The following is a 144,179-nucleotide window of genomic DNA, read 5'->3' as shown; positions in this document are numbered from 1 at the left end:
ACGAACAGTCAAGGTTCAGTTATAGTGGCAGAGAAATATAAGAAAAGCACCGATCCATGTGCTTCAAGGTATAGCACCCAGGGCCTGCTTACTCAGATTCAACACGGCTGCTGACATGGAACTGATTTCTGTGAATTACAACATGAATGCTGATCATGAAATATTAAGTCAATTACCTTCATTATTTCATGGTTTGTGAAAGTTAAAGACTATGAAAGTAAAGATGCATATTAATGAGGATGTTTGTCCTGTTGCTCAGGGACACAGAGGAGTTGCTTTTCATTTGCAAGAAGCTGTTGAGAGAGTACTTGAATTATTACTTAATCATGGCATTATTGAATGTTCCACTGGTCCAATGCCATGGGTTTCTCCCATAGTAGTAGTGCCTAAGCAGGACTGTGAAGGAGCTGTGTTGGCATGTGCCAGGTGAACGAAGCAATTGAACAAGAATGACATCCAGGACCACAGATTGCTGACATGATAATTCAATTGAATGGTGCCAAGGTTTTTTCTCAACTTGATTTGAACAAAGATTATCATCAGTTGCAGCTTGAAGAAAGCTGCGGGTATATTACAACATTTTCTACCCATGTTGGCCTGTTTAGATGCAAGAGACTTGGGGGCTGATTTAGAGTTTGGCAGATGGGTTACTCAAACACAAATGTGACAATGATCCCTTCCACTGTAAAACGAGTTCCATAGGATAAAATAGGATCATAATACGGCGGACGGGATATCCGTCATGTTTGTGATGGAGTAACCCCATCTGCCAAACTCTAAATAAGGCCCTTTGTTTTGCGTGTCATCGGCTTCAGAACGTTTCCAAGATGCCATATGATGCATCATACAACCTGTTGTGGATGCAATTAATTATAGTGATGACATATTAATTTTTGGAGCGACACAGTAGGAGTATGACAGAGTCCTCACACAAGTGTGTCAATTTTTCAAGGATGCAGATTTGACCTAAAATGCAGACAAGTGTGAGTTCAAAAAGACAAAACTGAAATTCTTTGGAAATATCTTTTCTTCTTGAGGTATGTTATGTTATGTTAAAATTGCTTATAAAGCGCCTAAACTGCCCAGAGGCCTCGTAGCGCTTATACTGCAACACGGACATGTCACTGTTCATAGTAGTGTAGGAATTAAGCTCTAAATAGCCAGATTTTTAAGGCCTTCCTGAAAGGAATCTCTTGTGAATTTAATCTAATATTAAGGGGAAGGCTATTCCAGAGTATAGCACCTTGGTATGACAACGACCTATCTCCCCATCTTGCTTTCTTCACTGTTGGAACTGTGACCAGCATAGCTGAGGAGGATCTAAGAGGTCTGCCCGGAGTGTAGAAAGATGCCAATGTTTTGAGCATTTCAGGACCCTGATTGAATAAGGCTCTATGAATATGGCATAAAGCCTTAAATTGAATCCTTTTGTCTACTGGGAGCCAATGTAAGGAAGACATTCCGGTCCATATGGATTGTTGCTTAGGTGTTTTTAGAAGAAATCGTGCAGCTGCATTTTGCACCCTCTGTAATCTTTGTATCACATATCTTGGTGATCCTACAAACAGTGCATTACCATAGTCAAGACGAGATCCTATCAGTGCCTGAATAACCAATCTCCTGGCAAGAAAAGGCAGGATTGCTAAAACCTTCCTCAAAGTCCTAAGCAGGTATGACGCCTGATCCTGCAGAAGTACAAGCTTTGACAAATGCTGAACCTCCACAAGATGTTTTAATGCTATGTTATTTTCTTGGAATGGCCAGTAACTGTTCAAGATACATAAAAGCCTTGGCCACTTTTAGTAATCCATTATGTGAGTTAATTAGGAATAATGTTTCTTTTCAAAGGTCACAAGAATGTGAAAAAAGTCTTAAGAGATTCAAACATGTCACTGAAAATGCTATGGAAATGGTGTACATCAATCCAAAGCTTCATACAGAGGTTGTGGTCGATGCTAGCCTGGTCGGGTTAGGCACTATACTTGCACAGCATAGTGGACTCCCAGATGGTAGACGACATATTGTGACTTTTGCTAGTAAAGGTTTGTCTCAAACAGAACATGCTTACTCACAACCCTAGAAAGAAAGTTTGGCTGTAGTTTGGGCTTGTGAGTATTTCCATGTATTTTTGTATGGAAAGCCTTCAGCCCTGGTGACTGATCATCAAACTTTGCTGACCATCTTTGGCAATCCAGAAGCCAAGATGCCTCCTCGGATTGAACGATGGGGGCTACGATTGCAAGAATACAATTATACAATGGTGCAGCGACCAGTAAAGGATGGAAATCCTGCTGACTACTTTTCAAGAGTGCCTATCCAAGGTCATAGTACTCCATCCAAGATGGCTGAGGCCTGCATCAATTTCATTATCAAGTCAAATACACCAGCTACTGTATCCTTAGCCCGGATTGTCACTGTCATGAGTCATGATAGTGACCTACTAAAGTTACAATACATAATTACACATCAGTCGTGGAATAAACATATTTGTCCTCTCAGTAATGATGGTCAATATCAAAAATACAAAAATGTCAAAGGCAAATTGTATATAACTCAGGAAGGAGCTATATTGCGAGGATTGAGGATACTGATTCCACAGTGTCTACAACAAAAAAGTGATTGAAGTGACTCATGAAGGACATCGTAGTATTGTTGCCACAAAGAGAGCTCTCTGAGACCAAGTGTAGTTTCCATACTTAGATTAAAGTGTTCAAAAGGAACTCAAGGCCTGTCACATATGCAATTGCCTGTCAACCAAAGTTACTCAACATACTTTAAAATTGTCAAAACACCCTAAACATGCCTGGGAGAGAATAGCCATTAATTTATTTGGTCTACTTGATAATGGACATCATTTAATGGTGATTGTAGATGAATTTTCATGTTTTCCTTTGGTCAAAGATCTTTCATTCACATCACATGAGAAAGTAATCAAAAAACTTGATGACATCTTTGCAACATGGGACATGGGAAGTCTGATAATAGTCCACCCTTCAACAGTAAAGAATTTAAAGACTTTCTGGACCATTTGAACATAAAACATCAAAAGATCACACCTTTATGGCCACAGGCCAATGGACTTGTTGCATGTTTTATGAGTATAATAACGAAATCTGTACAGCGGGCAATTCTTGAGAAGCTGAGTTTGAAAACAATATTGCATTCTACTTTACAAGCCTATCGTTAGACTACCCACTCAACCACAGGTGAAAGTCCTGCATCTGTAGTGTTCGGTACAGAAATGGCAACCAAGTTACCTCCATGGACCAATGAAAGAGATCAAAGTTAAAAAATGATTCATATAAGGGGCTTGGTTCACAAACAGAAAATTAAAGATTATGCAGACAAGAGGTGACATGCAAAAAAACTCTCATTCTGAAAAGAAGATCTGGCGATCGCTAAACAGATAAGCAAAAGAAAATCTGATGCTCCTTACGATGCTGAACCTTTCCAACTAATGTCTACCAAAAGACACATGGTGACTGCCCAGCACCATCTGAAGTGTCTATGACTAGAGCCTCTTCTCACTTCAGGTCTGTGTTTCATTGGTCTTCAACTCGAGATAGTGAAAGAAAGAATGATTCTGAAAGCTCAGTGACTGTTGCTGATTCCTTACCATCATTAGCAATCTCTGACATTGAAGATGACAATTCACAGCTTCCAGTAACCAGATCAGGTTGATTGATCAAAGCGCCCAGAAGATTAATTGAAGAGATTTAGTTGTACATGTTTCTATGTATACGTTTGTGTATGGCCAATGATTTTCGAAAAAAAATCTAATTTTTCATTCAACAGAGGGGGTGATGTAGTGTTTTGCATGATTTAGAATGGAACCTTTCTGGCTCCCCACAGACTCTGTATCAGTGTGAGGTAATCGCTAGAATAGAATGTAATGAAAGCTTGGTTTAGAATATCTGAGTTCACAGGTACACGCAGAGGAATAAAGATGTGTGAATTACAGCTCTGTGTGTGGCCTAGTCATTTAGTGGGCACAAGGCTGGGGATGATGCTACAATATAAAAAAAAAAAGGTGTGTGTGTAAAGGCTAATGTTTGGTGTTTGTAATTATATTATTCAAGTCATTTAAACAAGAGATTATGGTTCCTCAGTATCTTAGAAGTCTCTTGTGATCTGACCCTTAATTATCTCTGCATAAAATCTCTCAATTCCTGCAGCAAGTATGAACTTTTCCTTGTTTCTAAGTCTTCTATTGAATTGATTCCTCCGAAGATACAGTATAATTTTTTCCAGTCTTGGGAGATAGGTTGTCATGGGATAGCCGAGAAGTTGCTACAATATTCTAATGTCCTAGCACTGCACTACTAATAAATCAAACTATTTTTATAATCCTCTAAAACCATCCTTGTTGTAAGAGATCCAAATGATGACGTCCCATTAATATCGACGAATAACATAATGTGGTAAACACATCCGAGCAACAGCGTCCCCCAGTATAAAAAGTGTGAGAATCAGCCTAGCATTGCAGAAAAACACACCAGTGCTTAGTTCCAGCTGCTGCACATACACTTTGGGTAATCTGGTTAGCAACTAAGCTTGCGGATCATGCGTCATATTTATGACCCGGGTTTATGTCATTCTTGCACCATGCAATGTGGTGCAAGAGCAAGTCAGATGTTTGAAGCCATGCAAAGTCACTTTGCATGGCTCTGAGTGGCTTCAAAAAGTTGAAGTAGGGAAACGCAGCACAAATCACTGTGCTGCCTTACTCTGTGCTTGGGAGGATTTCCATGGGCATTGCATGGGTGTTTCCTCGTAACTCCCACGGATATTGACGCATCCCCAGACTTACAACAACTTATAAACCTGGGAATACACCAAAATCCTACGCCTCCCTAGGGGAGGCATAACGAGGAGTAATATAACTATTTCTCATTGTTTCTTCCTCTTTCTTTCCTTTTCCTTTGTTTCTTTTCCTCTTCTTTACCTTTTGCAGCACACATAGAGAGAGGAATATGCCTCCCAGAATTGTTTTTGTGCAGGAAGATGTCCCTTTCTACACAAAAACAATCCTGCATGCAACCATGAAAATGTAGCTCAGCACCCACACCCTACCAGTATTAGTGAGCAAACAATGTAATGCACAGACTCCCAATGTAATTTTTCAATACTTGAATTTCTGTATTTCATATTTTCTTCCATTTAAAACAATTCTTTTTTCTTCTTTTCTTTCAATGTAGCCAATTAGACATGGCCAATGTGTTTCATTCAAAAAGACTATGGCAACTCCCTCAACGCTGGTACCATCCAGAAGAATCTGAAGAAACTGCAGCACATCCAAGACGCCTCCACCAGACTCATCCTGGACATTCCCTGCCAGAAACATATCTCCAATCACCTAAGAGACCTCCACTGGCTTCCTATCGACAAAAGAATTAACTTCAAGCTTCTTGTCCAATCTTACAAGGTTCTCCACGACCTAGGACCCGACTACCTCAACCGCTGTATCACCTTCTACTTCCCCACCAGACCTCTCCGTTCCGCTCAACAAGCACTAGCCACCGTACCCCGCATACCGAAAACCTCGGCTGATGGAAGATCCCTTGCATACCTCGAAGGCAAAGAGCTGGAACACACACCCTCCCCCTGGCCCTCAGGCAGTCACCATCGCTATCTCAATTTAGGAAGACCTTAAAACCTGTTTCTTCAACTGAAGCTCAGAGGACAAACCCCCTTGGTGCCTTGAGACCCTTATGGGTGAGTAGATGTGCTTTATAAACCCTGATTTGATTTGTGATTTGACTTGTTCGTGGCTACAAAGACATATGATATATACAAATTTTAAAATCATATACATAATTGTTTATACAATATACATAAACAAATCGTTTTTGCATGAAATTCTATACATCCACACCTGTGAAAAATCCAGTATAAACTAACTACTAAAACATATAAAATTGTGGGATCACACTGTCATTCTATAATATGTCACTTAATGGAGACACTCCACAATTAAGTCTAAGCATACTCATATCTATGTAGACCTTGAAATTGTATATTCTGAAATCATGTACCTCATTGAATAGACATTGATATAACATATTGTGTCCAATGGCTATTTCACCATTGCATCTCCTGTGACCTGAACTATGTGCTGTTTCTGCATTCTAAAAGGTAATGAATACTCATTAATTCAACGAAAACAAATTGTAGATAAAATAACATGATATGATTCTAAGTTCATAAAGCTAGAACACCTTCAAAATTGTTGTCCGATCATTCATAAAGTTCCTATAAACAGCTTCTGATATTTTCAAAACAAGCATTCTGTTGCCAATGTTCCACATGCCTGAATCATGATCTAGAAATTAGTAGTAATGGTATCACAAATTCAAAATTCCTTCTAATGCTCCGTGTTCTCATGCTGTTTAACAGAAACCATTCTATCTCCTTATATACTCATTAGGTGCTCACAATCCCCAATTGTTGTTCCTGATTAATGTTCCACAAAAACTCTCCTTATCCCTGCAAGTTGAATCTACATTTGAAGCTAAGGCACTTCTTGTACAAGATTGCCTTTGCAGAAAATGGCCCCAAAATTACACATGCCCTCCAATATTGTCCAAAGGTCATATGAGATTGGTCTACATTAACACAATTTTGCGAGTAAAATATATGGCCTATTTTAAAAACATGTGATAGGAGCGAAACATATGGCCCATGTTACAAGATGTTACACTTATTCGATCACCACCATGCCCCACTACAAAGATGCATCACTTAACTATAGGTTCTCAACAAAACACATTTTCAATGTGTTGGCCTTAAAAAACATTCAGGGTATCAAGATTTCTCCAAACTTAAACACATTCAACAACTTAATCTCCCCGCTTAAGGATAAGCACAGCAGAATGTGAGACACTACTTCACTAAACGCGCCCCCACATCCAATCACTTAAAAAATCCACAAAATGAAAGAAAAAGTATATCAAGCTGCTAAAGTCATTGGGTTTCCCGGGTAATGGGTAAACATCACAAACGTAAAAGAAAGCATGATCGCAATATTTAAATCCCATGCTCCCCACATGTGGTCAATTTCTAGCACCACATGTCAAAGCATAAAGATGTTTCTAAACCACAGGCAATCAACTCCTTCATCTCCCTGCTTTAACATAAACACGGCAGGATGCACGAGACTGTACTTGTAAATCCATCTCTATTCTCAAACAATTGAAAATTCCACATACAGGAGAAAATATATCATGCTGCACCAGTCATTGTGTACCCCCAGCAGAAGAAATACAATAGCCACTACCACATCCTCGTTGAGCATAATTGCAGCTTACCAATCTTTGTCAATTGTAGTAATTTGCACATTCCCTGGATATGAATGACATCATCTGACTTAGCCCTCTGCTGATTCTGCCACTTATATAAGCCCCTTCATATTAGGATCACCTGAACATGTTTGGCGAAATGTGCCAAATTCTTTTGTAAAACGTATGCATGTACAGTTAATCTTCGTGCAGTATCTAATACGACCGTAATGACGCAAAGGCCAAGACCCTATTGATGTCACAGCCCTGGCGAGGTCATGTACGGGCAAAGACCGACAACGTCACACCGTAATAGTCCACATAGCCACAAAAACAGACTTGTGCATGCAGCGCCCTTACTATCATGGAGCTAAATACCAATACAGAATACATCAGAGTTTTGGCCATACCCCTATGTGCCACGAAGTGCACTGTGGAAAATTGCAATGGGGTCTAGTTGGCTTCTCCCTTTTTCTTTCTTTCTTGTGCCAGCAACTCTAAATCAGCCGCCATCTTAGGAGAGTGCTTGGAGTATACCAAAGAAAGCGCAAGGGTATAAAACATTGATGTTAACCCACCATGACATCAAACCACATTTATACAGCAATCACAAAAGTGTGCTGATATACCACGTGGCCCAAAGGTGCACGCTCAGTTCAATACAGTTGCTATTATTATAGACCTCACCTTCTAATATATTCAATGAACAATCAAATATCGAGTTTTCCACACTATTTATATGCAATTGTACAGCAAAGATCATTTACCCCTTTAATATGTGGCAAGATAATTTAAACATATTAATGAACCTTTACACATAACATCGTTGCTGCCCAATTTACCATATACAACACATCCTATTAAAAATTAGTGAACCTCATTGTTAATATTTAGACCCTTGCTAACTGATCTCAGTTGACATATCCACCTAGCTTCGGCTTGTCTGAGCATGAGCTCTCTATTGCCTTCTCTTTCCACATTTGATATATGCTCCAACCCATGAAACCAGATCTGTGTCAGTGGGATGTACCAACTGTATATGCATAGTAACTGAATATTTTTCATCACAGTGTTTTATGGCTCTTACATGTTCCTGTATTCTAGCTTTAAGGCATCTCGCACTACTCTCAATGTAGATTTTCCCACATGAGCAACCTATTGTATATACAACAAAAGTTGTGATGGAATTTATAAATTTGTTCTATTTGCGCCCAGGGAACAAACTGAGCAGCAGCCCCAAGTATGAAAACTATTGGGTTTATCAGGTATCCAGGACCAATTCCGTATTTCATTCTGATTACTTTTTACTTTGCTGGACATAGTACCTTTCTAAGAGTGGTTCATCTCTGGTGCACTATCCTTGTTTTTGTAGAATCAATTCCTTCTGACAATGTTTTAGAATCATGTATATGCCAATTTTTTTTAAAGAATATCAAAAATATGCTTTCTGTATGCATTGTTCTGGGTAATGAAAGCTACTTCCTGTCCCTTCTTTTCTTTCTTACTTGTAGCCCTAAAGAAGTCTTTTTGGACGAAACGCATTAACATAAATGCAGCAGGATGTACGGGACTGTTCTTGTAAATACATCTCTATTCTCAAACAATTGAAAATTCCACATACGGCTACATCTGAACAGCTACATTGAAACAAAAGAAGAAAAAATAATTGTTTTAAATGCAAGAACATATGAATTAAAGGAATTCCAGTATTGAAAAATCACATTGGGAGTACATGTGTATTACATTGTTTGTTCACTAATTGCAATACTATTAGGTTGCGGGTGCTGAGCTACATTTTCTTGATTGAATAGGGTTTTCCCCTGCACTGAAGACCAAGAAGTCTGGTCTTTTGAGCATGAGCACTGCAACAGCTTAAGTAATAATAACCAACAAATGTGGTGTGTGTGGTATTTATATGTCTCAGCTTTCTCTTTGTAAAATCCTGCATGCAATGCATGCACCCTTGCACCATGGTGCAAGGATTCCTGCATTGGCGCTAGGCAGCTCATTGTGCACCAGCACAAGAGGAAAAGTCAGAAATGTGCTGTATGCCTTAACCTAAGGTGCATTCCCACCCTTCCCCTGTCACGCAGCAAGATTACTTGCTGCGCTGCACTGTGTGACAATCTCCTTAATATGCCCCCATATCGTCATAGCACACACACTAAGCGACACCTGCCTGCTGAACACACAAGCTTTGGATATTGTTTCACCCAACATTTCTATGCACTACATGGTCACCTTCGGCACATGCATGCCCAGCACACACACTCTAGATGAACTCTGGGCCAATACACATTCCAGACCATTACAGTTGTAGCACACACATTTGGCCCCACTCCAGATGTTCGTGCTATGCACCAGTAGCCTTCTGGAAATATACTATGGGCACATACCTATCCTAAATATGTTTTTATTTCCCAGAAAAATAAACCTTATATCTTTTCTTTACTGTTTTCTTCATTCTCTGACTTTTCTGATATGATATACCTTACAGGTGAGTGTTAAAAATGGGGTTTGTGGTTGGCTGGGATATGTACCTAAGCCAGGCAGAACCCACCACTCTAGTCACGGCAAGTCAGATACACACCTAAATTAACCTGTGTTCATCCTCTGGCAGCTTAGGGCAGAGCAGTCAGGCTTAACTTAAGAGGCAATTCATAAAGTATTTGTGTGACACTTAAATTACAGTAAGTCAGTGAAGACACCACAAAAATACTCTACACAGGTTTAGAAAAATAGGTGATATTTATCTGTGTTAAAAACGATGAAGAATGTAATCAATAGACCAAGAGATATAAAGTTTACAAGGATTAACTTTAAGAGCAGTGCTTAATTCATTTATGCTTCTTTTAGAGCCTTTAGCGTAATTCTGCTTAGCAATCATGGCACAATCACAGAAGCTGAATCGGGACTCGGAAGGTCCTCCGGCAGTCTGGAGAATTTAATAACTTGTAATTTCAACATGCAAAATGTCACACCACCACCATTTTTCCTTACAACACCTGGAGATCCTCCGATACAATGGCAAAAAGTGGGGCAAGGTCTTCAGACACTATTCTAGAGAATGCAGTACTTCTCTAAGTGCAGAGCAGAAAATGTCCTTATTGATGCACTGTCTAGGACATGAAGGTCAAGAAGTATTTGAACAACTCCCTGATCCACCTGATAATTATACAACAAACCTATGTGAGTATGAAATTTGTTTAAAGAAACATGACTTGCATTATCTTCCCAATGATGTTAGAATTCTATCAATTTGCGAGAAGAATGCAAAGTCAGGGCAAGTCTGTTGAACAATATATCACTGAAGTACGCAGATTAGCCGCTACCTACAGTTTTGGTGCCTCTCATGAAGAACATTTAAAGCATCAGTTTGTGTTGGGGTATGCAATAGATAAGACCAGGGAAAGCATGTGGCAGAAAGACAATTCTTCCTTATGGAAGGTACTCACAATGGCCAAGATGCATGAGCATTCTAAGGCCTGTGTAGATGTTATTCACAAAGATACATCTCTGTTTGATAAAGGGGAAAACACAACAGTTAAGATGGTGCAAGAAAAATCAGTGCTCGATAAGCCTTCCGGTCACACAAAAAATTCTAAAAATATCTAATATTTTCAAAGTAAATGCTTTCGTTGTGGCAACTAAGGATACATGGCAAATAACAATGGAAGATGGTTTGCAAAGAATGTGGTCACAAGGATCACTTTGCGAAATGTTATATGTCAACTAAGGACTTAAAGAAAACAAGGGAGCTAGATATTGATGAAGACAATGTCATTGAGGAGGGCAATATTATCCAAGTGAAAGAACATTCCTCAGAAGGCCAATTTGAGATGGTGTAGGTGAATGATGAGTCTGCCAAAATGATGTTTGACTCACCAGAGTCACCACAAAGTGACACTGATACCAAAAGGTTTCCATGAAAAGCATTTAAAACAGGAAGGTAAAGCTGTTGAGACCTGATATTAAGCTGAAGGGCTATGGAGGGTGTGGGGGGTACGCATAGAGTTGCTTGGCTACGTCAGGGCACCAGTAAGTTTAAAGACAGGATCACAGCAGGGAAAATGTATGTCTCCATGAAAGTAGATTCACTAATTAGTTGGTGCCATCTATGCGATTTATATGTTTACTTGGATCCTGTTTTGTCCATGTTGAGCTTCAGGCAGTTGTCCTTCATCCTGGTGGATACATTCTTCAAACAGTTGTGGAAGCTGGTCTTCTTCTCAGTGGGGTCTGTTAAGAGTGAGAGGATGAGCTGCGTGTCATCAGCGTAGGAGATGATGTTGATGTTGTGCGATCTCACAATGTCTGCAAATGGTGTCATGTAGATGTTGAAGAGTGTTGGTCTTAGGAAGGAGCCTTCGGGGATGCCGCCGATGGTGTGCTTGACCTGTGAGGTGAAGTGGGGAGTCGGACTGTCTGGGTGCATTGCTGGAGGAAAGATGCCATCCATCTGAGCACATCATCTGTGATCCGAATCTGGCGAAGTCGGTTGATCAATGTGTGGTGGGAGATTGTGTTGAAGGCGGCAGAGAGGTCGAGCAGGATCCGGGTGGCTGCTTCTCCTCTGTCAAGCAGGGTGCGAATGTCTTCTGTTGCAGTGATCAGAGCTGTCTCTGTGCTGTGATTGGCTCTGAAGCCTTATTGGGAGGGGTCTAGTAGGTTGTTTCTCTCCAGATGTTCAGTGAGTTGGAGGGTGATGGCCTTCTTCAGGACTCTGGCAGGGAACAGGAGCAGCAAGATCAAGTGGTAGTTCTGAAGTTTGCTAGGGTTTGCAGAGGCTTTTTGAGGAAGGGTATGATCTCTGAGTGTTGCCAGGCTTCTCAAAAAGTGGTCATGGTTTACTAGGCGTTGAGCATGGTGGTGAGCTGGGGGCTGATATTGTATCTTCCAAGGTTGAAAATCCTGCTGGGGCGTGAGTCGGTGGGTGCTCCTGAGTAGATGGAGCTCAAGAGTGTGATCGTGTTCAGTGTGCTGAGTTGTGCCCATGCAGTGGGTGGGTGGGTGGCGGTGGAGTTTGATGGGATGCTGGGAAGGTCCGAGGGTTGGGGATCGAAGTTACTATTGATGGTTTCTATCTTGTTGTGAAAGTGGTCAGCAAGGGCATTGCACAGTTCTTGTGAGGAGGGTATGGAGTTTTCGATGGCTGATCAGCAGGCAAGCTCTCTGATGATGGTGAAGAGTTTCTAGGTTTGGTTGGCGATGTTCTCAATCTGGCGGGCCAGGGCCTCTTTTTCTGCAGCTTTGAAATGGTAGTGGTAGTTGTTGAGGGCTGTTTTGAAGGTGGCTCGGTCGGTGTGGTTTTTGCTTGTGCGCCATCTTCTCTCCAGTTGTTTGCATCTGAGTTTTGATTTGCTGAGTTCCATGGTGTACCAGCTGGCTTTTTCTGGTCGTGCTGAGTGTCTTGGCTGGTTTTGTCAGGGTGATCAGGTAAGCGGCGCTGATGATCCAGTCGTTAAAGTTCTGTACTGCCTGATGCAAGTTGGTGGTGACTTTAGGCTGTGAGGTGCGGAGGGTGTCGGTCCATTGCTGATGAGTGACCTAGTTCCAGCCGCAGGATGCGACACTGTGGCAGATGAAGGAGGGGTGGGGGGATCCGGCGAGGGTGAAGTGTACAATGTAGTGGTCCGACCAGGTGAGTTCCATGTGGTGGCTGTAGCTGATTCTGTTGCTGGACATGAAGATGGGGTCCAGTATATGTCCTGCCTTGTGCATGGGGCCCGTGGCCAGCTGCTTGGGGCCAATGTTGACAAGTCTTTGCAGTAGGTCGGTGGAGTTGGTATCACTGGGGTCATCCAGGTGGTAGTTGAGGTCTCCAAGGAAGATGTAGTGCTCGGATTCAATGGCGTGTGGGGTGATGAATTCAGTGATGGTGTCACAGAGGCCAGTTCTTGGTCCTGGTGGTCTGTATGCGAGGGTGCCTTTGATGTGGTGTTGTCGTCTGCATGGAGCTGGAAGTTCACGTGTTCCAGGACGGGTATGGTTTCGTCATTGGTGATGATGCAGGTGATTGGTTCCTTATGTATGATGACGACGCCGCCTCCATGTCTGTTGGTGCCATAACGGTGTTTCATTTTGTAGCCAAGGGTGTTGCTGTGGCGATGTCTGGGCCAAGATAGGGGTGGGCCAGGTCTCTGTGATGAATGTTACGTCAGGGGTGAGGGTGGAGATGGTATCCCAGACTTCGGTTGTGTGTTTGCAGAGTGATCTAGTGTTGAACAGGATGCACCTGAGTTGTTCTGGGGCCATCTCGGTCGGCGTGGATGGTGAGGCATTGGTGGCAGTGATGGATGTCAGTCCTTGGGTGGAGGAGAATCGGCAGTGGGTGCAGCCGAATGGGCCAGCTGTGTGGCGGGGTGATGGGAGGCAGCAGCCCGGGGTCCAGAGCACAGAGATCTGCGGAGGAGTATCTGTGAGGGTGAGTAGGGCCAGGGTCCCTGGGGCTGGGCATGTTCCAAGCACGGGCGGGCGCAGACGGACTTGCGCAGTGGCCTCCATAAGTAGTCCTTGGAGGTGGGAGGGGCTGGCAAGAAGGCGGGAGGTAGCGAGTGGGGGAGGGAAAAAACAGCTGTAAAAAAGGGCAGGAAAAAGTATAGGCAACAACAGGGCACAGCAAGAAAGCAAAACAGAACAGGGCAAGTAAGGGTCCAAGTAAGGGTCCAGAAAAACAAGAATATAATTACACTTTACAAAAATACAATTACCATGACAGCAATTACACAAGGTGGTGAGTCAGTCCAGACAAAATCCAGGATCGAACCAGTGGCCTTGTGTGCTGCAGTTGAGCAGCAGACACAAAGAGCATGGCAGAGACAGTGTGGGAAAGCACTGAGACAGGAGAGGCTATTCACTGGAGGTCACGCAGAGACCTCCATAAGTGATCCTATGAAGTAGGAGGAGCTGGCAGTGTGGCGGGAGGGGGAAGGAAAAAACAGCAGGAAAAAACAGACAAAGAGCAGGCAACAACAGCGTACATCAATGAGGCAAAACAAAACGTGGCAACTAAGGTTCGGGTATTTACACTTTAGAAAAAAACACTTTACAAAAATAATTACTGTGACAACAATTACAGCAACTTCACAAGGCAGTGAGACAGTCCAGGCAGATTGCAGGATCGAACCAGCGGCCTTGTGTGCTTTAGCTGGGCAGCCGACATGAGGAGCAAGGCAGACGCAGTGAGGGAGAGCGCTGAGACCAGGGTCAGAGGCTACTCACTGGAGGTCGTACAGTAGCCTCCATAAGTAGTCATGGGAGGTGGAAGTGGCTGGCAGGAGGGGGGTGGCAGGGGAGGAAGAAAACAGCTGGAAAGAACAGACAAAGCACAGGCAACAACAGGGCACAGCAAAGAGGCAAAACAGAATAGGGCAACTAAGGGTCCAGAAAAACAAGACTATAATTATACTTTACAAAATAATTACTTTACAAAAAAACAATTACTGTGACAGCAATTACAAAAGGCAGTGAATCAGTCCAGGTAGACCATGGGATCAAACCGGAGGCCTCGTGTGCTGCAGCTGGGTAGCAGACACGAGGAACAAGGCACAGGCAGCAGGAAGAGCACTGAGACCGGGACACTGGATGTGATGATCAAAAGAGAAGTGAAGGATTTTATAGACTGTGTGCACTGTGATAAAGTATTAAAATGCAGGGCACAACCTATGGTTCTGAGAGAACAAAGTTCTGGTCCATGGGCAGATATTGGCTGGCTGGGGTCTCTGTTACCTGAATCTCATTGAAGAAAATATTCATCAAATCTCTGCTGCTAATTCCTGTGAACCCAACACCCAACCTTTTAAGTATAAAAGTACTCAGTTTGTGTATCTCAGTTACTGTTTACATCATTTTATGTGCTGATCTCCTTTTATCTCTCAACGCCCCCTTAAGGTGGAGACAGCCCAGACTTCTGGCAGTACCTAGTGCGTGCTATCCAGGTTTCAGTTAAAGCCGATTTGTGCTTTTGTTGAATCCAGTTAGAACAATCGAAAAACCCTAAAACTGTCTTCATTTATCTGCCCTAGTTCATATTTACTTCACTTACTCGTGTGGCTGAGTTTTAATATCCGAAATACATATTTATATTTATAGATTTGGAATCCGTTTCTTAATTCTTTGTCTTTGAGTAAGTCAGACAAGCTCAAGGAAAAAGCTCTAACCAACCTCTGAATGCTGAGCTACGTTTTGATAAGCAAAGGCAGAGTCGGCCTACTTATGCATATGTTGATCTTAGCTAAATGCGCACAAATTCTGCGATGTGTGCTATAGTTCACAGAGAAAAGGAGCAGTCGTTGTTGTTAGCAGATTTTAAATGGATTGTGTGGACAAGTCACTTATGTGATAGCTGCTCTTCTGAATTTACACATAAATGATTAAGGTGTAAGTGATGCAAAGAGTGAGAAGGTGTCTAAAATTGCTGCATATACACTGGGATCGTAAGGAAAGCGAATATTTCATAAAAAAGTTGTTTAAAAAATATTTTGTAGAAGATATCAGTAATTTCCTCAACCTTCCATTTAGAGAAAATCCTCTAAGTGGAAATTCGGTACAGGCACAGAATATATATACCTGAATATTACACAGCAATAAAAATCCTGAAAGTCTCAGGCAACCACAAGAATTTTTGAATACCATAAGTAGCTTTAAACCTCTGCAAAGTAGAGATGAACTCCTCATCAGTTTCTGATTGTTTTCGAAAGCTTGTGCCCTTTGTCTTGCCTTACAGAATTTAGCAAATATATATATATATATATACCACTGAAAAAAAAGTTTACAGGGATGTTATGGTTAGGAAGTAGAATTTTAAAAAACATAGAAATTCACTTAAAAAGGTAAAAAAGGTACAGGTACGTTATAGTCCCCTGAGGTAACTATAACTCGTGTCCCCGCCATGCACAGTTTTTTCATATTTTTTTTTCCTGCGAATATCACATTGATATTATCAATGATGTTATAAAAGATGTTAGGAGTGCTGTAATTTTTGGTGTAATTAGCAGTGTTTGGAGAGGGCGCAAGTTCTAGTTACTTGAGATAACTCTAACTATAACAGGTGAATTTCTATGGTTCTATGATTTTGTACGTTTAAAATGTGAGCCTAACTGTAACATCCCCATAACCTTTGATTTTTAAGTGAATTTCCATGGCTTTTTAAATTCTATTTCCTAAATATAATGTCCCTGGAACCTTTGTTTTTTTCAATGAATTTCTATGAGTTTTTTAGTTTTTTTTAAGTAAAGTAATTTTCATTACTATATGTTAATCTAACCACCACCACTCATTGCCTTTGGCTATGCGCTGCAGCAGTTGGCCCTGTGCCCAACCCGTATAACAACCCACACTCATTCTGCGCAATGCTGCACAGCCAACCCATGACCACACAAGCCTGCGATGCGCACCACCTTTAGTTTGTGCAGCAGGTGTAGGCCACAGGGCCTGGCCTCTTGCCAATCCCTGCCGCCAACCCCTATACCAATCAAATCCCACATGGCCCCTCCCCAGGTCGATCCCAGCCACAGGGACCTCATCCCCCGGGGCCCGGCCTAATTATTTGGTTTTTTTTGGGTGAGGGGTTATGCGTGCCCCCCAGGCTGATCTCAGCCTAAGGGACCGCATCCCCGGAGCCCGGTCTAAACATTTAATTTTTGGGGCGGGAGAGGGGCGGCAAAGCTCCCTGACCCTAGCCGATCTTGGCCCAGGGATTCCCATCCCCCCGGGGCGTGGCCTAAATATTACATTTTATGGGGAGGGGGCCCGCTGCACCACTCCTCGGCCAATCTTGGCCCCGGGGATCCAATCCCCCGGAGCCCAGCTATGTGACCTGAGTGTCCCCCCAGAGCACCCAGTCACAATGATGGGGGCTGTTAGGGGAGCCATGAAGGCCCCCACGGTCCCAGCTGGCTCCCCGCCTCCAGCAGGAGCCAGCATTGCTGTCACCGAGAGGGAACTGCTAAAGAGGAATTGTTTCCTCCGCGGGCAGGGAGACAGAGCGAAACCTCTGCTCGCAGTGAGAGAGAGCTGATTGACAGTTCTCCCTCGCTGCAAGCAGAGTGTTTGCTGTGGCTTGGCAGCAGCTGTAAGCTGCTGCCAAGCCACAGCAAAAAGCTATGTCCCGGGGGCGGGCACCCTGGGACATAGCAGGAGCCGACCCTGGGCGGGTGGATCCCCCCTCCAACACTGTAGTTAGCCCCAGGGAGGTGGTGATCCCTGGTGAGGTGGGGGTCTGAAACTGACCCCTATTCTTTATGCATGTTTGGGGCTTGGCGGGGTCGGGCACCCCTGATTACTTTTCAGATTCTACCCCAGGAAGGTGGCAGTCCCTGAGGCTGTGGGGGGGCCTGACAGCCCCCGCATTACTTTAGTGTTTGTGCCCCGGTGGGCTGAGTGGCCCCCACTGCATTTGATTTACTATGTGCCCCCAGGAGGGATGCATGGGGGCCAGGAGGCCCCGCACTTTGACTTTACTGTGTGCCCCGGGGAGGTGGCGTTTCCAGGGCCAGGCGCCCCCACATTCAAATATTAATTGACCCTGGGACTTCTACCCTCTCGGAGCTTCAGAATTAACAAGTGCGGGAGCCTGCACTTGTTTTTTTTTTTTCGCTGGATCCATCGCGAATCATGGCAAAAATGTTTTTTTTTTTAAATCAGCTCTGGAGGGGGCCCCAGCACCAGAGTTAAGGGGTCAGGGTGACTCTACCCTGCATGTTTCTTTAAAAAAAACAAAAAAAATCTGGGACTCGGCTGAAGCCAACTCCCAAGATGGCTGCCAACACTTTGTGGTTTGAAGTGTTGGCAGCCAAGCAGAGCTTTGCCGCTCCATGCACAAGCTCTTACTCTTCGCAAAGTCGTCACAAAGAGTTCGCGACTTCAGATATACAAATTTGTTTTCTCTTTAATATCTCCAAAAACTATTGAATGGATTTACACCAAATCAATCAAAACAATCTGTGTACCAAAACCTAGCTTTCTGCCAAATATGGTGTAATTCCGTCCAGTAGTTCATGCTGTAGTTGTGTTCAATGTCCTATAGGAATTAACATGAAAAACTCAACTTTTTTAAACCCTCCCCCGTATTCTAGGCCCCCGCTTGATGGATCACCCCAAAACCCTCAGTGCGCATCAAGAATCACTGGCACACTTTTTGGGGGGGAAAATCTTGTGAAGATTCGTCAAACGGTGCCAAAGATATAAGCAAGTCCAAAAAGCTTTTTCTATGGAAAAAATGGTCCTAACTATAACTACATAGTGACGACTGCCACTAGGTAATAAATACATATATATATATATATATATATATATATATATATATATATATATATATATATATGTATCTTCATGCAAGGAAGAAATGAAATAAACTGTCAAAAGTAACCAAAAAAATGTAATCATATATATTTAATTTAGTTTAAGCTTCTCTATCAGAACAATTTTTTTAACTAAGTTTCATTCTGTTTTCGTTTATTTCTAAATTGTAAAACAAATCTAAGATGCACGCGAGTCTTTGACTTTTCCCCCAGAGTTAAAATTACATGGATGACATTGGAGTGAACATTTATAAGTGATTGTTTTTATAAGACAGGAAGCCCGTCTGAAAACAGGATGAGCCAACGTTAGGGGCGCCAGGACTGTATGTCCTCATAGAAACAAAAGATGCGAGGAGTCTGAAAGGCCAGACAGGAAAATAAATATTTATTCAGCAATGGCCCTGCAAGTGAAAGGTGCTAAGCAAAATACTGTCACCAATACACTTAAGAAGAGGACCGAAGTTATTCCCAAGGTAAGAGAAAGCATGCTTTGTCGGCGTGAGGGCTGGTGGGTGAGGCTGACTGTGGAACTGGATGAACAGGTACAACGGAGACCCAGGTTTACTAAGGCCTTGCCATGACGTAAAGTGATGCAAACTGGTGCCTGGTATTTACTTTCCAACGCTGGTAAAGTAATCTATCAGCACAAAAAACAATTTGCAATACTATGCGTTCTTTTGTGTCAAGGTGGCATTAAGTAGATTTGTGGGTCTCAAATTTTGACTACTGTGGACCGTCCACTTTATCTTTACTGGAACCTGGGGGACCCCCAATTAATCATTATTGGAATCTGGGGATCCCCCACTGAGTCACTACTGGAGCCAGGGACTCTGGCATAAATATTGTTGATTGTCGATCAACTGCAAAACAATACAAACAAATTCAGAAACAAGCTTTCAAACACATACACAAATGATAACACATTTTATCTATATAAATATAAATAAAAAAACATTAAAAAATCATTTTATTAGGAAGGTTGGCACTAATCTAAATTAAATAGAAGACATACATTTGTTTGATGCACCTGAACTGCTTCCACAAATCTGAGGATACTAATTTAATTTTTAGCTTCCAATTTCAAATTCCTTGACATTTACAGTATGTTTTACATTTTTCAAATGTATATTTAGCCACTTTATTATTAGTCTGTTAACATTATTTAATTTTCTAAGCAGTCGCAGACCCCATGAGGCGGCTTTGCAGACCCCCAGGTGTCCCCAAACCAGGGAACTACTAACCGAAATGGTAACTGGGTCGAGGAGTGCGAACACCCTTGCATTTTGATGCACAATCCAATCTACTACGATAGCCAGACCAGGCATTGTATCAAAATAGAAATGTTCTAAAAAAAAAAAAATCAATGCATTGCATGTGAACTAAAACTCACTGCACACATCCAGTGCATGGGATCTTTCTCTGTTTGTCTAGATAAAGGAATTTGTGCTGGAAGATTATGCTAAGCTAGACAGCACATACTGGCTTCTGTAAAGCTAAGCATCAGGTAATGCAATCTATTAAAGCGCCAGTGCAGAGGGTGACAGCAGCAGCAGGCGAGTCTTAATAGTTATAGCACTGTGCTGTCTTCCCTGTTGCATAATGTGACACAGCAGATTTGGTTGCTGTGCTGTTTTGCATAAAAATTAATCTTGGGCTGAGTATTCCAGAACCTTCCACTTAACGCTGCATCATTGGACGGTAAGCACTCATGCCAGAATCTGCCAGAGTCAGTCCTGTCTGACAGTGCTCTAAGTGCAATGAGCTTGATTGTTTCAGTAGACTTGCTGACTGGTGAGCGGCCCCCCCATTCTCCACCATTGCAATTTTCCACATTTTCCTTCTCTGTTTTGCTTGAGTGGTCTCGGACACATTAAGCATGACATTAGAATATTAGTCTCTCATCAATGGTTCTCCATCTCGCTTGTGGTGAAGCCAGGGAAGAATAGAAGAGTGTGCCTTGCTACTACCTGTTCTGTTCATGTTCCGTGCATTAGAATATATATGTGTGAGGGCCTGGGTGTACTAAATGATAGGGCTAGGTAGCTTTATCATGGAGTACGCTCACCAAGACCCCTTTGGGAAAGAACAATCTCATTTATTTAAGCTCTAGCTCAACCCTGGGTAGCTGTGGCTGTGAGCAATAAGGCTCAGTAAAGGAACTTAGTGTAAAGCATTTAACAGCACCATATATCATAACAAGAAAATCACCCACCAATAAACAAATATGACAACAATTTATAAAAATAGAGCTTATGTTTATGAATTTTTAGAGTTCTTTATCATGAAAATCTGCGAGAGAGTTCCAGAGATACAGATCTTAGAACTTTTAAATACTTTTAAATGCAACTGAAAGCAAGCATTGGTAAACATAAAGTTTGAAATCTTTTCGAAAGTTTGGAAACGTTAGGTACAGTATACCAGCCCGGCTCTAGCAATCAAATCCGAGAGGGTCAAGGTCTAGAAACCAGAAAGGATACTTTGCCTGGCAACCAGAGCGATTTTAAAGCAATTTCCCAATTTTAACACAAGACCGCCATAGGAAACAATGGAGTGGCGCTGATGCTGAGGAATACAGGTAAAGATGCTCACAAAGATGCTCCGGTAGGGGTGCAGTCAAATATCTTTGTGGTTCCTCGGTCCATGGGTGATGTGGGGCAAACCTGGTCACATAGATCGATGTCCCTCAAAAGTACTATGTGTTGCAGTAGTTGCACAGCTGTGGCTGTGCCCCTGGCAAGAATACGTCGTGGTTGGAGGCAAAACCTTTGGTGGGGACTTGTGCCCGTGTCCAACTAATCTGGTCACTGAAAGCTCTCTATGGTACGGCACACTCGGTGCAGGCTTTGACTATCTTGGATTCCTTTGTTGGTGCGCCTGGAGACCGGTGGCAGGGAAAATTCTACAGGGGCTACCACTTTGTCAAGTTTGGCTGTTTCTGCTCCTGTGTCCCTGTAGCATGTTCTGGGGGATCAGCCATCTGTTCCTTGGAGTCACTGGAGTTGTTGAAGCTGGGAAATTAAGTGGCAGATCTAAGAAAAGTGGTGCGTATATAAAATACCGCGCACCATGGCACAGAGTAAGGGGCAATAGCATCAGAATTTTTGACACTATTGTTGTACTGTTCAGGGTTACTGCCAAAATGTTGGCGCTAAAGGCGCTAGCACTGAACAGTGCACAGGGGCCCACTATAGCCAATGGTGTGCCCCCTTTAACGCCTGCACTTAGCAGGCGTTAAAGATGCCAGAGAAAATGGTGCAAAGAAATCTTTTAGATTTCTTTGAGACATTTTTTCAACCCCTCAAGGGGAGAACCGCCTTTGCATAAATTATGCCTGGCGCAGGCATAATGTGGCTCAAGGGGTTACAAAGTGGTGCAATGCATGCATTGCGCCACTTTGTAAATCTGGTGCAGCGATTGTGGCCATGCTGGGCCACAATAGCGTCAAGATAAATGATGTTAATGAGGCGCAAGGAGGCGCTAGACCCTCTTAAATCTGTGCCTAAGGAGCCACAGACAGGGTCCCAGATCACTAGCCCAAAAGTGAAGCAGGTGCAGTCCTGTCGGCGATGCAGCCTCTTTTTGTGCAATCAAAAGCCAGCAGGACAAGCCTTCCTTGGTCCTCTCTTCTTCTCTAAATGTGAACTAAGGGTAAGGGGGCCAGGGGTGCCTATGTTATCCCAGAAATATGTCCCAAGGGGACCACGTGGTCACTAGCCAATGGGCTACTGGGTCCCTCTTCCCTAGTTATGCAGTCCCTGTGTTGTGAGGCACCTGGCTATCCCAGAGTGTCCCATTCTTACCCCTTCCACCATGGCACAACCCTTCCTTGGTTGTGAGGATCAAGGTAGCCCATCCTCGGGGTGTAGCTACCAGTGGGATACAAGCCTATAGAAAACCCGTTCTAACACTGGTTTTCCCCCCTCTTGTCCCTGTCTCCTAGATGTCTGCAGGAACACAAGGCATCCTGCTCAGGAGTGCTGTTACCAGCAGCCATTCAAAGGAGGCTTCACTTTGAAGCTTGCCTTTTGGGCAAACACCGTTTGCAGCCTTCCTTGGGGAGGTGGTCACACCCTGTTCATGGCTAATGTTTTTGTTCCCTGGCCTAGGAGTTATTCACACGTCTCCCTAGGGGGTCAGAAATCTGTCTATGTGTGAACAGCCTTGATGAGACCACTGTACTAGCTGGTGTGCAGGGTAGCAACTTTCTAAAAGTTGCTTGAAATTAATACTGACATTCAATCCAATCAGGTTTAATTTTCACATTAATTTCATATCTTACTTGTTCTGGTTAGGTCATCCCTTTCAGAAGTGAGATGTGTTAAACTGTAAACTGTTTAACCCTGTGTTTGCAAATGGGGCTCCTAACCTTTCCCGGAAAAATGACAATTTGGAAATGTTGCTGGAAAGACATATTAAAAACATACTAACTTAAGAATATATTGCTGCCTGCCATAGGACTTGGTAGGCCTGCTTTAGGGGAGTGTGACATATATACTTAAGGGAAGTGGTCCCTTTGCCATTAGGGCCCTTTCAGACTGCAGTGGCAGGCTGAGGTGTCTTTCACGTTTTGTACACACAGGATGGCACAAACAGTGCTTCAATCCTGCGTGAACACTCTGCCTTACATGCCTTGGGTACCATATTCTAGGGACTTGCCAATTAAATGTACTTTTGTATAGGGTTAAACACTGGCACTGAGGTTGGATTAGCAGGCTCTGTGCACTCCCGAAATCGAAAAACAGCAGTATCAGTCCCAAAAAGTGGGGGTGAACACACAAAAACATGCATTTCCTTACAATACGTTATATGAATCCACTATTTCCAAGTGGAAATGGATAGGACAATGGTGTAACATAGGCACCCGCAGCCCCCATGCACTGGGGGTCCCCCTCAGCAAAGTACCCTGGCCAGAAAGCTCCTGGCTGGGGTTGGGCCCTCAATGTAATTAGCAGGGGGGGCCTCAAGTTTCATTACATCTCTGGGGGAGGGACTTGGCTTACAATGCTTCGCCAATAGCCAATGCAGCCAATGCAGCCAATGCAGGTTTTTCTTGGCAAGTGAAGAGAAGAGGGGCATGTCATCTTGTTATCTAGATGTGGAAGGTCAAGTAAGGGTAGTGAGACTACAACAGCCTCTCCCCATGGCCCTAGAGCACTTCTATAGCAATCTATTGACCCACATTATTCGTTTTTTTTTAAAATCTCACAATGCATTACATCGGGTCCCTTTGTTTCACCAAACCTACATGTTGTATGCTCTCACAGAACACATTATGATTTGGATGGTATCTACCAGGAACGTTTTGGAAGTGGCCTACTACCTCCCAATGCAATGGTGCTGCCACAGTGCCCATTGCTTTAACTCATTCACAAAGATGTACCTTGTGCATATACTGCATCTAAAGGCATAACAGAAGCAAGAGCTGGCTGTACCTACCTAAGGTTCCCTAACCCCCTACTTCAAATACACTATGTGAAAATGAAGAACGCTATCATAAAGCAATCCAAACTGATGATCCCATAATTTCACAAATACTTAATATGATTTAGTGGGTCAAAATAATGAAACCAAGCTAAAGAACACCATCATAACATATAAATCATGTATCTAACTATGGAGTTTTTCTTACCAAAATGTAAAGAAATTATTATAATTTCAAAACAACGTTTGCACTTTAATTGTGTTTTCCAACCCAGTTTCACAAATGTAAAATATTCTCAGCTTTCCTGGATAGTTTAAAAGCGGTAACCCTATTTTGATCGCAACTATTGTGGTATGTACCTGAATGCGATGCACATCCATGAACTCCCCTGCTTTTAAGTGGAGAGCCCGCCTTTTCTGGTGGTTATTACATCACCTCACTTCTCACTCCATACGCCCTGGCCAACATTACAGTGGTGAAAAAACAGAAACCAGGCATGCAGAGTGTTACTCACCCCATAGAAGACCACCAAACTGACCTCTCAGCTGCTCTAGCAGAGCCACCGGCCACTCAACTAAGGTCCCTGCTCGAGCCTGTGAGAAAAAACGCCTAGTAGGAAATTTGGACAGCCCGAATTTCTTCTACACATTGCAGCCTAGGTTGTAACGAGTGTTCCACAGTACAAGCATTCAGTAGGAAAGGCTTACTGCTTAGGCCCACTGATTAAGTAAATAATTTGGCTGATAAGAAAAAGGAGAAAAGAACTGGGTCAACCAGCAACGAAGTTGTGGCTCAGCAACAGTGGTCAAAATAAGCAAAAAATAACATACCCAGCAGCAGCATCTAAACAACTGAAGACCCTGTCCCAATAGCAAACCCCCAGAACAGAGAATCATGAACCAACAGCCACCCAAAAGAGGAAAGAAAACCAAGGACCTCAAACAAGAAAAAGCATAGTCTGGCAGATGCCCATAAGAAAAAACATGGACTAGTTGTAGCACAGAAGAAAACGACTGAAACAGGGGCATAGCTTGGTCAGTAAGATTGGGGGGTGTGAACTTTAGATTTTCCAATTATCACACTGCAATGTAATGTAAAAATACTTTTACTGGAGCAGGGCGCATAAAAGGGACTTAAGTGGCAGAGGAAAAGGAGAAGAATGTAGTTGGTAGCGGTACTAACTGAGGCCAGAAACCTGTACCCGCTTGCTACTGGGTTATGCACTACCACCTCTAGTGCCGGAGAAGTGAGTCCCCGCCTCTTCCTCCCACAAAGTGAAAAATCAGGAGATAATGCTATCCGCTCAATATGCTATGAATTGTTCAGGCCTTCCATGAAAGAAATAGAAACACATCTGACGAGGTTCAGGCAAAAGAACAGGAACTATGAAAAGTTCCCTGGAAAGGTTCAAAGAACAATAAACATAGAGATATGACTATAACAAAACCTTTCTTTTTTTTAAGGAAACATTGTCTGTTAAAAGGAGACAAAGACTTTGCTGTTAAAGAATGGTACTAGGAACAGTGGAGGAAGAGGTAACGAGACACTACCACTGTAGATTTTGTGACCTCCCCAAATGCATGCTGATAATAGTAGGCGTGGCATACCTCTCCCAATACCACCAGACTCTTCCTTTGGACTCCTAATGCCATGCCCGTGACCAAAGCATCAGCCCTACTTACCTTGCAAGTTTTAATAAAGAACTTTTCTGTTGGGAACAGGGTAAACATAAATGAATTAATAAGAACAATCAACAGAAAGTAATGGTTTTAGGATGAATCTGTGTGTTTTCTTCCGAAACTGCTGGTTCTTAATTAATTTATATGTGTTGGGTATCATTCTAAAATTGATCTTGAATATACCTCTAAATACATAATAAATCAGGAGAACTTCCAGGTTTCTTATGTTGATCTGCCTGCTAGCTACAAAACCACTAATCACCATCGTAGCACCAGGGCCATTCCTAATTTCAATATCACTGGTAGAATATCGCATTTGGAGATTCAGCTGGTAGTACTTTAGGAGCTATTTCAATAGGAGCATGAAGATGCTGAAGAGCCAACTTTAACACTTTTTGTCAACCATTATAATCAGCAAATAAAGAAGATACAAACAGCAAGCAAATGCCCTTGATTGAATCAACATCACAATAATCATTGAAGAATAGTTGCAATAACTCACACTTCTTGTGACTACAGGGGAAGTGACATATATTACAAGCAAAATAAAAATTTGGTTTCCAAGGATTTTTCTGACAAGTGTTTGCTAGGTGCATGACGTTAATATTGTTTTTAAATTACCATCTGACACATATATTACCAAAAAATATTGTGATTACAGAATATATCATGGGAAAGAATACAGCAGGGAAGAATATCATCTTAAGTGATTAACATTGTTTCTTTATTGTTGTATACAATGTTGATTTTTTTCTTATTTTGTAATGATTTATGATAATATGTGTTGTAAATTATTAATGTTATTGTTAGTTGTCTATTGTTTAGTAGTTCTTCTCTTGTTTTGATAATGTGTTTAAAATATTGTTATTGAGTTTATTTTAATTTGCTTAATTATTGAGGGGTTGTTGCATTGGTAGGGTAGTAGAGTGGGGAGATATTTTAAAATATTTTATTTTAAATAGTTTTTTACAATTTATTACATTTAATTGGTTAATCAGATTATGAATTAATTATGTAAAACCATTTAAGTAACTTTTCAAAATCGTTTTTTAATTTTAATTCGATTTTTATATTATTAGTTATGAAAATGATTGATTTGCTAAATTATACAATGATTTTTAGTAAATGGTTAATTATTTTAGTTGTATAATTAAATTATTATATGAATTAAAAAATGTCTATATAAATTGAGATGATTTATTTAAAAGTGTTATATTTTTGTTTTTTTCAAAGATTTTGTATTGTTTTGTTTTTTCATTCATTTAAATTTGTTAGTATTAGTTCACATTTCTTTGTAGGCTGTTGAGACAGTAGAGTAGAAGGAAAGTGTTTGTATTATAAATTAGTAATTGTTTTTAAATGTATTTAAGAAAATGTTAAGAGTATTTGTCTGCTTATAGAAATTAGCTATTTTTAATTTATTGATATTTTTTAATTAATTTTTTATGTGATTTAAAAAAAAATGTAAATGATGTAAAGTACACCTGCTGTACATTATTGCAAGTCAACAACTATTTCATTGACCTTAAAGAGAAATGAGGCTCAAGGCTGAGTTCCTTCATAAGGTCCTTGAAGTCTGAGGTGGCTTGCAATATCCTTATAGTGTTCAGCAGGTGGTACGGTATTCCATATAATGCATGGTCAAATCTTTCATGTGTTGCTTTTTCATATGAAAAAATATGTTTGCAAACATGAAAAATAAAACCAGAATCTCTAGTACAAAACTAAATACACCAAAAAACAAAGTTACCAGAATCAGATTTTTTTTTATAGTGCAGTTGCATGGAATGTGTGGAAACACGTAGAAAGATTAATTCTACTTTTTTATTACTAACCAGGATGTGCAACAAAATTCTTCCCATAAAAATCTCCTTTCTGCTTATCACTGTTCATCTAGAAAAAGAGAGCAGAAGAAAGGAAAGCCACATTTCTTTTTTTCTTCTTTAAATTAAAGAGCAGCTTTAATTATGCTCTACGTTCTGCCCTAACCCTGAGATGCTGCCTCTAGCAGCAAGCATTTTTATGTCCAAACTCAAATGTAATAATTGTCTGTACTGGGGTTTGAAGTTCTGTTCTTGCTGTGTTTTATCTATGTTAACCTTTTTTTTTGCAGGTGGTCGCATCACGTCCCGAGATCCACACCATTGGCATGCCCCCCCAGGGAAGCCTTCCGGCCCATTGGATCCCCTCACCGGTATGCCGGTGCGCATAAAGCCCTAAATATATCTGAACACGGTATACTCCTCTAGACTTCTTAACAAGATCCTCTCGTGGAATGTTAATGAACTCCTAGACAAGATCAAGAGATCTGCGGTTTTTAGCGCTCTTTGCTGCTTTGCCCCCTCGGTGGTGTTACTTTAGGAAACGCACCTACTGGGCACGCACTGCCCAATGTTATTGCGTGGTGGCTATGATGGGATATACCATACAGGTTTTGCTACAGGCTCCAGGGGAGTAGCTATCCTGATACACTGCTCAACGCCCATTGTGATCACTGGAATCCAGAGAGACCCACAGGGATGTTACATCGCTGTGTCAGGCACACTTGGCGGCCAATCAGTTAACATCCTGAGTGTGCATACCCCCCTGGGGCAATCACGCCCTTCCTAATGACCCTCAAAGAGGTGGTGGTACGATTTGACAATCCTGGGGGGTGGGAGGGGGTGACTTCAATGCGGTCTTGAACCCAGAGGCTGATGCCATGGGAGCACCCACGGCGATAAGGATGGCCCGAGCCAAACAGCTCCTCAGCTGGTCGGAGCGGTTGGGTCTCTGTGACGTGTGGTGGACATGGCATCCCAGAGTGCGACAATACATGCATACCTCAGCGGCGCATCACACTCATGCGAGAATAGACCTGCTCTTCATGCTGGTTTCTGATGACCTCCAGGTCGCCACCTTGGAGATACTTATGCGGGGAGTCTCAGGTCATGCATCGCTCCTGATGCAGATGAAGGACTCAGACAAGGCTGAGCGCCCCATGGAGCGACTAAATGACTGGTACCTTCAAGACTAAACTTATGGCCATAACATACGGGAAGAGGTCACGCACTACTTCAAACACAACACTGTCTCTGTGCAGTCGGCGGGTGTATTATGGGCCACCTGCAAGGCCACCCTCCGAGGACACACTAGGCAACTCCTCCGAGTACGGGAATGGATGAAAAACCAGCAGGTGGCTGACCTTGAGGCTCAGGCACTGCGCCTGCAAATGCAACTCTCAACCCCTAACCACGCGGTCATCACTAGACAACTGTGCTTCATCCGGGAGGAAATCTGCCACCTTACGCTTGAGTCCGCCAAGCATATGTGGTATGCCTCGGTGGCACACGTATATGGGTGTGGTGATAAGAATGGTAAGCTACTGCACTGGCTGGCATCCCGACCTATGCTTGGTAGAACTGTCCCTGAAATAATTAATGACTCAGGTGTCCACTGCAAGACGCCCCATGATATCGTTCAGGGCTTTGCAGAGTACTATGCCGGACTGTATGCAGAACGACCACGACCCCGACCCCTGATAGAGTGGGAAAACCCCCTGCTGTGTGATATATCCCTTAATGGCCTTTCGGTCATGTGGAGAGAAGAATTTGACAAACCTAAAGCGATGGAGGAAATTGGGGCGGCGGTGTCAGCCCTGGCCTCGGGCAAAACCCCAGCCCTGGACAGTTTCCCAGTGGAACTGCACCTCAAGTGTACTGACCTCTTAGCCCCCCACCTGTTGAATGTGTATGCCGAGGCTGAGTGCACCGGGAGCTTCCCTTGATCAGGCCACGATTGTAGTGATTCCAAAGTCCCAACCGCCCTCAACCTCCTGTGCGACCTACCGCCCCATCTCGCTCCTTAACACTGAAAAAAAAAATCTTTATACAATATTGACTAGTAGACTGAGGAAGATACTACCCTTCCTGGTCCACCCGGACCAATGTGGATTCATGACAGGCAGTACTCGGCACTGCCTTAGGGGGCTTCATGCAACGTTGGCCCGTCCCTACTCTTTGCCCCACACACCTAGCATTACTCCTTATACACTTTGAAAAAGCATTTGATACGGTGGACTGATCATATCTTGCCCGGGTGCTCATAAAGGCAGGGATTGGCCCTTGGTTTCGAGGGATGGTGTGGATCCTCTACTCCAATCCAACAGCCCAATTGCAGGTTAACGGGGCGATATCAGCCCCCTTCCGCATCCACCATGGAACTCGTCAGGGATGCCCACTATCCCTGCTTCTCTTTGCCCTTGCGATCAAACCCCTGGAGAAGACCCACTCATCAAGGGGTGGGCCTGGTCCCCAGGATGGGAGGACCACACTGCTTTGTACGCAGACAACATACTCATTTATCTATCTGCCCCGGTGGATAGTGGACCCCGATGCTTACAGCTGTTGAGGCTCTACTCCGAGGCCTCGGGCCTGACCGTCAACCTGCGCAAGTCGGTGTCGGTCCTGCTACACCCAGCCAGAAACTGCTACGACTGGCAGGATAGTATTCCCATTAGGCGCAACAGCTTCCGATACTTAGGGATCAATGTGGCCCTCTTGCCGGAGTTGTCATGGGCGCTTAACGTTACACCGCTCACGCAAAAAATCAAGGAGGTTCTAAAACAATGGCAGACCTTGCCCCTTAATGTCCTGAGCAGAATCATGTTGTATAAAATGAGGATCCTGTTGTGTAGCCATTTTAGTTATAGCTTTTTACACTTTATTTTAGCAAACTAAGCCTGCCGCTGTGCACTTTAACCTAGATATATTTTATACAGCTTAGTTTTATTATTTTAAAAATAGTCACATTTGCGGTCTTGTTTTATTTTCTCTATCTAGCTGTTCTTTGCCTAGGCCAGCACTGTGTTCTTAAACAAGACTTTTTTTCACTCTGTGCTTTTCTCAAGGCTGCAGTAAGATAGATTGCCGGCAAAAATGGTACGCTTTGTCTCTAATGTTCACAGAAACATATACACTCTTACATGAGGATCGTTTCTTGGAACATCAGCTGTTTTATTATAAAAACGCTACTTTGACCCATGTACTTTAGAGGGAGATTGCAGCCAGATGGCCATGACTGTATGTTGATTGCTGAGTTCTTCGCTGCAGCTGCTTTTTTAGACTACATGCCTCTTGCTCAGGTATGAGGGATGATGTCTTCCCAGGGGAACATGAAGGGCAGAATTAGAGCTTAACATGCTGGGTTCTAACAAAGCCTAGGTAGGAGCTATTCCTAACGATCTTAGTGACAAAATGGTAGTGTTATTTTCATGTTTTACTCTCCTTGTCACAATTTTAATCCTGTCATGCTTCATCGTCCTAGTTATCGCAATTCATGCTTTATTATCTAAGATGCAGTTACTTCAATAAAACCTTGTTGAACTATACTCTGCCTCTGATTGTCCTTGCATATGTAAGACTAATGCAACTGAGAGAAACAAATGAGATCTGAGTGACCACGATTTCCCTGAGGAGTCATTTGTGTCATGCGCTCGGTTGCTCAATCATCCCTGCTCTTTGGTACAGATGAGGCACTGCTAGTTAGCCAGAACAAAACCCGGATTAGGCTGACAGGTGTCACCTGTAGTGGGTTCAGACTCAGTCCCCCACATTACAAGTGATTCTGCCGCCGGAATCCAGTATTCTCATTAGGTTAATGAGAACCTACGCGACAATCCTACCCGCTTCCTTTATCTTCTGCAAAACTACCCATACCAGCTCCCCAGGTGATTGTTTAAGGAAATGGAGGCAATAGCGCGACAATTCTTATGACATAATTCCCGCCCCAAACTTGTTCTACACACTTGCCAAAGGGATGTGCAGGAGGGTGGGCTTGGACTGTGAAATTTATATCTATATTATTTGGCTATGCAACTCCTAGTGATCAATGTTTGACTGACGGGCAGGTGGTCGGACCCGGCATATCAACTTGAACTATTGACATTAAGCTTTCCCCAACTGGTTGACTTATACTGTATGGTGCCCCCCTCCCACGAGAGGTTCCTGAAATGACAAGAATGGTGTTTGCAGGCTGGAGGGCAGCACAGAGGGGGACAGGGTGGTGAATGAGTCTCACTCAGCAAACTCCACTGTGGTGGGGTAGGTGGTTGAATGAGGTGCCTGCGCTGGAGGGGTTCCACAGGTGGAATAATATAGGTATTTCCCTGTTGGGAGTTGCCTGGAGAGGTTCCCACATGCTGTCTTTCCAGGAGCTGCAGGAGCAGTACTCGCTCTCCGAGACTCCGTTTCATAAGTATTTACAGTTGCAGCATGCATTGGGAACACACATCAGAGGGGGTACAGTCCTCCCTGAATGTAGTCGGGTGGAAGCGAAAGTCATAATGGGTGGCTTGGGCAGGGGAGGAGTATCTCAGATCTATTGTACGTTGGTCACCAATACAGTAGCACTGCTAGAGGGCCTCAGAGAGTAATGGGAGGGCTGGCTGGGCCCACTGCAGGAGGAGGACTGGTGCGATGCCTTGATGGCCTCCAGGGATTTGACTGTAACTACCCGCCTACATACCTATAACTACCCGCCTACATACTGCATACCTTACCCCAGATAGAATGCACAGAGTGGGACTCCGAGCAAATGCTGACTGTCCCCAATGCTCAGGTCCTAGTGCAGACTTTTATCACATGGTGTGGACCTGTCCACGCGCAGCGGCCTACTGGCGACCAGTGAGCAGGGAGCTCTTGGAGGTGTTAGCAATGGAGGTAGATATGACCCCACTACAAATCCTTTTGGGTGTTTTGGAGGGAGTGGGAAATAGCAGGGCTGACCGAGCTTTCTAGGGGATGGTGTGCCTACTGGCCAAACGTGACATAGCTGTTGCCTGGAACATGGAGACGGCACCGACGCTCGCCCGATGGAAGCAGGGGGTTGATTGGTGTGCCCAACAGGAGAAACTAGTATATGAGTCAAAAGGATGCCCAAGTAGACATAACAAGGTGTGGGTGAAATGGAGATGGACACTGTAATAAGTATTGCAGAATCATTCACCATATGGCAAACTTAAACAAATCTAACTATGGACGAGCCAATGTATTAGCAATATGTTCGACTGAGGGCCAAGGGGATATAAGTAGTTACAAATGCATAATGTTGTGGATCTGCGGTGCTGTTATTTTGTTGTTGATGCAATAAAAACGAATAAAATGGTTTATGAAAAAAAAGAATTGTATGTACTTATAATCTGGCTATTATGTATTTAGACGTTTAAATACAATCTTATGTATAACATTTTTTTAGAAGACATTTATTTTTACGTGTTTTCTAAGTATGTGTGTAATTTTTTTAAAGTTATTTTTTAAAAAGTTAATATAAATTTAAATACTTTCAAACATATATACTTACCGATGTTATCTTGATATTTAGGAACACAATATTTTATAGACAATATTTTTATGTCACAATAGTTTTGATGTTGTTATTATGTCACAGAAATAATTGCTAGTGTCCCCCCAGGGCAAGTACTAAATTATTTTCAAAATCAGGTTAACTTACCAAATCATATAAATAGTGCTGATTAATTCAAAATCACATTATCTCTCTTGCTGTGATGCAAAACAACCTCCACATGTGTTTACATTACATGTTTAATGTACTTTTCCTATTCTAGAATCTTTACAAACATTCACCCAGGCATATAGCCCGGTATCGCTGAAGCCTCCTGTTGAAGTTTTTTCCTTTGCAGGGTCATCTCCAATCTTTTTGTCTCCTGCCTCCTATTTTTTCTGACCTGTTTTTGTTGGTTTTCGGACTCTGGGCACTTTACCACTGCTAACCAGTGCTAAAGTGCATATGCTCTCTGTGTAAATTGTACTGTTGATTGGTTTTTCCATGATTGGCATATTTGATTTACTGGCAAGTCCCTAGTACAGTGAACTAGAGGTGTCCAGGGCCTGTAAATCAAATGTTACTAGTGGGCCTGCAGCACTGGTTGTGCCACCCACATGAGTGTAATCATGTCTCAGACCTGCCTTTAAAAATTATTAAAGCTCCCTTTGGGAGCAGATAGACATGGAGTTTGGGGTCTCTGAGCTCACAATTTAAAACTACATCTTTTAGTAAAGTTGGTTTTGAGACTGTGTTTGAAAATGCCACTTTTAGAAAGTGGGCATTTTCTTGCTTAAACTATTCTGCGACTCTGCCTGTTTGTGGATTCCCTGTCTGGGTTAGTTTGACAGTTGGGCTGTTTGCACCTCTCTCTAGGCAGTGAAACAAAGGGAGCTGGGGTGTAGCCTGCATATCCTGATGAACCATCTGTGCTAGGAGGGAGGGGAGACGTGGTCACTTACACCTGAAAGGGCTGTGCCTGGTCTCACACTATGCAGTCTCCAAACCCATGGTGTGTGTCTGGGGTCTGGCCTGACCAAGGCAGGATTTCACAAGGAGAGACTTTTCTTTGAAGTAGGCCTACTTCAAAGGCAGAACTAGGTATAAGAAAGGCACCCAAACCCCTGAAAATTAGATCACTTCTGGATATCAAGCGGAACCTCTGTTTGGAGAAGAGCTGACGAGCTGAGGAGAAGTGCAGCTCTGCCTGTGACTGTGCTTTGTGGAGCGATCCTGCAGTTGCTGCACCTGTCTTTGCAAGGGGACAAGGACTGGACTTTGTTGTGCATTCCTGCTTGTGAAGATATCTCCAAGGGCTTGTCCTGAGCTTGCCTCCTGTTGTTGAAGTCTCAGGGCCATCAAAGACTTTTGCTGCCAGCACCTGGACTCTCTGCTGAGACTCCTGCCCTACCAAGTGGTGCCCTATCCAGTTCCTGGGGCCTTGAAAGGTGAAGCTGGCAGACCAAGACTGAAAATCCACGCACAGACCGCCGTGCAAAAAAAAGTTCAACGCACCTTTCGACACGTGGCTGGGAAACGATGCGCCGCCAGCTTCATGGCTGAAATCTACGCTCCACCTGCATCGCGGCTGGAAGATCGACGCACATGGCTGGAGAAATTACACGCAATACCAGCTGACGGAAGCTGATAACGTCGCAACCCACATAGCGCGGTTTGGCTGATACCGTGCAGCAGGATTTTTGACGAAAACATCGCTGGGCGTGGAAAAACAACGCAAAGCCTGCCTGGACCCACGGTGCCTTTCTGGATCCACGCATCGCTCTCCTGCGAAGAGGAAAAACGACACATGCCGACCGGAGGAGTAACAACACACGGTCTTGCTTGCGAGTGAGAAATCGACGCATCGCTGGCTTTTTCCGATGCACACTCGCCCGTGCAGTGTTATTTTGACGCAACCCAGGTACTTTTTCACGCTAACAACGTTAGCACTGTTGTCTAAGGACTTAAGACTCTTTTTGCATTTTAATTCATAACTTGACTTGTGTATGGTGGATTTTTTACGTTTTGGTCTTGTTTTTTTTAGATAAATATTCCCTATTTTTCTAACCCTGTGTCATGTCATTTTGTATTGTTTTCACTGAGTTACTGTGTGTTGGTAATAATACTTTACACCTAGACTCTGAAGTTGAGCCTGCCTGCTTGTGCTAAGCTACCAAGGGGGTGAGCGGGGTTAACTGAGGGTGATTCTCCTTTACCCTGACTAGAGTGAGGGTCCTTGCTTGGACAGGGGGTAACCTGACTGCCAGCCAAAGACCCCATTTCTAACACCTCCCAAACTGACAATTGTGCAACCTCCCACAACATACCCACTCCATCCCATCTTAGGGATAGGTACAAACATTTTGCTCATCTTTTGGGTTAAGGATCGTGAACCCCCAGCTGTATTTTTCATTTTTAACAATTCTCAGTTAAAAACACACAACATTTCCCATGATTATACATAGAGTTGATAACTAGCCTTAACAGAGATGTTAATACATCAGATTTCCTAACCATATCTAGGTTTGTTCCAGTACATCCACAATTTAGGTCTCCTGGTGAGATCATGACGGTCCCAGTGGTTTCTCCTGCTCCAGAACCTCCCTTTCCCATCAAGTAGACCTTGGGTGGGTCCCTCCTTAGGGGAGGGCCCCACCAGAGGGCCCCACCCACCTGCATCCCTTCCCAGAGTATACCTGCCTACCAGGATACTTACATTTGACACTCCCTACACCCATCATTATCCCTCCCAACGGCCAGTGCTAGTTGTGCGCCCATTGCGCCTGTGTGGGTGGTTGGCTAGCGTTCACTCCCAACCCCCCACACCCTTGCATCCTCTATTGGATTCCCTGCCAGCACCCCTTGGAGGGCCCTGTGACACCACTGTTATGTTTATCTAAGGAAAAGGTATGCCTTATATGGACCTGAACTGTCCCACCAATCATGACCTCACCCATCACAGGCCAGCATAGTTCCCCTACTAACTAGCCTCCCCCTAGTCAATCACACTATCGCGGGCAGTGAATCAATCAGGCCAGTAGATTATCTACTATTTCATTACAGATCTTTGACAAATGAACTCCGTCCTGTAGGAAAAAACATTTACCTTTTATGCAGCCATGAGGTATGGACAACAACCTCGGTGACCTGAATAACTTACCAACTTTGTTATTTATTCACTTCACTGAATTATTTAGAGCCCTGACCGAGGTACCACATTTCCACTGTAGCCTTGGGATGATGTTAGACCAAGCAAGCACAGCCTGAGGAAACTTCTTCGCCAGCCAACCAATCTCAGAGATCTACAGTTTAAACAGATCCTTCCAGCCAATGTGTACCAAATCGTTGCGACAGATATGCACTATGATGATATCAGGGGGCATGTACCCCAAGGGTAACATTATGTCCAACGTAGCTCTCTACTGGTCCAGACGCAGCCCTCCTCGACAAGGTTGTAAACTGCCCGCTGTACCCTGGCTGCGAAACAACCTGAAAACGAAACCTTTTGAGAGCACCGCACATATGAATGGCCCAAAAGCAGCACTTCTGTAATTTCTGTTGACTCCACATTGACAGGGGTTGCCAAGATATCCAGCAGCTGGCTTGAATCTCCGCTCCCACCACCTGCATTCACAGAAGAGAAAAAGGAGAGGGGAAGACTGTGACTAGGTGTAGTGGCTACAACATGTCAATCTAACGTAGCACTTGTAGCAATCCGAGGACCACCAGCCATTTTTTTCACCGCCAAGCCCTTTAGCCCCATTGCTGCCACTGCAGTGGCCTCACCTATCCTAAAAGAGTGAGACCCAAACTCAGCAAGGTCATACCCAACCTCCTGCAGGGCCCTACTGAGTATTCTTCAGAACTGAAACTTGGTCAAAAGAGTCCCATCAGCATAGAGAAAGAGGTCTATGAACTAGAAATGACTCAAGATTATTTAAGGGGCAATGTGCATTACCTGTGGCCCTATGCAATAGGAGGTGGTCACCTCTACCAACCTGGTCCGTCTTGCAGTGGGGATATTAATTGTCAGGGACCCCTCCAGTCAATGAATATCTGCCAGATGCAAACCCCCTCCAACACCCCTATTGTTTGGGCCACTAACTCACTCACCCTGAGGGCCCCATAGAAAGCAATGGAAAATGCCACCCGGAGACCTGCAGATGGACCCCAGGGTCCCAGAATTGCAGTTAGCTTGCCCTTTCAATAGGGCACCTAGAGTCTGGCCTGGCTTTTTATAGATGTTGCTAATCCCTCAAGGCCCTCTGCACTTAGAAGGATTTGGTCCCATCCGTATGCCCTACAATTGTTTCATAAAAGTATATCGCCACAGTGTGGTGCCTGGTGCAGGCCACTGTCCGTCCATCGCCCCTTAGCGACTCTAAGAATGCCAGGACTGAAGTGAAAGCAAACCAATCTGCCATCCCCACATGCCTCAAGAACTTGCAATATGTGTTAAATGCCCCTCATAGGCACGTCTGGTCCTGAGAGCTAAGCTGGCTGCCACGAGGTCCAGTAAGCTGGGGCACCAAGGTGCTACAGATGGTCAGGGAAAGGCGTAGGGGACATCGCTGCTCCTGGGTGATGGAATCTGAAAGCCTGCATCTTGAAATGAGATAATGCATCAGCAGCATTGTTTTACACACCAGAGACATGTTTGGCTTTAAACAGCACATTCAACTTCAAACACTGTAAAACAATATCCTTCAAAATCCTCAGAATCATTTTGCATTGTGCTGCCTGCTGATAGATACATTCTACCACTGTCATATTGTCAGACCAGAACACGACTGAACTGTTCTGCCCAAATGGATAGTGCTACCAGAAATGAACATAGCTCCAGGAAATCAATGTTAACAACCATCCCAGACTTCACCCAGTCATTGGGCCACCAATGAGCACACCATGCTGCACCCAGGGTAGTGCCAAAATCGTCACTGCCCGCCGCATTGGTGAAGAAACCTATCTCCTCATTTGTTCTGAACTGCCTGGGCCACATCACTATCCCATTAAAACCCAGCAGGAATGTCTTCCAGATCCTCACATCCTGCCTGACCTCACTAGAAAACCTAATAGATGGTGCTTCGCTTTTAGGCCAGACATGGCTTGAGCAGTGGACCAAGAAAAGGGACGCCCACCGGGATGATCCACAAGACCAAATTCAACTGCCCAACATAGGCTTGTAACTGATGCAATGTGACCTTCCTAGCCCCCAGACATGCTAGTAAGGCTTGGGAAAAGGCATTAAACTTCTCTAAGGGGAGCCTTGAGACCCCTGCAACAGAATCCAACTCTATTCCACGAAATTCAGTTGTAGTCACAGGCTACAGTGTCTAGCCCTGAGCCAGTGTAACACCAAATTCTTCAATCAACACGCAGAAGAACTGCAAGGACTCAGTGCAATCTTCTGTTCCAGGTGGCCCTAAAAAGAGAATGTCATCAAGGTAGTGCAACATCAACTGATGGCCCGACCTCCATGTGAAGACCCATTCAAGGATCATGCTGAATGTCTCAAAGTAGAAGCAAGATACTGAGCAGCCCATAGGAATGCACTTGTCAAAATAAAATGCACTCTCAAATTGGAAACCCAGCAGATGGAAATCCTGTGGATGTACAGGAAACAAGCGGAAAGAAGACTCAATGTCAGATCTTTCCAACAAAGTCCTGTAGTGAATCCTAGTTTGTTTTAATGGGATTACAGGAGTTAGCTTTGCCTTTGGCTTGCAGACTCATGCCACCATCACCTAGTGACTTTAAACCTACTTAGCTTGCTCTGTCTTAGACCATTTATTTAATTAATTCTTCTAAGATGGCTGCCTTGTTTATAGTTAGGCCATTTTGTTTAGATTTATGTTATCAGTTTCACCGCACTAAGGCGTCAACTCATGCGACAAAGACAAACAAACTGTAGGTGCTCACATTAGAAATTACCATCCCAAGCATGCTGTGTTATCTATTGTTTTGGAACAACCTATGTCAGGGGTCCAAATAGATCTGTATAAATACATCACACTTTAGACAGATAATCAGAGGGATTCCGACCAGATACCATCGCTGCTACCGATGCTGCACGTCGCCTTGGCGCTGACCCAGACTTCGTGTTCCTTCGGAGTCTGAGCACGAGACCTCATTCCAAGGTAATAAGGGTTGGGGGCTCCTTCCAGGGACATGGCATTGGCAGATTAGGCTTAAAATACCCAGCTCACCTCTAGGTAGAAGATTAGGCCTATTATGGTAGGGTATTAGGACATATCACACACTCAATGTCTTTCCATGCTATTGCAAGATGGTGGGGGTCTTCATAATCATGACCCTTGTCTTTACAGTTCTATTTCTTGCACAGTTCATTATCCTAATCATTGCAGCCCATACGATTTACCGCAGATTGTATTAAATAAAAACTATTGAAACATTACTGTGTCTTCGTTATTGCCTGTGTTTGGTTGAGACATGATGTATCTGTGAGAAAGGGGTAATCTCCATTTAACCACGACACTCCCTGAGATGTCATACTTCTGAGTCCATGTGTAAAGGCTGCCACAAATCACCTTTAACTGTTTGGGTTTTTGGTGAGGTACTCCTAGTGAGCCGGAGGGGTTGGGACTACAGTTGTGAATTGTTGCAGGATAGGCATAGTCAGGTCCCAGTTCCCACAGTATCTGAATCTCTTGGCCAAGAGAAGCATATTTGACCGAGCATAAAACACTGTCAATAGCCCCGTTCACTGACTGGCCCCTGGGAGTCCATAGGACGTATATCAGTCTAAACTCTCCAGGCTCCATTTTAGGGACCACCCTCAGGAGACAGCAAACTAAACCCTCAAGCAGAATCGCATTGAAGGGGCCTGCACCCTTCCCAGACTCATCTCCTTAAGGATCTTCGTATTGGCCTCTCCAGGATTGGACCTGAGTGACTGTTGGTTCCTACAGCAAGGGACGTCCCAATTCTCCTCAGCTGGGATCCTCAAACCTTCCTTGAAACCTTCATACGTCTGAGCTGCCACATGATTATTGTACACTATGAGCCATGGAACCATTGCCATCAAATTAACTGTTGAGGTAGCATTTGGGGTGATCATTTCTGTTTCTTGGCACCTTTTTCCTTGGACTTCCTAAACTACTTGGATTCTGGGTGAGATCCCATACCACAGAATGTGCAACAATGCTCGAATTTACAGGTCCCAGCAGGCCGGGTATAGGCACGCTTGTTAAACTCCCAACAGTCACCTTTCCCGCTCCACCCCCCAAGGCTACCAGCAGACCTCAAGCTTGCGTGAAAGGGCTGACCAGCGGTAGCATCAGCATGGGAAGGTTTCATATAGTGCAACCACGTGTGACGTCTTTTTTATCCCAGGCTAATGAGGGCCTAGTGGCCTTAATCCTCATGAACTCATTATACTCCTCCCAGGCCGAACCACCATACTTATCATAGGCGCACGCAATACTATTCTGATAGCACAGGAGTTGGGCACCCAAATTAGTAAAACACTCATCCAAAATAGAGTAGTAAATTGAAAAACCTCTTACCCAGTTCACCAACATTTCCTCCACCTTTTTTTTCTGTACAGGCAGTGGCCAGAGAACTTTCCTTGCAGCACATGGCCTCCGCTTTTTCTGGCTTATCCAAAAGCAACTCAAAAATGTCTACGTACGCCCCCTTCCAGATTTTTGTCCTTTACCTCCATTGAGACATGCCTGACCAACTGCTCATGCTTAGACGGTACATCACCCAAACCAATTGCTGATAATGAAGCTCAAATACCTGGGTTTGCGGGTCTTGAATAGGGACAGCTGTCATCGTTGAGCCCCCAGACATACTTCCCACCAACGCACTGCCTTCCGCTGAAGGTACCTGCACTGCTGGCAGAGGGGTTCCATCAACCCCTGCTGCAGGGGCAACCCCCTCCATTCCCACCTGACTCCCAAACAGGCTGTATAATTAACCAGGGGCACCCCACTGCCCCAAGCAACGTCCCCCACAGGAGCAGCACTCCCTTGTGTACCCTGACAAAAGAACATAACATCAAGGTGCGCCACCCATCACATGACCCTCTCCAGATCGTCGCCATCACCAACAACGGCAAGGCCCACCACCCATAAGTGGGTTAGACAGCACCCCAACCTTGGAGAGTCAAGGCAACACACTTGCTGAATAAGCCACAAAATCTGACTGACCCTAGCCCATGGCAGGCGTAACCCCAATAGCCATACATCTGTTGCCATTCTGGACAATACCACCACCAGATCCCATTACTGCTCTGACATTACCCTGAGATGCTATTGGACTGAGTTACCTACCACTGGGGTCTGACCCACCCGTGCAGCTTTGGCAAGGATACAGACCAGAAACCTCAACATACTAGGTTTAGCTGCCCCCTTTCCCATGAATCCCCCTTCTGTGTACCCTGCCCCCGTGCCCTCTTTGGGGCCTGGGTTAATGACACCCTAGGAGCCGCTTCTGGACTTCTAGGCCTCTACTGGCTCAGGAGGCATGCTGCCCAGGCCTGCTGGAGACTGTGACTTCATCAAAGCGAACGCCTCATCAATAGCGTCCATTCTATGCATTTACACCTCCAGAACCACCTCATTCTGCGAGCGCCTAGTGCCTTTTCGCACACCGCCAGGCATTGTTGTGTTGCAAGCCAGGAGACTAAAGCAAGCACGAGATAACATAAGTAAAATTGATCACACAAAATGAAACCTGACGCCTACAGACCAACACACCTGAAGCAGCACGACTAAAACTCACCTCCACTCACATCCCAGCAGACCACCCACCTCAAAAAGTTGCCCCAAACAATGCCACTACTCCGGGAAAACTGCCACCCACAATAATACAATGACCAAGAATGGGTAAAGATGACATTACAACAATTTTGTACGGGGGGGGGACTTGAACCCTTGCACTAGAGGAGCCTGTGACACCAAATGTAAAGGCCTTGCCTCTGCGCTATATGTTCCGGCTGCCTTCACAGAGAGACAACCCTCAATTGCCACCAAGGATTCCACACTCCCAATGTTGGGGAATGCTCTGCCCACAAAAGAACCCACAAAACGCTATATAATTGCCCTCAAAATGTCCACAAACGCTATATAATTGCCCCCAAAAATGCCCCAACACCTGCAGCAACAGCAGCCCCCTGCTGGAACCACCACAGCATACTCAGGTACCCAGGTCGGCCGAGCCACACTCTAGCCCATGGGGCCTCCAGGCAGGAGAGGTCTGCGCTGCTGAAAGGCCTTCTGCAGAGTCCGGAGCAGAGTGTGCTGGTTGAGGACCTGGACCTGCAGATAAGACATGAAACAAAAGAAAATCTCTGGAAGTGCTGCTGAAGAAGAAAATCCCTCACCGGGTGTGGAAGGAGCTGGTGGCGTCTTCACCAGATGTGGAGTGGGAAATAGAGACCCGCTTGTGGTCTTGCAGCCCTTTTTATGGGTGGGGGCAGGTGCGCTTCAGAGGCATGCGAACCAGGAGCAATCTAACTGCTTCAGGTGGCGCAACCTTGCCAGGACTCAATAGCCACCCGCCTTACTGCAGAGTGGCGGCGCGATAAACCAATCCCCAGCTGGGGGCCCAGTGAGATCCGCCATATGTGCGGCTACCCCGAGTTGGGAAAGCCTTTGCTACCCGCCTATAAACCAGACCCTGAATTCGTACAGGAGAAATATACTGCCCAGTGCATGCACAAAATAGGTATTGTGAAAATGGGATACAGAAGATATTTATTTTGCTTCACCAGGCGAAGGATGAGTTTGACTTGCGATGTACTGGTTCATCTATTCCCAAATAAGAGTTGTTTAATTTACAAAAAGGAGCAGATGGGAAGAAATTGCTTACTTGGTCGAATTTTAATCAGGACTTCACCAGCCTACTCATCTGAGAAACTCACAAAAATGTGTATAAAAAAGGACAAACCAGATTCTCAAAAACCAAGGTTCAGTCAGCTTTTTTTTTTAAAGCTATATACAGATAGATGTCTTCGTGGGTGCTATTAACACCGTTATTTGGTTTTTGAAACAAGGCTTCCTTTCCTGTAACCTCAGGCACTGGGGAGCTGCCAAACGCCACTGCCAGATTCAACAGATGTTTCCTTCAATGAACTTCCCTCAGCTCCAGACAGCACATGACTGTGATTTCCCAGGACACCAAAAGAGAAAGGGAAAACGCATGCAGAGTTGCTTATTCCACACAAAGAACCTATGTCCCCAGAAACAACAAAACTGAACTCTCCAAAGGCCTCCGGTTTGGCTAAACGTCACCAAGAGTCAAAATGGACATTTATAATCACATGTCTGATATCTCTGAAAATAAACATACAATCACCCAACCCTTGCTGAAAGTAAAACATTATGGAGTATGCGAATACATTCTCGGTTGAGTATGTTATGGGAATTTTGGCCCATATTTATACTTTTTGACGCTAAACTGCGCTAACGCAGTTTAGCGTCAAAAAGTTTTGCGCCGGCTAACGCCATTCTGAAGCGCCATGCGGGCGCCGTATTTATTGAATGGCGTTAGCCGGCGCAAGCAGACCGGCGCTGCCTGGTGTGCGCGAGAAAAACCACGTACACCAGGCAGCGCCGGCGTAGGGGGAAAATGGCGCATGGGCGTCTTAAAATGGGGCAAGTCAGGTTACGTCGAAAAAATCGTCGTAACCCGACTTGCGCCATTTATTTTCGACGCCCATCCCCCATCAACATGACTCCTATCATTGTAAAGATAGGAGTCATGCCCCCTTGCCCAATGGCCATGCCCAGGGGACTTCTGTCCCCTGGGCATGGTCATTGGGCATAGTGGCATGTAGGGGGGCACAAATCAGGCCCCCCTATGCCAAAAAAAATTATTAAAAAAAAATAAAAAAATACTTACCTGAATGTCCCTGGGGTGGGTCCCTCCAGCCTTGGGTGTCCTCCTGGGGTGGGCAAGGGTGGCAGGGGGGGTCCCTGGGGGCAGGGGAGGGCACTCTGGGCTCATTTTGAGCCCACTTGTCCCTTAACGCCATGCCTGGCCCAGGCGTTAAAAAGCGGCGCAAATGCGCCGTTTTTAGCCACGCCCACTCCCGGGCGTCTCTTTTGCCCGGGAGTATAAATACCACGTAAAGGCCTGGGAGTCATTTTTTAGACGGGAACGCCTCCCTTGCATATCATTAACGCAAGGAAGGGGTTCACGCTAAAAAATGACGCACATTCCGGGAACTTTGGCGCTATTCGCCTCTAACGCCATAGTATAAATATGGCGTTAGTTGGCGTTAGTTTAGCGTCGAATTTGCGTCGAAAAAAACGACGCAAATTCGGCGCAAACGGAGTATAAATACGGCCCTTTGTGTTTTCCAGTGGGTGCAGGGTCTGCGTGAAATCAATTTACCAGCCTTTAGTGTAGGGCGGATTCCAAGTCAAGACACACTTGCATTTATATCCATCTAAAGTACAATTGGTAGTTTATTTTCTGTTGCCTTTAAATAATTTAGTGCTTCTACCTAGTGCTGTGCGTTGATTTCTGGAGATTTGCTTCTGCTTCAGTTTTAGGTGTATTTATTTCCAGGCCTCAGAGGCCGGGCCTGAGAAGGATCTTACTTCTTGTTGGGCTTTTTGAGAATTTTTGAATAGTTAGTACGTGCTTCTGATTTAACATTGTGTTACCTTATGCTGTGCTTTGGTGACGCCTGGTAATAGTAGTTTCAACTAAAATTAAGTATAATACAAAATAATTGAACCTACATAAATTAAACTTCATCTGTCCCTATGCAAAAAAGTAAGAGTAGAGACCATGGCCCAGATTTAAGAGGGCCTACCACCATTTGACCGACACATTAGCGTAATTTTTTTTACGCTAATGTGGCGTTAGATGCCCAAAAACACTGCGCCATATTTACAAAGTGGCGCAACGCATGCATGCATTGCAATTACAATTTGCGTCAAAATGTTTGATGCTAATCCTGAAAGCGCTGAATTAGCATCAAAAATTCTGATGTCACTTCCCTAACTACCGCCATGGTGCACCGTATATCAAATATGGCACACACATGGTGGCGTTAGGGGGGCGCTAAGAGGCGCTAGAAAAGTGGCGGTAGGTGCAGCGCTACTTTTCATAAATATGCACCAATATTTAACAAGTGGCGCAGGGCATGCAGTGCGCCACTTTGTAACCTTTTATGCTACATTATGCCTGCACCAGGCATAATGTATGCAAAGGGGGCGTTCCCCCATTGGGGGTGGGAAGATGAAAAATTGTGCAAAGAAATTATAGCGATTTCTTTTCGTCATTTTGTTTCGGCACTTTTAACGCTTGCTCTGAGCAGGCATTAAAAGGAGGCTCCCATTGGTTACAATGGGCCTCTGGTTGCTTTGCAGGATTAGCAGCAACATTTTTTATGCTAATCTTGCAAAGTGCCGAACTAGCATCAAAAATTCTGATGCTGGTTCCCTAACTTCCACCATGGTGGTATATATATATATATATATATATATATATATATATATATATATATATATATATATATATATATATATATATATATATATATATATATATATATATATATATATATATATATATGTATATATATGTATATATATATATATATATATATGGTATATTAAATACGGCACGCACATGGTGGCATTAGGGTTAGTGTTGGCTCCTCCCCTATGGTGGAAGAGCGTTGCCCATCCGCCAGCTGCAACTGCTGCAAATCCTTTAACAATAAAACAGTGATAAACTAAGTTTATTATCCTTTCATTGTTAAAGGGGTGGGGCACTGGGGATGACAGGGACGAGGCACTCCCTCAGTGGGCATGTATGTTTGGCTGGCCTCCTCGGGCCGGCCAAACGTACAAGCTCAGTAGGCTCTCTCTAGCCCATCACTGTGCTGCTGGTCTAGAGTGAGCTGGCACAGCCTCTCAGTCTGCTCTGAGCAGCGTCTGGATTGACCACAGGGCAGGCTGAGAGCCTGTGCCTGCAGCATGTTCAGGAGACAGAGGAGCAGCGGCACGTACCTTTATGTTTTTTAAATTTGTTTTTTATTTTATTACTATTTCCTGCCCCTGACTACTCCCCCCTTCCGCTGCCCTGCCCCCTGTAAAACCTGTGAGCTGCGACTGGTTGGGGGGCGCTAAGGGGTGCCAAGAAAAGTGGCGCTGCACTAGGTGCAGCCCCACTTTTCATAAATATTCCCCCTTGTTTTGTAAAGCTCTGGCTTGCGACAAGAGTTGCCCTGTAGGAGAAATGCATTGCTTCTGAGGGATGTCTATCTATACAGAATCAAATGAATTATCAACAGGAGCAGCAAACTATACACACGGATCTAAATACATTCTTTTTTCTGGAACCCTTTTCTTTATTGACAGATACTAACAAATTCACAAGAAGTGCTGCGGTGAGATCCTCTTCATTGCATGGTCCAATCCAGCCGCATTTTATACTGTGCTACACTGCGCCCATGTGAATATTAATTATTCAAGAAAAGGCTAAAGGGGTTTACTGCGTAGGCCGGTAGTGAGAGATGACTTCAGTCATGTGCCTTATTTAGATCCTCTTGAGAATTTCACTTTATGAAGTTGTCAATTCAGCTGACTTTCTTTTGTAAAACCACAGATGAATGTGACCTGAAGCGCATAAAGATGATGTTTAGAGCCAGCCACACACTGACAGACAATAGTATTGTTTGTGTTTATTTTTAAATTATTATCCGCCATTCCAAGATGTCTTTAGTAATGAGATGGGGCTGTGGGGGAGAGGCGACTTGAAAGCATTGCTAATAGTTCTCTTTGTTGCGCGCTTTAGAAGATTTAAGCAGCCTGTGTGTTTTGTCTCGCATTACCTGCATTTTCAAGTGAATAAACCGGTTTTGCTGGAATACAATTAATTCCAGGTAACACCTGCCTTCCGACACGCCCCTCGCTGCCAGCATGTCTGCAGCGACTCGTTGCTAACAATGGGTAATCCTTCAGGGGCGCAGAGAGTTCTGGGCTCATTTCCTCTTCCTGACAGTTCTGATTGTTATTGCAGAGCAGGAGGAGACTGCGCGCTACGCCTCAGACGCCTACTAGACCAGTGGCGTGTTGTGGAAGTCTCCAGAAAGCCTGTTACCACAGCACGAAAGCTCAAGTAATAAAGTCTGTCAAACTGATCCACATTTTAATAGGCAGCAACTTTAACTCTAATTCGCTCAGGAAATTATTTTATGGTGCTGAACTAGCGTAGGCGTTCAAGCCTGATTGCGCGATCATTTTAAATGGGCTGCTACTCGTATAAACTTCTGGAGAAATGTCAAGGTGGCCAGGAAACGCAAAACAATAACACAAGAATCAAAGAATAATATTTGAAAATGGATACATTAAAGGAGTTAGCGTCAGAGCAGGGCCAGGTCACGTATGGTTTAATTGTCCTTAACACAAACCTCAGAGTGTATAGGGATAATGTAGCAAAATGCTGCGCTGTACTGAAAGTCCACTTGGGCAAGTCTCTGCAGGGTCAAGGTCGAAGGCTCTTTGATATTCTTGAGCTGTTTACAACGCACAGCAGCGGCCATGCAGGGAACTGGAGGGAATGGGGAGAGGCTTGTTTCCTACTAAATACGTTATGTGCAGTCTGGAAAATGGCCTGGTAATTACTCCTCCTCTCCCCTTGCAGGGACCACTGCCAGGTGCACTCTGGGGTTGGGGAAAGCCGGCCTTTTAGTAGTTGGACACTGAGGGCTCACTCAGAAATGGGGAATCGCCAGAGAATACATAATTCTGGATCCAGTTCCTCTGGTAATTCCTCATTTCACCTCAGAGTTTTACATTGCGATTTTATCTGCCTTTAGCAGCTGAATTCTCCATGAGGAACTAAAGATATTTACGCTGTTCCCACACATATTATAATTTTGATGGGTGTAGTAACTGCAGCCTATTTAAATTAAGAATAATAACGAGGAACTACAGTAGTGTAAATCACCATATTTTGCGGGCCTGAGAGGGCAGGACTCATAAATTATATGCTGCTCTTACTCTGCTGTAGTAGAACTAGGGCATTGCTGTAATGGAACTAGGGCACTGTACCTCACACCAGGTGAGCATGACCCCTATGCCAAAGCCTAGTCCTTAAATCGATCCACTTTGAGATACTTGCAGAATGCATAGCAAGTGTTTGTTCTGGGTAGGTGATACCATATGAATGAACTAGAAACCTTTGAAGCATTGTAAAACATTCCATTGGGAATCTCAAGAAGATCAAATCCGACTTTTAGCTTCTTGTAACCTATTCACAATCAATATAATGTGCTCTACACTTATCAGTGGACATTAGGAGTCATAAATGTTGTTAACCCCTTCGCTGCCAGACCTTTTCGCCCACAGGTGCCCGGCCTTTTTTTTTGCTATTTGGTGCAGTTTGTGCTTAGGCCCTCATAACTTTTTGTCCACGTAAGCTACCCACGCCAAATTTGTGTCCTTTTTTCCAACATCCTAGGGATTCTAGCGGTACCCAGAGTTTATGGGTTCCCGAAGGAGACCAAGAAATTAGCCAAAAGACAGCGAAAATTTGTTTTTTTTAAAAAATTGGAAAAAGGGCTGCAGAAGAAGGCTTGTAGTTTTTTCCCTGAAAATGACAACAGCAAAGGGTTTGAGGTGCTAAAATCACCAGCTTCCCAGCTTTCAGGAACAGGCAGACTCGAATCAGAAAATCAAATTTTTCAACACAATTTTGTCATTTTACTAGAACATACCCCATTTTTACTATTTTTTGTGCCTTTAGCCTCCTTCCAGTGATAGCGCGTCCAGTCCTTGTGGATTACTTATACTTGGACACGCCGGAGGTCGGTGAACCTTTTGACCAGGTTGAGTTCTCCTCGTCCGAAGAAATCGTCAGATCCCTCAAATCAGTAATCAATAATTATTTATGAACAATAACCAATACTCAATTAGTAGTCAAACAACAAATTAGATCAATAGGAAACAGTAATTTGACACACCATGACCTTTCAGTCATGAATAACCCCACCTGTTTATTAAAAGTTAATGAGTTTATTTCCCTATATTAACAAAGCTAATACGATGTAAGTAAGTCTCAAAATCAAATGATACACATATATGAACATTACTGGCTGTCCATAACGGCGGAAGAAACGCAACCTTCACAAAACTTGGATTATAATGCACTCAGATATAGCAGTGCAAATCACTAATAAAAGCAACTGAGATTGACTAATGGCATACATTGATCAGCATAACAAGATTTCAATTCAGCACGGTGCATTAAATGAATACCTCAACTAACCTCTGATTAACATTGGCATGTGGGGCTTCATGCAAAACAAATTTAGTCAACATAAATTTAGAAAACTTCTAGCTTGGGCTCTGTCAAAATAAGCAGTTGGTACCTAAGAAGGAAAATACAATTAATAATACATTTATCCTTTCATAATTACCAAATACAATCAGCATTCAAGGTAAGTCTTCGTCCTTCAGGTACAAGTTCGATCAGCATTGGGCTTCTCCAAAGGAGGGGCAAAGTTAAAGTTGAGTTTTCCTTGCAGCAGCAAGGAAAACGGGAGGGGCAAAAGTTATCGTATGGGCAAGACGGGGTAAAGTTAAAGTTAAAGTCTCTAGGGTGAAAATTCTTTAGAGTCTCTCTTTCTGGGATAGAGAAAAAGCATCAAATTGTCATTAAGGTAAAAGTGGCAATGGCATAAAATGCCGTCAAAATGGTGTGTCTTCAAAAATGGCTTCAAAATTGCGTCTCAAAATATGGCTGTCTTCTCTTCGTCCGGTGGGATTAAGTAAGAAAAGTTCCAAATTCTTCAGGTTCTTCCATTGGAGGGTCCATGGGGTGATTTCTCTTTGACCAATGAATAGTGTCCTTTCTCTTAATACTCATCTACATGTAAGGTGTCCTTGGAGTTTTGGAACATAACTAGCAACAATGTTGCCAATTAATTCTGCATCAGTGTCTTCATTGTCTGCACCTGCAGAAACTGACTTTGAGCTTCAAAGGGGATGAAAGTTGCCTAGCACGCAACTTTGAGATAAGTGTATTAGTCATTCTACTGGAAAAATACAGCTTTTACAGATTCAAACACGTCTTTGTTAATACAAGTGAAAACTACGCAGTTAAAACTGAGACCAGGCAACTAGGCCAAAGCCTCTGCTAAATTTAAGCTAAGCATGTAACAGTTTCAATGAGAAAATCATAAAGTATAACTTCAAATATGATATATTAATACATTTGTCGGATTTTCATGATCAATTAAGCTTGTTTAAACTAGTGGTGACCTACTTCAGGGGCACATTTCTATACACATTTTATTTTTCTTTGCTAAAACACATTGCATATACGGTTTTGTTGTATGATATATAAATGTTTGTTAGTCTTTCTTTTTTCCGCTTCATCAATCCCTCCTCTGATGACTGATCATGTCATCATACTAAATCTTCCTTCACAAATTTTATTTTATTCAAAATTATGTTTCAATATTCTGTCATTTCAATTAATTCTCTTTTTCTTTTTTCTACCTTTGAATTTTCTCTGTATAGTTTTACCATTTCATTTTGTTCTTTCTTTTCAGTTCTTCTCTTGTTTCTTAATCTCAATATTTTAATAATTTTTCATATTCCCCAAATACCTATTAAAAAAAGTAATATTATTAATATTCCTTTTACTATTTTCATTAATATTCCGTTCCAAATGTTGCTGAGCCAATTTCCCACAGAAGCAAAACCTTTTCCAACTTTTTCCCATACTCCTGGTTCTTTCAATTCTTTCAGATCTGTACTATCATTAGTTAAATTTGTAAGCATATTTCTAATTTGTTTACTGTTGTCAGGTATATATGAGCAACAGTGACGTGCACTAAGCATTTTGCAAACGCCGCCATTCTTTGCTAAAAGAATGTCTAAAGCAAGCCGATTTTGAAGAGTCATAGCTCTTTCTGCAGCAAGTTCAGTATCCATCAGGATCATTGCTCCTGAGAAATTTGTCAGCATGTTATCCACAATAGTAGACAACTTTCGTATTTTAATCAAGTTCAATATAACTCCTACTGAAGGAATTATTCCTCCAAATATGTCTCCTACCACACCAGAAGCCGTCTCCCTTTTCTGAATACGATGTAATTCAGACAGCTTCGGAAATTTCTTTAAGTCATCTAGTTGATAAATCTTTGGAAATAATATTCCCAAATAACATATCCCATACCATCCTTTAGGAAGACGATAATAGGCGTTTAGTCCACAAATATAATAGACCCCTGGAATAGCTGGGTCTTGTCCATTCAACATGAACGTCCGTTTACTCTGGAATAAAAACACATGTTTACATTCACTCATTTCCACAAAGATTTTGTCATAATATGATTAAGGTCTATATATACAAAGTTTTCCTATATGTAATGCATCTAAAGCTAATTTCCCTTGTGTTTTTATTGTGGCAAAAGCATAGTTATCTACAGATGTCCTTTTTTGCAATTCTTTTTCAAATTTTTCTTTCAGCTGTTTTCTTCTATCCTTAGTGTGATCTAAAAAGCTTTTCTCTACCAGTGAAAGTAAGCATGTAAGGTTGTCTCTATGAGCGTAAACTGTAGCAAAAGGCAAAATTGGCTCAAAGAAACCTCTAACTAATTTTATATAATAGTCTCTTGCTGTTCTACTCAAATATTCAATTATGGGGACAAAGGAAAATACGACGTCCTGATTGGAATAGAAGTATTGAATATACTCCTGGTTATAAAATCTGGTTAGTAACAAGCTACATGTTATTCCATACGTAAGGGGCATGCTATGATATGTAACTCCTTCTAATACTGATGTAGGGATTTGTGTACATACATAACAATCCTTCGCGTCCATCGTCTCAACATACTCATTCAGCAAGCGATAGAAAACATTAGATGAGAGTTCTTTCTTCGTGTTAGTATCGTCATGTAAATATTTTTCGTCTTGTTCGAGTCTCTTTAAAGGAGTTAATTCAGTAGTAGTTTTAAAAGTAGAAGCATCATTCGCGTCTCTTTCATTCCCTCCATACATTCCAAGAATTATTGCCATAATTATTAGCACACATGCAATTATCAAACCTATACACATGTATTTACAACATTTCATCCTACGTCCTTGTGTAGTATTGTCAGTCATGATCTATAGAGAATCAGAAAGTTGAAGATAGTTTATCAAATCAAATTTGTAGCTATATATATAAAGGATCAACGAGGTCAATGTTCACACGGTTTACTTTAGCAGCTTAGTCTCTTATTGGTTTAGCAGCTTTGTCTCAAGATCGGTTTCAAAGTCAATCAGGTTATCAATGTCTTATCCGGTAATGTTCATGAAATTCAATTTTCAAGTGCAAAGTGTTGTTCTGCTTCTTCATTCTCAAGACTAAGAGATAGAAATTCGTCTGACCAATCGTTAGTGGCGGTGTATGCCCATTCTGGACTGGAATATCTTCTGTTTGCTACTCTTTTTCTTTTCAATTTTGCATCTCCTTTCGATTCTCCTTTGCTTATGTCTTGTTCTTTGGCTGTGTCTTTTTCTTCATTCAGTGTTGTTATGATAGACACTTCTTTTCTTTTCTCTTTCGATTCTGGTCTTTTGTCTTCATTTAATGTTTCTTTAGTCTTTGATTTCACTGGTGATATGCTTTGTCTTCGTTTTGCGTTGTTTTCACTTGACGGACCTGCAACCGGTTCCGGAAGAGTTGGAACAATTTGACTTTGCTCCGTCTCGTCTCCTTCACCTGGGAGATCGGTCAGTTTTTCTCCTTGTTCTCCTGTATCGTCTGTTTCTGGGAAAGCCCTCCTATGACTAGGCTCTCCTGCTTCTTCACCTGAGATAGGATCTTCGTCACCTCCTGGAGCTTCTTCTCTGTTGTCCTCGAAAGGAGTGACTGTGTCTTCCTCAGTGAATATTTCTTCTGCTTCAGTTTCTCCTTGTTCGCTTTCAGGCTCTTTTCGTTCTGTCTCAGTGCCTGATACTTTCCTGTTAGTAGTCGGTAATTTCAGTGCTTCAATTTCCTCTTCTGTGGGACACGTCACTTTTTTCGTGTGACTGGCGTGAATCCAGTTGGGAACTCCCGCACACTTCACAGCGGTGGTAGTCGTCAGAATCACTTGAAAAGGTCCTTTCCCACGGGGTTCCAAGCACGACTTCCTCACGTGCTTCTTTACCGCAACCCAGTCACCTGCTTTCAGGGCGTGTCCTGGACCTTGGATCTGTGGCAAGGTGGTTGCGTCCACCTGGTGAGAAAAAGAACGGACTACATCAGCCAGACCTTTGCAGTAGTCCAATACCATATAATCTGTAATATTTACAAGGGCATTAACAGGAACTGCGGGAAGTCTCATGGCTCTGCCCATGAGAATTTCATGTGGTGATAGTCCTGTCTTTCTATCAGGTGTGTTTCTCATTGACATTAACACCAAAGGCAACGCGTCGGGCCATTTCAAGTTTGTAGATGCGCATATTTTCGCCATTCTTGATTTCAGTGTGCCATTCATTTGCTCCACTAGTCCTGATGCTTCAGGGCGGTAGCTACAATGCAATTTCTGTTCAATGGTCAATGCTGCACATAGTAATTTGATTACTTCGTTATTGAAGTGACTTCCCCTATCTGATTCTAAAGAGATCGGAAATCTGAAACGTGGAATTAGTTCTCTCAACAGTAGTTTTGCAACTGTGAGACTGTCATTTCTACGTGTAGGGTAAGCTTCAATCCAGTGGCTAAAAATACACACAATCACCAACACATATTTCAAGCCTGCATGCATAGGCATCTCAATGAAATCCAGTTGCATTCTGCTGAACGGACCACCTGCTCTTCCAATGTGGCTCAAATTTACCACAGTTCCCTTCCCTGCGTTCATCTGTTGGCAAATGATGCAACGATGGCAAACTGCTTCAGCAACTTGGCGAAATTTAGGATTAAACCAGTCAATTTTGAATAATCTAATCATGGCATCTCTTCTAATGTGTGCTTGTTCGTGATATAGCCTAGCTATTTGCGTCAAAAGACTGTCCGGCAAAACTAATCTCCCTTCATTTGAAACCCACAAATCATCTGATTTTTTTACGCATTGTAATTTATTCCATGAGAGTTTTACATCTCTACTAACATTATTTTGTAGAAATTTCAATTCTTCTAGTGTGTCTACAACTTTTAGAGGAAAGGCTTCATTTGGTTCAAGTTTTGGTTCATTTATCAAATTCCATTCGTCTCTGAGCAATATACAGTTCAATGCGCAAAACCTTGCGACTTGATCTGCATATCCATTTCCCAAAGAAATGAAGTCTTGTGATTTCAAATGTGCACTGCATTTTACCCATGCTACTTCTCCTGGTAACTGGATAGCATGTAACAAATCTTTGATTCTTTCACCATTTTTCACTGGTGATCCAGAAGAGGTCATAAAGCCTCTTTGTGACCACAATTGTCCAAAGTCATGCACTATTCCAAATCCGTACTGACTCAGTGTAAATGGTGACATTCATTAATGCGGAAACTTGGCAAGCTCTAGTAAGGGCTACTAGTTCTGCTACTTGTGCAGAATAGATTCCCTGAAGCCAAGATGCTTCTAGAACACCAGTTATTGTGCATACAGCATATCCTGCTTTCAATATTCCTGCTGCATCTCTTAAACATGAACCATCAACAAAGATAATCTGATCATTTTCTTCCAATCAAGTATCTTTGATATCAGGTCTTGGTTTAGTACAAAATTCAGTCACCTGAAGACAGTCGTGCTCGATGTCCTCTGCATTTTCAATTTCAACATTTTCACTGGGAAACAAAGTTGCCGGATTTAATGTAGTGCACCTTTTTAATTGCACGTTAGGTGATCCCAAAATTACTGTCTCATATCTCATAAGCCTATCACCAGTCATGTGCTGTGTTCAGGAACGTGTCAGAAGGATTTCAACTGAGTGAGGGAGCATGACTGTTACAGGATGTCCCATCACTATTCCTTCACTTTGATTAAGGCTTATACCAACTGCTGCTACAGCACGCAAGCATCCTGGTAAGGCTGCTGCGACTGGATCCAAAGTAGCTGAAAAATATGCTACTGGTCTGTTTACGCCACCATGGGCTTGAGTCAAGACAGACAAGGAACATGCATCACGTTCATGACAAAACAATGTAAAAGGCTTTGTGTAATCAGGCATACCTAAAGCTGGAGCTCTGCACATGCATTCCTTTAATTCAATAAAGGCATCCATTTAATCTCTCTTCAACATTATTTAATCTTGCACATCTTTCTGGGTCAGTTTCAGTAAAGGTTTAGCTAGAGTTGAGAAATTGGGAATCCATTGGCGACAGTAGCCCACCGTTCCCAAAAACGTTCTCACCTCTTTTCTTGTTTTGGGTGGACTCATTTGAAGTACAGTCGTTATTCTTTCTATCATTATTCTTCCCGACCCTTTTTCTATTTGGTGACCCAAATATTTCACTTTCTTTTGGCAGTATTGCAATTTCGAAGGAGACACTTTGGCCCTAATTCTAACCTTGGCGGACGGCGGAGGCCGTCCGCCAAGGTACCACCGTCAGAACACCGCACCGCGGTCGAAAGACCGCTGCGGTGATTCTGACATTTGCCCTGGGCTGGCGGGCGGCCGCCAAAAGGCCGCCCGCCAGCCCAGGGCAAATCAACCTTCCCACTAGGATGCCGGCTCAGAATTGAGCCGGCGGAGTGGGAAGGTGCGACGGGTGCAGTTGCACCCGTCGCGTATTTCAGTGTCTGCTAGGCAGACACTGAAATACTTTGTGGGAACCTCTTACGGGGGCCATTGCATGGGCACGGCAGGAGCCCCCAGGGGCCCCGCGGCACCCCCTACCGCCATCCTGTTCCTGGCGGGCGAACCGCGAGGAACAGGATGGCGGTAGGGGGTGTCAGAATCCCCCATGGCGGCGCAGCAAGCTGCGCCGCCATGGGGGATTCTAAGGGCAGCGGTAAACCGGCGGGAGACCGCCGGTTTACCCTTTCTGGCCGCGGCTGAACCGCCGCGGTCAGAATGCCGTGCGGGGCACCGCCGGCCTGTCGGCGGTGCTCCCGCCGACCCTGGCGCCGGCGGTCTTGTACCGCCGGGGTCAGAATCACCCCCTTTGTGTCCATTCCTTCCCAAATGATTCAGTAGGGCAATAGTGTCAACTGTACAGTCATTTTCTGTTTTGGATGCAATCAGTAAATCGTCAATATACTGTACTAAGGTTGATTCGAAAGGTAATTCCAATGATTCCAAATTTTTCTTCAGAATCTGATTGAAAATAGATGGTGACTCCGAAAACCCTTGAGGAATTCAACACCAACAGTAGACTCTGTGTAAAAATTTTAAACAAAAGAGAAATTGGCTGTCCTCATGAAGAGGCACAGAAAAGAATGCTTGTGACAAATCAATGACTGTGAACCTCTCTGCATCACAGGGAATTTGAAACATTATTACAGCTGGATTTGGTACTACGGGACAACATTTGACTATTAAGTTATTTATTTTTCTCAAATCTTGAACAATTCGGACCTTTCCACTTGGCTTTATCAGTCCCATGATTGGTGAATTACATGGACTACTCAGTACTTCTTTCAGTACTCCCTGTTTCACAAATTAGTCAATGAGTTGGGCGACTTTCATAAGGATATCTTGTGGCATATGGTATTGTGGAGTCTGAGGAAAGTTTACATTAGGTTTTACAGTCACTTTCACTGCTTCTGCTCCTTTTATCAATCCTACTTTTTTCCCTGTCATATCCCACACTTCTTTTCCAACAGCTTCTTGTAAATCAGCTGGAATATCTGCTTCAGTGAGCATAGGATAAAGAGTAATCAGGGGATACTCTTCATCAACAGTTTCCATTTCTTCTTCTTCTGTACTGTCCTCTTCTTCCTCATCACTGTTTGTCTGAATTTTAATTCCATTATGTGAGCACATAATCGAGCATCTTAGTTTGCATAATAGATCTCTTCCTAATAAGGATATTGGACTTGAGTCACATACCACAAATTTATGTAACCCTTGAAAGTTACCAATTTCGACTTGTACCGGATCTGTAATTGGGTTTGTCAGATACTGATTTGCTACTCCCACTACTTGAACTGTCCTTCCTGAAAGTGGCAAATTTGGTACTTCGATACTTCTAACTGTCGAGCGTGTAGCTCCTATGTCAACCAAAAAGGAAACTCTGTGACCCATAACTCTTCCTTCCACATAGGGTCCCTTTTGATCAACTTCCAAAGATGCTGCAAGCATACAATTTCCCTCCTCATCTGAACTTTCACTCTCCCATTCATTATTTATTCCATTCTCACTGTGTAACGGGAATTGGTGTACTGTGTTACTTTGATTCATTCCTTGACCTGTGACCTGTTGAGGAAGCATTACTTGTTGCTGATTCATTGGTGCTAAGGGTACTTGCATTTGCTGATTAGGTACCATAGGAAACTGCTGTTGCATCGGCTGTGATTGTACCATTTGTACACAGGGCATTTGCACCTGCTGTTGTTGTATGGGTTGTAGACCCTGCATCTGATTTACATTATTTTGGAAATTTGGATTTGGACCTCTCAATTTTGGTCCTCTCATATTCTGAAATGTATTGACATCATTGTTCTGCTGACCTACGCCTTCCTGCACCAACATTGGGCACTCCCGTTTCCAATGTCCGACGATTCCGCACGTGTGACATGGCATCACTTTCTTCATTGCCTGTATACCATTTGGAATCACGACAGTATTTAAATCAGGACCATTATTCACAAAACCTCCTCGGCCTCTGCCTCTCATCTGTGGCTGAAATATAACATTTCCCTGCTGTTGCTGCTGCTGCAATTGTTGTTGAAAACCTTGCAAACCTGTCTGAGCTGCTCTAATCTGCATCACCATCACTTTTTCTTTCAACTTTTTCTGCTTTGTTTCAATCTCATCACTGCAGTATTTTGCATAGTTCAACACTTCATCAATCGATTTTGACTGCCAACAAATCAAATGCATTTTAATCATCTGGCTAATTTCGGGACTCAGTCCTTCCACAAATCTGAATACAAAATGGAGCATGTCTTTCGCCTCAATCGTTTCCGTGCCACTATAATTTTTAAATGCTTTCAACAATCTCTCATAGTATGCATGTATCGACTCTTTAACTTCCTGTGCTGTTCTGTCAATTTTCTGCCAATCTACATTTTTCGACGCAACCTTTGCTTTCAAATACTCAATCACCTTATGGTATATTTTCATTACCTCAGACGATGGTGCACCTGTGTCCTTATCTCTTTCCAGTTCTTTTGTCGGCCAGTCTATAGCTCTTTTACATTCTTCCCACAAATCTGCTGGAACTACAATGTCAAATAAAGTATTCAAGTCTTCCCAAAGACACTTTGCGAGTTTCACGAATCGATCTGTTTGTTGATACCATTCAATCGGTTTCTCTCTTAACCTGGGGTAATCATCCGTAAAAGATTGAATATCACACCTGTGCCATGGTACGTGAATACATTTTCCTCCTGCTGTTTCTCTCATTGGTAACATGGTTATAAGATCATCATTCTGTTGTGTTTTAACATTTTGATCTGGGGTACTTTCTTTCTTCTTATCCTTTTTAATCCATCTGCTTTCCCACTTGTCTAAGCATCTCCAAACCTGCGCGCTTTGCAGTATTTCTTTAAGGTGCGTTTTCATTCCTGCAGATCTCATGTGTTCAAAGTCTTTTGTCTCAAAGTCTAGCCTGTAACTTCTGCTCAAGTGCTTGGTTTTATTTATGTCTATTTTATATCTGTCTGCAATTTCTTGTAACCTCTTATGTACGCTGCTTACTTCTCTTGTAATTCTAGGGCAAATGTATCTCAGCTCTTCTTCTGTGTATGATTCTAACCTGTTCAGACCCATTGTTCCATCTACGAGTTCACCTGCTTCCATGCCCAATCTTATTTGGTTCAAATATTCTTCTCCTTTTCCCTTGGGTGTACTCTGTGGGGTATTCAGACTGTTCAACCATTGTGTTAACTGTTGTGCATTTAGTCCCAATAATGTAGCATCCACTGCTACTGATGGTTTCTGTAATGTTTCTGTTTTTGAAATATGCAGTATTATCCGTGGTGGATTTGACCTTACCACAGTTGACGGAACACAAATTGGAATCGGACTAAATTCCAACAAAGACCCAGATCTGTTTGAGAGTGTTCCCACAGGAGTCATTTCTTGGGTATTTTCTACATATCCTCTTCCTGTCTCATTCTGTGTCATTACACCTTGATCGCATACACTTGGCTTTGCTTGTATATATAATGGTACTGGCGGACCTACAATGATAGGCAAAGATATTGCATCCGGATTCTGTCTGTTGCCCAAATTCTGTGGCATGTTAATTCCCATATTATGGTTCATCATCGCTGACATGTCTAACTGTATTTCTGCTGTTTGAATGTACTTTGGCATTTCTTGTGTCTGCCTTTGAGGCATCACTAAATTAGAATTTATTTCCAATTTATGCTCATCATAATAGCATCTTTGGACCTGTGGCTGATAATTATTAACAGGTTCCAGTTTAGTCACGTCAGGATATATTCTCTGAACTTGTGGTATTTCCTGTGTAAAAGGCATTTTAGGACTACTCTGCATCTGTATTTTTCTCAATTTTGGTGTTACAAAACCCTGTATTGATTCTGGAGGGGCAGTGCTAGTGCTTGGGCCATTTTCGTTTTCCACATATGGTGGTGGACGGAATTCTTCATCATCTAATTCGTCTGACCTTTTCGAGGTTCTCTTGTTTTTTCTATCTTTGAACTGACTCCTGTTTGTTTTATGGGTAGCTTTCTTTCCTTCTGTTTCTACTTCTTCAGTAATTGCTGGAAACAATTTAATTCCCTGCAATATATCTGACCTCCAAACCTTTTGAGCACTATCCCATCTAGCATCCGCTAGTGTCTTTTCTACTTTTCTCACTCTTGTCTCAAATTTCTTTTGTAGTTGCTTTCTAGCTATTTGTTCCCAAATTGCTAATGCTTCAAATGGTGCTGGTCTTGGAGGTATTTTCATGTCATATAGTGCAAATCTTAAATTCTCCAAAACTCTCAAATTAAACGTCCCATGGATAGGAAACGCTACACTTCCATGCTTTTCTGTTAATTTACACCATTGTGTAACACCCCAGACATGGTGCGACACCCTTTTCTTCAATTACGATGTAAGCTGGTGTACCCTCGGGCGGTGTTTCTTCTCCTACATTTGCTTTAATATATACATCTCCCCTCAAGGCACTCTTAAATGCTTTGAAAAATTTAATCTTTCCGTCTTTTATTTTCTCAAAAATGTAATCAATAAGTGACTTTAATTCCCAGAATACTCTTTGCTTGCCTTTCCCCACCAATTGCGCTTCACAGACTGCGTCCAATCCGTGCGCGACCCTTCTCACCAACCAACCTATCCCAGCGCGGCTCCAGTGACGTCACACTCACACACTGCGGCTGACAAAGTCTTGCGGCTTGTCCTTCTTCATTCAGCTTCACTCAAAACTATTTTCTGCAATATATCGCGAGCACTAATTAAAAAGAAGAAAACAAATCTGTCGGTTTACTACAGGAAAAGGTAATACAATTGCTTCAGAAACCTTAGGGATTTTTCACTAGCCTCGGCAGTTATTCCATCTTTCTCGGTTTCCCACTTTCGCAAGTAAAATTTGACCTGCAAACTTTACTCTCAACTGATCAATGAACTATTCTAGTGCACCTTAGAATTTGGCAAATCTCAAAGTCGAAATTTTCTTTTATTCCTCAATATTCGTACTGACTCGTTGACCACGCCCGATCAACCTATTAAACCGAACAAATTACAACATCAATCAAGTGTCTCATACACTTTTCAACATACTCCGGAGTCTGTTGACCTCGCAGGGCCCGTTTCAACATCAACAACCACATGGACAATTTTCTTTTTTTTGCACAAAGCGCCACACACATATCAATCAATCAATCAATAATTTATAAAGCGCGCTATGTACCCGTTAGGGTTTCGAGGCGCTAGGGGGGGGGAGGGTGGTGCTGCTATCGTTCGAAGAGCCATGTCTTGAGGAGTCTCCTGAAGGTGAGGAGGTCCTGGGTCTGGCGTAGTGAGGTTGGGAGTGCGTTCCAGGTCTTGGCGGCGAGGTAGGAGAAGGATCTGCCGCCAGAGGTCTTGCGCTGGATTCGGGGGACGATGGCGAGGGCAAAGTTGGCAGAGTGTAGTTGACGTGAGGGAACGTAGAAGTTGAGTCTGGTGTTCAGGTAGGTGGGTCCGGTGTTGTGTAGAGCCTTGTGTGCGTGGGTGAGGAGTTTAAAGGTGATCCTCTTGTCCACGGGGAGCCAGTGGAGGTCCCTCAGGTGAGGGGAGATGTGACATTGGCGGGGTATGTTGAGGATCAGGCGGGCGGATGCGTTCTGGATGCGTTGGAGTCGTTTGATGTCTTTTGTTGGGATGCCTGTGTAGAGTGCGTTGCCGTAGTCGAGTCTGCTACTGACGAGGGCTTGGGTTACCGTCTTTCTGGTTCCTGTTGGAATCCACTTGAAGATCCTGCGGAGCATACGGAGGGTGTTAAAACAGGAGGATGAGACAGCATTGACCTGTTTGGACATGGTGAGGGCGGAGTCGAGGATGAAGCCGAGATTTCGTGCGTGGTTGGCTGGGGTGGGTGGAGGGCCCAGGGCGGTGGGCCACCACAAGTCGTTCCAGGCCGAGGGGGTGGGCCCGAGGATGAGGACTTCCGTCTTGTCGGAGTTAAGTTTTAGGCGCCTGTTGCTCATCCATTTGGCGATGGATTTCAGTCCCTCGTGAAGGTTGGCTTTGGCTATGAAGTTCGACGACTTCCCTACTTTCACACTTTGGAGTACCACTCCTCTAAAAGTTTAATTGGAGTTCGTAACCCCCTAAAAATCCTCACAAACTTCACATTTGTCTGCGGCATAAGCTTTGCAAGCGGGAAACACTAACCTCATTCATACTGTCACTAGAAATGCCGAAAACATCCTCACACCTCCATTTCCTGCATTCGCAAGCTCCGAGATTCCAGGAAAGTCATTGGGGATTTAGGGCATCATCATCTCTCCAACTTGTTTTATTAAAAAAAATTCTAACTTGGATCCGTCTATTTTTCGGATGGGGTCCCAAAGGGACAAACCATCAAGCTCTGCTACCATCTACTGATAGCGCAGCCAGTCCTTGTAGATTACTTATACTTGGACACGCCGGAGGTCGGTGAACCTTTTGACCAGGTTGAGTTCTCCTCATCCGAAGAAATCGTCAGATCCCTCAAATCAGTAATCAATAATTATTTATGACCAATAACCAATACTCAATTAGTAATCAAACAACAAATTAGATCAATAGGAAACAGTAATTTGACACACTATGACCTTTCAGTCATGAATAACCACACCTGTTTATTAAACGTTAATGAGTTTATTTCCCTATATTAACAAAACTAATACGATGTAAGTAAGTCTCAAAATCAAATGATACACATATATGAACATTACTGACTGTCCATAACGGTGGAAGAAACGCAACCTACACAAAACTTGGATTATAATGCACTCACATATAGCAGTGCAAATCACTAATAAAAGCAACTGAGATTGACTAATGGCATACATTGATCAGCATAACAAGATTTCAATTCAGCATGGTGCATTAAATGAATACCTCAGCTAACCTCTGATTAACATTGGCATGTGGGGCTTCATGCAAAACGAATTTAGTCAACATAAATTTAGAAAACTTCTAGCTTGGGCTATGTCAAAATAAGCAGTTGGTACCTAAGAAGGAAAATACAATGAATAATACATTTATCCTTTCATAATTACCAAATACAGTCAGCATTCAAGGTAAGTCTTCGTCCTTCAGGTACCAGTTCGATCAGCATGGGGCTTCTCCAAAGGAGGGGCAAAGTTAAAGTCGAGTCTTCCTTGCAGCAGCAAGGAAAACGGGAGGGGCAAAAGTTATCGTATGGGCAAGACGGGGTAAAGTTAAAGTTAAAGTCTCTAGGGTGAAAATTCTTTAGAGTCTCTCTTTCTGGGATAGAGAAAAAGCATCAAAGTGTCATTAAGGTAAAAGTGGCAATGGCATAAAATGGTGTCAAAATGGTGTGTCTTCAAAAATGGCTTCAAAATGGCGTCTCAAAATATGGCTGTCTTTTCTTCGTCCGGTGGGATTAAGTAAGAAAAGTTCCAAATTCTTCAGGTTCTTCCATTGGAGGTTCCATGGGGTGATTTCTCTTTGACCAATGAATAGTGTCTTTTCTCTTAATACTCATCTACGTGTAAGGTGTCCTTGGAGTTTTGGAACATAACTAGCAACAATGTTGCCAATTAATTCTGCATCAGTGTCTTCATTGTCTGCACCTGCAGAAACTGACCTTGAGCTTCAAAGGGGATGAAAGTTGCCTAGCACGCAACTTTGAGATAAGTGTATTAGTCATTCTACTGGAAAAATACAGCTTTTAAAGATTCAAACACGTCTTTGTTAATACAAGTGAAAACTACGCAGTTAAAATTGAGACCAGGCAACTAGGCCAAAGCCTCTGCTAAATTTAAGCTAAGCATGTAACAGTTTCAAAGAGAAAATCATAAAGTATAACTTCAAATATGATATATTAATACATTTGTCGGCTTTTCATGATTAATTAACCTTGTTTAAACTAGTGGTGACCTACTTCGTGGGCACATTTCTCTACACATTTTATTTTTCTTTGCTAAAACACATTGCATATACGATTTTGTTGCATGATATATAAATATTTGTTAGTCTTTCTTTTTTCTGCTTCATCACCAGTTAGTGACAGAAATAGGTGTGAAACCAATGCTGGATCCCGGAAAGCTAAACACTTCTAAAAAGTAGATAATATTCTGAATTCAGCAAGGATTCAATTGTGTAGATCCTACGAGGTTTTCCTAAAGAAAATAACAGCTAAAATAAAAACGTATTGAAATTCAGGTGAAAAAAACAGCCATTTCTCTCCACGTTTTACTCTGTAACTTTTTCCTGCGATGTCAGATTTTTGAAAGCAATATACTGTTACCTTTGCTGGACTCCTCTGGTTGTTGGGATATATTGAGCTTGTAGGTTCATCAAGAACCCTTTGTACCCACAGCCAATAAATGAGCTTCACCTTGCAATGGGTTTTCATTCTATACCGGGTACACACCAATTCATTTGGTAAAATATAAAGAGTGAAAAATAGGTGTCAAGAATACCTTTGTATTTCCAAAATGGGCACAAGATAAGGTGTTGAGAAGCAGTGGTTATTTTCACATCTCTGAATTCTGGGGTCCCCATACTAGCATGTGAATTACAGGGCATTTCTCAAATAGACATCTTTTTTGCACATTGTCTTACATTTGGAAGGAACAAATGTAGAGAAAGACAAGGGGCGATAATACTTGTTCTGCTATTCTGTGTTCCCCCAAGTCTCCCGATAAAAATGGTACCTCACTTGCGTGGGTGGGCCTAATGCCCATGACAGGAAATGCAACATGGACACATCACATTTTTATATTGAAAACTGACGTGTTTTTTTAAAAGTGCCTAGCTGTGAATTTTGACCTCTAGTCCAGCCAGCACCTAAGTAAACCTACCAAATCTGTGCATTTTTTAAAAGTAGACACCAAGGGAAATCCAGGATGGGGTTCTGTTACCCAGAATCCTTTGCAAACCTCAACATTTGGCCAAAAAACACTTTTTCCTCACATTTCAGTGACAGAAAGTTCTGGTATCTAAGAGGGCCACAAATTTCCTTCCACCTAGAGTTCCCCCAAGTCTCCCGATAAAAATGGTACCTGACTTATGTGGGTAGGCCTAGTGACCACGACAGGAAATACCCCAAAATACAACGTGGACACATCACATTTGCCCAAAGAAAACAGAGCTGTGTTTTGCAAAGTGCCTAGCTTTGGATATTGGCCTCTAGCTCAGCCAGCACCTAGAGAAACCTACCAAACCTGCTCATTTGTTAAAGCTAGACACCTAGGGAAATCCAAGATGGTGTGACTTGTGGGGCTCTCACCAGGTTCTGTAACCCAGAATCCTTTGCAAACCTCAAGATTTGGAAAAACAAACACCTTTTCCTCACATTTCGGTGACAGAAAGTTCTGGAATCTGAGAGGAGCCACAAATTTCCTTCCACCCAGCGTTCCCCCAAGTCTCCCAATAAAAATGATACCTCACTTTTATGGGTAGGCCTACTGCCCGCGAAAGGAAATGCCCCAAAACACTATCTGGACACATCAAAATTATCTAATACTAAACGACCTGTTTTTGCGGGGGACACCTGCGTTTTTGATCCTGGGCTCAGCAGCAATCTAGGGAAACCTACCAAACCCAGATATTTCTGAAAACTAGACACCCGAGGGAGTCCAGGGACGTGTGACTTGCGTGGATCCCCCAATGTTTTCTTACCCAGAATCCTCAGCAATCCTCAAATTTGGTTAAACAAATCACATTTCTCCAACATTTCTGTGTGGAATCACCGCACAAGGGCAAATTTCCTACCACTCAACATTCCCCTCAGTGTCCCGGTAAATATGATACCGCACTTGTGTAGGTGGGCCAAGTGCTTGTGACAGGGAAGAGCCAAAAATCTGTCGAAATTGAGGGGGAACCAAAGCAGGTCCAAAAGGGCTGTTTGGAAAAAAACATTTTTAGGCTGACAAGTGCAACAGGATTTTCATCAGTATAAATGAGACAATTCTGGGTGGTAGGAATTTTGTGGATTCCTGCAGATTCCAGAAGGTTCCATCACAAAAATGTGGGAATTGTTTTTGATTTCCTGCAACGTTGGAGGTTTCCAGGGCATTGTGGGTAAGAAAATGGTGCAGGGTGCTTGTGAAGCACACCACCCTGGAATCACCCAGATGTTTAGTTTTCAGATGTGTCTAGGTCTTGTGGATTTTTCTACATGGCAGCGTCCCAAAGTCCATAAAGTGCAGCCCTCACCATTCCAAGTGGGACGATTTTGAGAGTTAGCCAAGCTCTCATGGCACAAATGTAAAACCAAAACCCAAAATAATCAATTGTGCTCTTGCTTGCTATGAGATAAGATGTTTTATTGTGTGGGGGAGAGCTGAAAGACTGTTACCCCCCTCATGTGGTGTGGGGGCATAACCAGGTCCATACTGGTTGGTAGCCAGCACCCCACTATTATTATTTGTTTTTAATTCCCTGGCATCTAGTAGACGTTCTGCCCCCCCGGGGTATGGATCGGGGGTAATTGCCCCATCTGCCCACTGGTGGGAAGAACAACTTTGGCCTCATTTATTTGGGGTGGGGGTATGGCCATATCCCCACCCTCTTATTTTGAAAAAAAAATCTTCCCTGGTCTCTGGTGGGCTTTCTGCCCCCCTTGGGGGCAGATATGACCAACAGTAATGTGCCCCCATGAGGAGCGACCCTTGCCCAAGGGGCTGTCCCCCCAAACAAAACAAACACATACACACACCAATCCCTGGTGCCTAAGTGGTTTCTGCCCCCTCTGGGGACAGATCGGCCTAATAGAAATAGGCTGGTCTGCCCCCAAGGGGAGCAGAAATGGCCTAAAATAAATTTTCCTCCCCCCCCCCTCCAGGAGAGCGACCCTTGCCTAAGGGGTTACTCCCCTTGCGTGAAATTGTCGTAAAAAAAATCCCTGGTGCCTAGTGGTTGTTGCCCCCCGTGGGGGCAGAAATGGCCTAAAATAACTTTCCAGGGGAACGACCCTTGCCTAAGGGGTCGCTCCCCTTGCGTGAAATTGACACAAAAAATAAAGATCCCTAGTGTACAGTGGATTCCGCCCCCCTTGTGGGCAGATTGGCCTAATAAATATAGGCCGATCTGCCCCCAAGAGGGGCAGAAATGGTATAAATACAATTTGCCCCACAGGGAAGCGACCCTTGCCTAAGGGGTCGATCCCCATATATAAAAAACAAAAGTAAACAGAAACAAAAATATATCCCTGGTGTCTAGGGGTTTCTGCCCCCGCTGGGGGCAGATCGGCCTAATTATAATAGGCCTTTTCTGCTCCCAAGCCCCTCCTTTTCGGTCCCGGGGGGGCAGAAAAGGCCTAAAAATATTTTGCACCCCTTGCCCAAGGGACCGCTCCCCTTATGCACAAGTATAAAAAAGAAATTCCCTGGTGTCTAGTGGTTTCTGCCCTCCTTGGGGGCAGATTGACCTAGAAATGGCCTAAATACAATTTGTCCCCTAGGGGGGCGACCCTTGCCTAAAGGGGTTGCTCCCCATCTGTAAAACAAACAAAAAGAAAACCCTGGTGCCTAATGGTTTCTGCCCCCCCGGGGGGGCAGATATGGCCTAAAGTAAATGTGCCCCCTCACCCCCCCCCCCGGGAGCGACCCTTGCCAAAGGGGTCGCTCCCCTTGTGTAAATGCCTTAAAAAAAACCTTCCTGGTGTCTAGTGGTTTCTGTCCCCCTTGGGGGCAGATTGGCTTAATAAAAATAGGCGGCAGAAAGGGCCTAAATATAATTTGCCCCCTAGGGGAGCGACCCTTGCCTAAGGAATTGCTCCCCACTTCTATGACACGAAAAAAAAAAAAAAAGATCCCTGGCACCTAGAGGTTTCTGCACCCCCTTGGGGCAGATCGGCCTAATAACAATAGGCCGATCTGCACCCAGTGGGGGGCCGAAAAGGCTTTGAAAATAATTGATCCCCTGGGGAGCGACCCTTGCCCAATGCGTTGCTCCCCTTTTGCCAATTTCCTTTTTCAAAATAATCCCTGGTGTCTAGTTGGCATTTCAGCAGCCAGATCGCTTCAGGGGGGGGTGGGAGGGAAGCCCACGGAGGAAGCGCTAGCGCTCTCTTCGAGCTCAGGTGCCAGGACGTAATGGTTACGTCCTCGGCACAGGAGCATTGTGCCGCTGGACGTAACCATTACGTCCACAGCACAGAACGGGTTAAAAGAGGCCCTTGATCTCTGCAGCTTCAAGGGGGCAGTCCGGGTGAGGCCTCAGTAGATAGGTACAGTGGCCGGCTGCTTGCTCTTCCAATAAAACTGAACACCCGTGGGCCTCGTAACACTTTGCTCCATTCACTAACTAGATTAAAGCAGGATTTACTTCATCAAATCCACACATCCTCTGCCCTGTACAAGTGGCCAGTGTAATGCTGCATCTGCCTGTTTCTTCAATTATTCAGTAATTTGCATTTTATGTTCACAGTATCTGAAAGCACCCCGAAGTGAAAAAAAGGTGACTTGTCACGGCACTTCAGTGTTATTTCTACGTTTTCTCTTTCTGATAATGTATTCACCATCCTAAGAGTTAAAGAGGGCATATGGACTTAAAATCTACACAAGAGCTTCCCAAAGGTATTGCATGATGCCCTGACTACGACTGCAAATGTAGGAGTCACACTACTCACTAAATCTGAACCCACAAAAAAACTGCATTTATCCTATTTCATGAAATCTGAAGGCAAAGCTAACCCAATTCTACTGGATGAACTAAAGGTGGATGTTTTTGCACCCTCTTTATCACATAAAGTAAAATGTACTGGCTTTACCAAGATTTGCCACATTTATTTACTCTTCATATAAACAAATCAGAAAAATCTGCTAACGTCTATGTGCAAAAACCTGTTGTTGGAGAAATAAAGAGACAACACATCTTCTGTTTTCAATATAGTATAGGGTTTATCAAAAAAAGGCTGGGAGGTCAGGCAGATTCTTGGAACTGAAAGTGAATTCAAACTGCAAAATAACAGGCAGTGTCTTATAAAGTCTTATAACGGCAATATGTCATACAGTTCATTACCATATTCAATCAAGTGCATTCTCAAGCACATCGTTATCTTTTATAATTTCAGCAAGAAGAAATACATTTCTGCAAAAACATCTAACCACAAGTTACAGAATGTGACTCAAGTGCACATATTATTGATACATTTTCACGTACTCTGCCCCACCACTGTTCTTGATTGTCTTAAGCTTTGAAGCCTAGCACTCTTCTCCTCCCTACATGTCTACTGTTCTGCAATTCTTAACCACTTGCTTATATTGTTCCTGTATCTCTTCTTTTAACTATTTTATCTACATATTTCTCAGAGACGTGTCTTTGCACAGCATAAGTGTGGTGGATGCTGTAACTGTCCATTTGTGCTGATTATTAATTATGTCTCTCTACCGACTTGAATTCATGTTTCGCTTCCCCCCAGGCCACCACTCTATTCTTGCTCTCTATTTTGGCACTGTAAATAGCTTACCCTGTGCTTTTCCTTGACCACGTACATTTCTGCACTTATTTCGGCTGATGTTTGCATCAGCATGGGTAGGCTTTCTCTCTTTTCTACATTGTCCATAACATTCCCCCTTTAGCTGATATTTCAACTATTTCCTCATCTTCCTTTTTATTTCTAGACATCAATGTATATATGTTCTTCTCAACTTCCTGCGTTTTATTGATCAAGTTAGTGGTAAACATCCCTCTCAACTTTTGCTTAACCTTTTGCAGCATCCTATCACTAACTGGAAGACACAGTACATCAAGAGCACTACTACAGGTATGGGCAACAAGGCCTTAAATAGTCTTGACATATAGGATGGTATCCAAGTAAACCACCCTGAGAACCACACGTCAGGGGCATCCACTCGTCTATAATCTTCTTTTGCAAGGTATGCAGTGTTTGTATGGCCTCTATTAATGTTCCAATGACCGCATTGCTGGTTGCAACGTACGTACAGCAGGCAGTCCCAGTCTTGGGACATACTCCCCCTCCATGGACACCATTAAGCCCAGCACATATCTATGCTGCATGAGCATTACTCTCATAGTTTGCAACTCTACTTTGACTGCATTAAAGTCATCTTCAATAGTGTTGATCGCCTTCATCAGTTCCCAGCAAGTTATTTGCAACTAATGTGCAGTTGGGCATCTTTGAACAACCTGCGCTCCTGTGAGATGTCTTTCCAAGTTGTTATACCACAATAGTTTGCAGCTTTCTTTCTCCAATGATGGTGCAGCAAGGTAGTTGGACGACTCATGGGATGATGATGTAGCTTTGAAATACCCACTCCTGGAATCACCAGGGATGGGGTGTGCATGGTTACCAAAGAACAGTGACTACTCCAACCTGAAGGAAGTCGCATATACAACCACTCTCCTTAATGCCAGTAATAGTTTATTAGGCTAAAGGTGCCCCATTGCATGTCAGTGTTAAACATTGTAGTATTGCAATTGATGTTGTTTCCCACTGGGACCCTTCCATTCCACCTGAAACATAAAGAAAAAAGAATGGGTTTTCTACCTGCTCGAAAAGTTGTAGGTGTTTCTAACCAAGGTAATCTAGATATGTAAGGGCATAACTTGGACGCCCAACAAGGGGGACGCTCCATAGAATAGCTCTGCGTCGAACCCTGCAAATCCGATGGAGATCCAGATATCTAGCTGCCATCAAGTGTCCCTGAGTGCCCCTGGGACTGCTGGAGTGTGGGCAAAACCCCATGCCCTTGTGTGTACCGCAGCGGTGACCCGGACGACCCGAAAGCAGAGGGGCTTACCAGGCTGCATGAACGCGGGGGCCACGGAGAGCAGCAGCTGCCTGGATCGGTGGGAGGTGAGAGGGCAGCAGAGTGCAAGTGGGCCAGTGGTGCTGCCTGGAGGCCGGGGCCAGCTGATCGCCGCTGCATTGTGAGCCTGCCTACTCCTGCCCCCCGAGCAAAAGCCCTCCCAGAGAGAGACTAGATCCTGGGACTGGGCCTACTTCTGAAGACTGCAGTCTGATCAACCCTGTGTGGTGGAGGGCCCACCGCTGAGCCACTGTTCCTCGGTATGAAAGGGGGAGGGGTGGCAGAGTGAGGCACGTGGGGCTTGATCGCTGCTCCCTTACCGCACAGAGCTTCCAGTAGGGTGTGACTGGGTCCCTGAGCTGCGAGTTGTGTTGGCGCCTGTTCCCATGGACTGGGGTCGCAGGTCTGGCTTTACTGTGGGCCCTCACAAGAGTATAGAAACAGCTGGAGCCTGTCCATCTGAGTACTCGTCCAGCCCCAGGATGCCTGGTGGAGGCCTGCAGTAAGTGCCCCCCCAAAATCCTTCTATATTTCATGGACACTGCAGAGCTGGCTTGTAGGGCCCTCTTACCCCCACTTATGAGGATAAATGGCACGGGACAAGGTGGTTATGGGATCCGTGCTGCTGACCTAGCAGAGGGCCATGACAAACGTCTGTGATGGCCCTGTGCTGAAGTGTCCCTGCGGGTGAGTCTGATCTAACCTGGCTCTAATACAGCCTGTGGACCTGATTGAGAGAGTTGGCCCGGCTCCCTGACTGGTAAGCCGACTCCCTAGATGGGGGCCCTGACAGCCATTGACTTTGCAGGGCCCTGTTACTGATTTCATTCCAGTATCCTCTGAAGGGGGAGGGTTACAGAGTTCGAGATCCTCATACATGCTCCACGGCTAGTTTTTACCACCTGGACCTTGAAGACGCAAATACAACTGGGACAGATTCACCTTGCGTAGTATTTAGTGGCTCCTTCTGGCGCAATGTGAGGAGTAGTGGCATCTTGGCAGGGCTGCTTCGTGCACTCTCTACTGCCTGTCTCTAGGCCCATCTGATAGGCCAAGTGGCCGGATTGGACTCGCCAGACCCTGCAGCAGATCTCCCCACAGAGGCAGCCAGCGACGCCCGGGCATCCAGGCAACGGTCAGGGGTGGTGAGACCTGGTATTTCAGCGAAGGACCTCTGGTGACAACCGATTACCCCCTGGCTTGTTGCAACATTAGTTATCAGCTGGAAAGAGAGCACCAGGTGTCCCCGCAGAACTGGCTGCTCGTGCAGCTATGTCCCCATGGGCTGATTCCGCTCAGTTGTGAGTACTGGTTGCTCTAGGACTTTGGCGCGATGGGTAAAGATAGACCCACCCGATCTGCTACTTCATTGACATGCATAGATCAGGACACTACAGGACCTACTGGTGGTCCACCGGGGCCTCTGAGGCAGGAAAGGCTTTCTCGCCGTCTAGTGAACTCAACACTATTCTTCAAGCTATCCAGGCTTCACAGACTGTGGTGGAGACAAAAATGGATGTGGAGTTATTGCAACTGGACCTGTGAAACGCCACAACATGAATAATGGAGGTGGAAACTCAGATCTCCACAGCCAAGGACAAGATCTCCACTTTTAAAACCCAGGTCTCAACACTGCTTCCCCGCATGCCAGAGGTTCACAGGCATGCAGAGGATGCTGAAAATCGATACCGATGGAACAACATGCCCTTAATCGGAGTTCCCAAAGGCATGGAAGGCACTGAGCCCCACCGGGTGGCTGTTATGTGGAACACTGGATTAAGTCCTGGATGCGCTGTGAACATTTGTCTTCCTGGTTTGCAATTGAGAGGGCACACCAAGCTCTAACCCCAAGCCCCCGCCAGGAGCCTCTCCTAGACCACTATTTGCTTGCATTTTTAATTATAGAGATAGGGACGCAAACCTCAGGGAGGCTTGATTGCACCCAGATCTTTGTTGTGGTGACACCAAAATTCTTCTCTTTCCACGGGAGGTGCAGCAACAGCAAAGATCATATATAGAGGTCAAAAATAAGCTCAGGGCCATGAGGCTCCAATATCGCCTGCTGTTCACAGCTTGCCTCCGGGTCATTCATGCCAACAAATCATTAATAAACATGAACTTTTGAATATTGTCTTGGAATGTTAATGGTCTTCTAGACTGTGAAAAGCGGGTTTTAGTGCTTGCCTTCACCCACCACCACTTTCACGAAGTATTATTGCTTCAGGAGGCTCATCTTATGGGAGAACGCTGCCCCTTCCTGGCACACAGGGTACTCCTGTGGGTCCCGGGGAGTTGCTATCCTGTTGCGGCGCTCCTTTCCCTTTACCATCTCCCAAGAAGCACATGACCCACAGGGCTGCTCCACTGCTTTAACAGGAATGCTGGAGGGACAAGTGGCAACTTCAATAAGCGTATATGCTCAGACTGCATCCCTTAACACTTGTCTTCCTGACCTAACCAAACTCCTCTTGAAACTCCAGCAGGGCAGGACAATAATGGAGGGCGACTTCAATGCCTTGCCCGATCCAGAGCTTGATGCAACTGGGTCCCCCACAAACTCTTGGCAGACATCTTAGGGACTGGATCGCTACTCTTGACCTCAGTGATGCATGAGGGTATGGCACCCAAAGGTCTACCAGTTTACACACACCTATGTGGCCCACCACATTCATTCCCGGATAGACTTGATCTTCTTACCTGCGTCAGATTGTCAAACGCTATCACACATTCAAATTTGACCTTGTGGGATTTCAGATTACTCCCTTCTCCTTCTTCATCTGAGGCCACTCAAGGCTGACCACTGCCCCATGTGGTGACTTGCCTGGTATCTCCAGGATAAAATGTGCACTCAATCCCTACATACAGACCGTCATGCCTATTTCCGGCATAACGAGGGGTCAGTGTCAAAGGTTGGCACCCTGTGGGATGCCAGCAAGGCAGCTATACAGGGCTTTGCTAGGGGGTGTATCAGAGCCCAGGAACGCTCCTTCTATGTCACTCAACTAGAAGAATGTGCCCTCCGATTGGAACAACGCCTCGTTTCAGACTCCCAGGAGGACATTTCCTGTCAGTTAGGTATCCTCCACGAAGAAATCCGTCTGCACCCCCTTGAAGCTGCCAAACATCTGTCCATCATTTGTGTTTGTTTGCTCTTAACAGCTTTGGCGGGCCATGACGGCCAGGGTATACGGCTGGGAGGACAAAAACAGAAAGTTGTCGTTTCAGTTGGCCTCTCAACAACAGGTCAATAGGATCATACCCAAAATTGCTGACGAACATTGCTTCGTCAAGGCATACGCTCCCAGAGATTGCACAAATATTTGCTCACTACTATAGCCAACTATATGCGGCACCAGAAGATACGGACAGGGAAGCCCGACTACTTTCTTGATGCGGTCCCTCTTTCTATATTGTCTCCCACTGAATCCCGCATGGTTAATGAACCCTTCCCAACTGAAGAGGTTGTTGAGGCGCTGTCAGGGCTGGCATCTGGCAAGACGCCCGGACGGCTCTCCAACAGAGCACTATAATATGTTTCATGAAAAATGAACACCTCATCTTCTATCTTTGTACAGCGAGGTATGTCGTGAGGGCACATTTCCACCGGAATGGGACCTGGCCACAATAGTGGTAATTTCTAAGATGCAACCCCCTTCCACTTCATTTGCGAACTGCCGTCTAATTTCACTCCTCAACCTTGAGGTCAAAAGTTTAGCCACTATACTGGTGAATCACCTCAAACAGGTGCTCACAACTTTGATACAGCTGGATCAGTGTGACTTTATGCCCTCCCCTGCAAGAGACACTTTCTCCAAAGGCTTCATGTGGCTCTGGCCCACCGTCATCGATTGCCCCAGGTTTTAGCGTTACTGTTTATCAATATTGAAAAGGCTTTCGATACGGTGGGCTGGGGCTACCTTCAAGCAGTGCTAACCCGTCTGGTTTCGGAACTAGATTTCACGTCATAGTACATACCCTTTACTCCAACCCCATGGCTCAGGTTCAGATTAACAGTGGCCTCTCTGCGCCTTCTCAGATAAGCTGCGGGACTGGACAAGGCTGTCCTCTATCCCCACTCCTTATTGCGCTGGCAGTGGAACCACTAGCTCACCTAGTCCATACAATCACCCAATGTACAGGATGGAAATGGGGTGAAGGCCAGGAGGACTGCATAGCTTTGTATGCAGACGATGTCCTCCTATATCTTAAGAACCCTGTCATGAGTACTCTCTGGTGTCTCCAACTGCTGAAATGCTTTGAGGCAGCCTTGGGACTTAGGATGCATCCTTCTAAATCAGTGCTGGTTCCCTTGGCCTCATCCAGGGACTGTTTCAACTGGCAGGTGAACATTCCCATTCGTCATCTCAGTTTCAAATACTTAGGTATCTGGGTCACACTGCACCCAGAACTCACCTGGACTCTTAGCCTCCAGTCTTTAGTCCAAAAGGCCAAAGCTGATCTCACGAGATGGCAATCTCTTGCCTTGAATGTTATGGTGTGAACGCTCTATACAAGATGATGATCATCTCACGGTTCTTTCAGAACTTACCACTCCACCGCCCCCTGTCATGGTTTTGCAAGAACGTATCTGTAGCATGGGTCCTGGCCGCATCTTGCCTTCTCGTACTGCCAAAGAGGTCCCCATGATGGGGGCCTGGGAATGACCAATCTCTATCTAAACTACTTGGCTCCCCACCTTCTTGCTATTCATGATTGGTTGAATGGGGGGTGGTCGGACCCTGCTTACAGACTGGAGTTGTCGCTACTCAGTTTTCCATGCCTACAGTCCCAGCTTTATGGCTCCTCAATCCCCAACTTCACCCCTCAGGTAACCAGAGCAGTGTTCCTAGCCTGGTGAGCAGTGCTATGGCATGTGCAATGGGAAACCAAACTCACACAACAGACCCCTCTCTGGCACGGCACCTAGTTGAAGGAAGTGGTTTTAAGGCATGGGACCTTATTAGCACTGCACAGCTGAGGGATGTCTGGTCCGGGATCCATATGCGCTCCTTTAAGGACTTTCAAGATACATATACCCTTGCAACTTCCCAGTTTTATAAATATCTTAAATTCGACATGCTGTCCACACTCATGTTCAGATATCTGAACCTCTGCCGGAATTTAGCCCTTTGGAAGCCAAACTTCTAATGGGGAGCCTTGGACGCAGGGAAATCTCTCACATCTACCGTACTCTTATAATTACCTTGCCTGACACTCCACAATATCTCCAATCCCGGTGGGAGGATTCGATAGGTTCCATGGATGATAAGAATTGGTGAGATTCATTGATGGCCCTTTGGGAGTTTAATAATTCCTCTCAATTGCGGCTGGTGCAGACTTATCATCTCTAGTCTGCCCATCTCTCCAATCTGACTGTACCGGACGGGCATCTGCCCTAATCCCTCCTGCCCCCGATGTAGGTTTGAACCAGCAGATTTTTACCATGTGGTATGGTACTGATCTGTAGTGACCAACTATTGGAATGGAGTGCTCTGAGACTTATCAGAGGCTCTTGGGTGGGAGGTTTCTCTTTCCCCCTTGTTGATACTGCTTGGGCTACTTGAAGGCTCTGGCGGCACGAGGCCCGAGATATCATTACTGGGTACGGCCCTCCTTGTGGCTAAAGGAAACATTGCTGCAAGCCGGATGCCCCCTACTCCTGCTACCTTGTCGAGATGGAGACGAGAGGTAGGTTGGTGTGTGCAGCAGGAGTGAATGCTCTACGAAGCCAGATGATGCACTCATAAATATGTGTGGGTCGCGGGGAATTGTTTGGATCAAGCTGGTTGAGGGCACAGTGGGGACAGAATTGTGGATAACAGAAATGATAACTTTGCTGTTTTGCTTGGGAGTTGCTGATTTATGCAGTTGTAGCCTTTTCTTTGGTGATGTGTTAAATGTATCAATTATGTATCTTTCTCACTTGTGATTTAAAATCAATAAAATCTGTTTATCAAAAAAAATCTAGATATGTTCTTATCCCACACTGCCTGACACCTATGCCATGTACCGTTGTCACCCTGGCTTCCCCTCCATAAAGAAAGGGCCCTGCATCCAAATGTAACACCATGGTGCCAGTGACCATGAACGTATATTCATCCATTTACTCAGAAATATGGCCTCTCTTGACAACCGTAAAGCTGAGGTGTGGCGGAGTATTTCTCCCAGAAAAGTGTAGGTCAGGATACCCCTAAAAATCCTTGTTGCAATATTTTAGCCCTCTACGTTTCATACTTGTACCTTATAATTCCCGCCTTGGCCATTGCATCTAACTTCACTACTAGTTCTTTGCATTCTGTTTGGACGTTCATTACATCTTCCAACTCTTTCTGATATTGCGTGATGTTTACTAGGAATGTTCCCTGTTTTACCTGCAGGGGCAGCATCTGCGCTTGTATTCTGCAAAGGAAAAGGTGTAATATCCGGGTAATATCCAGAGGTATTTCTTTGGACGAGTGTAACCTGTCTCAGTCGGTGCAACGATGGAATCGGTGAACAAACAAAACATGATCCATTTTAAGTCTGTGTACCTATCTCCACCATATGTTGGTACCACATATTATCTAAAAAGCTAGCATGGATGCTACAGGATATATTTTTGTGCTCAGGTACTGTTCCATGCAAGCATATGGTATTTTGATATAGTGCAATACAGGAGTTAAAATACCATTGCAATGTAGACCCCAGCATAAGAGAACATAAAAAGAAAAACAAGACAGAAATACATAACTGTCTGTTAGCAGATTCAACAAAACACTCCAATAGCGATTTGAAGGGAGACTCTTTCCCCCTCTGGTTCTTCCACCAGTGATGGCAATGCCTGACACAAAGAGGGGTCCAGTCAAACATCCAACAGGTATATCCATGGTTTTCTGCCATCCACTTTCACTGCTGTGGGAGTACTCATTGTCTCTGAGAAGGGACCTTCAGACTTCTTGTCCCTCCATTGTCTTACAAAATTGCGGATGTACACTTGTTGGCCAACAGGTATCAGACTGGTCGGCTGGGCTGCAGTGGTGCACTTCTCCTTTCGCAATACCTGTTTAGAGAAGAACTTGGCAACCATCATTAACTGAGACAAATAACTCATTTCATCCTCCAAAACCTCAGCTGTCTTATGGACAATTATCTTTTTCTGCGCTATTGTTAAGGGTTTAGGCATGGACCGTACTGTCACTATTTGATGTGGTGTGAAATGGTAGTCACCCCGGGCTGATTTTTGAGGGCGCACAGAGCTAGGGGTAGGAAATACAGCCACTTCTTTTGCAACGTAGCACACAGTTGACTTATTTTATTTTTTGGAGACCGTTGAAGCACACCACAATACCGTTACTTTGGGGGTGATAAGCAGATGACAACTTATGTTTTGTTCCTAGGGAGGTGCACATGCATTGTATTAGCAAAGTGTGTTCTGTTATCTGAGCAGATCGCCTCTAGAATTCCCCACCTAGGTATTACTTCCTTTATTAAAAAGTTGGGTGCAGCTTTAGCATTGTAGTGTACACATGGTCCTGGCTATACTGTTGGCATACTGCACATTCTGCAATATACATAGCGATCATTTCAGATAGTTGTGGAATAAACCAATCTGCTTGTAAGATACTCCTTTGTGGTATGTGCTGGGAAATGTAGTTGCTTTAGAGCCATGTACAATAGGGATTGTGGCATTACTGGCTTTCCTGTGCTCTCTTGCCTGTAAATTAAATCTGTTGGTGATTGCATACAGCCTCGCTGCTCCCACAGCTTCCTTTCATGAGGTAGTACTTGTGCTTGAAAATCACGTACATGTAATTTTGCTTTCTCTGTATATGGGGATGATGGTTCAGTAGCATCCTGTTGCCTGCTTGTCATCATGCCTCATGTGTGTGTTCATCATATTCATGATAATTTGGGGATGCTTTAGCTGCTTCTATTGCTACCCAGTCTCTCAGTGTTACACTGGAAATAAGGTCTTGCTGATTGGTGTGCACTGCATACTTTATCACTGCTAATGTAGATGGAAGAGTTAGAGCTTTTATTAATTGTGTCAATAAATCTTTGTGTATCACAGGGGACCCATCAGATTTAAGAAATGCCTTTCTTTCCCATCTGTGAATGCTAGAATGTACGGTGGTGGTGACGTATGCTGAATCTTGTTAAATGGTCACCTTTAGTCCCTCAGCTTGCTGAAGTGCTTCAGTAAGAGCTACTAATTCTGCAGCCTGTGCTGAAAAATAAATGAGAAGTTAGTGGCATCTCGCTAGTATTTTGTAATGTATCAGGCAATCCCTTCTGTTCATCTCTTACAACTGCTTCTCCAGAATGTCTAATCTCAGTTTCCTGATCTACGAAAGAGAAGCCATCAACAAAGAACAACATGCTCACTGGGATTTGGGTCTTCTCCTACCTTACTTCCTTCATCTGGAATGTAGTTAGCACAGTCATGTACTTGTTCATCGCCAATAACTGGGTGCACAAACAACATCACTAGTTTAACTGTGTGACAGCAAACCACTTGCAATGATGGTACTGAGAGCATTACTTCGTATCCTGATGCCCTCCGAGTTGCAAGGGTGCTCTTGCCTCTTTGTAAGGTAGCAAATACTGCATGCCATACATACAGTGTTAAAGGTGATCCCATCACCATGGTGGTGCATTTCTAGACTGTAAATGCTGCTGTAGCCAGCACTTGGTCACATGGGTAGTGACCTTTCATGACGGGATCTAGGAGCCTACTGTAGTAGGCAGTTGGTTTGTGTCCTTTGGGTGTTTTTTGAGTCAGTACTGCTGTCATTGTCATTCCATTACAATGACAAATGAGGTAAAATCTTTTGCTGTAGTCAGGTGCACCTAACACTGGAACATTTGCGATTGCTATCTCTAGCTCCCAAAATGCTGCCTCCCTTTTATCTGTCCAGTTTATATTGTTCTCATTGGTATGGGACTCTTTTAGAGTGGTCAGAAGTGGTGTAGTCAGTGTGGGATAATCGAATACCCACTGTCTCATGTAATTGCAGAGTCCTAGGAACTGCGGCATTTGTTTTGTGGTGGTGGGCTTGGGCATACTTCTGAAGCTTTCTGCTCTGTCAGGTGTCCCCCTCCTTCAGTCTTTGGATATTATCTGCCCCACATAATAAACTTCTGTCTGCACATATTGTAATTTGCTGTTCTCCACTGTGTATCCTTTTTCTGCAAGCATGCAAAGGAGATCAATAGTCATCTCTGTATATATTTTTTAGTTGGGCTACATACTAGAATGTCATCCACATACTGTAAAAGGTTGCTTTTGCATTTTATGTTTGCTAAACCCTTTTTCACTGTCCTGTTAAAGATACTCAGGGACTCACAATAGCCTTGAGGGTTCCTTCCATAGCAATACTAAGTTTGTCTGTACCTAAACCCAGTTACATATTGACTATCTGTGTTTAATGGAGTGCTGACAAATTTATTTTTCAAATCATTCACTGCAAAGTGTGTGGCATCTATAGGAATGTTTGTCAGTATGACTGATGGGTCTAGCGCCACTGGAAATTCTGGTATTACTATATCGTTCAGGGGCGGAAATCTTGGATCATCCTCCAAGTTCCCCCCTTATCTTTTTTTATCAGACAAATCAGTGTATTACATAGTGATATTCCTTCATATATTACCCCCTGCTCAAGTAATGCCTGAATTGTGGGAAAGATGCCTTCTTCTACTTTTTGGAAAGGGATATTTAAATACCCCAGGCAGTATTGCCCCAGGGTTCAGTGTTATGTTCACAGGCTCTGCTCCTTTAATCAGTCCAAGGTGTTGTGGCCCCTTTGTCCACAGACCCTCCAGTACCATTGCCAAGTCCTTTTCTCTTTTTGAAATGTCTTGTGCATTTTTTTGGCACCGTCCTGTATTGCAACTGCACTCTAATGGTAATATCCATTTCAAATACCACTGTCTCAATTGGCAGGCTGTCATCAAACTTTCTTCATCTGCTATGTCTATCAATTTGACCCCTGGTTCTGTAAATACTATTGACAAACAAGTTACTTACCTTCGGTAATGATTTATCTGGTAGCGACAAAGGCCCTCATTATGAACATGGCGGTCTAGGCCGCCATGCTGGCGGTAATTACTGCCACCGGCATGGCGGCCCAGACTGCCATATAATAAACGTGGCAGAACCGCCACTGGAGTAATTCCGCCACCATCAGGCTTCCGCCGCCAGGCAGTCTGGCGATGGCAGAGTTACATATCTGACAGGACAGCGCTGCAAGCAGCGGTGCCCGCCGGATAATGTACCTGATTCCACCAGCCTTTCCCTGAAAGGCTGACGGACTAGGTGCCTCGGGGCCCCCCTGGGGGCCCCTGCAATGCCCATGCACTTGGCATGGGCAGTGCAGGGGCCCCCGTGCACAGCCCCATCGCGCATGTCACTGCCCGATTTACGGGCATTGACATGCGAAACGGGTGCTGCTGCACCTGCCACACTGCTACATTGCCGCCGGCTCCCTTTGGAGCCGGCATCAATTTGCAGGCCCTGCATTCCGCTGGCCAGGCTGGCGGAAACACTGTTTCTGCCTGCTGGCCCAGTGGAATGTACATAATGTGGCCGGCGGGGTCCTCGGCGCTCTGGCGGTCTTTTGTTGCCAGTGCCGAACTCGGTGGGTTGTGCTGCTGAGTTCATAATGAGGGCCATATTCTAGTTGCAGATTCATTACCTTAGAATTTCCCCCAGACATCTGCAGTACCCTTGTGCGCCGTCAGGTGGCGCCGTGATGACATCAGGGTCGTACATAAGTTCCACCTTGGTGTAGTGACATCTGTTTCTTTTCACAACTTTCCACGCCAAAACACGGAGCCATGAATAACACTGCAGATGAAGCGCCACAATTAAGGCCCTGAAAAGGGAACCCCTGTACCTAGAAATCAGTTCGCAAGCAGGAAGGATGGGTGGGTCAGTAAGAAATCAGCAACTAGAATATGTTTCTACCAGATAAATCCTTACCGAAGGCAAGTAATTTGTTCATCTGATAGAGACTTCTAGATGTAGATTCCTTACCTTAGAATACTTACCCAAGGAATACCATCCTCGGTGGTGGGCTGCAAACCAAGATCATACTAGGACGTCCTGCAGGAACGAATGACCAAAGTAGCTGTCTCTGCGGACTTGACTGTCCAGGCAGTAATGCTGTGTAAACATGTGCAGGGATGTCCACAATGCTGCCTGGCAGATATCCAGGACAGGAACTTCGCGTACTAACGCTGTGGTAGCAGCAGTTGCTCTGGTGAAGTGAGTGTGCAAGTCCTCAGGGCGTTGCTTCTTTGCCAAAGTCTGGCACATTTTGATGCAAAGTGGTACCCATTGTGAGATACACTTTTGCACCGCTTTCCCTTTCTTCGCAACCACGTATCCAACAAAGAGTTGATCGACCACCCGGAAATCTTTGGTACGATTGAGGTAGAACGCCAATGCTTTTTTTGGATCCAAACAGTGTAGTCTCTCCTCTTCATGAGAAGGATGTGGAGGTACGTAAAAAGTAGGCAAAGTGATGGACTGGCCTACATGAAAAGGCGTAACTACTTTGGGAAGGAAGGAGGCCCTCGTCCGTAGCACCAGTTGTCAGGGTAACCAGACAAAAATGGGGGCTTTGAAGAAAAAGCCTGAAGCTCACTCACTCTGCAAGCAGAGGTGATGGCAACAAGAAATGCAGTTTTAAGGAGCCACAAAGGACAATTCTGTAACAGCTTAAAAGGAACACACATCAAAGTAAGAAAAGGACCCCACGGAGGCATGATAAATGGAGTTGGAGGAAACGAATGGGTCAGCCCCTTGAGGAATCTATCAACAATATGGGACTTTAAAAAGGAAGGTTGGTCTGGCAATCTAAGAAAGGCTGAGATAGCCGAAAGTAACCTTTAAAGGTGCCCAAAGCAGAGCCCCGGTGGGCTAGAGAAAGGATGAACAAAAGAACCTCAGAGAGCGGAGCAGAGAGGGGATCAACAAACTTGTTGATACACTACACCACAAATTTACGCCGACAGGCTATGCCATTTTGGTGGAGGGACGCCTGGCTGCCAAGATAACATTACAGACTTTGGGCAGAACGTCAAAAGCTGTCAACTGCTGCTGCTCAATCTCCACGCATGAAGGCAAAGATTCAACAGGTTCAGGTGAAGGACCATCCCCTGTTATTGCAACAGAAGATCCTCTCAAAGGGGCAGGAGTGGAGGATCTGTGGGCATGCTCAGTAGCTCTGGATACTATACTCTCCATGCCCCATCCAGAGCCACCAGGATTACTTGGGCCCGGTTATTCTTGATTTTCTTCAGAACTCTGGACAGAAGTGGTATAGGCGGGAAGGCGTGGAGGAGCCTGAATTTCACTCAAGATGAAAATCGTTGCCAACCGAGTGCTGCCTTGGAAACTCCAAAGTGCAAAGCTGACATTGCACATTCTATGTGAAGGCGAACAGATATAACCAAGGCTCTCCGCACTGCTGAAAGAGACCTTGCGTCACCTCCGGATGGAGACGCCATTTGTGATCAACTGTGCCTTGATTGCTGAGTTAGTCTACTCTGGTGTTCACTGATCCCACTAGATGTTGAACCACCAGGGTAATGCCCTGATGTGCCAGCCATGTCCAGAGGTGCAGAGCCTCTTGACAAAGGGTCCAGGACCCTACTCTGCCCTGTTTGTTGTGTGAACACATGGCGGTAGTGTTGTCCTTGAACACCTGCACTATTTTATCTTTGAGAGAGGGAAGGAATGCTTTCAATGCAATCCTGATCGCCTGGAGCTCCAGGAGATTGATGTGGAGTCCAGACTCCTCCGGAGACCAGAGACCTCTGATCTCCGCCTCTCCCATGTGGCCGCCCCATCCCAGGAGTGCTGTGTCTGTCACTACTGTCAGGGCTGGTTCGGGAAGGGAGAGGGATCTGCCGCTGACCCAATACTGATTCGAAAGCCACCACTGCAGATCTTTTGCGGTCCCCTCTGAGATCTGGACCATGTCAGAGAGATTCCCCTGATGCTGCGCCCACTGGAACTTCAGTCCTACTGCATAGCCCGCATATGCCATCTGGCATGTGTGACTAGTAGGATGCTAGAGGCCATGAGGCCCAGCAGCCTCAGAGTCATTCTCACTAAAACCCAGGATAGAGGCTGGAACATTAGAATCAAAGCCTGAATTTCCTGGACTCGCTTTTTAGGATGATAGGCTCGAAACTGCACTGTGTCCAGAACAGCTCAGATGAAAGGGAGCATCAGAGAGGGAGTCAGGTGTGACTTTGGCATGTTTATAGTGAACCCCAGCATGTGCAGAAGGTTTGCGGTAGTCTCAAGGTGGGAGACAACTTTCTGGAGCGTGTCTGCCTTCAACAGCCAGTGGTCGAGGTAGGGGAAGACTGAAACCCCTAACCTGCGCAGATGAGCTGCAACCACTACCATCACTTTCATGAACACTCGAGGGGTGCTGGTAAGGCTGAAGGGGAACACAGTAAATTGAATTGCTTGTGACCTACCACGAATCGCAGGTAGCGTCTGTGGGCAGGCAAGATGGGGATATGGAAATAAGCGTCCTGCAAGTCCAACGCTACCATCCAGTCTCCTGAGTGCAAGGCAGGCAGGACCTGAGCCAGAGTGAACTTCTCCTTCTTGAGGAAGAGATTGAGGGCCTGAAGGTCTAGGATAGGACGTAAGCCCTTGTCCTTTTTTGGGCACCAGAAAGTAGTGGGAATAACAACCACAACCTACTTCTGGCACAGGGACCCTCTCCAAGACTTCCTTGGCCAAGAGAGCTCTGACTTCCTCACGGAGAAGTGCCAGATGGTCCTCCGGTAAGCGACCATGGGATGGAGGCATGGACAGAGGGGCAGTCTCGAAGGGGAGGGAGTAGCTTCTTCGGACAATCTGCAAAACCCACCTGTCCATACTGATGGATTCCCAGTGGGGCAGGTGATGGCGAATCCTTCCAACTGGTCTGAGATGGGGACTGGACTAGTAAGGTTTGGAGGCTGCAGCAGGGGCAGGGGTGGACTGTGCAGACCTCTTGTTCCCTGTCCCATGAGCCCATGGGATTCCATGTCCTGGGCCACGCAGGGGCTGAGTAGCAAGGTGACATGGTGGCTGGGAAAGGGATGCGACAGGAAGCCCCTTCCATTGCCACGAAAGGGGCGAAAGGAAGACTGTTGGGGACGAGGGGCAGTGGAAAGGCCTAGGGACTGAGCCTTAGCCCGGGACTCCTTGAACCTCTCAAGGGCTGAGTCCGCCTTGTCTCCAAAGAAACGAGTGCCATCAAAGCGCATGTCCATAATGGTCTGCTGGGCATCCCTCAAAAAACCAGACGTCCTCAACCAGTAGTGGCGCCTCAAGGCCACTGACAGCCTAACCGATCTATCCAGAGAGCCGTTGGTGTCCAGCTCACATCGAATAGTGAACTTTGCTGCGTTTCTCCCATCAGCAACAGCTTGGGAAGCGATAGCCCGGGCTTCCTCTGGAATCTGCGGTAAGACTTGCACGACCGTATCCCACAAGGAGTGGGTATAGCTGCCCAAAAGGCATGCGGTGTTCACCGACCACAGCACCAGACTGGAGGAAGAAAACATCTTATTCCCAATTTGGTCCAGCCTCTTTGATTCCCTATCCCGGGGAGCAGAAGAGAATATGCCAGATGATGAGGATGCCTGGATAACAAGGCTCTCAGGCGTGGGGTGTTGGGACAGGAATTTAGGGTCGTTCGTGCCGATGGTGGCGAGTGATTTTCCTAGTCACAGGAGCCCCTGTGCTTGGTCTGGACCAAGTACCCAAAAGGACATCAGTGCGGGCTTCTCTGAAAGGGAGGAGGGGGTCTGAAAAGGAAGCCCCAGACTGAAGCACCTCTGTCAGGAGATTAGTCCTGACCGTTACAGTGGGCAGTTCGAGGCCAAGGACCTCAGCCGCCCTACTGACCACCATAGAGTAGGAGGCTCCTTCCGCCATGGTCACGGTAGGAGGAGAAAGCATGACAGAGTCTGGAGAAGTGTTCAGACCACTGGCCTTGCCCAGTTATTGTGCCCAGTGCATGTTAGGCAGGTCCAGCTGGTATTCATAAGGGTCCAGCGACCCCTCCAATTCTTCCTCGTATTCGTACCCATAAGAAAAAGGGTCTGAATCTGACATGGCACGAGTAGGCCCCATCGAAGTCAGAAGCGGCGTCGGCAGATGCTGTCATGGCTCTGGGTTGTCGGGGATTGGGTTGATGTTGATCGTGGGCACAACTGACGCCGGGGAAGGTTGCAATGGTACGACAGGCGTCAGCATGGATCCGGTAGCAGATCCGGAGGGGCCCTCGGAGGCCAAAGCTGAAGTCACTGGCACAGAACCCGAAGGCCCCCGTCTGAACCCCCAGGCCCTGAAGGAGCTGCAGGGGGTCAGGCTGCTCAATTATGAGACGCATGGCCTGATAAAATTATTTTAATTGGGCAGTGGTCACTCCGGCTCCTGGAAAGTTGGGGAGGTGTAGAGAGGACCCAGAAGTAGGCTCCCCGGCTAGAGGCCTGGAGCGTCAACACTCCTCCTGTGTCACTTCAGCCGAGCAACGTGGTGAAGTCGAAGAAGGCTAGCCTTCTCAGATTTCTTCTTCTTCTTACCTGAGTGACTCGAAGACTTGGGGGACGACGAGTGGTGGTAACTCCATGAATGGTCTCGAGACCTTCCTCCCGAGTAAGACCGCGAGCGATGCGTAGTTGAGCGCTGGGCTGCCATGAGCTTTAGAGACCGCTCCCTCAAAGCCTTCAGGTACATGGCCCGGCACTCGGAGCGCGACTTAGGGTTGTGATCACGCTCCAAACACCACAAACAGACCTGGTGCGGATCATGCAGTGACAGTGCTCGCATGGCTTGTAACCGGTCTTTGGGGATATCCTTGACCCACCAAAAAGTCACCAAAAAGCTCGACGAAAGTGTTGAAATTGGTAAAAAAATGACCAGGGTAGTTCTCGCCGGATCAGCACGTGGCGCGGAAAGAAAAGAACTGATACTAGTATGCGGAGGCGGCGCCTATGTATGACACGGATGTCATCAGGTCGACCAGAACGCCAACGACGGATGTGGAGTTGACCGAAGCCATCTGATGGCACGCAACGATACTGCTTGAAGAAAAATCTCTGGATCCAGTCTGATGCCTTGGGGTAATTCTAAGGTAAGGAATCTGCAACTAGAAGTCTCTATCAGATGCACACATTTTCTCTCTCCTGTCAAATGCTATCAACAATGCATAACTTGGTCTTATTTCAAGAGCTGATATTTTTAATATAATATCAGGTTCTTTTATGGGATCCACAGGAGTGTCAGGTCTGAACAATAACTCTTTTGTTTTTTGCACTGTCTTCCCCAGCAGCTCTGCTGTGTGCGCTATCAAAACATATATGCCATGCAAAAAGGCCTCGGTGACAATAGGAATTGCTCTGCCTGTTGTCCCAAATCCTCATGCGCTATGAGTGACAACATCCTATCTGCTTTAATACCAGGGGTGTGACATTCAATCGACCCATCTTCCAAAGAAGAGATGATCATATTCAACATACTCATTAAGTCTCTTCCAAAAAGGGTGCCTCTGGGGAATATGACAATGATCCTTCAATTTGTGTATCTCGTACAGTCATGCTCACTGTTTCAGTAAAAGTAACCCTCCTGATAACCCCAGAAAAGCCCTGTGTGTTCATTGACTTGTGAGAAAGTGGTAGTGTTTCTTCCCTTAAATACGAGTTGGTAGCCCCAGTTTCAATTAGAAAACTATAAGGGCAACCTTCTATGGCTACAGTCACAGTGGGTTCCTCATCTGACCTGTGGGTTACCGATAGTCCTAGACACACAGTGGTTGTCTGTTGGCTCTTTCAATTAGTATAATTGTTGGTCGGTGTCCCTCTGAACATTTGGGGTTGTGCATAAAAGGGATTGCCTCCTTTTTCCGTTACTCCTCCCACTTGGACCTGTGTTGATCCTCCTGTAGTATTTCTGACAACCTAGGGTACATTCTGTGGTATTTGCCCCTGTTGTGTGGTCCACTGAACCCGAGAGACCGAAGGGGGTCCCTGTGTTACTTGTTGCTGGGGGGCCCATTGCATCTATTGCGACCTCATCTGCCTCTGCGGGGTGATCCATCCCTGCACTTGCTCATCCTTTTTTTCTTCTACATTCCCTTGCAAAATGAACCATATTACCACAATAAAAACACTGTTTCTCTACCCCATATCCTCCTTGTCTTGTTCCCTGAGCTGGCCCTTGCCCAACAAAACACCTCCTCGTCCTTTTCCCATGTTACTTGCTGGCTCCCCTCCTGGTGCCTGTACCTGCACTGGCATTGTGAGAGCCATTTGCGTTGCTGTCACAAGTGCCCCTTCTGTACTTGTTTTTTTAAGTTTCTGGACATGGTTTAGCCTCTGTTCCTACTACTCCATCTAGGCTTGCTTGTATATCTGTGGGTGGGCCCCATTTCAATACATTCTAAAATAATACTGCTTTCCCTCCCATGTTTCTCAGTTAGTTCCTACTTCCTGTACCCATTGTTTTTTTCATGCTGGTGATAAATTCTGCAATGTCCTCAGTCGGTTTTATGCTCTCTGCAATAAGGGCTCCAACTTACCAAAGTCTGGTCTGTCTGGATATGTCCGCCAGAGCACATCCCAGACATATTGACAGACATTGTTGAAAAATGATCCATCAAACTGTGTATTTATCAATGTTATTTGCAGGAACCCTGTTCTGGTAAAAATTGTATTTACTTTGTTTCCCACCAGAGAACTTAACAAGCTTTTAACATCGTCCAAGGAAAGGTTTACTCCTGCAGTGTGTTTTACAAAGCATCCTATCCATTTTCCTGCTCCCTCAGACAGTGGGGGTAGTGCCTTCTTTAAATACTCCTTATCCATCTGTAGCCATGGTATGTAAGTGGGTACTTGACTACCTTTAAAAATGAGGGGTAGAGGAGTTATTGGTTGAGGATTTACTGGTCTCTGGCCTAACCTCGGATATGGTCCATTACTTTGGATCACTTTGGTTGGTTTGTCTATAGCATACTCCTCCCAGACCGCAACACTCTCTTGCATATAGGGGTAGTTCCAGTTTGGGTCACCTTGTCCCTACCGCATACAATATTTGGCAGTTGGAAAGTCAAAGGGTTGAAAAGACCATGCTTTCTCCCCTGCATTTTAGTCTATTTTGACAAATTGTCCGAAAATAACTACCCTCCTTCTGTCCTATTTTCTCTATGAGGGTTAAATCTGACTTACTAGTTTTTAGAATCGCCTTTAAACTTTTTGCTTTCTTATTGCTGATGTGTCTCTCACTACCATTTATAACCTCTGCATAGGGCGCCCATGGAGATTATGTGGTCTCTGGTTAGTTTCCTGTTCATCTGCACCCCTGTTAGGTCCCTCTTCCCACTCCTCTTCTCCCTCTGCCCCTGCTACATCTTGTAACTCATTCAGGGGTTCATCATATTGTGGCGTCTCTATGTCCCTTTCCAGTTTACTTCTCTTATCTATTTCTTAGCTGCCTCACTCAGAGACTCTGGAGACGTGTCTCCCATCCTAAGAAAAACATGTCCCGTAGTCGAATGTTCTTGACAGGGGGAAGGGACTTCTAGGTCAATCTGCCTGCCTCATGGTATGCTGCAATTCATTTATGAGTCTGTTTCTTTGGCCCTGTTCTGGACCGGTCCGAGAAGTTGTAGGGTTGGGGTCTGAAGTTGCCTCATTTCCCCATGATTTTTGTCTCCACTTTAGGTGCAACTCTAATGGGATCCTGGTATCCTACAGCTGGCAGGACGGGGTAAAGATTATAAGGCGGGGACTCCTCTGGGGCATTCTCTCTGGACTTTTTTGTTGCCTCTTCAAGTGCCTTTGGTTTCACATTTGTGTTTGTATCACAGAATACTCGCTACAATGACTGGGTGGCTTCCCTTTTACCGTCCTTTCCTACTTCTATACTTAAAGCAATATATGTTCAGTTCTGTCTTCATCAAACATCCCTTCCTTTGGCCATGACTGAGCGTGGCCCTTGTTACCTTTGTACCATTGTTTACATTACTTTTCTACAGTGCTTAATTTGTAAATAAAAACGTGCCGGTGCCCAAAGCCCTCCTCTTAAACACGCAGCTGCTGCAATTAAATGTGGGAACACGGAATACTGAGGCGGCGTAATCCTAAAACCATCTCAGGCCTCCTCAATCCATTTACAGCCACTCCCTGCCCCTTCAGCTCACTCTTGCAGTTTTCTGCTTTCTCCCATTGTGACGCTTTTTAGTTTTGTCTCTCCCTCCGTCTTTCCTATATGTGTCTTTTGCTCACAGCAAATGCTTTAGGCAGAAGATTAAGCCCGGCCCTCAAAAATAAGTGCCGGTGCTCAGCACAGGAAACAACAAGCACAAATTAAGCACTGCTTTTCTATTCTCTTTTTGTCTGAAGGGAAAGTTTTTATCATGTGTTCCGGGGTTCTCCATGGCCCCTGAGGATGTGTGTTTCCTATGTGTACTCTAGGTGCAGTTCTTAATCCCTTATTTTTTTCACTGTCTAATGCCCCTTTTGGACCTCCTTTCCTTTACTGATATATTTGTCTTTATGAACATTGCTACTTTATGGCAGTGGTGAACATGTGTTAATATCATACAGTGTTACCTGACTTCACATGTATTGTCATGCGACCAAATCGGTGAACATCAGCCATACTTATCGCTAGTCTGTGTACACATCTTCCATGGTTATATCTAGAGCAGTTGCATTTAGGGGAGGTGTAAATAGATTGTTGCCTAACACAATACGTTACAACATTATCATGAATATAAATGACTATTTGCGGTGCTCGGGAATGGGATCTCACACTCATGTTTTAAACTCGTGAATTGTAAATGTCTGTGAGTAATGCATCAAGGAGGACCTCTAATATGATGCGTGACTACTATTATTCCAAACTGAGGGGTATTACATGGGCACAGGGGTTCTCCATGTGCCCATTGAAAAATTAATTTTAATTCAAAATCATCTGTTACCTGCCACAGTGAATCATCAGTCTCACTCATAGAGAATTATTATTCATCTTTAAACTTGTCTTGGGATGTTTTATTTCGGTCTATCGTCTTTTTTTGTCTGTCCTCGCTTATTTCAGACTCTATAACCACTGGTGGGGAACACTGTTACTTCTCTATCTTTTGTCCCTTATGATTATGAAACGCTGTATGCCTAAGGTCATCCTCCTTATTCACAGAGAGGCATCGACCTGCACACTTTATGTCATCCTCCTTATCCATGGAGGGATATCTACTTGTAACTAATGAGGTTTTTGGGTTCGCAACCAAGGATCTGACTGTGCTTAGGACAAAGTTATCTGACACCAACCATCCAGTTGTCCCCTTAACTAAACGTCTGACTCTTCAACTGATGCCTCAACCTCGGTTGCTCTTCCTTAAAGATACCAGATATCTCAAATCTGGGAATTCGGGAGCCAAGCTTCTGACTTATTCAGAGTAAAGCCTGCCGGCACCGATCAAATCACTCTCTCTTTATCATGTCAGACTCCACACCCTTGTTACCCAGTCCGGTCTCAGTACTTCTGCACTAGGCATCCGGATCTAATCAGGATATCTGTGGCCACTCCCCGAATGAGCGTCCCTTCCAGGAGCTTTTCCCTAGGTAATACACCCTTCTGTTTCAAAGGGGATTCACACTATCTAGTCTTCTGGTGTAACCCGGGAATCACCACATTTCATTTCTTAAAACATAACATTGCATCCTGAAGTTTAAGGTACAAAGCCTGACCTTTCTTCCCCCATTTTGATGGCAGTCTGGGAACCTTACCTTCCCATTTTGAATAGGCAGACTTTAGTAATAACTGTGTGTCTGCTTACCTGATGTATCTTTGCATAATCTATTCAATCAGGGCAGGCAGCATCTCCCTCTGCTGCAGTCCGGGAAGGTAAGGTGGACTCTTGGCTTGCTACACCAAATGTTGTCGGAGAAATAAAGAAACAACACAACTTCTGTTGCCAATATAGTAGCGGTTTTATCCAAACACAGCCAGGAGGTCAGACAGCTCTGTGGAACAGAAACTGAACTGAAACTGCAACATCACAGGCAGTGTCTTATAAAGTCTTAAAACTGCAATATTTCATACATTTTATTACCATATTAAATCAAGCACTTGCTCAAGAACATGGTTATTTCTTATAATTCCAGCAAGAAGCAATACATTTCTGCAAAACCATCTAACCACAAGTTACAGAATGTGACTCAAGTGCACATATTAATTATACATTTTCACATACTCTGCACCACTGATGTCCTTGACTGCCTCGTGCTTTGAAGCCTAGCAGCCTTCTCCTCCCTACACCTCTACTGTTCCACAATGCTTTACCACTTGCTTATCTTGTTCCTGTGTGTCTACTTTGAACAATTCTAGCTACATATTTTTTAGAGACGTGTCTTTGCACAGCGTGAGTGTGGTGCATGCTTTAACTTTCCATCTGTGCCAATTACTAATTATGTTTCTCTATCTACTAGAACCCGTGTATTGCTTCCGCATCCCCCATTCTATTCTTGCTCTCTATTATGGCATTGGCCTGTGCTTTTACTTGAACATGTACATTTCTGCACTTCTTTCTGCTGACGCTTGCATTAGCATGGGCAGGCCTTCTCTCTTTTCTACATTCACAACAACAAACCCTAACCCTGGAAGGACTGTGAACACCAGCACACGCCTTAATAATCTCACACTCTTATAGAAGGTGTGCCATTCTCTCAGGAATGCCAAGTGCATTTATCACTCCAGCTATATTCATGTGGCAGCAAGGTTAATATCTGAGGAGGAATTTCCCTGCAACCCCCTGGGTCTTTTTAAAGGACCTGCATTGGTTACCTGTGGAAAACAGGATTAAATCCAAAATTGTCTGCTTAGCTTTGAAAGCTGCTCACCCAAACAAACCTCATATCTGATCAGTCCAGCAAGAAGCCTAGAATTGAGATAGGGCCAATACAAGGGCGTTGGGGCGGTGGAGGCTAAGGAGATACAGCCGGACTAATGAGCCCTGTAGAGCCTTGAGTAAAGTCTCTTCAAATGGGAAGAGGATGTGGCGTAATAAACAAACCTGCCCACTTTGGAACTAGGTATGAGCCTTGGCTCAACATCCTGTGATTCTGGGTAAATCATTTAGGCCCATATTTATACTCTGTTTGTGCCGGATTTGCGTAATTTTTTTAAACTTAACTCTATATTTATATTTTGACGCAAGACCCGTCTAGTGAAAAAGATATGGACTTAACGTCATTTTAAGGATGCGTGAAACCGCCTTGTGTCAATAAGATGCAAGGTAGAAGTTCCCATCCAAAAAATGACTCAAACACCCTAGCACCATATTAATTCACCCGGGCAAAAATGACGTACGGGAGGGAGGTAGACCCGAAAAATGACGCTAAACCTAATTTGCGTCAAAATTTAAAGCCTGGGTCAGGGCAGGCGTTAAAATGTGGCAAACACACCACTACTTAAGGAAAACACACTCAAGCAACATTACAGACCAACAGGACAACATGGAGGTGCTACTGATGCAGCTTGCAAGACAATGCCGAGCACAGGACCAACGGCAGCAGCCATCACCACCCCAACGCGTCCCACAAAGGCAACGCAGAAGGCAGGAGAGACTATTCAGGAACAGGACAATCCTCCATGACCTCAGGGAACAACACATCATCCAGAGGAATCAACTCAACTGGCAAGCCGTACAGAAGCTGCTGTGCCATATTGAGCCACCACTAACAGCTAACCTGCAGACACCACACAGCATACAACCGGTGACCAAGCTGCTAGCTGTCCTGCATATGTTGGCAAGTGGCTCCTTCCAGACAACGGGTGCCCTGATCGCTGGGGTATCACAGCCCTCATTCTCGGTCCTCCTGACCAAGGTGTTAGATGCCATAATCTCCCTCACACCCCGCCACATCAGCTTCCTCAACACCCAGCAGAAGTAGCAGGAGATAAAACGTGGCTTCTATCAAATCCATGGCTTCCCGCATGTGCTTGGTGCAATTGACTGTCCGGATCGTCCCACCTGCAGCAACAGCGCACCTATTCAGGAACAGAAAGCACTCGCATTCCATCAATGTGCAGGCCATAGTTGACCACCAGGGATAGTTCACAAACATCTTGGCCAAGTATCCTGGGAGTATTCATGATTCATTCATATTCTGCCATAGCAGGATGAATCAGCACTTCCAGGACGAACAATATGGCAATGGCCTTCTTGTCAATAAACCTAGCAATAAACCTAGCATTACACACACATCACAACAACCCTGTAGGACACACAAAACATACACCACTACATTGACACCTGGGCAGGCTGACACTGAGGTGTGACACTGGTAGTTATGTTGTACACCCTGACATAATGGGCAACACACCTCTGGACAAATGGCAGCAGCCACAAACATTAGCTGCCACTCTAGAGCAACAAGGGACCAATGTCAAAGCCCACAATGACAATGACATGGCCTGCACTGGAAGTACGACTTGGAAGATGAACCATTTACAATTACATTAGACCACATAGTCAATCGCCACCCTCCCAAACAGTAGGTAGTGTGGAAGGGGTGTGCAATGTGTGTTGCAGCAGGTCTAACACCATGAGACACATAGCATGATGATGCTGACTCAGATGTAGGTGACATGGGAATACTGAGGCAGTCCCAACACCATACATCACTCCTGGGGTGCCGTTTACAGGTTGCAATAAGGAAGTGGACTGTGCTATGAACACATATTGATGTGGCACTGATGCAAACTGCACACTGCTGCACACACTGAAAGAGCCAATTGTCCATCAAAATAGCATATGTACAGGGAGATGGCCCTTCCTGCACAGATACATCCACCTCCACAAGGCAGTTAGCCATGTTCCCTGGAGCAAGTTCGGTGGTGTAGGTGCATTGTTGCACTTGAGCTACTGGCAAAGGGAACAACAAAGGCTTGCCTAGAAACAAGTCACACATGGGACAATTGTGCATTGTCAATACTGAACAGCTCAGTGCTGCCAACTTATGAAGATGTGTTGTGCATTGTCACCTAGTCAAATCAAAGGGCCTCACTGTCGCATTTCATCTGCAATGACATATGTATAAATGGACGGGATGTCCAGGCCATGTAGTGCAACCATGTTCCCACCACATCTGAATCCTCTGTGTGTGTGGATGTATCATGTCCTCTTCAGTGAAAGCACACTATGGTGGTCATTACAACCCTGGTGGTCGGTGTTAAAGCGGCGGTAAGACCGCCAACAGGCCGGCGGTAAAAAAAATGGAATTACGACCGTGGCGGAAACCGCCAACATAGACAGCCACTTTAACACTCAGACCGCCACGGTGGTACAAACAAACACAGCGGCAGTCACCGCCAACAGACAGGCGGAGGACAATGTACCGCCCACAGAATTACAACCCACCAATCCGCCACCTTTCCCGGGGCGGATTCACCGCGAACAAAAACATGGAGGAAACAGGACTTCGAAGGGAAAACGCTCACCTCTACACACCCCACTAGGAACCAGGACGCCATGGAACCAGAGCTCCAGATTTTTCCAGCCTTTATCTTCCTGCTCCTCTACCAGGAGCACAACGCCGGTGCCGAAGACCACGGTGAGTACTGCACCTACGACACAGGGGAGGGAGGAGGGAAAAATCAGTGACACACACACGCAATACGCAACACCCCCACCCTCACCCACTACAACACACACGCTAATACATCATGATACATCACAGTTACACCACCCAACCCCCCCTGGAAGAATGCAAGGACAAAAGGAAATGAGTCGAAAAATTGTGATATATTCAATTACATACATCCAAAATATTTACAAATATATACATTTATACTATATACAATTAAATACACCAAGAACACAAGTCCAAGGGAGTCCACCATCATAATCCGTGGATCACTGGCCCCAAAAGGCATGGGCGAGGCCCACACAAGATACCCAAACAAGACGGAGAGAACACTGCAGGGGCATCAGATAGAAATAAAACAGGCACCTCAGGGGGAAGGGACAGGGTGGGCACCTCAGCCGGTTGAGTGCACGACGCCAAATCCACGAGGGGGTCCCATGCCCACTGTTCAATCCTGGGGAGTGCAAAGCCACAGTCTCTCAAGTCTCTACAGTGGGTGGTTTGCCCACTGCCATATCCTGGGGAGTGCAAAGCCACAGTCTCTCAAGTCTCTACAGAGGGTGGTTTGCCCACTGCTATATCCTGGGGAGTGCAAAGCCACAGTCTCTCAAGTCTCTCAAGTGGCTGGTTTGCCCACTGCTTTATCCTGGGGAGTGCAAAACCACAGTCTCTCAAGTGGATGTCCATCTCCACTGGTTCTGGAGGGGGCCTTGTGCCCAGAGTGCTTCATCCTGCCAAGGACAGAGGTAGTGGATGTATCTCTCCACTGGTTCTGGAGGGGGCTTTGTGCCCAGAGTGCTTCATCTTGCCAAGGACTGAGGTAGTGGATGTATCTCTCCACTGGTTCTGGAGGGGGCCTTGTGCGCCCAGAGTGCTTCATCCTGCCAAGGACAGAGGTAGTGGATGTATCTCTCCACTGGTTCTGGAGGGGGCTTTGTGCCCAGAGTGCTTCATCCTGCTCGTGGCGTCCTCAGTAGCGTCTGAGCTTTTGGCACTCATGGGCCTGCGGTTCTTGTGGTGACGGTGTCCTTGGCAGCGGTGCTTGTGGCGGCGGTGTCCTTGGCAGCGGTGCTTGTGGCGGCGGTGTCTTTGCCAGCAGTGCTTGTGGACGCGGTGTCCTTGGCAGCGGTGCTTGTGGCGGCGGTGTCCTTGGCAGCGGTGCTTGTGGCGGCGGAGTCCTTGGCAGCGGTTCAGCTGCTGGCAGTCCTGTCTGTGGCAGTGGGGTTGCTGGCGGTCGCCTCCTGAGCAGCGGGGCTGCTGCTGGCGGTCCTGTCTGGGGCAGTGTGGCTGCTGGCGGTCGCCTCATGGGCAACGGGGCTGCTGCTGGCGGCCCTGTCTTTGGCAGTGGGGCGGCTGGCGGTCGCCTCCTGGGCAACGGGGCTACTGCTGGCAGTCCTGTCTGGGGCAGTGGGGCTGCTGGCGGTCGCCTCCTGGGCAACGGGGCTGCTGCTGGCACTCCTGTCTGTGGCAGTGGGGCGGCTGGCGGTCGCCTCCTGGGCAACGGGGCTGCTGCTGGCAGTCCTGTCTGGGGCAGTGGGGCTGCTGGCGGTCGCCTCCTGGGCAGCGGGGCTGCTGCTGGCGCTCCTATCTGAGGCAGTGTGGCTGCTGGCAGTCGCCTCCTGGGCAGCGGGGCTGATGGCGGTCTTCTCCGCCGTGCTGATCTTCCCAGACTTGCTGGTTTTCTTGTGCCACTTCCCCACCTTGGAAGGTGTCGGAGCTGACTCCACAATCCCAACTGTACCCCTGTAAGCGGCTTTGGTAGCTGGTGTCTTCCCCCTCTCCCGCCGGGCACTGGCCAACTTTTGATGCTTGACAGGTGGGGGACTGTCCGTGCTGTGGCTCCTTGCCACACTGCCTGCCCTGCTGCCTGGTGCACTCCATAATCCGGTGACTACTGGCACCAATGGTCCTGCCGATGTTGTCGCTGAGGTGCTAGGTTGGGACCTGGAGAGTCGGGCCCTAGGAGACTGATGGGGTGGGGGAGGTGAGGGAAAGAGGTCAAGGGTGGACAGGAAAAGTTTCTTAGGAACACTGGGACGGGTAGATGGAGGGGGTTTGGGAGTGGAGGAAGAGGTAGTGGTCGTAGGAGGTGTACGTTTGGTGGCTTTGGGTGAAGGCGCATGGGCTGGAGGCTGTCGTGAGGTGGATGGCTGTTGGGTGGGTGTGTGGCTGCGTTTGTGCACCTTGGGAGGTGGCCTCACAGACACACAGGGAGAGGACACAGGGGATGTGTGAATGGTAGTGGGGGTGGTGACTGCACGTGAGCGGGGTGTGCTGGTGGGTGTGCTGGTGATAGACGTAGTGGCTGAAGATGTAGTGCATGCAGGTGTGAGTGGAGACGAGAGAGGGAGGGATGAAGGAGACGAGGAGGAGGGGGACACAGTGGATGTTGGTATGTCTGCATGTGTCTGATGCTTGCGTGAGTGCCTGTGGGATGTGTGGTGCTTATGTTTGCCTGAGCTTCCTTTGTGGGTTGAGGTGTGTGCATGCTGGTCTGATGGTGTGCTTGGGATAGGCTGAGGTACAGGGGTGTGGGTATGGGTGGAGGAAGTTGGAGGGGGGAGGCTAGAGACAGGGACAATGGCTGCCATCAGTGCTGAGGCCAGAGTCTGAAAAGCTCGCTGAAGGGCTGCCTGGCCAGAATGAATGCATTCCAGGAATGCATTGGTTTGTTGCAACTGCCTCTCTACACCCTGGATGGCTTTCAAAATGGTAGACTGCCCAACAGTGAGGGACCTGAGGAGGTCAATGGCCTCCTCACTGAGGGCAGCAGGGGTGACAGGGGCAGGGGCTGAGGTGCCTGTGGCGAAGGTGATGCCCACCCTCCTGGGTGAGCGGGCACAGGGCAAAGGCTGAGGGGCTGCTGGGAGGACGGTGCTGCAGGGGGTGTGGCAGCTGTACCTGTAGATGCGGGGGCACAGATCAGCCCGCCACCGCAAGGGAGCTCCCATCAGAGGAGGAGTCGGAATTGCTGGTGTCAGCTCCTGTCCCCGCGTGGAGCTCCCCTCGCCCTCCGTCCCACTGGTGAATTCGAAGTCCGTAGTCTCACCCTCCAGGGCCATGTGGGATGCAGCTCCATCCTGCTCCAGTGCCACTGCTAATGCACACAAGTACAGGGAGACCACAAAAAGGGGGGGGAAGACAGAAGAAAGACATGTTGAGTGCATGCAATACCACTACCGTTGGCGGACATGACAGACACAGAAGCCCCGTGCACTACGCCGCGCACTTGGGGTCCACTATTCAATCCCTGGTACATGGCTTACAAGGCTATGGCCGATTTCTGCACACATGGATGTCACAGGAGCCTGACTAGGTGTAGTTAGCACTGTACCCAGGTAGGGGTGGGGTGCCACAGGGTCTGCCTGAAAAAGGGGACTTAACTAGCAAACTCACCCTGGCCTAGGGGAACCCACAGCCTACCTCCCCCACCCAGACACCTACAATGCGTGCTGAATCAGCTGAATGAGAGTGTACTCACCCCCTTGTTGCTGCTGTGATGCCCTCAAGCGCCCATCCAACTCCGGGTACGCCACCGCCAGGATCCTGAACATCATGGGGGTCATGGTGCGACAGGCACCCCTCTCACGTTGGGAGGCCATCCCCAGCTGGGCCTCCGCTGTCTTCTTGCTCCAGCGGCGAATGTCCTCCCATCTTTTCCAGCAGTGGGTGCTCCGTCTGTGGTAGACCCCCAAGGTCCGGATGTCCTTGGCGATGGCACGCCAAATATCCTTCTTCTGGTGGGCGCTGACCTACAGGAATTGTACAGGGGAAAAAGAGAAGTTATTACCAACTGCATCGTCACAGTCATTGGCCCGCATCCCTACCCTTGCCATGTGGCACATGCACTCACCTTTGTTTCATGCACGCCTCACTCTCCCCCCACTATCTTTCATCCACACCACTCCACACAGGCATTGCCCATGCAGCATGCTCCCAGTGTACTTACCTGTTTGTCTGGAGGACCATAGAGTAGCGTGTACTGGGGGAGGACCCCATCCACAAGTTTCTTCAACTCCTCCGTGTTGAAGGCAGGGGCCCTTTCCCCAGACGCACGAGCCATTGTCTCTTCCAGACTGAGGTCACAGCAGCACTTACAGTGTAGGTCCTCTCCTGTCGAAGATCAGGTATCGAGTGATTGCGTACCGTCACCGCCGGCGTACATCGTCATTGGCTCCTGGGACCCATAGGGTCCAATGTTAACCAATGCAGAATTGTGCCGCGGTCTTCGACCGCCTACCGCGACGGTGTACAACGCCAGCGCAGTTACCTCATATCCCATTGTCCCACTTTACAGGTCAGGCAGCCGCAATTTCAGGGGCCCACATGGCTTTATTTTTAACTGCGTCACACATACCTAGGCCTTGGCTCAACACTCATACAGGCAAATTTCGTTTTATGAATAGTTTTCTGAGTAAGCTGTGTTTACGTACCTCAGGGTTGGTTGACTCTGTGCTCGCTGTTCTCCTCCATAGGCACTGTCCGCTGGGGCATTTGAGGAGATGGCGGCATCCTCCGGTGTACAGACCGCTGGTGGACCTGTCGACAATGGAGGAAAGACATGTGATCATCACCTACAGGCTTGATCATGCCACAATCCTGGAACTGTGTGCCCAGTTGGAGCCAGACCTGATGTCAGCTATCCACCATCCCACAGGAATACCCCCTCAAGTGCAGGTGCTGTCAGTACTCCATTTCCCAGCAAGTGGGTCATTTCAAACAACAGTGGCCATAGCATCAGGGATGTCCCAGCCTATGTTTTCCAACGTGTTGTCCAGAGTGTTGTCTGCCCTGCTGAAACACATGCGGAGCTACATCGTTTTCCCTCAGGTGGACGATTTGCCTACAGTGAAATGTGACTTCTATGCCCTGGGACATGTCCCCAACATCATAGGTGCCATTGATGGGACACATGTGGCCTTGGTCCCCCCCGCAGGAGTGAACAGGCGTACAGAAACCGGCAGAGTTACCATTCGATGAATGTGCAGATGGTGTGTTTGGCAGACCAGTACATCTCCCATGTTAATGCCAAATTCCCTGGCTCAGTGCATGACGCTTACATCCTGCGGAATAGCAGCATCCCTTATGTGATGGGGCAACTCCAGAGGCACCGTGTGTGGCTATTAGGTGAGGACATGGACCCTATACAGTGTGAATAGGTGTCTGGGGATGTCCCTAAGAGTTAGTGTGTGTCTAACAGTTGTCCCTCGCCATTTGCAGGTGACTCTGGTTAACCCAACCTGTCATGGCTACTGACCCCAGAGAGGAATCCCAGGACAAGGGCAGAGGAACGCTACAATGTGGCCCATGTGCGAACTAGGAGGATTATAGAGCGGACCTTCAGCCTCCTGAAGGCCAGGTTCCAGTGCCTCCATATGACAGGTGGTTCCCTATTCTACTCACCAAAGAAGGTGTGCCAGATCATCGAGGCCTGCTGTATGCTTCACAACGTGGCTTTCTGACGACAGGTGCCTTTTCTGCAGGAGGATGGTCCAGATGGAGGTGTTGCGGCACCTGTGGAGCCTGTGGACAGTAAAGACGAGGAAGCAGAAGAAGAGGACATCGACAACAGGAACTCAGTGATCCTGCAATACTTCCAGTGAGACACAGGTAAGAAGACAAACCTGCCTTCTACATGTACTTTAACACTACTACCTCTCTACTGTCTGTCCTTTTCACCCAGTGTATGGTCACTGAGTTTTCACTTTCCCTTACGATTTCACAGATGTGGGTCCCACTGTGTGACATCTGCTTTGTTTCCTCATGGACTAGAGCTGTGTGACATAGGTATGTTGACATTACATTTGAAAGAGCATTTTGTCACTGTAATTGCTAATACACTAATTCGAAATCACAGACTCCAGATTGTTTTGTGCTTTAAGGGTGTTTATTTAAGTGCTCAATATTGGAGGGGGTTGTAAAATGGTGAGGGGTGATGGTGGAGGAATGTCCATGGCAGAGTCCAAGCTATTAGTCTCACAGGTGCATTGTCCAAAGGGCCATAGGAAGTGGAGCTGGGGCAGTTTGAGGATGGACAGGGTGACAAGGTGGGACAAAAGGATGACAATCAGGGTGGTCTCATTTCTTGGCAGGGGTCTTGGCATCGTTCTCTGTCTTTGTCCTGGATCTCAGGGACTGTTTGCGGGGTGGTTCTCCATCTGCAGGGGGTGGGGTGCTGGTGTGGTGGTCCTGTGGTGGTGCCTCCTGTCCACTAGCGCCGGCAGAGGTGGTGGGCAGTTCATCGTCCAGGCTAGTGTCAGAGGCCATTGACCTCCTCAAGCCCAAATACTGTTCCTCCTGCAGCCGCTGGGTCTCCTGAAACTTGGCCAGTGCCGTTGCCATTGTCTCCTGGGAATGGTGGCAGGCTCCCATGATGTTGAAGAGGGCCTCGTGGAGAGTGGCCTGTCCTCCCCCTGTCGCACAGCAGCCCTCCCAGTTCCCCTGTTTCCCTGGGCCTCTGTCCCCTGAACCGTGTGCCCACGGCCATTGCCCCCAGGTCCCTGTTGTTGTTGGGGTGGTGGGTTAGCCTGGGTTCCCTGTAGTGGTGGACACACTGCTGATTGACTTGTCCTGGGGACAGAGGTATGGGCCCGCTGGGTGGGTGCTGTGCTGGTGTTTCCAGAGGGGGGAAGCTCTGTGGTGGCCTGTGACTGTGTCAGGGGAACCGACTGTCCCGAGGTCCCAGATGGGCCGGGCTGGTCGTCTAGATCCAGTTAGACAGAGCTGCTGTCATCACTGTGGGCCTCTTCTGTTGGTGGTGTGGACATGTCTGGACCCTCCTGTCCGGTGACGTTGGGTAGGGGTCCTGCAGGGGTGTAAAAGCATGATTATTGCATCTGTGTTTGCCATGGTGTGCAATGGGTGGGTGACCGTGTACCCCAGTGCTTGCATTCCTGTGTGGGACCTTGTGTGATGATGGTTTAGGGGGGTGTATGAGTATGTGCAGTGGCCATGCTTTGGTGATGGGTGTCCATGCTTTGTTGTTGCATGCAGGGCTTGGTGTTGGGATAGGTGGTTTGTGATATTGGGACATTTGTGAGGAGTTGGAGTGATGGGGGTGAGGGTGAGGGTGGGGGTATGTGATGGCATGCAGGTAGGGTGGGGGATGTAATAGTAAAGATTTGACTTACCAGAGTCCATTCCTCCAGCTACTCCTGCGAGGCTCTCAGGATGCAGAATAGCCAAGACTTGCTCCTCCCATGTTGTTAGTTGTGGGGGAGGAGGTGGGGGTCCGCCGCCAGTCCTCTGTACCGCGATGTGGTGTCTTGAGACCACGGAACGCACCTTCCCCCGTAGGTCGTTCCACCTCTTCCTGATGTCATCCCTATTTCTTGGGTGCTGTCCCACTGCGTTGACCCTATCCACTATTCTTCGCCATAGCTCCATCTTCCTAGCTATGGAGGTGTGCTGCACCTGTGCTCCGAATAGCTGTGGCTCTACCCGGATGATTTCCTCCACTATGACCCTGAGCTCCTCCTCAGAAAACCTGGGGTGTCTTTGCCGTGCCATGGGGTGGTGATGTGTGGGTTGGTGTGTGTTGTGATGTGTGTGGTGATATTTAGTGGTGTGTTGTGTGAGGTGCGTGGATGTTATGTGGGTGATGGTGTTGAGTGCCTGTGGATGCTGGTGAGTAGATTGTGGTGTCTCTCTCTGGCTTTCTTTCGGAATTTTTGGTAGTTAGGGTTTGTGGGTGATGTGGGTGTATATTTTATATTGTATTGGGTGTGTGGGAGTGGTGTGTGTATGTGTATAAGGTGTGTGTATTTCAAATTGTCCAATGTGGATGTGTTTTGTAAAGGTGTGTGTATTTTGAGCGCGGCGGTGTGTACCGCCAATGGAATACCGCAGTTGGAAGACCACCGCGTGGATTCGTGGGTCGTGATAGTGTGGGCGTATTCCTGTTGGCGTGAAGGTGGAGGTTTTGCTTTCGCCAGTTTATCACTGACCTTTGGTGTGGCGGACTTGTGTGGGTGTCTAAAGTTTGGCAGATTCCGAGCTGTGGGTCATAATGACTGAGGCGGAATTCCGCAGCCGCGGCGGTGTGTTGGCGGTCTTCTGCACGGCGGTAAGCGGCTTTTACCGCCAATGTTGGAATGACCCCCTAAAACATGTTGGACACTATACAACGCATGGTACATACATACTGACCAACAGTTCGGAAAACAAATCATAGATCCCAGGTCAATGAGCCAAACACATGTTGTCATGTCAAGCAACCCAGTGCAGAAGCCCAGGATCTCACACAATACCACAAACACATTTGAGTCACAGACGACACAAGATATCAACTGCCATGCTACATGACATTCCTGTTGCAAGCACTAACAAAATACTCACTACTATTATCTTTTGGAACAGATCAGGGTTACAGGATCCAGCCATGGATTGTGACACCATTCCCCAACCCAAGCACAGCAGCAGAGCGTGTCTATAATGAGGCACATCAGAGGACACGCACCATTGTGGAAAGGACCTTTGGCATCCTGAAGTCCAGGTTCAGGTGCCTGGACATCACAGGAGGCAGCCTCCTATATGCCCCCCATATTGTGTGTAAAATTATACTGACCTGTGCTATCCTGCACAACATTTGTGTGAGGAGGAACATCCCATTATATGAGCCAGACCAAGAATTGTCTGAGGAGGAGGAGGAGGAGAATGGTGGCAGGAAAAATGAGGGGGAACAGTAGAACACAGCTGCAGGAATGCGTCACAGACAGCAAATTGTACACAACCTTTTCACTTAATAGTCTCTCTATACACCTTGTTAAGATTTGTAAATAAACACCTTTCTTGATCACACAATCCTGTTCTGGTTTCTTCATTCTCCATCACATGTTCCTTAGGAATGTGAGTATTGCCTCAGGGAGCATCTTACAAAGACAAATCTGACTACTTCTGATGCAACATCACATGTGATGCGTATGATTGTACAGCAAACATCACACACGTATAACAAATACTCATCTCTTGAATTTCACATATGAAGGACAAAATCAATGGACCACAGCATATGACTCACATCCACGTTGCCAACATGGTCTACTGTAGAACATGACACACAACTTTGACATCTCCAATCATATGTAAATAAGCACCCCATACATGAGGCAGTGGTTGTGAAATATCAGTGGAAACAGTATGAACAGACCCCTGACATTAGAAAATGTGACACTTGCAATCTCTGCAAGGAGCTTGTGTGACAAGGGGGGCATAATTTGTGAAAATGGATAGCATGAGTGTCCCAGGTATGACAAGCAATGTTCACAACACATGCCCTGCGCAGTCCATCCCTGGAAATCAGTCCTGCCACTGCCATGTGTTACGTCTCTGTCCTCCCATCACTAGAGGGTGCTGTAAACAGACTACCTGTACCCTGGGAATCATCATTAACATTCACCCAGAATCCCTTTCTGTCTCCTGTTTGCTTCCCTTTTCCATATGGCATGCTATAGAAGAACTACATTAGCTTCCATGGACCTTAGGTCCCATAATGCACTGCTTGATAGTAAGTAAGACCTGAAATCTTCGGTCCATTACTTCCTATGGGAAAAGTCTGGTTGCCCCCTTATACTGGATTCTCTCCTCCGGGACTTGTGAGAGACTGAAGCTGCACACACCTGTGACCTCTCTTGTGCAGCCCAGCCATGTGACTCTGCCCTGGCTTTGCTGCTGCCTGGAACTGCTTATAAGCTGCCATTCCCTGAAGTTCCTCGTCGTGCATTGTGTGTTCCAGATCCCTTGTTGGATTATGTTACAGTCCTGATTCAGCCTGAACCTGCTCTCTGTTTGCCCAGCCCTGTACCTGCTTGTTCCAGCTCTCTGTTTCCCAGTCCTGCTCCTGCCTTTGCGTCAGCCTGAGCCTGTTCCCTGTTCCTGGCTTGGCATCCTAGTTTGTTCCTTCTGTTTCTGTTTCCTCTTGGGTTATCGTGTCTGGTAAGTGTACTATCAGTCCTCACGCATGTAGAAGTCTAGATTTTTCTTTGTACTTGGGTTGGCACCTGGTTTCCAGGAGGCAAATCCAGCCCCCATCCTTTGTCTAGTGTTGCATGTAGTCTTTAGTGCCTAACAGTGACAGTGTGCTATGGCTGTTTTCCAGTAATTGCCACTATGTCTCCAGCTGGCCCACCAGGGTTAGTCTTGTGTATGTAAGTACAGTCCTTGTTTGTGCCCCAAGGGTCCAGAGACAGAATCACTTCTGCTGCCTCCTTTCTATGGTGCTTGTGTGGCGACTATCTGTAAGAGTAATCTGCACAGAGGCATTGATGTTCCCTGTTGCTGTGGGAAGTTCTGAGCCCTACCCTGTGTACAACCTTAGTGATAACCCCAGCGTGTTTGTCCATTACTGATCCGTTTCATAATTGTTCACACTAAGATTGCTCTGCCTTCACTTTCCTGTTTTCTCTGCCTTACCATAGCTGTCCTTTCCCCTTGTATGCCTCTAGCTGCTCTTCTGCCTTGGTATACTACTTCCTTGCGAGATACTCTCTGAATTCAAGGGGTGCCCCTAACAGAGTCCTGACTACACCCGCCCGAAACCGTGACACCATGGAGCCCAATCCTGACACAGAGTACACATGCCGACACACTTGAACTGGACACTTCTGTGGAATGCACATCTGAAAATATGTGAACACATGCAGCCAGGGCAGCAGGTCCACCACCGCCACACAAGTAACATAGGTAATTGTAATGAGTCAAACTGACGTGTACCAAACATTTTATGGGTGGAATTAAGGCACAGTGTTTCAAACACTTTACGCATCAAACATGTACCCATGTCAGACATTTGTGTAGTCCACACACAAGTCACCATGAAGTCGTAACCAACAATTAATGACATATGAGGGGTAACATATCCTACATAGCACTCATCAGCCATCCTCAATGATACCTGAGTTTTGTTTGTCATCTGAAGTGTAATGTCCCCTAAGTCAAACAACTAAACACATCACATAATTCAACACATGTTACAAACACATACCATGACTGTTGTAAATCACTGATTGCCATCAGATGTGGATACACATTTAGCAAACATTTATACATTTGCATGACGTACAAAGTATTGCATGCCGTTCCTTCAGAAACACACACATCGTTGTTACAGGTCATTCACACCCAAAACACAAAGTTGCATGCTCCATCACATGTGGCCAAACACTATATTACACACTGCAGGCCACACCATCCTATTTTTGATGATGATACAGGGTGCATCCATGTTAAATATTAGAAAATGACGCAATCACAGAGTCAAAAATGTTGATGCAAATGCGTCAAAAACTCACGCAAACGCAAACTAACCATACATGGGCCCATAGCATGAATTCCACGGATATCCATTGAAATTGAAGTATACAGGTGCGTCAAAAATATTCACACAAACATCGTATGTGTCAAAAAAATACAAACATGATGGAAAACGAGCCGCAAGGGGACAGGAAGTGATGTAATAGGAAATCCTATTTACAGGCATGGTACATCGGGTGTACTTTCACTTTCACTTTCACTTTACAGTCTGTGCTATTTCTTGACTGTGTGGCTGTGTCTCGGTGTTGCTGGTGTCTCAATTGCATTTATTGTATCTAGTGGTGTCTCTCTTGTGTCTTTTGTGAAATCTGTTTGTTTCTCGTCCCTGTGTATGTGATTTTGTGTAGTTTAGTTTCTTTTATATTGTATTTGTACTGGCGGGTGTCGGTCTGGGGGTTAGATTAGTTGGGGTTCTTAGGTTTGGGTTGTAAGTTTCCTTTTTATTCATTTCCTCTTTTTTTCAAAATTTTATGTTTGGATTTGTTGTTCAGGGACATGTCGGGAAGGGCAAGGCTGACACGCATGGGGGAGGAGGAGCTTGGGGGCTTTGTGTGGTTGGTGTGCCAATTCCTACCACTGATGCTGGAGATGGGTGGGTGGGTGATACAAGGGTATCACACAGAGGCGAGACGGCTGTGGTGGGGCAAGGTGCTCTACCACCTCAAGAGGGTGTACCATAGAAGCAGGAATGAGCACCAGCTAAAACATCGCTGGGCTGACCTGGTGGCCAGAGAGCAGGATCTGTTGGACCACTTGGGTGTGGTGACAAATGTATACAGTAGAATGCTCCTGAGTGACAGTAGCAGATGTGTTGACGTGCTACATGCAATGTTTGTGGCCAGGTTGAATGTAAGCAGAACAAAGTGTTAGTGACCCAGTACTGAGATGGAGTCCACATGTCTATACATGTTTACAAAGCAGGCCTAAGGTTTGTGCACGGCTATCACTTAGGGCAACATGTACGAAGCTATTTTCCTGGTTCCTGGAAGACAGCAAGGTACTCGACACCTCCCAATCCGGATTCCGCAGAAACCACAGCACTGAGACTGCACTCATTGCTGCCACAGATGACATTAGGACTATGAAGGAGAAACAGCAGCGCTCATCCTTCTGGACCTCTCCACAGCTTTCGACACGGTGTGTCATCACACTCTCCGCACACGCCTACACAATGCTGGAATCCGTGACAAAGCACTCAACTGGATCTCGTCATTTCTCTCAGGCTGAACCCAGAGAGTCTGCCTCCCACCGTTCCTGTCAGAAGCTTCCAGAATCATCTGTGGCGTTCCCCAAGGATCTTCGCTCAGCCCCACGCTCTTCAACGTTTACATGGACCCCCTCGCCAACATCGCACAAACCCACCACATCAACATAGTTTCCTACGCAGACGACACTCAGCTCATCCTCTCCCTCACGAAAGACCCTACAACTGCAAAGAACAACCTCCACAAAGGACTTCACGCCATCGCCAGCTGGATGGAATTTCTGTCTTGTCTGTTAAACACAGACAAGACAGAAATCCTCATCTTTGGCATCAACCCCTCAACTTGGAATGACACCTGGTGGCCCACCTCCCTAGGAACCGCGCCCTCACCCACCACCCACGCACGCAACCTAGGCTTCATCTTGGACTCCACACTCAGCATGACTCAGCAGGTCAATGCCATCTCCTCTTCCTGATACAACACTCTCCGCATGCTCCGCAAAATCTTCAAGTGGATTCCTGTCGAAACCAGGAAAACTGTCACCCACGCCCTGGACAGCAGCTGATTGGACTACGGAAACGCCCTATATGCAGGAATAACAACCAAACTCCTAACAAAACTGCAAAGAATCCAGAACGCGTCCGCCCACCTCATTCTGGACATCCCACGCCGTGACCACATTTCCCCCCACCTCAGAGACCTTCACTAGCTACCAGTATCAAAGAGGATCACCTTCAAACTCCTCATCCACGCACACAAGGCCCTCCACAACACAGGCCCAGCCTACCTCAAGAACAGACTCACCTTCCACACCCCCACCCGCAATCTTCGCTCCGCCAGCCTCGCCCTCGCCTCCATCCCCAGCATCCGCCACACCACCGCCGGAGGAAGATCCTGCTCTCACCTAGCTGCCAAGACCTGGAACTCCCTACCGCTCCACCTTCGCCAGACCCAAGACCTCTTGACATTCAGGAAACGCCTCAAGACATGGCTCTACGACCAGTAGCTCCCCCCCCCAGCGCCTTGAGACCCTAACGGGTGATTAGTGTGCTCTATAAATCCTTGATTGATTGATTGATTGATTGTCACAAATGGCCTAGTTTTCTGAATTTGTGCGTTTACGTCAAGAAATAATGTTTATTCCAATGCACATACCCAATGTTGCCATTCTGCAATGACATTGCCGAATCACAAAACAGGGTTTGCTAGTGGCATTTAGGAAGGGGCGTTCCCTTCATATTTGCGAGTCGCAGTCCAATGTATGATTGTTTGGTGACCGCAAATGCCGACACAAAACAATTGCAGTTACCACCAGTTTCAAGATGGTGCTAACTCATTCGCAAAAGGGAAAGTGTCCCCAGGGGTCCCCTTCCCCTTTGTGAATGCATGCAAAAATATTGTTTCAGAGCAGGCAGTGGTCCCACAGACCACTGTCTGCTTTAAAAAAAAAAAAAAGTTATATTTGTTTTTGACATGTTTTCTATTTACCCTTAATGAAATAAGGCTGCATTTAAAAAAAAAAAAAAGCTTTATTTGAAAGCAGTTACAGACATGGTGGTCTGCTGAGCCCAGAAGTCCAGCATCCCTGTGAGTGCCGCCATTCCCAAAGGGTTTGCAAAATGAGGCCTACCTCATGAATATTCATGAGGTGGATCATTTGCTACCCCATTTGTGAATTGCAAACAGTGTCATTGACCGTGTTGTACATCAGATTATCCTACTTGCAAATTGCGAGTTGCTAAGTCTCGCAATGTGCGACTCACAACACCTGCTCTTCGTACAAGTGGCCACTAGTCACACATTCCAGGTGCTATGGCAACACCTGTGCCCATGCACTCTGTCAATGATGATCAGGTAACACACTGTCAGCATACCACATTTCACTGGATCTTGACAGCAAAGTGGGCAAACCATGTTTAGCGCTATATTGTCATCATTACACACACACATGATCCATGCCATTATGTTGGCAAAGGGGGCATACTCAGCTTAGGGGACACTGCCAATGGGGCATTTGTTGCCTACATACAACTGTGCCACATCTGTCATGGACCACTGAACGCATGATAATTGCAGACTGAAAATTGAGCCACATGTCCATCACACAGTAACTCAGTGTCCCTTGATGCACAAGCCACAATACCTCAGTCACTTGTATTGCAGTGCACCAAGTGCCATTGACATTTTCACCCAAATACAAATCGTTCCACGGAGTACCATCTGAAATGGATTAGCCACATATGGTTGTAGTAGGGTTTAGCACCACATGATAGTTAGGCCCAGTGCATGTGTGCAGATGTGTGGCTATCACTCACTGGACTGTCAGTGTCAATGTGAGTTTGCAGGGGTATGTCTGTTGTACTGTCACATGCAGGATCACCAGCTCACTCATGTAAGATGTTATACACTGTGGTATGTTGTCCACATGTATGTATAGTGATCTGACATTGAGCATATATTTCCTATCCAAGTCTTACAGGTGGACCTGCCCCCTATACCATTGGGGAAGTGGAAAGATTTCAGGACCCAGATGTATCCAGTAAGTGTGATAATGGCAGCCCCGTGTAGTGATTGTGGCTGTTGTGTGAGTGACTCTTGTGTGTTGGACTCATTGCAAGATATGATGAGCTGGCACGTGATCTGATAGCTTACTAGGCTGATGATGACATAGTGTTCCGTGCAAGGGTTACCCATTCACAAGCAGAGAGTTATATCTTGGGAGTCTTGTGCTGCGCAATAGGCAGCAGCGTGTGAACAAGGTGATTAGTAGCCACATGTAGGTCCACGTGTGACTTGGAAGTGCACCAGTGTAAGTATATTGGCACTGGGTCATACCCTCATTCTCACAACACAGAGATGCATCAGTTTTCCACCCAATATTGTGTATCCCTGTATTGTAATGTACATGTAGGACTGTATGGGTAACTGTCCCCCAGCATCTAGCCCCATATGTTGTACTCAATTTACGTGATACTTATGTGATATGTAATAGGCGTGCATGCAGGTCAAGGCTAGACGTGGGCTGGCATCAATGTGGGTGTTTTGGGCATTGTGTTGGTAGATCAGGTGTTGATGGTTGTCCACAACTGGACACATGAATATAGATGTGAATGACCTATGGATACATTATTCCTAGGTGGCAGCCCTCCTTACATATGTTCCACTCACTAAATCCACGTATAAGTGGACATGCCTTCGTGGTTGTCCTCGACAGTTGTGGTGATGTATTGCATGCCCTTTACCCCTGAGGCAGAGGGGTAGGAGAACAACATATTTGTAGGTAGATGTGATGGTCATTGTGTAGATAACAGCTATCACATTCAAGCATGCATGTGTCCCAAACAACACTGACCCCTTATGATTAGCAACTGCATACCATCCTGCCAATTACATCTACCAGTCACTGGTCTTGTATGCTTTGAAGTTGACTCAGATGATAAAGATTAGTGGGCCTGGCCCATGTGAAGTAGTTGCTGCCTTTGCATTGTGACACACTGCACTAAATAAATACACAGATTACTTTATTTGGTCCAACTCTTGTTGTGCTTTGCTGTGGTGTAAATGACATGATGGGTAGGCAGCGTTGCCATTACATTCATTAGGGACATTGTATTATCTGGACTGTGATTCGGACTGCATGTGCAAATCGAGGCAGAGTGTTGGATTATCACCTGTACATGCATCACACAATGACGACACTGATGGTTGCCTGTCTCATTTTTGCAGCCGCCAACATGGATGTTGCGGAAATCAGGGCTTTCCAAAAGCGGGCAGCGTGATATCTCCACATCTTGGATGTTGAGTCCGCAAGATAGATGGCACGATGCTATCAAAGATGGCGAGCCACAGGGGAATGGCGGGCTTTCACCCAAGGGAGACCCGCATTGGCCACAAAGAGCGTAGCCAGCACCACACCTACAGAGGTGCCCGCAGCCAACACCGTCACATCTGCCCCACCTGCTGCACCATCAACCTCAGCACCACAGCCCACCACGCCTGCTGCAATGGACAGGTCGGTAATAGGGGAGCTCCGGAGGGACATGAAAAAGTTCCTCAAAAAGCTGGACTGCATACAGAAAGATGTTGACAGGAACACAAGGAGACTGAAGGCCATCAAAAATACACCGAGGGGGGCCAACCTGTGAACTCTTGCCTCCCCTCACCCATAGTTCAGTCACCTCCCTCCTCATTCCTCATGCTGTTTTGAAGTGGGTTTAAACGGTTTAGTGATAGGTTAGAGTAGGGTAGTTGTTTAGATAGGATAAGAAGGTTTAGGGGGTGGTTTTTCTTATTATTACATGTTAGTTTGTGGGTGGGAGTTAATGTTGGGGCTTTTGTGTATATAAAAAAAATGTAAATAAATAAAATATATATATTTGTTCAGTAGTAGCTAGTATAGGTTAGTATATGTTGTCCTGCATGTGTCTCGTCATATAAAGGAAGAGGGGGGCAAATGTTTAGAGTGTGTTGTTAAATGTGGTAAGTAAGTGTTAGGGTTTGTACACAGCAAAGAGCATGTCCCCTCTCACTGCACTAGTGGGTTCTGTAATAGCTCCCTTTTAAACTTACTATTGAAAGCCTTTCTTGTTATCTCACCTTCCCCCCCCCCCCAGGCTTCTGTGTATGTTGTTTAATGTGCTGTTTTGTTTACACATTGGGCCTTGCTTTTACCAAGGCTTCTTTAAAACACTCCTCCCTAGGCCATGTGTTAATCCAACTCATTTGCATAATAACTGAAACTCTGCACACCTTTCAAGAACATGTGCAGCATGTGAGAACCACACCCAGCTCTTCAAACCACACACAGCTCTGCACACCTTCCAAGAACATGTGCAGCATGTGAGGACCACACCCAGCCCTTGAAACCACACCCAGCCCTGTCTATAAAAGGCATCCCCCGAGCCTCACCCAGTGCTTGTGCTCGTCTACCTCCCGCTTACCTGAGAACAGATCCCTCGGCGCTGGCACTCCTGCTCTTTACAGACTTTCATTGACTTCAATGGGCGCAGCTTATGGCTCTTCCTTCTTCCGGTTTCCGGTTCCTCCTTGCTTCAGCCTCTCTCCTATGAGTAACCTGCAAAAGAGAAAGAAGACAAGGTTAGACTGATCAGTATCTCTTGCCAGCAACAAGTAAGTGCAAAACCTTTTATTACCTGAAAGAACTTTGACAACAATTTCTGGATTCGTGTATAGACAATTTGAAACGAAATACCTTCCACGAACGTTGTGATTCAAACTCTTTGTTACAAGAATATTTTGCAGAACTTTGTGAAGCAAACATTGTTTTTTCTCATGGAACTTTTAAGAATCGAACAGTGGAAACCATTAACAGCAAGGCAAACAGTAAATCAAGGACTTGCACAAATTACATGCTGTATTTTGATGTAAAAGTACAGTATTTGTTTTATAAAAGATTCTGGAAATATGGGAAAAAAGTTTTACAGTAATAGAAAACACATCCCAGAGCAGTAACACATTCCAAACCTGGAAACTAGAGACCAGGATCCAAGAGGTACTTTTAGAAGAGAATTTCTAATAAATAAAGGGATAGTCAGGAACCCATTTAGGAATAGGTTGCACTTATCTGTTCTTTGTTTATGTTTCATTAGGCACCAGTTTCTACAGAAGTCAGAAAGGGCCGCAGATTTGTGCAGCACTTCAACAGTGGAAACGCAAGAACGGTGTTGTCTCTCTTTTTTTATTTTATCCACTTCCCCCCTTCCCTTGAGCTTCTGTTCTTAGTGCACTGTTTTAAAAACTAGTGTGCTGGAACAAGCAGTTTCAGGGTGGGGTCGGATTGTCTTCAACCTCCATCAGAACTGAACAAGAACTCAGGTGAGCTGGGCTTTGACAGTAAGCTTAGCATGGGGTAGCTAGGGCCAGTTGTGGGTAATGTAGTTAGGATAGATTAGGTTAGTATAGGTGTGTTACATAGTTTTAAGTTCAGATCCATACACAGGCAATAAAAATGTAGGTACTCCCTTACTGCATGTCTCATATGCTTTGCATGAGTGTACAGTGTCAAATGTCTGTTGGTCTGTGAGTTCCGTCCTGCATCCACATCCCTCTCTCGACATGTCAATTCCCACTGCCAACTGAGCTCAGCTACAACAAATCTAAATCTCAATGCATCTGCCATTCATTGTAGCCATCACTCAACGTGACTAGTGTTCCCATGTATTGGACAGGTAGGTGTGCTTTTTAAGCTGTAATTATTTAGATCCTGTGTTGTGAGGTTGGGCACTGTGGGACGTCTGCCTGCAGCCTGAAGTTCATGTCAACACTGCTAAACTGAGTAGTGCCAATTTTAGATGAGGTCAAGTATACAAATTTCACGCCAATGTGTTTTACTTGTACTCCCAGCTGACGTTATTGGCCGAGCACTCTTACACAGCCATTCCTGCTGTATGTAGTGGGTGAGTTATGTATGTTTTAAAGCAAATGTCAAATACACAGTGAGTTACCTGTAGGGGATGTAGCCAGCATTGACGTTTATCTTGTAGATACCTTGTGCATAGATATCTGCCCACATTATTTCTGTACTCTTGTATTGACACTCTGTGACCATAGACATGTTACACGCATCACAAATCTCCAGCAAAGTAGATGTGTCACATTACACAGAAACAAAGTGGTTGTGTAGGTGCGGTTTATTTTAAAGTGCTGTAGTGCAATATTTACATAGTCCAGGTCTGTGACCCCCATTAGTGTAAACCATTCTATTGCGACGTAACACAAGTGCAAGGTTGAGGGACATGTCATTGGACACACTGAGGTGAAGTGTCGTTCAGTGCAGGGGAACATGAATTGCCAATGGAGTAGTGAGAGACAATTGCAGCCCATAGTGAAAAGGTTAACAGTGTGTTGGTGAAGGGTGCATGTCACCAACTGTAGCAACACTGGCATGTTGTCAAGCACAGGACAAAGGGAAATCACTGCTCATGTGGCATGGGCTGGTGCTACTGGGTACTCCTACGGGTGAATATGATCTGTTCCACATCTTCATCCTCTGATGTGTGTGTCGTCTCCTCTGCCCTTGATGGTGGTGGTTGTGGGCTTGAGGGGGCCACACACACTTCAGTGATTGGAGAAGTGGACACCAAATTCCCGGCAGCTGCCATATGTCAAACTACGTATGGCATCACTACAGCAGGGAGGAGCTGACGATTATTGAGTATTGCAGCAACATCCCTGTGGTAGGTAGCCATGTCTGCCCTGAGGGAGGCCAGCTCCCGATGCATGGAGTCCTGCTTGTTGTCATGCATGCAGCTGCAAGATTTGGAGGGCAGGTGTTGTGGAAACTCCCTCACTGCAGTGGTTAGGTCCCTGACACACTGTTGGAGTCCATGCAGTAGGGATTCTGTGAGTTGTTTGGCTGCTGTCTGTTCAGCGGACGTTATCATGCACATGCGCATCCCCTCAAGGCTGGCTGCCATAGTTTGCATCCCCACTGGCATCTCCTTGGCCAGCTCCCACTGTACTCCCACGACTGTCCTCTCAAAGGTGGTCCCTGTGTCATCAGAGTCCTCAGCTGTGTTTGAGCTGGTAGGCCGTTCTATTGGGGTGGTGGGTGAGTCCTCTGGCATGGCTGCTACATGTATGCGCCTCCTTGTGACTGGAGGTGGTGTCTGAAGGGTCCCCAGGACATCTTGGAGGGATTCCCGGCTGATGGTTGTCAGCTGATCATCCAGTTCATCAGGGTAGTCCAGGACAGGCAAATCCACAGGAGAGACATCATCCTCTGCAATGAGATATTGTACAATTAGTGTGTTTGTGTTGTGCCAGTTGTAATGTGATGTCACTGACTTCCTATTGGTAGTACATTGTCATCTTGGTTCCCATGCATTGTTCCTGTCATTAATGTTTGCAGTCTCTCAGCCCTATGCCCCACCTGCATGTCACATGTAGTGAAGGGCAGTTTGGGCAATTGTCTGTGTCACATCTTATAGGTGTGGGTTCTGTCCAAATTGTGGCTTGCCACCTTCTTGTCCTCATCAACCCTCCCTCTGCTTCCATTTGCATGGTGAGGCTTTGCAATGATGGTTGGTGTGCTGATGCCACAGCACCACACATGACAATATGGCCCTGTCCCAGTCTTTCATTTTTCACATACACCTATGCGGTGCTGAGACCTAGAGCCACACCATGCATGGCATTTCCATGAGACAATGCACATGTGTCTCGTAATATAAAGGAAGAGGGGGGCAAATGTTTAGAGTGTGTTGTTAAATGTGGTAAGTAAGCTTAGCATGGGGTAGCTATGGCCAGTTGTGGGTAATGTAGTTAGGATAGATTAGGTTAGTATAGGTGTGTTACATAGTTTTAAGTTCAGATCCATACACAGGCAATAAAAATGTAGGTACTCCCTTACTGCATGTCTCATATGCTTTGCATGAGTGTACAGTGTCAAATGTCTGTTGGTCTGTGAGTTCCGTCCTGCATCCACATCCCTCTCTCGACATGTCAATTCCCACTGCCAACTGAGCTCAGCTACAACAAATCTAAATCTCAATGCATCTGCCATTCATTGTACCCATCACTCAACGTGACTAGTGTTCCCATGTATTGGACAGGTAGGTGTGCTTTTTAAGCTGTAATTGTTTAGATCCTGTGTTGTGATGTTGGGCACTGTGGGACGTCTGCCTGCAGCCTGAAGTTCATGTCAACACTGCTAAACTGAGTAGTGCCAATTTTAGATGAGGTCAAGTATACAAATTTCACGCCAATGTGTTTTACTTGTACTCCCAGCTGACGTTATTGGCCGAGCACTCTTACACAGCCATTCCTGCTGTATGTAGTGGGTGAGTTATGTATGTTTTAAAGCAAATGTCAAATACACAGTGAGTTACCTGTACGGGATGTAGCCAGCATTGACGTTTATCTTGTGCATAGATATCTGCCCACATTATTTCTGAACTATTGTATTGACACTCTGTGACCATAGACATGTTACACCCATCACAAATATCCAGCAAAGTAGATGTGTCACTGTTGGACCTGGCTTTTTGACAGGGTCATCCCCAAACTTTTTGCCTTCCTCCTTTTCTTTTTCTGACCTCATTTTTGCTGGTTTTTAGACTCTGCGCACTTTACCACTGCTAACCAGTGCTAAAGTGCATATGCTCCCTCCCTTAAAACATGGTAACCTTGAATCATACCTGATTGGACTATTAATTTACTTATAAGTCCCTAGTAAGGTGCACTTTATGTGCATAGGGCTGGTAAATTAAATGCTACTAGTGGGCCAGTAGCACTGGTTGTGCCACCCACTTAAGCAGCCCCATTTCACTATCTCAGGCCTGCCATTGCAAGGCCTGTGTGTGCAGTTTCACTGCCACCTCAACTTGGCAATTAACAGTACTTGCCAAGCCTAGAACTCCCCTTTTTCTACATATAAGTCACCCTTAATGTGTGCCCTAGGTAACCCCTAGAGCAGGGTGCTGTGTAGGTAAAAGGCAGGACATGTACCTGTGTAGTTATATGTCCTGGTAGTGTAAAACTCCTAAATTCGTTTTTACAATACTGTGAGGCCTGCTCCCTTCATAGGCTAACATTGGGGCTGCCCTCATACACTGTTGAAGTGGCAGCTGCTGATCTGAAAGGAGCAGGAAGGTCATATTTAGTATGGCCAGAATGGTAATACAAAATCCTGCTGACTGGTGAAGTCGGATTTAATATTACTATTCTAGAAGTGCCACTTTTAGAAAGTGAGCATTTCTTTGCACTTAAATCCTTCTGTGCCTTACAATCCACGTCTGGCTGGGCTTGGTTGACAGCTCCTGGTGCATTCACTCAGACACACCCCAAACACAGGGTACTCAGCCTCACTTGCATACATCTGCATTTTGAATGGGTCTTCCTGGGCTGGGAGGGTGGAGGGCCTACTCTCACACAAAGGACTGCCACACCCCCTACTGGGACCCTGGCAGACAGGATTGAACTGAAAGGGGACCTGGTGCACTTCTTAGCCACTCTTTGAAGTCTCCCCCACTTCAAAGGCACATTTGGGTATAAAACAGGGCCTCTGCCCTACCTCATCAGACACTTGCTGGAGAAGAAACCTGAACCAGAAACTACATCCTGCCAAGAAGAACTGCCTGGCTGCTCAAAGGACTCACCTGTCTGCTTTTCTACAAAGGACTGCTGCCTTGCTGTTGGCCTGCTGCCTTGCTGAACTCTTGTCTGACTGTAAAAGGGCTCTCCAAGGGCTTGGATAGAGCTTGCCTCCTGTTCCCTGAAGTCTCAGGACCAAAAAGACTTCTCTCTTTCTCTTGGACGCTCCGTGCGCCGAAGTTTTCGACGCACAGCTTGTTCCGCGGCAAGAAAAACGCCGCTCACCGACGCTGATCGACGCGACGTCTTCGGGACGACCGAAACTTTGACGCACGGCCTCGCAAGGACAACGCCGCCAGACTTCCCGGGAGAAATCGACGCGACGCCTGCCGTGAGATCAAAACTTTGACGCACGGCCTCGCAAGGACAACGCCGCCCGACTCCGCAGGAGAAATCGACGCGACGCCTGCCGTGAGATCGAAACTTTGACGCACGGCCTCGCAAGGACAACGCCGCCCGACTTCCCAGGAGAAATCGACGCGACGCCTGCCGTGAGATCAAAACTTTGACGCACGGCCTCGCAAGGACAACGCCGCCCGACTCCGCAGGAGAAATCGACGCGACGCCTGCCGTGAGATCGAAACTTCGACGCGCAGCCCCGCAGAACGACGCGCAGCCGGAAAACAAGCAGGAAAATCCACGCACAGACCCGAGACATCTGGTACTCCCCGCAAACCACAGTAAGAGACTGTCCGCGCACCGGAAAACGACGCACGACTCCCCGTGTGGAAAATAACGACGCAAGTCCGTGTGTGCTGAGGAGAAATCGACGCACACATCAGTTTTCCACGCACCTCTTCTCCTGTGGCCCTCTGAGGAGATTTTTCACCAGAAACCAGGTACTTTGTGTTTGAAAGAGACTTTGTTTACTTTCTAAAGACTTAAGACACTTTCTATCACTTTTCAGTGATATCTTTACAAATTCGTATTGCAACTTTGATCGTTTTGACCTGAAGATACCCAGATAAATATTATATATTTTTCTAAACACTGTGTGGTGTATTTTTGTGGTGTTATGCTATGGTGTTGTATGATTTATTGCACAAATGCTTTACACATTGCCTTCTAAGTTAAGCCTGACTGCTCGTGCCAAGCTACCGGAGGGTGAGCACAGGCTGATTTTGGATTGTGTGTGACTTACCCTGACTAGAGTGAGGGTTCTTGCTTGGACAGAGGGCAACCTGACTGCCAACCAAAAACTCCATTTCTAACATTGGTGATCAGCGGTGAGGATAGGACTTGTATTTGTGCAGTGACATACAGTAGCTAAGTATTTCACTACCTACCCACAGTTGAAGGTCAACTTGTTTTTTTTTTCTCTTTTTTCAAATCCGTTTTTTTTTCCTGACAATTTTCAAAAAATAAATCCTCACTCAACATGTCTCTGACTGGGTCTCAGACAGGGGACTTTGACCTAGTCCAGTTGGATACATATACGGTCAAACAACTAAGGGGATTCTGCAGGGCACTGAGGGTACCCACCCAAGGGGCCTCCAGAAAGGAGGACTTTCAAGTGGCGCTGAGGGCCTGGGCAGAAGCCCATTTAGAGGATGATGAGGAAGAGGAGCCAGAAAATAGCACCTCAGAGGAATTTTCACTATCTGTGGATGGTGTTACCACTGCAATTGTGCCCCCTTCCAGACCAGGGAGCAGTGTCTCTATGCAAAGCCTGACCGCAGAGGAAAGGAGAGAGGAAAGGGAGTTCCAATTGCAAATGGCAAAACTGAAAATTGAGGCTCAACAGGAGGAGAGAAGGGCAGAGAGAGAAGCCAAACAAGCTGAGGCTGAAAGAGCAGCCAAACAGATTGAAGCTGAAAGAACAGCCAAACAAGCAGAAGCTGAAAGAGCAGCCAAACAAGCAGAAGCTGAAAGAGCAGCCAAACAGGTGGAAGCTGAAAGAGCTTTGGCTGAAAAGAAACTATTGTTGGCTCATGAACTGAGTCTCAAGGAGCTGGAGATCAAGGCGAGACAGTCTGAATCCAGCAATAATGGTGGCAGCATACAGACAGGACCTGCTGGAGAAAAGAAGGTTCGTATACCCAAAAATGTGGTGCCCAGTTTTGTGGTGGGAGATGACATAGATAAATGGTTAGCTGCTTATGAAGTTGCACTAAGGGCTCATGAGGTTCCTGAAGGGCAATGGGGGGTAGCTATGTGGGGTTATGTGCCGCCTTTGGGGAGGGGCACACTTCTCACATTGGATCAACCCGATCAAAACACATACCCACTTCAGAAAGCCACTTTACTTGCCAAGTTTGGGCTGACCCCTGAGGGATACCGTCAGAGGTTCAGGGACAGCACCAAACAACACACACAAACATGGGTAGATTTCTTTGACTTTTCCAGTAAGGCACTAAATGGATGGGTGTGGGGCAACAAAGTAAATGACTATAAAGGGTTATATGACTTGATTCTGAGAGAGCATATGCTTAATACTACTTTTACAGAGTTGCGCCAGCACTTGGTAGATAGTAAGCTGACTGATCCCAGGAAGCTTGCTGAGGAGGCGGACCTCTGGGCAGGCACCAGAGTGTCCAAAAATGTATCTGGGAGTGACCCCGAGAAGGGCAGTTCCGGTTCCCCCCAACAAAGTGAGGGGGAGGTTAGAAATGACCCAGACGAGTCCCAGAGTAAGGGGGGAAGAAAGGGTTCCCATACCCCATCTGAGAAACAGGGTGGGGGTTCTGGTGGGCAGTGGCCCAAAGCATCCCATTCCCAACCCCGCTGCTTTGAGTGTTCCCAGATAGGACACAGGAAGGGGGACTCTGTCTGTCCAAAGAACTCACCCAATATTGGGACCTCTACAGGGGTGGCCCATGTGGCCTTAGGGGAATGTAGTCCCCAGGGGCAGGTCGTAGACCATGCCTTCATCTCCTTTAGTTGGGAGGTGGACTCAGAGGGTAAACTGGTGATCCCTGAGGGTGGGAGCCGTCACTTCCACCAGGTGGGAGTGAATGGGATCCCAGTCACCGCTCTGAGAGACACAGGGGCTAGTCTTACCATGATTGTGGAGAGACTAGTGTCACCAGAGCAGTACACCGGACAGGTGTGTAGAGTGACTCCAGCCATTGGGGAAGATTTCTTCCGCCCCATGGCCCGGGTGTCCCTAGAGTGGGGTGGGGAGGTGACCCAGAGGCGGGTCATAGTTAGTCCCCAGCTGCCCATTGACTGCATTCTGGGGAATGAGTTTCCCTTAGTGTCAGGAGAGCTGAGAGGGCCAACCCCCAAGGGTGCCCTAGCAGTTCAGATGTCTGGCACTACCACTCCCCAGAGGAGGGTATGTAAGCCCTGATGGGGAGGCACGGGGAGGAAGGACTCACCCCTGTCCTCTGTTCAGCCTCAGAGTACAGACCCTGGGCTGAGGGACCAGTATCAGGGACCCACCCCTGGCCTGGCGAGAGTGGAGAAGGGGTGCAAGACCCCTGGGGTTACTACCCCCCATTCTGGGATGCTACAGGAATCCCTTGGGAGCTCCCTACCAGCCCCCCGGTTGGAGGAGAAGCTCAGCCAACGGCCCCCCTCAGGGTCTCCACCTAGCAGTGGATGGTCAGGGGCCTGGCTCATAACACTGACAGCTGTCAGTGGCATCTGTTGGTTTCTGTCCTTGTGGGCAGAGTTTTCCCTGGGTTGGGGACAGAAGTCAGACCCAAGGAATGGAATGGGCCACATCACTTTGTTGGCCATGGTGATACTGTCTGCATACTGGGATGCATCTGTAAGCAAATTAAAGTTAGGAGCTGTACAGATGGGGTCCTCAGGTGATGAGAAGGGTTCCCCATGGGCCAGATCAGTGGCCCCAGAGAGTATAGACAAAGAAGCCTCACTGAGTTCAGAAAGGCGTAGAACTGGCGAGTGCCCCTGCAGTAGTGGGCCATTGTCCATGTTCTATCGCCTTAAGCAGGGAAGTCCATCAGAGTGTTGATTAGTCTACCCTGGCTTTAGGCTGGGAGGGGGTCATGTTGGACCTGGCTTTTTGACAGGGTCATCCCCAAACTTTTTGCCTTCCTCCTTTTCTTTTTCTGACCTCATTTTTGCTGGTTTTTAGACTCTGCGCACTTTACCACTGCTAACCAGTGCTAAAGTGCATATGCTCTCTCCCTTAAAACATGGTAACCTTGAATCATACCTGATTGGACTATTAATTTACTTATAAGTCCCTAGTAAGGTGCACTTTATGTGCATAGGGCTGGTAAATTAAATGCTACTAGTGGGCCAGTAGCACTGGTTGTGCCACCCACTTAAGCAGCCCCTTTTCATTATCTCAGGCCTGCCATTGCAAGGCCTGTGTGTGCAGTTTCACTGCCACCTCGACTTGGCATTTAACAGTACTTGCCAAGCCTAGAACTCCCCTTTTTCTACATATAAGTCATCCTTAATGTGTGCCCTAGGTAACCCCTAGAGCAGGGTGCTGTGTAGGTAAAAGGCAGGACATGTACCTGTGTAGTTATATATCCTGGTAGTGTAAAACTCCTAAATTCGTTTTTACAATACTGTGAGGCCTGCTCCCTTCATAGGCTAACATTGGGGCTGCCCTCATACACTGTTGAAGTGGCAGCTGCTGATCTGAAAGGAGCAGGAAGGTCATATTTAGTATGGCCAGAATGGTAATACAAAATCCTGCTGACTGGTGAAGTCGGATTTAATATTACTATTCTAGAAGTGCCACTTTTAGAAAGTGAGCATTTCTTTGCACTTAAATCCTTCTGTGCCCTACAATCCACGTCTGGCTGGGCTTGGTTGACAGCTCCCGGTGCATTCACTCAGACACACCCCAAACACAGGGTACTCAGCCTCACTTGCATACATCTGCATTTTGAATGGGTCTTCCTGGGCTGGGAGGGTGGAGGGCCTACTCTCACACAAAGGACTGCCACACCCCCTACTGGGACCCTGGCAGACAGGATTGAACTGAAAGGGGACCTGGTGCACTTCTTAGCCACTCTTTGAAGTCTCCCCCACTTCAAAGGCACATTTGGGTATAAAACAGGGCCTCTGCCCTACCTCATCAGTCACTTGCTGGAGAAGAAACCTGAACCAGAAACTACATCCTGCCAAGAAGAACTGCCTGGCTGCTCAAAGGACTCACCTGTCTGCTTTTCTACAAAGGACTGCTGCCTTGCTGTTCGCCTGCTGCCTTGCTGAACTCTTGTCTGGCTGTAAAAGTGCTCTCCAAGGGCTTGGATAGAGCTTGCCTCCTGTTCCCTGAAGTCTCAGGACCAAAAAGACTTCTCTCTTTCTCTTGGACGCTCCGTGCGCCGAAGTTTTCGACGCACAGCTTGTTCCGCGGCAAGAAAAACGCCGCACACCGACGCTGATCGACGCGACGTCTTCGGGACGACCGAAACTTTGACGCACGGCCTCGCAAGGACAACGCCGCCCGACTTCCCGGGAGAAATCGACGCGACGCCTGCCGTGAGATCAAAACTTTGACGCACGGCCTCGCAAGGACAACACCGCCCGACTCCGCAGGAGAAATCGACGCGACGCCTGCCGTGAGATTGAAACTTAGACGCACGGCCTCGCAAGGACAACGCCGCCTGACTTCCCAGGAGAAATCGACGCGACGCCTGCCGTGAGATCAAAACTTTGACGCACGGCCTCGCAAGGACAACGCCGCCCGACTCCGCAGGAGAAATCGACGCGACGCCTGCCGTGAGATCGAAACTTCGACGCGCAGCCCCGCAGAACGACGCGCAGCCAGAAAACAAGCAGGAAAATCCACGCACAGACCCGGGACATCTGGTACTCCCCGCAAACCACAGTAAGAGACTGTCCGCGCGCCGGAAAACGACGCACGACTCCCCGCGTGGAAAATAACGACGCAAGTCTGTGTGTGCTGAGGAGAAATCGACGCACACACCAGTTTTCCACGCACATCTTCTCCTGTGGCCCTCTGAGGAGATTTTTCACCAGAAACCAGGTACTTTGTGTTTGAAAGAGACTTTGTTTACTTTCTAAAGACTTAAGACACTTTCTATCACTTTTCAGTGATATCTTTACAAATTCGTATTGAAACTTTGATCGTTTTGACCTGAAGATACCCAGATAAATATTATATATTTTTCTATACACTGTGTGGTGTATTTTTGTGGTGTTATGCTATGGTGTTGTATGATTTATTGCACAAATGCTTTACACATTGCCTTCTAAGTTAAGCCTGACTGCTCGTGCCAAGCTACCGGAGGGTGAGCACAGGCTGATTTTGGATTGTGTGTGACTTACCCTGACTAGAGTGAGGGTTCTTGCTTGGACAGAGGGCAACCTGACTGCCAACCAAAAACTCCATTTCTAACATTGGTGATCAGCGGTGAGGATAGGACTTGTATTTGTGCAGTGCCATACAGTAGCTAAGTATTTCACTACCTACCCACAGTTGAAGGTCAACTTGTTTTTTTTTTCTCTTTTTTCAAATCCGTTTTTTTTTCCTGACAATTTTCAAAAACTAAATCCTCACTCAACATGTCTCTGACTGGGTCTCAGACAGGGGACTTTGACCTAGTCCATTTGGATACATATACGGTCAAACAACTAAGGGGATTCTGCAGGGCACTGAGGGTACCCACCCAAGGGGCCTCCAGAACGGAGGACTTTCAAGTGGCGCTGAGAGCCTGGGCAGAAGCCCATTTAGAGGATGATGAGGAAGAGGAGCCAGAAAATGGCACCTCAGAGGAATTTTCACTATCTGTGGATGGTGTTACCACTGCAATTGTGCCCCCTTCCAGACCAGGGAGCAGTGTCTCTATGCAAAGCCTGACCGCAGAGGAAAGGAGAGAGGAAAGGGAGTTCCAATTGCAAATGGCAAAACTGAAAATTGAGGCTCAACAGGAGGAGATAAGGGCAGAGAGAGAAGCCAAACAAGCTGAGGCTGAAAGAGCAGCCAAACAGATTGAAGCTGAAAGAACAGCCAAACAAGCAGAAGCTGAAAGAGCAGCCAAACAAGCAGAAGCTGAAAGAGCAGCCAAACAGGTGGAAGCTGAAAGAGCTTTGGCTGAAAAGAAACTATTGTTGGCTCATCAACTGAGTCTCAAGGAGCTGGAGATCAAGGCGAGACAGTCTGAATCCAGCAATAATGGTGGCAGCATACAGACAGGACCTGCTGGAGAAAAGAAGGTTCGTATACCCAAAAATGTGGTGCCCAGTTTTGTGGTGGGAGATGACATAGATAAATGGTTAGCTGCTTATGAAGTTGCACTAAGGGCTCCTGAGGTTCCTGAAGGGCAATGGGGGGTAGCTATGTGGGGTTATGTGCCGCCTTTGGGGAGGGACACACTTCTCACATTGGATCAACCTGATCAAAACACATACCCACTTCAGAAAGCCACTTTACTTGCCAAGTTTGGGCTGACCCCTGAGGGATACCGTCAGAGGTTCAGGGACAGCACAAAACAACACACACAAACATGGGTAGATTTCTTTGACTTTTCCAGTAAGGCACTAAATGGATGGGTGCGGGGCAACAAAGTAAATGACTATAAAGGGTTATATGACTTGATTCTGAGAGAGCATATGCTTAATACTACTTTTACAGAGTTGCGCCAGCACTTGGTAGATAGTAAGCTGACTGATCCCAGGAAGCTTGCTGAGGAGGCGGACCTCTGGGCAGGCACCAGAGTGTCCAAAAAGGTATCTGGGAGTGACCCTGAGAAGGCCAGTTCCGGTTCCCCCAACAAAGTGAGGGGGAGGTTAGAAATGACCCAGACGAGTCCCAGAGTAAGGGGGGAAGAAAGGGTTCCCATACCCTATCTGAGAAACAGGGTGGGGGTTCTGGTGGGCAGTGGCCCAAAGCATCCCATTCCCAACCCCGCTGCTTTGAGTGTTCCCAGATAGGACACAGGAAGGGGGACTCTGTCTGTCCAAAGAACTCACCCAATATTGGGACCTCTACAGGGGTGGCCCATGTGGCCTTAGGGGAATGTAGTCCCCAGGGGCAGGTCGTAGACCATGCCTTCATCTCCTTTAGTTGGGAGGTGGACTCAGAGGGTAAACTGGTGATCCCTGAGGGTGGGAGCCGTCACTTCCACCAGGTGGGAGTGAATGGGATCCCAGTCACCGCTCTGAGAGACACAGGGGCTAGTCTTACCATGATTGTGGAGAGACTAGTGTCACCAGAGCAGTACACCGGGCAGGTGTGTAGAGTGACTCCAGCCATTGGGGAAGATTTCTTCCGCCCCATGGCCCGGGTGTCCCTAGAGTGGGGTGGGGAGGTGACCCAGAGGCGGGTCATAGTTAGTCCCCAGCTGCCCATTGACTGCATTCTGGGGAATGAGTTTCCCTTAGTGTCAGGAAAGCTGAGAGGGCCAACCCCCAAGGGTGCCCTAGCAGTTCAGATGTCTGGCAGTACCACTCCCCAGAGGAGGGTATGTAAGCCCCGATGGGGAGGCACGGGGAGGAAGGACTCACCCCTGTCCTCTGTTCAGCCTCAGAGTACAGACCCTGGGCTGAGGGACCAGTATCAGGGACCCACCCCTGGCCTGGTGAGAGTGGAGAAGGGGTGCAAGACCCCTGGGGTTACTACCCCCCATTCTGGGATGCTACAGGAATCCCTTGGGAGCTCCCTACCAGCCCCCCGGTTGGAGGAGAAGCTCAGCCAACGGCCCCCCTCAGGGTCTCCACCTAGCAGTGGATGGTCAGGGGCCTGGCTCATAACACTGACAGCTGTCAGTGGCATCTGTTGGTTTCTGTCCTTGTGGGCAGAGTTTTCCCTGGGTTGGGGACAGAAGTCAGACCCAAGGAATGGAATGGGCCACATCACTTTGTTGGTCATGGTGATACTGTCTGCATACTGGGATGCATCTGTAAGCAAATTAAAGTTAGGAGCTGTACAGATGGGGTCCTCAGGTGATGAGAAGGGTTCCCCATGGGCCAGATCAGTGGCCCCAGAGAGTATAGACAAAGAAGCCTCACTGAGTTCAGAAAGGCGTAGAACTGGCGAGTGCCCCTGCAGTAGTGGGCCATTGTCCATGTTCTATCGCCTTAAGCAGGGAAGTCCATCAAAGTGTTGATTAGTCTACCCTGGCTTTAGGCTGGGAGGGGGTCATGTTGGACCTGGCTTTTTGACAGGGTCATCCCCAAACTTTTTGCCTTCCTCCTTTTCTTTTTCTGACCTCATTTTTGCTGGTTTTTAGACTCTGCGCACTTTACCACTGCTAACCAGTGCTAAAGTGCATATGCTCTCTCCCTTAAAACATGGTAACCTTGAATCATACCTGATTGGACTATTAATTTACTTATAAGTCCCTAGTAAGGTGCACTTTATGTGCATAGGGCTGGTAAATTAAATGCTACTAGTGGGCCAGTAGCACTGGTTGTGCCACCCACTTAAGCAGCCCCTTTTCATTATCTCAGGCCTGCCATTGCAAGGCCTGTGTGTGCAGTTTCACTGCCACCTCGACTTGGCATTTAACAGTACTTGCCAAGCCTAGAACTCCCCTTTTTCTACATATAAGTCACCCTTAATGTGTGCCCTAGGTAACCCCTAGAGCAGGGTGCTGTGTAGGTAAAAGGCAGGACATGTACCTGTGTAGTTATATGTCCTGGTAGTGTAAAACTCCTAAATTCGTTTTTACAATACTGTGAGGCCTGCTCCCTTCATAGGCTAACATTGGGGCTGCCCTCATACACTGTTGAAGTGGCAGCTGCTGATCTGAAAGGAGCAGGAAGGTCATATTTAGTATGGCCAGAATGGTAATACAAAATCCTGCTGACTGGTGAAGTCGGATTTAATATTACTATTCTAGAAGTGCCACTTTTAGAAAGTGAGCATTTCTTTGCACTTAAATCCTTCTGTGCCTTACAATCCACGTCTGGCTGGGCTTGGTTGACAGCTCCTGGTGCATTCACTCAGACACATCCCAAACACAGGGTACTCAACCTCACTTGCATACATCTGCATTTTGAATGGGTCTTCCTGGGCTGGGAGGGTGGAGGGCCTACTCTCACACAAAGGACTGCCACACCCCCTACTGGGACCCTGGCAGACAGGATTGAACTGAAAGGGGACCTGGTGCACTTCTTAGCCACTCTTTGAAGTCTCCCCCACTTCAAAGGCACATTTGGGTATAAAACAGGGCCTCTGCCCTACCTCATCAGACACTTGCTGGAGAAGAAACCTGAACCAGAAACTACATCCTGCCAAGAAGAACTGCCTGGCTGCTCAAAGGACTCACCTGTCTGCTTTTCTACAAAGGACTGCTGCCTTGCTGTTCGCCTGCTGCCTTGCTGAACTCTTGTCTGGCTGTAAAAGTGCTCTCCAAGGGCTTGTATAGAGCTTGCCTCCTGTTCCCTGAAGTCTCAGGACCAAAAAGACTTCTCTCTTTCTCTTGGACGCTCCGTGCGCCGAAGTTTTCGACGCACAGCTTGTTCCGCGGCAAGAAAAACGCCGCACACCGACGCTGATCGACGCGACGTCTTCGGGACGACCGAAACTTTGACGCACGGCCTCGCAAGGACAACGCCGCCCGACTTCCCGGGAGAAATCGACGTGACGCCTGCCGTGAGATCAAAACTTTGACGCACGGCCTCGCAAGGACAACGCCGCCCGACTCCGCAGGAGAAATCGACGCGACGCCTGCCGTGAGATCGAAACTTTGACGCACGGCCTCGCAAGGACAACGCCACCCGACTTCCCAGGAGAAATCGACGTGACGCCTGCCGTGAGATCAAAACTTTGACGCACGGCCTCGCAAGGACAACGCCGCCCGACTCCGCAGGAGAAATCGACGCGACGCCTGCCGTGAGATCGAAACTTCGACGCGCAGCCCCGCAGAACGACGCGCAGCCGGAAAACAAGCAGGAAAATCCACGCACAGACCCGAGACATCTGGTACTCCCCGCAAACCACAGTAAGAGACTGTCCGCGCACCGGAAAACGACGCACGACTCCCCGTGTGGAAAATAACGACGCAAGTCCGTGTGTGCTGAGGAGAAATCGACGCACACATCAGTTTTCCACGCACCTCTTCTCCTGTGGCCCTCTGAGGAGATTTTTCACCAGAAACCAGGTACTTTGTGTTTGAAAGAGACTTTGTTTACTTTCTAAAGACTTAAGACACTTTCTATCACTTTTCAGTGATATCTTTACAAATTCGTATTGCAACTTTGATCGTTTTGACCTGAAGATACCCAGATAAATATTATATATTTTTCTAAACACTGTGTGGTGTATTTTTGTGGTGTTATGCTATGGTGTTGTATGATTTATTGCACAAATGCTTTACACATTGCCTTCTAAGTTAAGCCTGACTGCTCGTGCCAAGCTACCGGAGGGTGAGCACAGGCTGATTTTGGATTGTGTGTGACTTACCCTGACTAGAGTGAGGGTTTTTGCTTGGACAGAGGGCAACCTGACTGCCAACCAAAAACCCCATTTCTAACAGTCATATTACACAGAAACAAAGTGGTTGTGTAGGTGCGGTTTATTTTAAAGTGCTGTAGTGCAATATTTACATAGTCCAGGTCTGTGACCCCCATTAGTGTAAACCATTCTATTGCGACGTAACACAACTGCAAGGTTGAGGGACATGTCATTGGACACGCTGAGGTGAAGTGTTGTTCAGTGCAGGGGAACATGAATTGCCAATGGAGTAGTGAGAGACAATTGCTGCCCATAGTGAAAAGGTTAACAGTGTGTTGGTGAAGGGTGTATGTCACCAACTGTAGCAACACTGGCATGTTGTCAAGCACAGGACAAAGGGAAATCACTGCTCATGTGGCATGGGCTGGTGCTACTGGGTACTCCTACGGGTGAATATGATCTGTTCCACATCTTCATCCTCTGATGTGTGTGTCGTCTCCTCTGCCCTTGATGGTGGTGGTTGTGGGCTTGAGGGGGCCACACACACTTCAGTGATTGGAGAAGTGGACGCCAAATTCCCGGCAGCTGCCATATGTCAAACTACATATGGCATCACTACAGCAGGGAGGAGCTGCCGATTATTGAGTATAGCAGCAACATCCCTGTGGTAGGTAGCCATGTCTGACATGAGGGAGGCCAGCTCCCGATGCATGGAGTCCTGCTTGTTGTCATGCATGCAGCTGCAAGATTTGGAGGGCAGGTGTTGTGGAAACTCCCTCACTGCAGTGGTTAGGTCCCTGACACACTGTTGGAGTCCATGCAGTAGGGATTCTGTGAGTTGTTTGGCTGCTGTCTGTTCAGCGGACGTTATCATGCACATGCGCATCCCCTCAAGGCTGGCTGCCATAGTTTGCATCCCCACTGGCATATCCTTGGCCAGCTCCCACTGTACTCCCACGACTGTCCTCTCAAAGGTGGTCCCTGTGTCATCAGAGTCCTCAGCTGTGTTTGAGCTGGCAGGTCGTTCTATTGGGGTGGTGGGTGAGTCCTCTGGCATGGCTGCTACATGAATGCGCCTCCTTGTGACTGGAGGTGGTGTCTGAAGGGTCCCCAGGACATCTTGGAGGGATTCCTGGCTGATGGTTGTCAGCTGATCATCCAGTTCATCAGGGTAGTCCAGGACAGGCAAATCCACAGGAGAGACATCATCCTCTGCAATGAGATATTGTACAATTAGTGTGTTTGTGTTGTGCCAGTTGTAATGTGATGTCACTGACTTCCTATTGGTACTACATTGTCATCTTGGTTCCCATGCATTGTTCCTGTCATTAATGTTTGCAGTCTCTCAGCCCTATGCCCCACCTGCATGTCACATGTAGTGAAGGGCAGTTTGGGCAATTGTCTGTGTCACATCTTCTAGGTGTGGGTTCTGTCCAAATTGTGGCTTGCCACCTTCTTGTCCTCATCAACCCTCCCTCTGCTTCCATTTGCATGGTGAGGCTTTGCAATGATGGTTGGTGTGCTGATGCCACAGCACCACACATGACAATATGGCCCTGTCCCAGTCTTTCATTTTTCACATACACCTATGCGGTGCTGAGACCTAGAGCCACACCATGCATGGCATTTCCATGAGACAATGCACGTGTGTCTCGTCATATAAAGGAAGAGGGGGGCAAATGTTTAGAGTGTGTTGTTAAATGTGGTAATTAAGCTTAGCATGGGGTAGCTAGGGCCAGTTGTGGGTTATGTAGTTAGGATAGATTAGGTTAGTATAGGTGTGTTACATAGTTTTAAGTTCAGATCCATACACAGGCAATAAAAATGTAGGTACTCCCTTACTGCATGTCTCATATGCTTTGCATGAGTGTACAGTGTCAAATGTCTGTTGGTCTGTGAGTTCCGTCCTGCATCCACATCCCTCTCTTGACATGTCAATTCCCACTTCCAACTGAGCTCAGCTACAACAAATCTAAATCTCAATGCATCTGCCATTCATTGTACCCATCACTAAACGTGACTAGTGTTCCCATGTATTGAACAGGTAGGTGTGCTTTTTAAGCTGTAATTGTTTACATCCTGTGTTGTGATGTTGGGCACTGTGGGACGTCTGCCTGCAGCCTGAAGTTCATGTCAACACTGCTAAACTGAGTAGTGCCAATTTTAGATGAGGTCAAGTATACAAATTGCACGCCAATGTGTTTTACTTGTACTCCCAGCTGACGTTATTGGCCGAGCACTCTTACACAGCCATTCCTGCTGTATGTAGTTTGTGAGTTATGTATGTTTTAAAGCAAATGTCAAATACAGGGTGAGTTGCCTGTAGGGGATGTAGCCAGCATTGACGTTTATCTTGTAGATCCCTTGTGCATAGATATCTGCCCACATTATTTCTGTACTCTTGTATTGACACTCTGTGACCATAGACATGTTACACGCATCACAAATCTCCAGCAAAGGAGATGTGTCACATTACACAGAGACAAAGTGGTTGTGTAGGTGCGGTTTATTTTAAAGTGCTGTAGTGCAATATTTACATAGTCCAGGTCTGTGACCCCCATTAGTGTAAACCATTCTATTGCGACGTAACAAGTGCAAGGTCGAGGGACATGTCATTGGACACGCTGAGGTGAAGTGTCATTCAGTGCAGGGGAACATGAATTGCCAATGGAGTAGTGAGAGACAATTGCAGCCCATAGTGCATGTCACCAACTGTAGCAACACTGGCATGTTGTCAAGCACAGGACAAAGGGAAATCACTGCCCATGTGGCATGGGCTGGTGCTACCGGGTACTCATACGGGTGAATATGATCTGTTCCACATCTTCATCCTCTGATGTGTGTGTCGTCTCCTCTGCCCTTGATGGTGGTGGTTGTGGGCTTGAGGGGGCCACACACACTTCAGTGATTGGAGAAGTGGACACCAAATTCCCGGCAGCTGCCATATGTCAAACTACATATGGCATCACTACAGCAAGGAGGAGCTGCCGATTATTGAGTATTGCAGCAACATCCCTGTGGTAGGTAGCCATGTCTGCCCTGAGGGAGGCCAGTTCCCGATGCATGGAGTCCTGCTTGTTGTCATGCATGCAGCTGCAAGATTTGGAGGGCAGGTGTTGTGGAAACTCCCTCACTGCAGTGGTTGGGTCCCTGACACACTGTTGGAGTCCATGCAGTAGGGATTCTGTGAGTTGTTTGGCTGCTGTCTTTTCAGCTGACGTTATCATGCACATCCCCTCAAGGCTGGCTGCCATAGTTTGCATCCCCACTGGCATCTCCTTGGCCAGCTCCCGCTGTACTCCCACTACTGTCCTCTCAAAGGTGGTCCCTATGTCATCAGAGTCCTCAGCTGTGTTTGAGCTGGCAGGTCGTTCTATTGGGGTGGTGGGTGAGTCCTCTGGCATGGCTGCTACATGTATGCGCCTCCTTGTGACTGGAGGTGGTGTCTGAAGGGTCCCCAGGACATCTTGGAGGGATTCCTGGCTGATGGTTGTCAGCTGATCATCCAGTTAATCAGGGTAGTCCAGGACAGGCAAATCCACAGGAGAGACATCGTCCTCTGCAATGAGATATTGTACAATTAGTGTGTTTGTGTTGTGCCAGTTGTAATGTGATGTCACTGACTTCCTATTGGTAGTACATTATCATCTTGGTTCCCATGCATTGTTCCTGTCATTAATGTTTGCAGTCTCTCAGCCCTATGCCCCATCTGCATGTCACATGTAGTGAAGGGCAGTTTGGGCAATTGTCTGTGTCACATCTTCTAGGTGTGGGTTCTGTCCAAATTGTGGCTTGCCACCTTCTTGTCCTCATCAACCCTCCCTCTGCTTCCATTTGCATGGTGAGGCTTTGCTATGATTGTTGGTGTGCTGATGCCACAGCACCACACATGACAATATGGCCCTGTCCCAGTCTTTCATTTTTCACATACACCTATGCGGTGCTGAGTTCTAGAGCCACACCATGCATGGCATTTCCATGAGACAATGCACGTGTTACCATTGGTAGGTTCTCATGTTGATGTTTGCGTATGTGTGCTACATTGCATTGCACTGATGGGCCTGGCAGAGTTCTGTTTCCTCTTGTGACTGTGCGGGTGTGTTTTCCTTCCTACACACATATGTCCTCCCCCTCAATGCAGTTGTCTTAGCACTATGATACCTGAGATGTTGCATTGTGACATTGCAGCTATTGTGACACAGGCACAGGGGTAAACCCAGGGATGGCCAGCATGGGTATGAGATTACGTCTGTGTACATCATTATGTATTTGACAGTGCCTGATGATTATTGACTCTATGGCCATGACCAGTTGACAGGAGTTCACTTGGATAGGGAGTGAAGGGGATTGAGCACGTAGTGATACTGAACCCTCATTTCAAGTGTGTTTGTTTCATGGGCACCTAACTGTCATTTCCTAATTGACCAGCGCACACAGCACAGGTAGTTGTGGCAAATGTTGTCAGTGGGGAATGCCACTTGAGCCAATGGCCTGAGACCGGGCAATGTCCTCTAGTTTACATCCCGACAATATCAGCTGTCCTGTGACACCAGACCAGTTTTACGTTCTACCTTACCCTCCTGGTCTGCTTCAGCATTTCCACCAGCCTTGGCATGATGGTGTATCCCCATTCAAAGGTTGTTGGCGTTGTGTTGTGCTGTGCCCCTGCACAGCCCATGCACCTGGCATGTGCAGTGCAGGGAGCCCCATGCCCTGCCTCTTTGCCCTTTCCACTGCCTCATTTGTAGGGCTGACATGCATTGTGTAGTAGGTATTTTGCGTCCCATTTCTTGCACTTGACATTTAGGCATTTTGGTCCCCCATGCAACTTACCCTGCATATGTGTTGTTTCCTGGTAGTCTGCGCTGTCCTGTCCTGCGATACCAGTGACGTTTCCTCCGGGATGATGTCTGCAACCATCTCCTCCATCTTGTCCAGGTCCTCCGGTGGTGCTGGACTCCAACCTCTGGTTTGCAGTGCTGTCTTCCTGTTCCTTGCCATTTTCTCCTTTCTCCTCCGCTTGCAGTCATGCCAGCGTTTCTTGCACTCAGTGACAGTTCTCCTGACCTCTGCCACACTGTTAATCTTGTTCACAATCTGTTGGCAAATTGCCTCTCTCTCCTTCGAATTGGCAATTTAGAGGTGATGAAGAGTTGATGATGGTGCTCCATCACCTCTCTCACCAGTATTTCATGTTCCTCTGCCCTGAAGCAACACTTCCTCTTCTTGTCTCTCCCCTGGGTCTTCTCTGTGTCCTCCTGGCTGGTTCCTGGTTGTCTGTGGTCTCCCTGGGGTCTCCCCTGGCTTTGTGAATCTATTTTGCCTCTTCTTTGCACAATTTTGCTCCGTTTGTATCGCTTTTTGACGCTATTGTGGGCAAAAATTTAGCATTTCCATTTTGCGACGTGTTTATATGTTGTAAAGTGAATAAGAATCATTTTTCCTGCGTTAACGTCATTTTCCATTACGACAACGCGCAATGGTTAGCGTCAGGAAAAATGATTCTAACGTCTTCTTAGCACCACCCAGCTTCAAAGTATAAATATGACACACAGGTGGCGTTAAGAAATGGCACTAGACAGCGCTAAACTTTTTGACACAAAACTGCATTGGTGCAGTTTTACGTCAAAAAGTATAAATCTGGCCCTTATTCTCTCCATGCATAAAATACAAAAACTAATGTTTCCTTCTGTAATGTCACCGGTGCTCATGTAAAGCCTTCCAATACCTTTGGGGTGAGCTTGTGCTTTATGCAACTGCAAAAAAAAAGAGCCTGGTACCTTAAATCCTATTTTTACTTGTATGGCTAATTCCAAAAGTGCAAAGGTGAAATGCTATGGATGGATCTATCTTTTGCCATCTTATTTTTTGCAGTATTTGTTATGTACAGTGCCATCTTTTTCGTGGCTCTGATTGACCTATACAGTGAAAAGCAGAGCGTTGTTACAGGTAGGATATACCTTGGGTGCCTATTTTCATGGGTGGGTATGGGTGCTTGGCTTGGAGGTGGTTGGACAGTTTGCAAACAGACCAGTTAAGTCTGGGGTATTTTTTGGCTTGCTTGTGATGATCCTTTTACACTTGGGTGGTAAAGTGCCCCATTTCCATCTACTCTTTTTCCAAAGATTTGTTGCAAATGTATGATGTAAAATCAACCATTTGAATAATTTTCTTTAACTTTTTCTTGCAGGAAAGAACTCCCATCCCCTCTATTTTCATTTTGGGCTTACTTGCTGCGCATGCGCATTACAGTCATATCTAAAATTTGCTGCCCACCAGTTTTGAAATTCACCAGCTGCTACTGCTTTGTCTTCTCCTCTTGTGTTTGTCCCATCCCTGCCTTGAAGCTCAGCTGCTTCACCATCCTTTTGACTAGGTGACTTGTGTCCTTCTGCTGCTTACAATTACAATGAAATAACTACTTTTTTGTTCTGCTTTCAGCGCTCCATGGGAGTGTATGTGTTTTCTTGCTCTCCCTCTGTCTCCTTTTTGTGCTGCTTCCCCCATCCCATCCCTGCCCCCACCACTGTGTTTCTCCGCAACTAGACAGCTAGATTTGTGCTCCTCCCCTTGATGCTCAGTTTTTTTTTTTATACCCTCCTTCTGGGGCTATGTGTTGCACCCCTATCCCTCTTTGTCTGTATTTTTTTAATTCAATTTCTTTTTACTTTTTAGGAGGGGCCCAAAGCTGCAATTTGCTACTGGCATGCTCCTTTCTCTAAGCAGACATTTGCACACTTTTTTATGTAATGCACCAACACGGATGTCCGCCATTTTGGAATGGTAAATTAAAACTAAAAAATAGCCACAGAGTCATGATAGACATGTTTGTATGGGTGGTGCATATACATCAACATTCTGGGACCACAGCAGAGTCATAACAAATATGCATTTACACCTCATCACGCTGGGCATCTTCATTTTTTGCTTATGCTGTTCAGCATCAGCAAACTATGTTTGTCTTTTGACAAATGTTATCCAACAACAGTAAAAAACAATGGCACAGTCAGAAAGTTGGCAAACCCTTTGAGAGAGCGTAGATTTATATAACCTATATTGGAATAGAATATCTATATTAATGTGTGACGATATTGCATAGAAACTGTAATAATAGCGAATTTGCTTAAACATGCATCTGATTTGTGACTACGGTAAATGGCCACCAATGTATACGCAAACTAATAATGATGAATAAAATGTTTATGTTAGATTCAATTTAAGCTTATATTAACGTTCGTATTGATGAAACGTATTGAAATTCTTTGTAAGCCTTAAGTTAGCGTGAGCTGCAGTTTAGTTGCTCAGCTCTCATATTACATGCATTTTTTCTGTTTTTCTTGTGTGCTGACTCGCAAAGGGCCATGACCCTGCAAATGTTCTTTTTCTTCTAACTTGGAAGATGAATGTATCTGTGATTCCGTTCTCAGGCGCATTTTTTGGTGCCTTGGAATAAATGTTTAAACATATTGAAACAAGTGTAGATTAATGTTATGTACAAGGTCACTTAGACCGGTGAACGATGAAAACTGCTGACCAAAGGACGTGCCAAGAGATGCCAAAGGATGAAGAAACTCCGGATGTGCCACCTCCGAAGACGTCAATTATGGAGACCAATCAAAATGTGATGAACTAATGTGGGGTGACAATTGGAATTACCTAATGTTAAATTGGATAGGTTGAAGATAGTGGGGTATAGTAAATGTCCAATATAATTTTGGGGGAATGTACTACGAAAAAGGGATAAAAACCCATGTCACAGAAGGGTCATTAGAACTAGGTAGGGAATGCTATTGATTTTATCCAGAAACTCTGTCACTCTGTTTGGTGACTTGAGACTTATTAAAACCATCCTCATCCATAGACTGCCCATTCTTACACTTCTCCTCCTTATGAGGGAAGTGTCCCCTATGTCCTTTAGTTGAGTCCTGATTGATGGCGTTCTGACTGATGCCCTGAAGACGAAGGCTGATCCTGAGTGCTGACTTAATCCTTGGAGGGTAATTATGACAATGCAATTTGTAATTTGTCTGTTTGCTTTTCCTTTCTAGGTACCAACTGCTCATTTTGTTAGAGACCATAGTTAGATGTTTTTCCAAATTGGTGTTCTAAATTGTTTTGCATGAAGCCCAACATGCTAATGCTAATCAGTGGTTAGGACAGGGGTTCACTTAAACTGACGCAAATAGACAAACGACTGACATTATGCTATGTTGAATTGACGTGTGTTCAAAAATTCTGTTATCTTGATCTTTGTTTACGCCGTGTTATGTTCTACTATTTGTGATTCTCACGTTAATGAAATCTTATCACAGTTGCCACGTCGTGACTATGCTACTATGCTTCTTGGTATTGAGATTAACCCTTTTGCTCGTAGATTGTAACAAATAGGGAATAAAGTTCATAAAATTCTATTAAAGGTGTGGTTATTCATGGCTGAAAGGTCATGGTTGCGTCGCCAATTTTGATTAATGTCTTTAACCAAAGTGAAGTGTATTGTTGTGATAAATATTGATGACATTATTGATATATTGATTGACATATTAATCAGCTATCTCGTCCTACGGTGTCTCTCAACTGGGTCACAAGATTCATTGGTCTAAAACGAGTCCTCATGTGTAATAAATTAACATAAAAGGACGTGTTACCAGTTCTGGTAGCAGAGCGACGGTTTGGCCCTTTGGGGCCCTAGGACAGAGAATCATTGTTTAAGTTGTTTTTCTGTGATAATGCAAATCAGAGGTATGATGGGTTTCTAAGTTCACCATGACTTTCCTGGGATCTCGGAGCCTGCCTAAGTGAGTTGGGAATGTTCTCGGCATCATAGTATGTGTGGTATAGGGTTTTTGCGCTTGCTCAGCTTATGCCTTTTTGCAGGTGATTGTGAAATCTGTGTGTATTAGGCCAGGTAAATGTTGTTTTAGTAGGAGTGGGCGTACTCCACAGTATGAGAGTAGGGAAGTACGCGTACTTCACATGAGTGTGGCGCTTTGTGCTAAAAAATTATCCACGTGGTTGGTTGTTTATGTACGGACCCGTCGTGGTCTAAGACTCCGGAGTATATTGACAAGTGTAGGAGACACTTGGGTTTATGTTGTAATCTGTGCGGTTTAATAGGTCAATCGGGCGTGGCTGACAAGTCGAGTTTGAATTGAAATGCATGTGTGAAACCTTTGATGGAGATTTGGCAAGTTCTAAAGTGCACTAGGACGAACCATTGACAAGTCGAGAGTAGAATTTGCGGGTCAAATTCTGCTTGCGTATGCGGGGACTGAGAAAGAGAGAGTAGCGGCCGAGGCTTCAAGTGAAATCTCTGTAAAGTTCTAAAGCGAATGTGTTACCCTTCCTGTAGTAAACCGGCAGATTTGTATTGTTGTTAAAGGTGCTTGCAGTAATTTTGCATTAGTTTGCGTGAATCCAGTGAGGGGCGGACGAGCCGCAAGACTTTTGTCAGCTGCAGTGTGTGAGTGTGACGTCAGTAGTGCCGCGCTGAGATAGGTCAGTTGTTGAGAGGGGTCGCGCACGGATTGGCTGCCGTCCGTGAGAGGCAATAGGTTGAGAGAGGTGGGTGAAGAGTGTCCTGGGAACTAAGTCACTTTCTGATTAAAACCAAATAAGAAAAATCACAAAATGAATTTTGTCAAAGCATTTAAAAGCGCTCTGAAAGGAGACGCGTATATTATAGCAACTGATGGGGGGCCTACACCGCCTGAGGGTACTCCAGCTTACCTGGTTATGGAAGAAAAGGGTGTTGCGCCTTGTTTATGGATGAAACAATTGCGCAAATTAACAGAAAAAGAGGGATGTCTAGCATTCCCAGAACATGGGACATTCAATCCGAAGGTGCTAGAGAACTTAAGGTGGATGTTAAGTACACAAAAACCACCTCCGAGGCCAGCTCAATATGAGGCTTTAGCGATTTGGGACTTGATGGCTCTTAAACATAGACAAGAAAGGTTTCAGAGAAGGTTGAAAAGGGCAGAAAAATCCTATGCAGAAGCTAGGTGGGATAACGAGAACAAAATGTGGAGACGAGGGATTGTTGACGGATAAAAATTGTTCCCCGCCATAGCTCAAGGAGAAGAGTCACAGGGAAAGAAAGCCTCCTGTAAAACAGATAACGACTCTAGTAAGTCTAAAGAGAATAAGAGACCTTGGGAAGAGAAAGACGATTCAGACGATGAGGAATTCATGGACCGATTATTACATGATCGCCCGCCACCTTATGCGGTGAGCGACAGTGTTCCAAGCACTAGCATGGGTCCTGGGAACCAGACGCAGGAAAAGGGAGTTGCTGATACGGAACAGACTACTGATACGACTTCGATACAGAATGGTGCCAGTGTACCCACTGCGCCAGACATGCAGATACAGTTGCAACCTCCACCGCAGATACAGAGAATCTATCCAGACGTTCCAGTACTTGAGACTACTACAAATCTGATAGTGCCGCCAGACCCAATATATACGAAATCAAAGTTAGTGCAGATTGAGTCAACTCCGCAATTGCTATCCCAGCCGCAACCACAATTAATACCAGGGTATAACCCAGTGGCTGGTCCTCCATTAGTACCTGTCCCGGGTACTTTGCAACAGACCTATGGGGTTACCGCTCCACTGAGTTTGGGACCAGGTCAGACACCTGCTGCCATATCATTGCCAATTACTGTCGGTCCACCAGTGCCATTATACGCACAAGGCAAACCTGGTGCATGTGATCAGGGAGTAATGACCCAAGATGTGATAAGAGGAGGGCCCATAGGAACTCCCCAGATAATGGCCCCAGGAGAACAAGCAGTCGAAAAGCCGAGGTCCTTAATAGACCTTAGCCCAGTAGGAGCACCCTTGGAAGCAATGCGTCAAGCAGGACTAGGGGTTTTAACTCCACAGACGATGAGTACGAACGCCTCACAGTCGCCAATGATACATGCAGGGAATATTTCGCTGCAGGGTTTTACGGTGCAACAGCTGAACGAATGGTTAGAAAAGACTTATACTTCGCAAAAGACTACAGTGACTGCATTGGAACCGGAAAAGGTAGGGCAAGATGACTACCTAAATTTTGTAAGACTAGGAGTGGAAGCTGCTGAATTAGTGGAAGGTACAATGGGGGTAAACAGATTGGAGTCATACACTGAAGCAGAATTGAGTTACCTGTGCCCCAAGATTACTAAAGAAGTGGGCAAGGTGCACCAGAGATTAGCGAACCTGGCAGATAAATACAATATTGATATAGAAAACACTAAACATTTGAAAAGAAGCTACAGATTAGACTTTGATTCAAAAGATTTTGAGCACATGAGGTCTGCTGGAATGAAAGCACATTTAAAAGAATTACTGCAAAGTGCGCAAATTTGGGATGCATTGGAAAAATGGGAAGGCAGATGGGCAAAGAAAAGAGATAAAGAAAAGGGTGACAGTCCAGGGTCGAATCAAGCCAAGGCCTCACCCGATACAGAATCGTTAAAAATATTACCAATGAGAGAAACAGCTGGTGGTGTCTTAGTCCATGTACCGTGGACCAGAGGAGACATCCTATCTTTTACCAATGATTATCCCTGATTGAGAGAGAAACCGATCGAGTGGTATCAGCAAACCAATAGGTTTGTGAAACTTGCGAAGTGTCTCTGGGAAGACTTGAATACTTTGTTCGAAATCATTGTTCCGCCTGATTTGTGGCTCGAGTGCAAGAGAGGGGTAGATTGGCCGACAAAGGAGCCGGCAAGGGATAAGGTGACCGGAGCACTCTCTGAAGAGGTAATGAAGTACTATCATAAGGTGATTGAGTTTTTGAAACAAAAGGTGTCACCGAAGGTGACTGATTGGCAGAAGATTGACCGGACCTCACAAGAGGTTAAGGAATCAATACATGCTTACTATGAGAGGTTGTTAAAGGCATTCAAACACTACAGTGGTACTGAGACTATTGAGCCGAAGGACATGAACCATCTTGTGTTTAGATTCGTTGAAGGGCTGAGACCAGAGGTTAGCCAGATGATTAAGAATCACTTGATTTGTTGGCAAGCGAAGCCGATTGATGAAGTGTTGCAGTATGCGAAATACTGTAGTGACGAAATTGAGTTAAAGCAGAAAAAGCTGAAAGAGAAAGTGATGGTGATGCAGATAAGGGCTGCACAGGCAGGAATACAGAGAAACGGAGTCCAGCAGATGATACAGCAGCAGCCGCAAATGAATGGTGTGTTTCAGGCGCAACCGAGAGGCCGAGGTCGAGGGTTTGTGAATCGCGGTTCAGACTTGAATACCGTTGTGGTTCAAAATGACATACAAGGGGCGAAAAAGATGTCACCATGTCACCCGTGCGGGGCGTGGGGCACTGGAAACGGGAGTGCCCGAATGTGGTGCAGGACGGTGGTGTTCAGCAAAGCACTAATGTCGGTACATTGCAAAATGTGAGCGGTCCAAAACTGAGACATCAAAACCCGAATTTTCAAAATAACCTGGTACAGATGCAAGGGGCACAGCCCATGCAGCAGATGCAAATGCCGCGTTTCCAGCCAGTGCAAATGCAACAAGTAGAACAGCAGGTTCCCATGGTGCTTTGACAGCAAATGCAATTACCAATGGCTCCGATGGGACAGCAACAGGTGATGCTTCCTCAACAGGTCCCGGGTCAGGTAATGAGTCAAAATATTACAGTACAGCAATTCCCATTACGAGGTGAAAATGGCATGAATGGAGAATGGTCAGATGATAGCTCAGATAGTGAAGAATGCAGGCTCGCAGCATCTCTAGAAGTAGATCAAAGGGGACCCTATGTAGAAGGGAAGGTGATGGGTCACAAGGTTTCATTCTTGGTTGATACCGGAGCTACACGCTCTACAGTCAGAAGTGCAGAGGTTCCAAAACTACCACTTTCAGGGCGTACTATAAGGGTGTTCGGAGTAGCAAATCAGTATCTGACAAATCCGATTACAGATCCAGTGCAAGTTGAGATCGGCAACTTCCAGGGGCTACATAGGTTCGTAGTCTGTGATTCAAGTCCAGTATCCCTACTGGGAAGGGACTTATTGTGCAAGACAAAATGTTCGATTACCTGTACCAATGATGGAATCGAAGTGCAGACAAATAGCGACGATGAGGGAGACGAAGGTCAGTTTTCAGAAGAAGAGACAGGGACGACAAATGAGGATTATCCGTTGATTACCTTGTTCCCAATGCTTACAATGATTGACCTACCTGTCGAGTTACAGGGAACAGTGACAGAGAAAGTATGGGATCTGACAGGAAAGGAAGTGGGACTAATAAAAGGCGTGGAACCAGTTAAAGTACAAGTAAAGCCAAATGCAGTGTTTCCCCAGGTGCCCCAAAATCATATGGCACAAGATGTTCTTATTGAAGTGTCACAAATAATTGCAGATTTTTTGAGAAAGGGAGTCCTGAAGGAAGTTTTTAGCAGTCCGTGCAATTCACCAATAATGGGTCTGAAAAAGCCTTGTGGGAAAGTCCGAATTGTGCAGGACTTGAGGAAAATAAATGAGATTGTGGTCAAGTGTTGCCCCGTAGTGCCCAATCCAGCAGTGATCATGTTTCAGGTCCCATGTGATGCTGAGTGGTTCACTGTTATAGACCTGTCACAGGCATTCTTTTCGATACCTCTTCACGAGGACAGTCAGTTTTTGTTCAGTTTCAAATTCCTGGATAAGGTGTACAGTTGGTGCAGAATTCCTCAAGGGTTTTCTGAATCACCGTCTATCTTCAATCAGATATTGAAAAAGGACTTAGAATCCCTAGTGCTGCCTTTTAATTCGACTTTAGTGCAGTACATCGACGATTTGCTGATTGCGTCCAAAACAAGGGATAACTGTAAATACAATACCATTGCTTTACTGAATCATTTGGGAAAGAATGAACACAAGGTGTCACCCAAGAAGCTGCAGTACTGTCAGAAAGAGGTGAAATACTTAGGGCATCTAATCGAAAGAGGGTCCAGGAGAATATCGAAAGAAAGAATAATAGCCATATTGCAAATGAACCCTCCAACAACAAAAAGGGATGTCAGGATGTTTCTGGGAATGGTGGGCTACTGTCGCCAGTGGATACCCAACTTCTCGATCATCTCAAAACCTTTGATAAAACTGACAGGCAAAGAAATCAAGGATGAGCCATATACCATAGCTTTATCAAAAGAAGAGCTTGAGTCATTTATGGAGCTGAGAGAGTGCATGTGCAGGGCACCAGCGTTAGGTATGCCTGACTATACAAAGCCTTTTCTACTGTTTTGTCATGAACGTGATGCTTGTTCTTTGTCTGTTTTGACACAGGTCCATGGAGGTGCAAATCGCCCTGTAGCGTATTTTTCAGCTACCTTGGACCCCGTCGCAGCAGCCTTACCAGGTTGTTTGCGCGCAGTTGCAGCAGTTGGTCAGAGCCTTACTCAGTGCGAAGGCATAGTCATGGGATATCCCCTAACTGTAATGGTTCCGCATTCAGTTGACATTTTGTTGACTCAAACTAAAACTCAGCACATGACAAATGCCCGTCTTGCCAAATATGAGACAATCATACTGGGGTCACCTAATGTCTCACTAAAACAATGTAATGTGTTGAACCCGGCAACTCTACTTCCTGCTGAGAATACTGAAATTAATAATGAGGAAGAATTTGAGCACGATTGTCTTGAGGTAACAGAATTATGTACCAAACCACGACCAGATATTCAAGACACACAGCTGAAAGACAATGATTGTATCATGTTTGTCGATGGATCTTGTTTGAGAGATTCTGTCCGAACACTGAGGGCTGGTTACGCTGTATGTACCATAGCTGGTATCATTGAAGCTTCCTGGCTCGAGAAAGTGTTTTCCGCACAAGTGGCAGAATTGATTGCCCTTACTAAGGCATGCCACGCAGCTGTGAATCTGAGAGTTACTATCTATACTGACAGCGGATATGGATTCGGAATTGTACATGATTTTGGCCAACTGTGGTCGCAGAGAGGCTTCATGACCTCTTCTCGTTCTCCCGTGAAAAATGGTGAACAAATAAAGGATTTGTTACATGCAATTCAGTTACCTCTTGAAATTGCCGTGGTGAAATGCAATGCTCATGTTAAGTCACAAGACTTTGTGTCCATGGGAAACGGTTATGCAGATCAAGTCGCAAGGTTTTGCGCATTGAACTGTATAT

Source organism: Pleurodeles waltl, chromosome 4_1 (assembly GCF_031143425.1).
Source record: "Pleurodeles waltl isolate 20211129_DDA chromosome 4_1, aPleWal1.hap1.20221129, whole genome shotgun sequence".
In the NCBI taxonomy this organism is placed as follows: domain Eukaryota; kingdom Metazoa; phylum Chordata; class Amphibia; order Caudata; family Salamandridae; genus Pleurodeles; species Pleurodeles waltl.
The sequence above is the reverse complement of the archived record's forward strand: the minus strand, read 5'-3'. Positions refer to the sequence as shown.